General features: G+C 44.1%; 1 protein-coding gene across 1 annotated transcript; it reads left to right on the plus strand.

Moving 5' to 3' along the window:
- Nucleotides 1–28,386: 28,386 nt before the first annotated feature.
- Nucleotides 28,387–120,078, plus strand: atp7a (ATPase copper transporting alpha). The gene is made up of 23 exons (XM_070882740.1): nucleotides 28,387–28,478; nucleotides 36,686–36,817; nucleotides 52,326–52,803; nucleotides 60,841–61,572; nucleotides 62,790–63,038; nucleotides 73,043–73,206; nucleotides 74,158–74,319; nucleotides 75,204–75,280; nucleotides 77,221–77,443; nucleotides 81,242–81,475; nucleotides 83,205–83,296; nucleotides 83,485–83,612; nucleotides 85,398–85,552; nucleotides 87,432–87,566; nucleotides 92,540–92,734; nucleotides 93,820–94,002; nucleotides 96,317–96,524; nucleotides 97,209–97,355; nucleotides 97,831–97,973; nucleotides 98,566–98,769; nucleotides 112,721–112,838; nucleotides 114,022–114,124; nucleotides 114,490–120,078. Exons 2-23 carry the CDS (start codon nucleotides 36,707–36,709, stop codon nucleotides 114,755–114,757), a joined length of 4,509 nt encoding a protein of 1,502 aa, XP_070738841.1. The 5' UTR covers nucleotides 28,387–28,478; nucleotides 36,686–36,706; the 3' UTR covers nucleotides 114,758–120,078.
- Nucleotides 120,079–144,179: the final 24,101 nt, after the last annotated feature.

Consider the following 144,179-nt stretch of genomic DNA (forward strand, 5'->3'; position numbering starts at 1 on the left):
GCAAGACCAGCATTTATTGCCCATCCCTAATTGCCATTGAGAAGGTGGTGGTGAGCCGTCTTTTTGAACCACTGCAGTCCGCGTGGTGAAGGTACTCCCACAGTGCTGTTCGGGAGGGAGTTACAGGATTTTGACCCAGCGATGATGAAGGAATGGTGGAATATTTCCAAGTCAGGAGGTGACTGAGGGGAACTTGGAGGTGAGGGTGTTCCCATGTGCCTGCTGCCCTTATCCTTATAGGTGGTAGAGGTCACAGGTTTGGGAGATGCTGCCGAAGAAGCCTTGGTGAATTCCTGCAGTACATCATGTAGATGATATACACTGCAGCCACAGTGCACTGGTAGTGGAGGGAGTGAATATTTAAGGTGGTGGATAAGGTGCCAATCAAGTGGGCTACTTTGTCCTGGATGGTGTCAAGTTTCTTGAATGTTGTTGGAGCTGTACTCATCTAGGCAAGTGGAGAGTACTCCATCACACTCCTGACTTGTGCCTTGGAGATGGTGGAAAGGCTTTGAGCCAGGAGTCATGAACCACAGAATACCCAGCCTCTGACTTGCTCTTGTTGCCAACAGTATTTATGTGGCTGGTCCGGTTAAGGTTCTGATCAATGGTGACCCACCAGGATGTTGATGGTGGGGAATTCGGTGATAGTAATGCCATTGAAAGTCAAGAGACGGTGGTTCGGCTCTCATTTATTGGAGATAGTCATTGCCTGGCACTTGTGTGGCATGAATGTTACCTGCCATTTATCAGCCCAAGCCTGAATGTCGTCCAGGTCTTGCTGCATATGGGCAGGAACTGCTTTATTATCTGAGGAGTTGCAAATGGAACTGAACACTGCACAAGCATCAGTGAAGATCACCACTTCTGATGTTATTATGGAGAGAAGGTCATTGATGAAGCAGCTGAAGATGGTTGGGCCTAAGACACGGCCCTGAGGAACACCTGCAGTGATGTCCTGGGGTTGAGATGATTGACCTCCAACAACACAACCATTTTCCTTTGTGGTAGATATGACTCCAGCCAGTGGGGTAATTACAAGTATAAAAAATGTCACCCATTGTTGAAGCAAGTTTATGAAATTAGTGTGCTTTTTTTGCCCTTTTTCCCAATCTATTTGCATGTTACCAGACACTCTACCTTAATAAGAACATAAGAAATATCAGCAGGAGTAGGCCATTTGGCCCCTCGAGCCTGCTCTGTCATTTAATAAGATCATGCCTGATCTGATCATGGACTCAGCTCCACTTCCCTGCCTGCTCCCCATAACCCTTTATTCTCTCTTCGCTCAAAAATCTGTCTATCTCCGCCTTAAATATATTCAATTACCCAGATTCCACAGCTCTCTGAGGTAGAGAATTCCACAGATTTACAACCCTCTGAGAGAAGGAATTCCTCCTCAGCTAAATGGGCGGCCCCTTATTCTGAGACTATGCCCCCTAGTTTTAGTTCCCCCTATGAATGGAAATATCCTCTCTGCATTCACGTTGTCGAGCCCCCTCATTATCATATGCTTCGAAAAGATCACCTCTCATTCTTCTGAACTCCAAAGAGTATCGGCCCAACCTACTCAACTTATCTTCAAAAGTCAACCCCTTCATCTCCGGAATCAACCTAGTGAACCTTCTCTGAACAGCCTCCAATGCAAGTATATCCTTCCTTAAATAAGAAAACCAAAACTGTATGCAGTATGTTAGTTGTGGCCTCACCAATACCCTGTACAATTGTAGCAGGACTTCTCTGCTTTTATACTCTATCCCCCTTGCAATAAAGGCCATCATTTCATTTGCCTTCCTGATTACTTGCTGTACCTGCATACTAACTTTTTGTGTTTCATGCACAAGGACCCCCAGGTCCCTCTCCACTGCAGCACTTTGCAATTTTTCTCCATTTAAATTATAATTTGCTTTTCTATTTTTTTCTGCCAAAGTAGATAACCTCACATTTTCCCACATTATACTCCATCTGCCAAATTTTTGCCCACTCACTGAGTCTATCTATAATCCCTTTGTAGATTATTTGCGTCATCCTCACAACTTCCTTTATTACAAGCCTCCATTATTTCTTGATTTATATTCCACCCAAAGTATAGCTACTCTTAGGGGGCCTATCGACTACACCCACCTGTAGACTTTTCCCCTTATTATTCCTTATCTCCACCCAAACTGATTCAACATCTTGATCTTCTGAGCCAATATCGTTTCTCACTAATGCACTGATCTCATCCTTTATTTAACAGAGCTACCCCACCTCCTTTTTCTTTCTATAATAATTTTTCTTTCTGTCTGTCCTTCCGAATTGTCAAATACCCCTGAATATTTAGTTCCCAGCCTTGGTCACCTTGCAACCATGTCTCGGTATTTGGTTATCAAATCATACCCATTTATATCTATTTGTGCCGTCAACTCATCTATTTTGTTACGAATGCTGCATGCATTCAGATAAAGAGCTTTTAAATTTGTTTTTTTTCGCATTTTTTTCTGTTTTGACCCCACTTTCTGATACACTTTATGTTTATACATTCTGTCCCTTCCTGTCATGCTCTGGTTTTCATTTCCCTCAGTGTTACCCCGCTCTATTTCCTTCTCCTTATTCTTTGACTTTTTAAATTTCCGCTGACCTGAATCCTCCACTGCCCCCCACCACCGTATCCCCCACTAATTAGTTTAAAGCCCTCATTCTATGTTAAGCATTCTATGTTAAGTGATTTCTACTTTCTTTGCAGTCAAGGTGTATTTACATAAGAATAATACCTTTAAAGTGATATTTTGCATAACAGATGGTAACGTCTACCTTTCCTAGTCTGGAGAAAGGAAGCTAATTTAAATCAAATTTGATTGATAATTTAAAAATACTTATAATTCCTTATGAATTGAATTATGACAGGTCCCTTATTTGTCAGTGTGCATCATTTTCCTGGCAACAGAACCTTATATCAGGATTGCCTTGCAAGGATTCAAAGATGAACCTTTCTCCTGCCATTTGGTACCCACCAAGCATCTTTAACACATCACATATTCTGCTTTTTATTTTTTTTTAAAAAGGTTAAAACATTGGCAGCCACACACAACGAGCTACATTCAGAGTTGTGATTATGAGCCTAATACAGCTATCCCTGACATGGAACTGTTTTCTTCAGGCTGAAAACCAAGGTAACAGATTGCACGATAGATAGATGTGAAGGCTATTTGGCCCTTTCAAGGTTATTATCCAGTATCTCTCTTACAGAATCCAACTATTTCATCAATGCTTTCACAGTTTTTGCCTCTACCACTCTACTCTGAAGTCCATTTCTATGAAGATCATGGAAGGTTACATAGGAACATACAAATGTACAGGGCTGGAAAAGACCAGTGTGGTCCATCTGTCTGGCCCAGGATTGATGCGTTTCAGGAGAACTCTGTCCATAGGCTAATGCTTATGTCTGGATAGTGGAGGTCCTTTATGACACCCTATGATAAATAACCCCATGAGAAAGTACTGAATGTGAAAAACTCATTTAAACATCATTGAAGCCCATTTCCTCCAAAGACCCTATAAAATATGTGCTGTCGTGGATTTTGCCCAACCCAGTCAAGCTGTGTGAAAGTTCTCCCAAATGTCAAAAGTAATTGTGTGAACTCCAGGATATTAATGCAAACTTACAACCTAAACCAGGGGTAACCCATGTATCGCCCTGGGTTTGGATCTGGTTTGTGAGGTCGGGCTATCTTATGCAGGTTCGTTGTTGCAGGAGGTTCTCTCTCCTCAGGAACTGTTGTCCCTTCAAAACTGCGGCCCATTCCTCACAAAAGCCCCTGGATCCCTCTGGCCTTGCAAAGTGCCCCCCCCCCCCCCGCCATTACCAACCTCCCTTTCCTCTCCAAAGTCCTTGAACATGCTGTCACCACCCAAATCAGTGCCCATCTTTCCCGCAACTCCATGCTTGAATCCCTCCAATTAGGTTTCTGTCCCGCCACAATATCGAAAGGGCTCTTATCAAAATCACAACTGACATCCTATGTGGCTGTGACTGTGGTAAATATCCCTTCTCGTCCTTCTCTACCTGCCTGCAGCCTTTGAAATGGTTGACCACACCATCCTCTTCCAATGCCTTTCCTCCCATGCCCAGCTGCATGGCACTGAACTCACCTGGTTCCATTCTTATCTATCCAGTCGTAGCCAGAGAATCACCTGCACTGGCTTCCTTCCCTGCTCCCACACTGTTACCTCTGGTGTCATCCAAGGATCTACCCATGGCCCGCTCCTATTTCTCATCGACATGCTGTCCTTCGGCAACATCATCCAAAAACACATCGTCAGGTTCCACATGTACGCTGACGACACCCAGCCCTTCCTCACCACCATCTCTTTCAACCCCTCCACTGTCTCTAAATTGTCAGACTGCTTGTCCGACATCCAGTATTGGATGAGCAGAAATTTCCTCCAACTAAATATTGGGAAGACCAAATCCATTGACTTCGGTCCCCACCACAAAATTCGTTCCCTAACCATCGGCTCCATCCCTCTCCTTGGCAACTGTCTAAGGCTGCACTAGACTGTTCACACCTTTTGTGTCCTATTTGCCTGAGATGAGCTTCTGACCACATATCCATGGCCATCACTAAAACCGCATATTTCCACCTCCATAACATCGCCCGGCTCTGCCCCTGCCTCAGCTCATTTTCTGCTGAAACCCTCATCCATGCCTTTGTTACCTCTAGATTTGACTATTCCAATGTACTCCTGGCCGGCCTCTCATCTTCCACCCTCCATAAATTTAAGCTCATCCAAAACTCTGATGCCCGTATCGAAATTCGCACCGTCCCATTCAGCCATGACACCTGTGCTCACTGACCTACATTGTCTCCCAGTTAAGCAATGCTTCGATCTTAAAATTTTTATCCTTGTTTTCAAATCCTCCATGGCCTCATCTTTCTCTATCTCTGTAACCTCCTCCAACCCTCCAACCCTACAAGATATTTGCGCTCCTCTAATTCGGCCTCATCCACATCCCCAATTTTAATCGCTTCACCATTGTCGGCCGTGCCTTCAGCTGCCTAGGTCCTCAGCTCTAGAATTCCCTCCCTTAACCTCACTGCCTTTCTACCTCTCTTTTCTCCTTTAAGATACTCCTTAAAACTTACTGCTTTTCTGCCCTATTATCTCCTTAATTGGCTCGGTGTCAAATTCTGTCTGATATCGCTGCTGTGAAGTGCTTTGGGAGTTTTACTATGTTAAAGGTGCTATATAAATGCAAGTTATTGTTGTCATAGACAGCTGTTTGCATGTGGCCTGTAGGTTCCATGGGAAGCAACTGATTGACTCACAAAGAGATAGGGGCCATTTAACTCTGATTAGTTGCTTACTCCATGCTGTCACAGAAACCAGTATGTTCTGCAGAGAATCTGAACATCCATATCTGTGCTTACCCCCATTGTCATGTATTCAACCGGCATTGTAACCCATGTATAATCTGACCTAAGTTGTACACTGTGAGAACAATGACCACTAGGTGGGAGACACTCCTAACCTGGGCCTTCAGGTATAAAAGGGGAAGCTCCACCCACCTTCATCACTTGAGTGCTAAGGAATAAAGGACAGGTCACAGACTGACCTTCTCTCAAGCATGGGCCTCGTGTGCATTTATACTGTATGGTAAGGATGTATCACCTATGAACTTCGGTCTTGTTCTTAAGCATATTTATCCAGCATCTTTGTTTTACCACGCACCAAAAACTGGCTTTGCTGGGAGCATATACCACATATTCATGCTTTATCTGGAGAAAAGAATCAAACCCCTCATCTTAGTTGAAGTTTGCTAATTTTGTAATTTCTAATTAAATATCTTGCTTACATCTATATTTCTTTGCCTCTCATTCTTTTGAAGAAATGGGTCACATCTCCCTCAATCTCCACTGGACACAAATTGAATTTTGTAGGTCATTTTTTAAAAACTTTGAGCTCCAAGTCCCAGGATCATTTTTCTCTGAACTGCCTCCAGTGTGTCAATATACTTTTGAAGGTGGGGTCCTGACAATGTTCTAAATGTAGCCTTCCCAGTGAGCTACACAAGGATAAAGTAGCCTGTTTCAACTTAGAATCAAATACCCTTGAGATGTAACCGATTATCTGATTCGAATTTTTGATAGCAGCTTCAGATTTACTGCATTCTTTGTGAAGGGTCAATAATCATTCCCGGATCCTATTATCGGATATAGCCAAGTATGTATTCAGCACTTTAACATTTGTTATTATTTTACATCCTGAGGATGTGTTGTATTCATGGGCCACTCTGAACAAAATAGATAGAGTGATCAATGATCTAGGGAACACTGGCATATAGGATTGGTCTTGGTAGCAGGCAGTAAGATGCAATATATATATTATATATTATATTAGTAAGATTCTGTTCCATTTGCTGGACTGTACTTCTATGTCCACATTTGTGCCATCTCAACAGCTTCATTGCCAAATCATAAAGTACGGGAGAGGACATGCAAGACACTGTTCTGTGGATCTAAAAGAGTTGCTTGCATTTGTGCTTATAAATTGCATGAATTATCTCTTCTTCAAAAATCTATTTGATGAATAGAAATTTCCAACCAACCAGATCAGCCTCAACCTCCAGCTCCAGCAAGTGCGAGGAGGCTCATAGACTTTTTGTCACTAAGATTGAGACCATCCAATCAGCTGCCTCTGCTGCTTCCCACCCTTCCCCTTGCCCATCAAGCCAAACTTCCCCTTCAAATTCCCCCTGCTCGAGCTCTGAATCCGCATCTTTCTCTCGTTTCTCTTCCAGTTCCCTCATGCATTCTTCAAGCTCATTACAAAAGTGACTACACTCCAAAAGTACTTAATTGCCTGTAAAGCACTTTGAAACGTCCGGTGGTTGTGAAAGGTGTTATATAAATACAAGTCTTTCTTTCTTCTTTCTTTCTCATATTGTCCATGAGACACACTCCCTTCACCCATTCCCATTAAACTGCTGACCATCCAACTTTCCTTTCTGGCTCTCATGATAGCTGATATTACAAACAATTGCCTCTCCTCATGTACTATTCCCCTCACTATCAAAACTCCTCAAAAAAACCTTGAACCTCTGTTTCATCTACAATCTCACCTTCCTCTCCAAAGTCCTTGAAGGTGTCAGCATCTCTCAAATCCATACCCATATTTCCAAAACATCTTTAACCTAACTAACAAATGACATCCTCTGTTTTTTAAAAATTCATTCACAGGATGTGGGCATTGCTGGCAAGGCCGGCATTTATTGCCCATCCCCAAATTGACATTGAGAAGATGGTGGTGAGCTACCTTCTTGAACCACAGTCCATGTGGTGTATCGCAGCGGTTTGGTAGAACTGAGTGGCTATTTCAGAGGGCAGTTAAGAGTCAATGACATTTTTGTGGGTCTGGAGTCACATATAGGCCAGACTGGGTAAGAACGGCAGATTTCTTTCCCTAAAGGACATTCGTGAACCATGTTTTTTTTCACAATCATGGTCAATCATAGTTTCATGGGGCTAGAACCTGCACTTTTGTGGTTGCGATATTTCCGCGTGGGCATTATAAAAGGGTTTTCAGATCGCCGGCTTCTTGCCCATTCACAAAGCACCAAGTTTCCACTTTTGAAAATGGGCGTTACCGCGAGCGATATAAAATGGGCAATATCATTAAATTTTTTTGACCTTCTGCCGTAAAGTGTAGCCGTCCTCAGCAACGGCATGGCAACGCTCGATTCCCACAATTCTGGAGGTCAAGGGTCATCATGCCATACGCAGAAGAGGAGACAGAGAGAGGGGAAGCTCAGAGGGACTGAAGACATGTCTGGGTGTGGTGTGGCTGCTTTGGGAGGAAGGAGGGAGACTTTAGAGCTTCACAGCAATTTCGGCAAACAAAAAGTAGCTGTTGCCAGCCACATATTTGACCAAATTTGTCCTATAATGGAGAGAGAGGAAGAGGCATCACAGCACGCTGTGGCAGCTGATGCTGGAGAGAGCACTGAGGTGGGAGAGGAGCACATTGGAGGGTGCAAAAGAGCCAGGAGGTTCTCGGATGAGGCAAATGCCTTCCTCCTGCAGGAGGTCGAGTTACACTGGGGTGATTTGACACGGAGGGTGTGGGAAGCCCACCCCAAAGGCATACCAGAAGATATGGACTGAGATAGCAGAGGTCGTCTCGTCGGCGACCAACGAGGTGCGTGAGGGCAACCAATGCCACAAATGATGGAACGACCTTGTGGGATCCGCAAGAGTAAGTGATTTACATATACTTATGTATTTATATAATTTGATTTGTAACAGTCATGAGTTACTACCATCAGACGTGAGGTCTTTCACTTTTACCCGGAATGTTTTACTCAAAGTCTGCAGTCACGGTGTACGTTGTGGTGCCCTTACTATAGAATCACATGAGGCATGTACTGTGGACAAAGTCACTACGTGACCTGAACCTTTATTCCCAGGACCAAGAAGTGCTGACCCTGCGTGGGACCTCCCTTTATATATCTGGATGACCAGGTGAGGAGTGTCTCCCACAAGTTCACCCTCTGTGGTCAAGGTGTGCATTACTCAGGTGTATACAGTGTACAGTGTTATTACATAAAGGTTACAGCTATGTGAAGGTTACAAACATGACATCACCTCCCCCCAACGTCTTTGGGCCAAAGATTGAGTCTTTCAGGCGGTTGACGCTCTCTCGTGGAACGCCGCAGTTGGTGCTCTGGTGGTTGGGCCTTGGCATGCGTCTCTGTCGCCTGAGGTGATTCCGGCCTGTCCAAGCTGGCCGCAGGGACTGTGCATGCTGTTGAATGTCCTTGTTGCTCGTTCACTGGCAGTGGTGTGGGTGACATCTCATGATCTTCCTCCGGTTCCTCAGTGTCAATGCTGAACCTTTTCTTTACTTGGTCCAGATATTTGCGGCATATCTGCCCATTCTTAAGTCTGGCCACTATGACCCTATTCCTCTCTTTGCCAATTACAGTACCCTCAAGCCACTTGTTCTCAAAGCATGATTGAGAACAAATACAAGGTCATCGATTTCTATGCATCTCCCCACTGAGTTGCGATCATGGCGCTCGATTTGGGACTGGCGCTTGCTCACAACAATGTCTGACAGGGCTGGATGAATGAGGGACAGCCACGTTTTAAGCATGCGTTTCATGAGTAGTTCCACGGGCGGGACTCCCATGAGCGAATGCGGCCGGGACCTATAGGCCAGCAGGAGGCGCGATAGGCGGTACTGAAGGGAGGGTCCTTGAATCCGGAGCATGCCCTGTTTTATGATTTGAACCACACGTTCCGCCTGGCTATTGGAAGCCGGCTTGAACAGTGCTGTCTGTCTAAAAGGACAAAGGGTGTTAAAAAAAAGTCTGAAGGCTTTGTGTCTTAATGCAAGGAGTATCCGTAATAAGGTGGATGAATTAACTGTGCAAATAGATGTTAACAAATATGATGTGATTAGGATTTCGGAGATGTGGCTCCAGGATGATCAGGGCTAGGAACTCAAAATCCAGGGGTATTCAACATTCAGGAAGGATAGAATAAAAGGAAAAGGAGGTGGGGTAGCATTGCTGGTTAAAGAGGAGATTAATGCAATAGTTAGGAAAGACATTAGCTTGGATGATGTGGAATCTATATGGGTAGAGCTGCAGAACACCAAAGGGCAAAAAACGTTAGTGAGAGATGTGTACAGACCTCCAAACAGTAGTAGCGATGTTGGGGAGGGCATCAAACAGGAAATTAGGGGTGCATGCAATAAAGGTGCAGCAGTTATAATGGGTAACTTCAATATGCACATAGATTGGGCTAGCCAAACTGGAAGCAATATGGTGGAGGAGGATTTCCTGGAGTGCATACGGGATGGTTTTTTAGACCAATATGTCGAGGAACCAACTAGGGGGGAGGCCACCTTAGACTGGGTGTTGTGTAATGAGAGAGGATTAATTAGCAATCTTGTTGTGCGAGACCCCTTGGGGAAGAGTGACCATAATATGGTGGAATTCTGCATTAGGATGGAGAATGAAACAGTTAATTCAGAGACCATGGTCCAGAACTTAAAGAAGGGTAACTTTGAAGGTATGAGGCGTGAATTGGCAAGGATAGATTGGCGAATGATACTTAAGGGGTTGACTGTGGATGGGCAATGGCAGACATTTAGAGACCGCATGGATGAACTACAACAATTGTACATTCCTGTCTGGCGTAAAAATAAAAAAGGGAAGGTGGCTCAACTGTGGCTATCTAGGGAAATCAGGGATAGTATTAAAGCCAAGGAAGTGGCATTCAAATTGGCCAGAAATAGCAGCGAACCTGGGGACTGGGAGAAATTTAGAACTCAGCAGAGGAGGACAAAGGGTTTGATTAGGGCAGGGAAAAATGGAGTACGAGAAGAAGCTTGCAGGGAACATTAAGAAGGATTGCAAAAGTTTCTATAGATATGTAAAGAGAAAAAGGTTAGTAAAGACAAACGTAGGTCCCCTGCAGTCAGAATCAGGGGAAGTCATAACGGGGAACAAAGAAATGGCAAACCAATTGAACAAGTACTTTGGTTCAGTATTCACTAAGGAGGACACAAACAATCTTCCGGATATAAAAGGGGTCAGAGGGTCTAATAAGGAGGAGGAACTGAGGGAAATCTTTATTAGTCGGGAAATTGTGTTGGGGAAATTGATGGGATTGAAGGCCGATAAATCCCCAGGGCCTGATGGACTGCATCCCAGAGTACTTAAGGAGGTGGCCTTGGAAATAGCGGATGCATTGACAGTCATTTTCCAACATTCCATTGACTCTGGATCAGTTCCTATCGAGTGGAGGGTAGCCAATGTAACCCCACTTTTTAAAAAAGGAGGGAGAGAGAAAGCAGGGAATTATAGACCGGTCAGCCTGACCTCAGTAGTGGATAAAATGATGGAATCAATTATTAAGGATGTCATAGCAGCGCATTTGGAAAATGGTGACATGATAGGTCCAAGTCAGCATGGATTTGTGAAAGGGAGATCATGCTTGACAAATCTTCTGGAATTTTTTGAGGATGTTTCCAGTAAAGTGGACAAAGGAGAACCAGTAGATGTGGTATATTTGGACTTTCAGAAGGCTTTCGACAAGGTCCCACACAGGAGATTAATGTGCAAAGTTAAAGCACATGGGATTGGGGGTAGTGTGCTGACGTGGATTGAGAACTGGTTGTCAGACAGGAAGCAAAGAGTAGGAGTAAAGGGGTACTTTTCAGAATGGCAGGCAGTGACTAGTGGGGTACCGCAAGGTTCTGTGCTGGGGCCCCAGCTGTTTACATTGCACATTAATGATTTAGACGAGGGGATTAAATGTAGTATCTCCAAATTTGCGGATGACACTAAATTGGGTGGCAGTGTGAGCTGCGAGGAGGATGCTATGAGGCTGCAGAGTGACTTGGATAGGTTAGGTGAGTGGGCAAATGCATGGCAGATGAAGTATAATGTGGATAAATGTGAGGTTATCCACTTTGGTGGTAAAAACAGAGAGACAGACTATTATCTGAATGGTGACAGATTAGGAAAAGGGAAGGTGCAACGAGACCTGGGTGTCATGGTACATCAGTCATTGAAGGTTGGCATGCAGGTACAGCAGGCGGTTAAGAAAGCAAATGGCATGTTGGCCTTCATAGCGAGGGGATTTGAATACAGGGGCAGGGAGGTGTTGCTACAGTTGTACAGGGCCTTGGTGAGGCCACACCTGGAGTATTGTGTACAGTTTTGGTCTCCTAACTTGAGGAAGGACATTCTTGCTATTGAGGGAGTGCAGCGAAGGTTCACCAGTCTGATTCCCAGGATGGTGGGACTGACCTATCAAGAAAGACTGGATCAACTGGGCTTGTATTCACTGGACTTCAAAAGAATGAGAGGGGACCTCATAGAAACGTTTAAAATTCTGACGGGTTTGGACAGGTTAGATGCAGGAAGAATGTTCCCAATGTTGGGGAAGTCCAGAACCAGGGGTCGCAGTCTAAGGATAAGGGGTAAGCCATTTAGGACCGAGATGAGGAGAAACTTCTTCACCCAGAGAGTGGTGAACCTGTGGAATTCTCTACCACAGAAGTTGTTGAGGCCAATTCACTAAATATATTCAAGAGGAAGTTAGATGAAGTCCTTACTACTCGGGGGATCAAGGGGTATGGCGAGAAAGCAGGAAGGGGGTACTGAAGTTGCATGTTCAGCCATGAACTCATTGAATGGCGGTGCAGGCTAGAAGGGCCGAATGGCCTACTCCTGCACCTATGTTTCTATGCTATTGAGGGAGTGCAGCGAAGGTTCACCAGTCTGATTCCGGGGATGGTAGGACTGACATATGAAGAAAGACTGGATCAACTAGGCTTCTATTCAATGGAATTTAGAAGGATGAGAGGGTATCTCATAGAAACATATACAATTATGATGGGATTGGACAGGTTAGATGCAGGAAGAATGTTCCCGATGTTGGGGAAGTCCAGAACCAGGGGTCACAGTCCACCCAGAGAGCGGTGAACCTGTGGAATTCTCTACCACAGAAAGTTGTAGAGTCCAGTTCATTGGATATATTCAAGAGGGAGTTAGATATGGCCCTTACGGCTAAGGGGATCAGAGGGTATGGAGAGAAGGTCGGGGTGGGGTACTGAAGTTGCATGATCAGCCATGATCTTATTGAATGGTGGTGCAGGCTCGAAGGGCCGAATGGCCTACTCCTGCACCTATTTTCTATGTTTCTATAGAAACATAGAAACATAGAAAATAGGTGCAGGAGCAGGCCATTCAGCCCCTCTAGCCTGCATCGCCATTCAATGAGTTCATGGCTGAACATGAAACTTCAGTACCCCATTCCTGCTTTCACGCCATACCCCTTGATCCCCCGAGTAGTAAGGACTTCATCTAACTCCCTTTTGAATATATTTAGTGAATTGGCCTCAACTACTTCTGTGGTAGAGAATTCTACAGGTTCACCACTCTCTGGGTGAAGAAGTTTCTCCTCATCTCGGTCCTAAATGGCTTACCCCTTATCCTTAGACTGTGACCCCTGGTTCTGGACTTCCCCAACATTGGGAACATTCTTCCTGCATCCAACCTGTCCAAACCCATCAGAATTTTAAACGTTTCTATGAGGTCCCCTCTCACTCTTCTGAACTCCAGTGAATACAAGCCCAGTTGATCCAGTCTTTCTTGATAGGTCAGTCCCACCATCCCGGGAATCAGTCTGGTGAATCTTCGCTGCACTCCCTCAATAGCAAGAATGTCCTTCCTCAAGTTAGGAGACCAAAACTGTACACAATACTCCAGGTGTGGCCTCACCAAGGCCCTGTACAACTGTAGCAACACCTCCCTTCCCCTGTACTCAAATCTCCTCGCTATGAAGGCCAACATGCCATTTGCTTTCTTAACCGCTTGCTGTACCTGCATGTCAACCTTCAATGACTGATGTACCATGACACCCAGGTCTCGTTGCACCTTCCCTTTTCCTAATCTGTCAACATTCAGATAATAGTCTGTCTCTCTGTTTTTACCACCAAAGTGGATAACCTCACATTTATCCACATTATACTTCATCTGCCACGCATTTGCCCACTCACCTAACCTATCCAAGTCACTCTGCAGCCTCATAGCATCCTCCTCGCAGCTCACACTGCCACCCATTTTAGTGTCATCCGCAAATTTGGAGATACTACATTTAATCCCCTCGTCTAAATCATTAATGTACAATGTAAACAGCTGGGGCCCCAGCACAGAACCTTGCGGTACCCCACTAGTCACTGCCTGCCATTCTGAAAAGTACCCCTTTACTCCTACTCTTTGCTTCCTGTCTGACAACCAGTTCTCAATCCACGTCAGCACACTACCCCCAATCCCATGTGCTTTAACTTTGCACATTAATCTCCTGTGTGGGACCTTGTCGAAAGCCTTCTGAAAGTCCAAATATACCACATCTACTGGTTCTCCTTTGTCCACTTTACTGGAAACATCCTCAAAAAATTCCAGAAGATTTGTCAAGCATGATCTCCCTTTCACAAATCCATGCTGACTTGGACCTATCATGTCACCATTTTCCAAATGCGCTGCTATGACATCCTTAATAATTGATTCCATCATTTTACCCACTACTGAGGTCAGGCTGACCGGTCTATAATTCCCTGCTTTCTCTCTCCCTCCTTTTTTAAAAAGTGGGGTTACATTGGCTACCCTCCACTCGATAGGAACTGATCCAGAGTCAATGGAATGTTGGAAAATGACTGTCAATGCATCCGCTATTTCCAAGGCCACCTCCTTAAGTACTCTGGGATGCAGTCCATCAGGCCCTGGGGATTTATCGGCCTTCAATCCCATCAATTTCCCCAACACAATTTCCCGACTAATAAAGATTTCCCTCAGTTCCTCCTCCTTACTAGACCCTCTGACCCCTTTTATATCCGGAAGGTTGTTTGTGTCCTCCTTAGTGAATACTGAACCAAAGTACTTGTTCAATTGGTTTGCCATTTCTTTGTTCCCCATTATGACTTCCCCTGATTCTGACTGCAGGGGACCTATGTTTGTCTTTACTAACCTTTTTCTCTTTACATACCTATAGAAACTTTTGCAATCCGCCTTAATGTTCCCTGCAAGCTTCTTCTCGTACTCCATTTTCCCTGCCCTAATCAAACCCTTTGTCCTCCTCTGCTGAGTTCTAAATTTCTCCCAGTCCCCAGGTTCGCTGCTATTTCTGGCCAATTTGTATGCCACTTCCTTGGCTTTAATACTATCCCTGATTTCCCTAGATAGCCACGGTTGAGCCACCTTCCCTTTTTTATTTTTACGCCAGACAGGAATGTACAATTGTTGTAATTCATCCATGCGGTCTCTAAATGTGTGCCATTGCCCATCCACAGTCAACCCCTTAAGTATCATTCACCAATCTATCTTAGCCAATTCACGCCTCATACCTTCAAAGTTACCCTTCTTTAAGTTCTGGACCATGGTCTCTGAATTAACTGTTTCATTCTCCATCCTAATGCAGAATTCCACCATATTATGGTCACTCTTCCCCAAGGTGCCTCGCACAATGAGATTGTTAATTAATCCTCTCTCATTACACAACACCCAGTCTAAGATGGCCTCCCCCCTAGTTGGTTCCTCGACATATTGGTCTAGAAAACCATCCCTTATGCACTCCAGGAAATCCTCCTCCACCGTATTGCTTCCAGTTTGGCTAGCCCAATCTATGTGCATATTAAAGTCACCCATGATAACTGCTGCACCTTTATTGCATGCACTCCTAATTTCCTGTTTGATGCCCTCCCCAACATCACTACTACTGTTTGGAGGTCTGTACACAATTCCCACTAACGTTTTTTGCCCTTTAGTGTTCTGCAGCTCTACCCATATAGATTCCACATCATCCAAGCTAATGTCTTTCCTAACTATTGCATTAATCTCCTCTTTAACCGGAGGTGCTACCCCACCTCCTTTTTCTTTTATTCTATCCTTCCTGAATGTTGAATACCCCTGGATGTTGAGTTCCCAGCCCTGATCATCCTGGAGCCACGTCTCCGTAATCCTAATCACATCATATTTGTTAACATCTATTTGCACAGTTAATTCATCCACCTTATTGCGGATACTCCTTGCATTAAGACACAAAGCCTTCAGGCTTGCTTTTTTAACACCCTTTGTCCTTTTAGAATTTTGCTGTACAGTGGCCCTTTTTGTTCTTTGTCTTTAGTTTCTCTGCCCTCCACTTTTCCTCATCTCCTTTCTGTCTTTTGCTTTTGCCTCATTTTTGTCTCCCTCTGTCTCCCTGCATAGGTTCCCATCCTCCTGCAATATTAGTTTAACTCCTCCCCAACAGCACTAGCAAACACTCCCCTAGGACATTGGTTCCGGTCCTGCCCAGGTGCAGACCGTCCGGTTTGTACTGGTCTCACCTCCCCCAGAACCGGTTCCAATGCCCAAGGAATTTGAATCCCTCCCTGCTGCACCACTGCTCAAGCCACGTATTCATCTGCACTATCCTGTGATTCCTACTCTGACCAGCACGTGGCACTGGTAGCAATCCCGAGATTACTACTTTTGAGGTCCTACTTTTTAATTTAGCTCCTAGCTCCTTAAATTCTTTTCGTAGGACCTCATCCCTTTTTTTAACTATGTCGTTGGTACCAATGTGCACCACGACAACTGGATGTTCTCCCTCCCATTTCAGAATGTCCTGCACCCGCTCCGAGACATCCTTGACCCTTGCACCAGGGAGGCAACATACCATCCTGGAGTCTCGGTTGCGGCCGCAGAAACGCCTGTCTATTCCCCTCACCATCGAATCCCCTATCACTATCGCACTCCCAATCTTTTTCCTGCCCTCCTGTGCAGCAGAGCCAGCCACGGTGCCATGAACTTGGCTGCTGCTGCCCTCCCCTGATGAGTCATCCCCCCCAACAGTCTATGTTACTATGTGTTTGATACCATTACCCAACATAAACTCCTGGAATTCATAGCTAGTGAAACACGGGCCGTTGTTGCTAACCAGGGTGTCCGGCAAGCCGTGGGTCGCAAAGACCGTACGCAGACTCTGCACGGTGGTGGATGTCGTGCACGAATTCAATATGATGCACTCGATCCATTTCGAGTATGCATCGACAACAATCAGGAACATTTTTCCCATGAACGGCCCACGTAGTCTACGTGAATACGTGACCATGGCCTGCTGGGCCAGGGCCACGGGCTGAGTGGGGCCTCCCTGCGGGCATTTCCCAGCTGAGCACACGTCGTGCACCTGCGAACCCAGTGTTCCAGGTCTGAGTCAATTCCCGGCCACCATACATGTGACCGGGCAATGGTCTTCATCAGCACGATGCCTGGGTGCTCGCTGTGGAGTTCCCTGATGAATGCTTCCTTTCCTTTCTGGGATATGACTACCTGACTGCCCCATAGCAGGCAGTCGGCTTGGATGGAGAGCTCAGCCATCCGTCTGTGAAACGCTCTGACCTCATCTGGGCACGCTCCGTGTGCGGGCGCCCAATCCCCGGTCAGGATACATTTCTTTATCAGGGATAGGAGGGGATCTCTGTTGATCCAGATTTTGATCTGATGGGCTGTGATGGGGGAGCCTGTGGTGTCGAAAGCCTCAATGGCCATGACCATCTCCGCGCTTTGCTCTGACGCCCCCTCAGTGGTCACCAGTGGGAGCCTGCTGAACGCGTTAGCGCAATTTTCAGTGCCTGGCCGGTGCCGTATGGTGTAGTCAATGCGAGCTGACGCATTGGCATTGACAGCCTTGCTGTCGGACAATAGGGATGTTAACGGTTTGTGGTCCGTTTCTAACTCGAACCTTCTGCCGAAAAGGTACTGCTGCATCTTTTTCACCCCATAGACACATGCAAGTGCTTCCTTTTCAACCATCCCATATCCCCGTTCTGCCTGGGAGAGTGACCTGGAGGCATAAGCCACAGGTTGGAGTTGGCCCTCATCATTACTCTGCTGCAACACGCACCCAACCCCATAGGATGATGCATCACACATTAAAACCAGTTTCTTACAGGGATTGTACAAGGTCAACAGCTTGTTAGAACAAAGCAGATTCCCCATCGATTGAAAGCCTATTCTTGACAGTCCCTGCAAAACCATTCACAACCCTTATGCAGGAGCACGTGCAGCGGCTCCAACAACGTGCTTAAATTCGGCAGAAAGTTCCCAAAGTAGTTCAATAGTCCCAGAAATGACTGCAACTCTGATGTGTTGCCGGGTCTGGGCACACGACGGATCGCCTCCGTTTTGGATTCGGTCGGCCGGATCCTGTCTGCGACAACCTTCCTGCCCAAAATCTCAACCTCTGGGGCCAAAAACACACACTTGGACTTCTTTAGTCGCAAGCCTACATGGTCCAGTCGGCATAGCACCTTCTCCAGGTTGTGGAGATGTTCCTCGGTGTCTCGACCAGTGATTAGGATGTCATCTTGGAATACGATTGTTCCAGGGATGGATTTAAGCAAGCTTTCCATGTTCCTCTGGAAGATAGTGGCTGCTAAACGTATGCTAAATGGACACCTGTTGTAAACGAATAGTCCCTTGTGCGTCGTGATGGTGGTAAGAAGCTTGGATTCTACAGCCAGTTCCTGAGTCATGTAGGCTGAAGTGAGGTCCAACTTGGTGAAAGCTTGCCATCTGCCAGCGTGGCAAAAAGATCCTCCGCTCTCGGAAGTGGGTATTGGTCCTGTAGTGACACTCGGTTGATTGTGGCCTTGTAGTCGCCACAAATCCTGACCGAGCCATCCGCTTTAAGGACAGGAACGATGGGGCTTGCCCAATCACTGAATTCAACAGGCAAAATTATGCCCTCTCTTAGCAGCCTGTTCAACTCACTCTCAATTCTCTCATGCCTCACATACGGCACGTTTCTAGCTTTGTGGTGCACTGGTCTGGCATCCGGGGTGATGCATATCACTACTTTGGTACCCTTAAAAGTCCCGACACCTGGTTGAAAAAGTGGCTCGAATTTCTGTAGGACCTGTGAGCATGAACTTGGCTCCACAGATGAAATGGCGTGCACATCCCCCCATTTCCAGTTCATCTCGGCTAACCAGCTCCTCCCCAAGAGCGCGGGACCATCCCCGGGACAATCCAGTGTGGCAGCCGGTTCTCCGATCTGTTGTGTGTGAGCACCAAGTTTGCACTGCCTAGTACTGGGATGATCTCTCTGGTGTACGTCCATAACTGTGTGTCAATGCGTTCCAGTTTGGGCCTGTTAGCTTTGAGTGGCCATAGTTTTTCAAATTGTTCGGCACTCATAAGTGACTGGCTGGCTCCTGTGTCCAGCTCCATGCGTACCGGGATGCCATTTAATAGAACTTTCATCATCATAGGTGGCGTTTTGGTATATGAGCTGTGGACGTCTGCCACATGAACCCGCTGCTTTGCCCCAAGCATCACCCTGCCTTGCAGACCCCTCGTCTGGTTCCTCTGCCTCGTAAACTAGCCTCGCTACGGGCTTTCTGCACATTCTGGCCAGATGTCCACTGAAGTTACAGTTTCTGCAGATAAATTGCTGAAACCTACAGGTTTTCACAGCATGTTTGCCACCGCACCTCCAGCATGAGCTGAGATTGTTGTGAACAAAGGAATTGTTAACAGGCATTCCTCTCTGATTGTCTCTTTGATTACTCCTGAGCACTCTGTTGCTGAGTGTCAATGGTCCCATCCCGGGACGCATTGTCCCTTGTGATGGCGTGAATTGCCGATCCCCCTGCCATTGTCTCTGTTGCTGGCCCACCCTAGAGTCTGTTGCTGCCTGGGCAGTGTCAAATTGCCCTTGCTGCCTGCGGGGTTCTGAATCTCGTTTACAATGTCAACTCCCTGGTCCATCGCCACGTTGGAACCAGGGCTGCGCGCGTAAATTATCTTGGTCTCCTCTTCCCCTGCCATGAAGGTCTGAGCTATCAACATTGCCCTTTCCAAAGTCAAGTCCTTGGTCTCAATAAGTTTCCTGAAAATCCCGGCAATGCCCTTAATGAAGAAATCCCTTAACATCTCCCCCCTGCAGGCATCTGTGAACTTACAGAGGCTGGCCAAACGCCAAAGGTCCGCAACGAAGTCCGATATGCTTTGTCCCTCCCGACGCCGGTGTGTATAGAACCGGTGCCGGGCCATGTGTATACTGCTCGCCGGTTTGAGGTGCTCACCCATTAGAGTGCTGAGCACTTCAAAAGACTTGTCAGCCGGCTTCTCGGGTGCGAGCAGGTCTTTCATCAGCGCATACGTCTTGGATCCACAACTGGTCAGTAGATGCGCCCTCCGCTTGCCAGCCGCTTCCTCTCCCAGCCAGTCCTTCGTGACAAAGCTCTGCTGGAGCCTCTCAAAGAAATCGTCCCAGTCCTCATCAACAAAGTACCGTTCCTCTGTGCTACCGGTGGCCATCCTCGTGGGTCGCTGATTCCCGTTTCTCGTCACCAAATGTGGTGTCCTTGCACCTTACTATAGAATCACACGAGGCATGTACTGCAGACAAAGTCACTACGTGACCTGAACCTTTATTCCCAGGACCAAGAAGTGCTGACCCTGCGTGGGACCTCCCTTTATATACCTGGATGACCAGGTGAGGGGTGTCTCCCACAAGTTCACCCCCTGTGGTCAAGGTGTGCATTTCTTATGTGCATACAGTGTACAGTGTTGTTACATAAGGGTTACAGTTATGAGCAGGTTACAAACATGACAATCATGCTTTGGGACCCAAGTGGCTTGAGGTAATTGGCAAAGAGGGGAATAGGGTCATAGTGGTCAGACTTAACAATGGGCAGATATGCTGCAAACATCTGGACCAAGTAAAGAAAAGATTCAGCATTGACACTGAGGAACCTGAGGAAGATCATGAGATGACACCCACACCACTGCATTGAACGATAAACAAGGACATTCACCAGCATGCACAGTCCCTGCGGCCAGCCCGGACAGGCCGGAATCACCTCAGGCGACGCCCTTTGTCCACGCCCGGGTGGCCCTGGAGGAGGAGCGCGCGGTGTGCGCCGGTATGATTGAGGCCCCTCGTGACCGGTGAGCACCGCAGGGACTGGAGGACATAGTTGACATCGAGAGCGGGAGCAGCAGGGAACGTATAAAGGAACGCCCGAGATCAGCGCCGAGAGCGGGAGCAGCGGGGAACAGAGTGAACAGACCTGTGAGGTGGGGGGGGGGAAATCAATGTGTGACATCACAGGAAAGCAACTAGGTGATTGGTTGGTGAGTATTTCTCTCTTTTTTTTCTAAATTTGGGCATTGGTTTAAATTAAGAGCCGTGATTACAGATTACAAACAATACATAGATAATTGATATTTCAAAACTTGAAAACCTAATTAGTTAAATAAAATACAACAGAGATGGCAGGGCGGGCGATGTGTTGCAGCTGCAGCATGTGGAAGCTGGTGGACACCAGTGTGATCCATGGCGACCACATCTGCAGTAAGTGTTGGCGGCTCCAGGAACTTCGGCTCCGAGTTGATGAGCTGGAGTCCAAGGTTCGGACACTGCGATACATCAAGGACGGGGAGAGCTACCTGGACACTTTGTTCCGGGAGGTAGTCAAACCCCTTATGTTAAGTACCTCAAGTTTGGTCTGTGGTCAGGGACAGGAGGGTGTGACTACGAGTGAGGTCGGTATGGGGAACCAAGAATTAACATTGGAGGAGTCTCAGCCCTTGCACTTGTCCAACAGGTACAAGGTTCTTGATCCCTGTGTGGACGAGAGCAGGGACTACAGGGAGAATGAGCAAATTGACCACAGCACCGTGGTATATTGGGCCATTCAAGTGGAGGGGGGAGTAAAAGGAAATGTAGTAGTGATAGGGCACAGTATAGTTAGGGGGATAGATACTGTTCTCTGCAGCTGAGAGTGTGAGTCCTGAAGGCTGTGTTGTCTGCCCAGTGCCAGGGTTAAGGACATCTCCTGTGGGCTGGAGAGGAACTTGGATTAGGAGGGGAAAGATCCAGTTGTCGTGGTCCAGTGAGAAAGAAAGACTCTCAGAGAAGGATGAACCATCCGTGGCTAACTGAAGAAATAAAGGATGGTATCTGTGAAGTATCAAATAACTACACGAGGCTAAGTACGGTGAGCTAGTTCAGGCATGACCTTACTCCAGTTTATTTATTCTCAAAGTGAGGATTCAACATGGCTGCCAACATTATATACACGGCTTGCACGTGTCTGCCAGTGACCATTAGGACTCCGACAGTCGCGCCCTCTGGTGGCAGGTAATGCCCAGTTAACATACATAACATCATCCCCCCCCAAAGTCCTTGGTGCAGGTTGTATTTACAAGTTGAGACGGTCCGGGGCCTTCCGCTCCCTGGTTGATCTTCTCAGTTCGAACCCAAGCTTGGGTGAGTTAGGAGGATCATTGCTGCATTGCGGAGCAGTCAGTCTGACAAGACTGTCGGGGATGATAGGTTCGTCTTCGTGAATGACACAAGGATCAACTGATGGTTGGATGTGTGTTGGTTGGTCGATGATGATGTCATCTTCAATTTGTTCTGGGTTGTCTGTGAATTGCAGTTTGGTTTAGTCGATGTGCCTCTTGCATGTTTGGCCATTTAACAGTTTGACTGCAAACACCCTGTTCCTCTCCTTGGCCAAAACCGTGCCAGCAACCCACTTTGGACCATGACCATAATTCAGGACAAACACAGGGTCATGAACAGCAATTTCACGTGACACGGCCGCGCGATCGTGGTACCATTGCTGCCGTTGCCTTCTGGTTTCGACATGACCATTGAGATCCGGGTGTACAAGGGAGAGCCTGGTTTTGAGGCTTCTCTTCATTAACAACTCGGCAGGAGGGACCCCGGTGAGCGAGTGGGGTCTCGTCCAGTAACTGAGCAGATGCGGGACAAGCGGGTCTGTAGGGAGCCGTGAGTCACGTGTTTTAGGCCTTGCTTAATGGTTTGGACAGCCCGCGCTGCTTGACCATTAGACGCAGGTTTGAAAGGGGCAGACCTGACATGCTTGATGCCATTACGGGTCATAAACTCGTGGAACTCAAAACGGGAGTAAGATGGTCCATTGTCGCTGACAAGGACGTTGGGCAGGCCATGGGTGGTGAACATGGCCCAGAGGCTTTCAATAGTGGCTGTGGTCATGTTGGATGACATGATTACCCATTCAATCCATTTGGAGTAAGCATCCACTACCACTAAAAACATTTTGCCGAGAAAGGGGCCGGCAAAGTCTATGTGGATCATTGACCACGGTTTGGATGGCCATGACCACCGACTCAGCGGAGCCTCCACAGGTGCGTTACTCAGTTGCATGCAAGTGTTGCACTGATGCACGCATGACTCCAAGTCCCAGTCAATGCTGGGCCACTAAACGTGAGACCTGGCAATGGCCTTCATCATGACAATGCCTGGGTGGGCACTGTGTAAATCTCGCATAAAAGATTCCCTGCCTTTTTTTGGCATAACAACCCGATTTCCCCATAACTGACAATCAGACTGAATAGACAATTCATCTTTGCAGCAGCTACAAGGCTTAATTTCATCCTGCATTTCCCTGGGAATGGCAAACCAATTTCCATTTAAGGCACACCTTTTTACACTTGACAGTACTGGATCCTGGCTGATCCAGGTCCTAATTTGGCGAGCTGTGACAGGTGACCCCTCGCTCTCGAAGGCATCCATGATCAGCAGCAAGTCTGCGGCATTTCCACCCCGGTTGTGGGCAATGGTAGCCGGCTAAGTGCATCAGCACAGTTTTCAGTGCCTGGTCTGTGGCAGATGACATAATCATAAGCAGATAATGTCAGTGCCCATCTTTGGATGCGGGACGAGGCATTGGTGTTTATACCTTTGCTCTCAGAAAACAATGAAGTGAGCGGCTTGTGGTCTATTTCAAGCTCAAACCTAAGCCCAAAAAGGTATTGGTGCATTTTCCTAACTCCATATACGTATGCTAAAGCCTCTTTCTCTACCATACTATAGGCTCTTTCAGCCTTAGACAGACTTCTGGACATGTATGCAACTGATTGGAGTTTGCCTGATACATTGGCTTGCTGGAGCACACAACCGACCCCATATGATGAGGCGTCGCAGGCCAGCACTAACTGCTTACATGGGTCATAGTGTACCAGTAATTTATTGGAACATAGCAGGTTCCTGGCCTTCTCAAAGGCTCTGTCTTGAGATTTGTGCCAAACCCAGTCTTTACCCTTTCTCAGCAACATGTGAAAGGGCTCTAGCTACGTGCTCAAACTAGGTAGAAAGTTACCGAAATAGTTGGGAAGACCCAGGAACAAATGCAGCTCTGTCACACTCTGGAGTCTGGGTGCATTCTTCATGGCCTCTGTCTTCGAGTCCATAGGCCTGATACCATCTGCTGCAATCTTTCTCCCCAGGAATTCGACTTCTGGTGCCATGAAAACGCACTTGGAGCGTTTTAGCCAGAGTTCCACTCTGTCCAGACAACGTAGAACCTCTTCCGGTTTGTGCAGGTGTTCGGTGGCGTCGCGACCGGTGATCAGGATGTCATCTTGGAACACGACGGTTCTCGGGACGGACTTCAGCAAACTCTCCATGTTTCTCTTAAAAAAGGCAGTCACCAAGCAAATTCCAAAAGGGCCTCTGTGGTATATAAACAGCCCTTTGTGCGTGTTGATGCATGTCAGTTTGTTCGACGATTCGACCAGCTCCTGTGTCAAGCGGAGGTCAGGTCCAATTTGGTGAACGACTTCCCCCCCGCTAGCATTGCAAACAGGTCATCAGCCTTAGGTAACGGGTACTGATCCCATATCGAGACTCGGTTGATCGTTACCTTGTAGACGCCGCAGATCCTGACCGTGCCACCACTTTTCAACACCGGGACATTTGGACTGGCCCATTTGCTGAACGCGACTGGTGATATGATTCCTTCCCGTTGAAGTCTGTCCAGTTCGATCTCGACCTTCTCCCTCATCATGTACAGAACCATCCAAGCCTTGTGATGGACGGGTCTTGCACCTTGGCTCCCGTGAAGTTGCCGATGCCTGGTTCGAACAACGAGGGAAACTTGCTCAGCACTTGAGCACACGGACCGTCATCCACTGATGATAAGGCTTTAATATCATTCCAGTTCCATTTAATTTTCTCAAGCCAACTTCTGCCGAACAACACTGGGCCATTGCCTGGATAAATCATGCGCAGCTCAATTTTACCATACCTTTACTGCCGCGCTGCCAATGACTGGTATGAGCTCTTTGGTGTAGGTATGCAGCTTCGCATTGATTGGGCTCAGTTTGGGTATTTTTGCCTCAGTGTCCCACAGCTTTTCAAAAGCCCTCTGGCTCATTATTGACTGACTCGCATCCATGTTCAATTCCATGGATACTGGAACCCCATTTAATTTAACTTCCAGCATTATCAGAGGACTTTTGGTAAAAGAATGTACCCCATACACTTCTTTGTCCTGTACCTTGGGTTGAGTTGCCTGTGCCGCTTGATACACGTTGGATCGATCATCCTCAGCCACGTGGTGTGTCGCAGCACGCTTGCTCGGTTGCGGACACATTCGCTGAAGGTGCCCCAGTGTTGCCTTTGCACACGTATTGCTTGAATCGGCATTGATGAGCCCAATGATAGCCCCCGCAACGCCAACAAGGCGAGATTTGATTCACCCCCGATGGCGGACTTTGAGCAGTTACAGGTCGTACGAATGCGCACGAGTAGTCCCTGCCATGTGCAGCTCTGCCTGCCTACGATATTATTTTATTCATAGTACTTGCCGGTGAGTTTCGATGCTGGGAAGATATCTGTTTCGCGTTTTTGTCCGTGGACTTGCATGCCTGGGCGATCGTGATGGCCCTGCTCAGGTCTAGAGATTCAGCAGCCAGCAGCTTTCGAAGGATGACTTTGTGGCCAATGCCAAGCACGAAAAAGTCCCGCAGCATTTCCTCCAATGCAGCTCCGAAGTTGCACGGCTTAGTGAGACGTCTCAGGTCGGCGACAAATTCCGTCATGTCCTGACCCTCGGAGCGATTGTGCATATAGAAACGATACCTCGCCATGATGATGCTTTCCTTCAGTTTAAAATGGTTCCGAATCAGAGTACACAATTCATCATAAGTCTTATCCATTGGTCGAGTCGGTGAGAGTAGATTCTTGATAAGGCCATAAATTTTTGACCCACAAACGGTGAGGAGAACTGCCCTGCGCTTAATTGCGTTATCGGTTCCTTCCAATCCGTTGGCTACGAAGTACTGGTCGAGGTGATCAGTGAAATCCTCCCAGTCTTCCCCTTCCACGAATCTCTCCAAAATTCCAACAGACATGGTTTTGTGAAAGTTTTTTTTAACTCATCGCCAATTGTTAAGCATCGAATAACTCCACGAGGCTAAGTACGGTGAGCTAGTTCAGGCATGACCTTACTCTAGTTTATTTATTCTCAAAGTGAGGATTCAACATGGCTTCCAACATTATATACACGGTTTGCCAGTGACCATTAGGACTCCGACAGTTGCGCCCTCCGGTGGCAGGTAAAACCGAGTTAACATACATAACATCATCCCCCCGCAAAGTGGCTAACTAAGGAAGTAAAGGATGGTATCAAATTGAAAACAAAGGCATACAATGTTGCGAAGAACAGTGGAAGGCCAGAGGAGTGGGAATCTTTTAGAAACCAGCAAAGAATGACTAAAAAAATGATAAAGAGAGAGAAGATAGCCTATGAGAGTAAACTAGCAAGACATATAAAAACAGACAGTAAGAGCTTCCACAGGTATATAAAAAGGAAGCGAATAGCTAAAGTAAATGTTGGTCCCTTAGAGGATGAGACTAGGGAATTAATAATGGGAAACAGAGAAATGGGGGAGACTTTGAACAAATATTTTGTATCAGTCTTCATGGCAGAAGACACTAAAATCATCCCAATAATTGCCAATCAAGGGGCTATTGCAGGGGCCGGGGGTGGGGGGGGACGGGGGGTGGGGGGGGAACTTAAAACAATCACTATCACTAGCAAAAAAGTACTAAGCAAACTAATGGGACTAAAGGTGGACAAGTCTCCTTGACCTGATAGCCTGCATCCTAGGATATTAAAAGAAGTGGCTGCAGAGATAGTGGATGCATTGATTGTAATCTACCAAAATTCCATGGATTCTGGAGAAGTCCCAGCGGACTATAAAACCACAAATATAATGTCCCAATTCAAGAAAGGAGGGAGACAGAAAGCAGGAAACTATAGACCAGTTAGCCTAACATCTGTCATTGAGAAAATGCTGGAATCCATTATTAAGGAAGTAGTAGTAGGACATTTGGAATATCATAATACAATCAAGCAGAATCAGCATGGTTTTATGAAAGGGAAATTGTGTTTGACAAATTTGCTCGAGTTCTTTGAGGATGTAATGGGCAGGGTGGATAAAGGGGAACCAGTCGATGTCGTGTGTTTGGATTTCCAGAAAGCATTAGATAAGGTGCCATATAAAAGGTTACACAAGATGAGAGCTCACGGGGTTGGGGGTAATATATTAGCATGGATAGAGGATTGGCTAACTAACAGAAAACAGAGAGTCAGAATAAATGGATCATTTTCAGGTTGGCAAACTGTAACTAGTGGGGTGCCACAGGGGTCAGTACTGGGGCCTCAACTATTTAGAATCTATATTAATGACTTGGATGAAGGGACCGAGTGTACTGTAGCCAAATTTGCTGATGATACAAAGATAGGTGGGAAAGCAAGTTGTGAGGAGGACACAAAGAATCTACAAAGGGGTAAAAATAGGTTAAGTGAGTGGCAAAAATTTGGCAGATGGAGTATAATGTGGGAAACTGTGAGGTTATCCACTTTGATAGAGTGAATAAAAAAGCAAATTATTATTTAAATGGTATCTACAAAATGTTGCGGTACAGAGGGATTTGGGGATCCTTGTACATGAAACACAAAAAGTTAGTATGCAGGTGCAGCAAGTAATTAGAAAGGCAAATGGAATGTTGCCCTTTATTGCAAAAGGGATGGAGTATAAAAGTAGGGAAGTCTTGCTACAACTGTACAAGTTGTAGCAAGTAGGCATTGGTGAGAAACACCTGCGTACAGTTTTCATCTCTTTATTTAAGAAGGGATATACTTGCATTGGAGGCAGTTCAGAGAAGGTTCACTAGGTTGATTCCTGAGATGAAGGGGTTGTCTTATGAAGAAAGGTTGAACAGGTTGGGCCTATACTCATCGGAGGTTAGAAGAATGTAGGTGATCTTTTTGAAACATAAGATTATGAAGGGGCTTCACAAAGTGGATGCAGAGAGGATGCTTTCCCTCCTGGGGAATCTAGAACTAGGGGGCATAGTATCAGAATAAGGGGTCGTCCATTTAAAACTGAAATGAGGAGTAATTTCTTCTCTCAGAGGATCGTGAATCTTTGGAATTCTCTGCCCCAGAGAGCTGTGGAGGCTGGGTCATTGAATATATTTAAGGTGGAGATCGGTAAGATTTCTGAACTATAAGGTAGTCAAGGGTTATGGGGAGAGGGTATGAAAATGGAGTTAAGGCGAAGATCAGATCAGCCACGATCTTATTGAATGGCGGAGCAGGTTCGAGGGGCTAAATGGCGTACACCTGCTCATATTTCTTATGGGTGACAATATTAATTCTTTAATTTTACAAGCTCCCTTTGTGTTGAGGTTTAGTTTTTTTTAATTAGTTGTGCTCCATTGAAAAAGGGGTCACTTTTGTTAGTTTGATGACACCGAGGAAAGTGTTTCCTTATAGTTTCATTAAGAAAAGGCAGCCCATTGATTGAGCTCTGTCTCCCCCAGTGCAACACTCCACTCAAGAACACCCTGCCCAGTTACGTCATCCCTTTCGCCCCTCCCCCCCCCCCGCGCGCCACGTTTCTTCCTCAATGCGCATGTCCAGTTCACAGATGCCGCGCATGCGTGGAGTGGATTCCCTTTCGTAATCTCATCCCTCCGGGGAGCTGTTGGTCGAGTGGTTCAGTTCCGGGTGTAAGCAGTCACCATTGGGGCTGTGTCGCGGCACGCAGGAGGTGAGCTGCTGCTGCTTCTCGGCTAAGGCCTAAGGTAAGGAGAAGCTGTGATGTAAAATATAAAGCTTTGTTTAAAAAAAATAAGTTTTCTGTATGAGAGAGAGAGAGGCGAACGTGCGGGCTCCAGCTCCTGGGAATCCTCTAAATAAACGACAGGTTGAAACGGAGCGCAATGGAAACAAATACTGTATATTAATGTAAATAAAGGAATTCATTCGAATTAATTTTATAATGTAAAATGTTCAATGCAAAAGTACATCAAACAAATTATTAAGTTACAAGAAATAAAATGGAAATGTAAAACTACTGAATAGGACTAGGATTCTTATGGAGGAATTGAATATATTCTGGAAAAAAACTGATATCGATGAAGTACTTTTAAATTAAGGGAAAACTAGTATTGTAAGAGCTTATATGTAAACTGCATTATTTAATATATAGTGACATTGCAACAACAACTTGCATTTATAACACACCTCTAATGTAGCAAAACATCTCGAGGTACTTCACAGAAATGTAATCAAACAAAGATTGACACTTGAGCCAAAGAAGGTGAGGGCTGACTAAAAGCTTGATCAAAGGTGTAGGTTTTAAGGAGTGTTTTTAAGGAGGAAAGGTTTAGGGAGGGAATTTAAGAGTTTGCAGCCTAAATAGCTGATGGTGGGGTGATTGGAGTGGGGGATGCTAAGAGACCAGAGTTAAAGGAATGTAGGATTCTTGGACGTGTAAGACTGGATGAGATTACAGAGATTAGGAGGGGTAAAGCCGTGGAGTGATTTGAACATGAGGAACATTTTAAATTTGAGGCGTTGATGGATAAGAAGCTAATATAGTTCAGCATGCACAGGTGTGGTGGGCGAGCAGGACTTGGTGCAGATGAGGATACAGGCAGCAGAGTTTTGATGAGCTCTAGTTTATGGAGAGCGGAGGATTGGAATGATTGAGTCTGGAGGTAATAAAAGCATAGATGAGGGTTTCAGAAGCAGATGGGTGCCAGCAGTTTTGGAAGACAGTGATGTTCGATGTGGAAATATCAACAACCCGTATTTATAGAGCGCCTCTAACACAGTAAAATTCCCCAAGGCACTTTAAATAGGCAGTGATAGAAATGATGTAGGGTCGGAAACGTTGCTTGAGATCAATTAGGATGCAAGGTTGTGAATAGTCTGTTTCAGATTGAGCCAGTGGCTGGGGAGCGGCATGCTATCAGTGTCGAAGGAATGGAGTTCGTGGTGTGGGCTGAAGACAATGTTTTTGGTCTTCCCAATATTTAATTGGAGGAAAGTGAGGTTCATTGTGACCTGGATGTCAGGCAAGCAAATTGACAACATCAATGCAACAGTGGGATCAAGAGAGCATCTGGTGAGGTAGAGCTGGTTGTCGCGAGCGTACATGTGAACCCTGAAGTCATGTCTTTTTGGATGATGTTGCTGATAATAGGAGGGGGCTAGGATAGATCCTCGGTGGACCCCAGATGTAATGGTGTGAGGGTGGGAAGAGAAGACATTGCAAGGAGATTCTTTGATTATGATTGAATAGGTAATTGTGGAACCTGTAGTTGACCATGTTAAAGGCTGCAGAACGATAAAGAAAGTTGAAGAGGGATAATGCACCACGATCACGGGTTGTCATTTGCAGCTTTGATTGGGACCATTTGTGCTGCAGCAGGGGCAGAAACCTGATTGGAGAGGTGCAAACATGGAGTTGTGGGAAAGATGGTCTCAGATTTGGGAGTCGGCAATATGTTGAAGGACTTTGCAGAGAAAAGGGAGATTGGAAATGGGGAAGTTTGCAAAGACAGAGCGGTTAAGGGTGGTGTTTCTGAGGAGGGGAGTGATGACAGTTTTGAAAGGGAGGGGGAAGAGTACCTGAGGAGAGGAAATTGTTCACAATGTCAGCATGGTGGCCAGGAAGGGAATGTGGGTGGTCAGTTTAGGTGCAATAGGGTTGAGAGAACCAAGGTGGGTCTGATGGACAAGTTGAGTTTAGAGAGTGCATGAGGGAAGATAGGAGAACAATTAGAGACAAATGCAGGTTCAGGGCTGGGGCGGGGGAGAAGTTAGGCTTGGTGGGGAAGGGGCAGATGAAGCAGGTGAATGGATGGTCTCGATTTTCGGGACAAAGAAGTCTATTAGCTCTTCGCACTTGTTGCTTGAGGTGAGGGTATAGGGGGCAGGGGAGAGGGATTTACAAAGATGGTTGGTAGTGGAGAGAAGAAGCTGGGGGTTATCTTTACATAATTGGAAGGGTCAACACTGTCGAGTGATCCTATCCACACTACAAGTACTGAAGAACATAAGAAATAGGAGTAAGCCATTTGGCTCCTCGAGCCTGCATCGCCATTCAATAAAATTAAGGCACATGATATTGGGGGTAATGTATTGACATGGATAGAGAACTGGTTGGCAGACAGGAAGCAAAGAGTGGGAATAAACGGGTCCTTTTCAGAATGGCAGGCAGTGACTAGTGGGGTGCCGCAGGGTTCAGTGCTGGGATCCCAGCTATTTACAATATACATTAATGATTTAGATGAAGGAATTGAATGTAATATCTCCCAAGTTTGCAGATGGCACTAAGCTGGGTGGCAGTGCGAGCTGTGAGGAGGATGCTAGGAGGGGGACTTGGACAGGTCAGGTGAATGGGCAAATGCATAGCAGATGCAGTATAATGTGGATAAATGTAAGATTATCCACTTTGGTGGAAAAAACAGGAAGGCAGATTATTATCTGAATGATGACAGATTAGTAAAAGTGGAGGTGCAAAAAGACCTGGGTATCATGGTACATCAGTCATTGAAGGTAGGCATGCAGGTACAGCAGGCAGTAAAGAAAGCAAATGGCATGCTGGCCTTCATAGTGAGGGGATTTGAGTATAGGAGCAGGGAGGTCTTACTGCAGTTGTACAGGGCCTTGGTGAGACCACACTTTGAGTATTGTGTACAGTTTTGGTCTCCTAATCTGAGGAAGGACATTCTTGCTATTGAGGGAGTGCAGTGAAGGTTCACCAGACTGATTCCTGGGATGGCAGGACTGACATATGAAGAAAGACTGCATCGACTAAGCTTATATTCACTGGAATTTAGAAGAATTAAAGGGGATCTCATAGAAACATACAACATTCTGACGGGATTGGACAGGTTAGATGCAGGAAGAATGTTCTCGATGTTTTGGAAGTCGAGAACCTTGGGCCACAGTCTAAGGATAAGGGGTAAGCCATTTAGGACCGAGATGAGGAGAAACTTCTTTACTCAGAATTGTGAACCTGTGGAATTCTCTACCACAAAATGTTGTTGAGGCCAGTTCATTAGATATATTCAAAAGGGAGTTAGATGTGGCCCTTACGGCTAAAGGGATCAAGGGGTATGGAGAGACAGCAGGACTGGGGTATTGAAGTTGCATGATCAGCCATGATCATATTGAATGGTGTTGCAGGCTTGAAGGGCCGAATGGCCTACTCCTGCACCTACTTTCTATGGGCCCAAGTTTCCACATGATTCGCGCCTGATTTTTAGGAGCAACTGGTGGAGAATGGACTATTTTAGAAATCGCAATTCTCCACATTTTTTTTTCTGCAGTTCTAGTCAGGTAGAACAGTTCTAGTTTAGAACAGAATTTTTTCTTCAAAAGGGGGCGGGTCCGGCCACTGACGCCTGATTTGAAAGTTTCCACAGTGAAAATGTACTCCAAACTAAAGTAGAATGGCGCCAGTGAAGATTTTTGTAGAACTGAAAAAACCTGTTCTACACATTAAAAAATCAGGCGCAGGTTACAAATTAGGCGTCCAGAACGAGATGGGGGGGAGGGGGCGGGGGAAGGGAACTCATTAAATTCAACAATAAATCCTTATTTATACTTCTACAAATATTATACAAATAAATCCAACCTGAATAAACATTTATAAGCCAAGAAAAGATTAAATAAACCATCTTCCTACCTGTGCTTCAGCCAGGGAGAATTCTGCAGCTGTTCGTGCCGCTGAGGGAGAGGGAGAGGGAGAGGGAGAGGGAGAGGGAGAGGGAGAGGGAGAGGGAGAGGGAGAGGGAGAGGGAGAGGAGGAGGAGGACAGGAGCGGGTCTCGGAGGACAGGAGCGGGAGCGGGTCTCGGGTCGGGGAGGGGGGGAGAGGGTGTCGGGTCTCGGGTCGGGGCGGGGGGGGGAGCGGGTGTCGGGTCGGGGGGAGCGGGTCTCGGGTCGGGGCGGGGGGGGAGCGGGTGTCGGGTCGGGGGGAGCGGGTCTCGGGTCGGGGCGGGGGGGGAGCGGGTGTCGGGTCGGGGGGAGCGGGTGTCGGGGCGGGGGGGGGGAGCGGGTGTCGGGTGTCGGGTCGGGGAGGGGGGGAGCGGGTGTCGGGTCGGGTCTGGTCGGCGGGGGGGGGGGAGCGAGTGTCGGGTCTGGTCGGGCGGGGAGCAGGAGCTGGCCGTGGGAGGAGCCTCATTCACGCAGCCCCATTGGGCCAGGGCTAGGGGCTGCGTGCTTCGGGCCCCTCCCACACAGTTCGGCGCCTGGAGCTACTGCACTTGCGTGCCGACTGTAGCGCGCATGTGCAGAGGTCCCGGCACTGTTTTCAGCTCGGGACCTGGTTCCGCCCCCCCCCCCCCCCCACAGCTCGTGCTGGCTGCGCCGAGGGCCAGAGGACCTGTAAGTCGGTGGAGAATACCGAGGATTTTTTTAGGCGCCGTTTTAGGCGCGAAAAACGGGCTCCCAGCTCGGAGGGGCGCCCGTTTTTTTTCTTGTGGAAATTTGGGCCCAATGTTTCTATGTTAAGATCATGCCTGATTTGATCCTGGCCTCAACTCCACTTCACTGCCTGCTTCCCATAACCCTTGACTCCCTTATCTTTCAAAAATCTGACTATCTCCACCTTAAATATATTCAAAGACCCAGCCTCCACAGCTATCTAGAGTGGAGAATTCCAAAGATTCACGGCCCGCTGAGAGAAGGAATTCCTCCTCATATCTGTTTTAAATGGCCAACCCTTTATTCTGAAACTATACCCCCTAGTTCTAGATTCCCCCACGAGGGGAAACATCCTCTCTGCATCCACCTTGTCAAGCCCCCTCAGAATCTTGTGTTTCAATAAGATCACCTATCATTCTTCAAAATCCCATGGAGTCTAGGCCCAACCTGCTCAACGTTTCTTCATATGACAACCCCTTCATCTCAGGAATCAACCTCGTGAACCTTCTCTGAACTGCCTCCAATGCAAGTATATCCTTCCTTAATCAGCAGAGCAGGTCTCCAGTTGTCCTGGTTAACCCTTGCCACTGGATAAAGGCCTAGCTCTGTCAAGCCCTTGTGGTGGCTGATGTGCGACGGTCACCACACATTTAAAAAAAAAAAATCCATGCAAAGGCATCTTCCATTCCCTCAATTGTTCAGGACTGGAACATCGGGTCCTTCATTGAAACATCTGTGAACTCGTGTGGAAGCAAGTCATCCTCGTTCGAGGGACCGCCGATGATGATGATGATGATCCTTAAATAAGGAAACCACAACTGTACGCCATGTACAGTTGTAGCATTACTTCCCTACTTTTATACTCCATCCCCTTTGCAATAAAGGCGTTCCATTTGCCTTCCTGATTACCTGCTGTAACTGAATGCTAACTTTTTGTGTTTCATGTAATTGCTAATTTGTAATTGCTCTCCATTTAAATAATTTAGCTTTTTCATTTTTCCTTCCAAAGTGAATAATTTCACATTTTCCCCCATTATAGTCCATCTGCCAAATTTTTGCTCACTCACTGAGCCTGTCTCTTTCCCTTTGTAGATTCTTTGTGTCATCCTCACAACTTGCTTTCCCACCTATCAGCAGAAAGTTTGGCTACGTTACACTCAGTCCCTTCATCCAAGTCGTTAATATAGATTGTAAATAGTTGAGGCCCCAGCACCGATCCCTGTGACACCCCACTAGTTACAGTTTGCCAACCGGACAGTGACCCATTTATCCCGACTCTCTTTTCTGTTAGTTAGTCAATCCTCTGTCCACGCAAAAATATTACCCCCAACCCTGTGAGCTTTTATCTTGTGCAGTTAAGACCTCCAAATGACAGCACCTCTGCCAGTGCAGCACTCTCTTAGCACTGCACTCCAGTGTCAGACTCGATTGTAATTGGACTTGAATCTACATCCTGCTGACTCAACAACAACTTGCATTTATATAGCACCTTTAACGTAGTGAAACGTCCCAAGGCGCTTCACAGGATTAAAAAAAAATTGACACTGACTTTGATGAGAGCCGTTTCGGTACTGAGGTAGGTGCGGAATCGGGATTGGAGGGTTTCAAGCATGGAATTGCAGGAATTATGAGCACAGTTTTGGGAGGCGACAGCGTGTTCAAGGACTTTGGAGAGGAAAGGAAGGTTGGAGATGGGGCTGTAGCTTGCAAGGACGGAGGGGTCGAGGGTTGATTTATTTTGAGGAGAGGGGCGATTTCGGCAGATTTAAGGGAGCTGGGGACAGTACCTGAGGAGAGAGAACTGTTAACAATGTCAGCTAACATGAGAACCATGACTGCTGGGTGGTCAGCAGTTTGGTGGGAATAGGGTCAAGGGAGCAGGAGGTGGGTCTCATGGACAGGACGAGCTTGGAAAAGTCGTGAGGGGAGATCGGAGAGAAACTGGAGAAAGATGTGAGGTCAGGGCTCGGGCAGGGGGCTTCCTTAGAGGAAGTTTGGCCCGATGGGCTAGGGGAAGGAAAAGAAGAGGCAGAGACTGCTGAAAGGATGGTCTCAATCTCGGAGACAAAGAAAGCCACGAGCTCCTCACACTTACTGTCGGAGGTGAGGGTGGAGACTAGGGAGAGGGGTTTAAAAAGACGGTTAGCAGTGGAGAATAGAAGGTGGGGTTCATGTTTACATTCCAGAATGATTCTGGAATTGTGAGCGATTTTGGCAGACAAGAGCAGGACCCTATAATACTTTGTGATGCAGTCAGATCTGGCGGTGAATGGTTAAATCAGTTGTCCACCATATCCATTCAAGTCTACGTCCCTTGGACTTAAGGGAGCGAAGATCAGGGCTGTATCAGGGGGAACTCAGTGGCAAGAGGACAACCAAGTGCATCGAGCTGACATGACCGCTTTTCATTTTGTTTGGGAACTTTACACACGGCTTTGTGGTGAAACTATTTTATAGAACTCTGTTATGGTGAGAGCTTTTAATAATATAGTTGCTATATGGTAAGCAAGGAAACCACACAGGTGGCTTTGTGGTTAAAAATGTGTTTTTATAGACCTGGTATTTATATTGAGAGCTTATAATAAAAAAGATGATGTATAGAAGAATTGTGGCATCTAATAGCACGTCCTGGTGAAAACAACTATACTGTGTGAGTTACGTCAGGATGGAATCTAATTGACGGGTTTAGAATATTTACATCTGATGATGTATACCCTGGAGTGAATTGCATGCTGGAGTTTAATCCAGGAGTTTTAAAAAAGCTCCCTTATTCTTGCTCATTGAGTTGGCGACAGGCTGTTTTGTGCTATGTGACATATCACTGATTTTATAGTGAGAGAGTGCATTACAATGTATTATCAATGATATTTTTGGGATCAATTTATGTGATTATGCCACATTTTATTGATAATTATCTATCAGTGGCCTTAATTATTTCACTTTCTCAACATTCACTTCAGATGGTTTGCCCACCTTTTTGGAAGGGGGCTAGGGAGGAAGAGTGAGAAAGACGGGAAGGAAGAAATCTTGAAGTTGGACAAAGATTAAAATATAAATTTAGAGAAACTGAAATAATTAAGGCCACTAATTTATAATTACTAGAAAAATGTGCAGCGTTATTGAGCTGTTAGTTTTCATTCATATAATAAATAATCTGATATATCATGGAATAATCATCATCATTTTCGACATTCCTTAAAACCAGCTCTCTGACCAAGCTTTTGGTCATCTTTCCTCATATCTCAGTGGCTCGGTGTCAAATTTTGTCTGTTAACGCTCCTGAGAAATGCCTTAGGATGTTTTACTATGTTAAAGGCACAATATAAAAGTGAAAGTTGTTGTTGTACAATATATGTTCTCATTTTCAAGGGCGAGGCCACCCTGTCCACAGCTATCTCCAAGCCATCGTTAGAAAATTTGCCCAACCCTTTTGCGATGACATGTCTTGACAATGAAGTGTGGAAGAAAATATAGTTGGCTATAGTACGTCTTCCTTGAAGCTGTTCAGAAGCTTTAAATGTGGTTCTCTGTCTGACTGCCCATTTAATTGTACTATTTACATTTTCCAGTGATGTGATGACCAAAGAAGAATGGGCGAAATGAGTTATGTCACCATTTCTGTGGCGGGAATGACCTGCAACTCCTGTGTGCAAACCATTGAGCAACAGATTGGAAAATTACAAGGAGTCTGCGAAATAAAGGTGGCTATTATTCAGTTTTTTGAGTGCAAACTATTTTCTTGCCCCAGTATTTTGGAGGATGAGGGAAAAATCCATGCTGCAGCGTGACCCATTGATGATTAAATCTGAATTGCACTGAGATTTGAGCATTGCGGTGTATATCAATAAACCAGGCCTGTCATTTGAAGTTCTCACAATTTATGACCCCTGAGTTGCGCATATTAATTTAATACACTGTATAGGGCACAGTAACCTCCATTTTGTATGATACTGTTTGTTGGAGGACATCTGGAGTAGGAAACTGAAAGTTACAGGAGAGTGGTGAGGAAGATTTATTGGGGAGAAAGCAGTGGTTAGCTTGGACTTGTGCTGTTTCAGATTTCTTTATAAAATAGTAACTGGCTGAACTTTTCTTTTAATTCCAGATTTTCTTTGAGTCGTCATGTCGTGATTCAGCACATGATATTGTTGTTGCTCTGGAATCTATAATTGAAATAAAATTAGCGAACATTTGAAAATATAGAGGAGCATGGAATGCTTTGTCACGGGGAGCGATGGACTCAAGGAAAATTCGCTAAATATTTGAAATAGAGAAAGATGTAGAACGATGGGGAAGAGAGTGAGGCAGTGCAATTTGTTTTGGATTGCTCCAGCATAAACCGGGAACAAACATGATGGGCTGAATGACTGCTTTCTGTGCTGTAAACTTGTATGTTTCCAGCTTTTATTTAAAAAAACAAAGTTCATTTTTCGCTGCTGGTTTGCCTTTCTGTGTTGGTGATGGATGAGGTGTTTTCTGCAGTATCACCATTCTCTAGAAGAGTACAGTGACCTTGGCATTAATACATGAGTCGTCATTTCTTTTATGCCTTTTTCTCTGACCTTCTGTAAGCCATGCAGCTCTGTGTTTGATTTGTATGTTGCTCTGAGACTCCTGATTTAGGTCAGATTTTACAGTAATAGGTCACCATTTGTATTTATCTTTTCGTTGGGCACTATTTTGGAGCCTTTGGAATGGCATTCCAAAGTCCTTTCATATCTTTGACAACAAAATAGACTTCCATGCCAAACTGTATACTAAGTGCAAATGGTTATCGTTTCCAAAAGATAATATTTTACTATTGTTTTCAGTGGGAAAGGCATCTGGTATCCAAGCTATTGTGATCAGGCAGTTCATTGCAAGGAGAAATTAAACACATTAACCTTCAAACAATGTCATAGACGATATCATTGACGTCAGACGGCTAGGGAGATATAATTGAGGGTGGGGTGACATGAGAATTTATGGCATGCTTTCTTTAAATTCCGATTCCAAAAAAGATTGCTTCCAAGATTTTAACACACGACATTTGATAAGAAAAAAAAATTAACTTGTACATTGGCTGTAAATGACCTCTTCAACAACCCAGTCATTGTGCTTGAGCCTGCATTGAATGGCGCTCTCTGCATTAAAAATTTACCAAAAACCCAATGAAGCCAGCTGTATTCTGTATAGCGGCACAAAGAAGATAACTCGAGTTTCACTCTTGTGCTTTCTCATGCCATTTGAACTACTTGTTTTGGAAGCTGAAAAAGGAATCTGTAGATGTTCGAAATCTTCATTTAAAAACACACATTTGGAAGTGCACTGATCTGTGTCTAAAAGAGAGAGTGAGTTATATTCCAGGTGTAACCTTTCATCAGAACTACATAAGAGCATAAGAAATAGGAGCAGCAGTAGGCCATACGGCCCCTTGAGCCTGCTCCGCCATTTAATACGATCATGGCTGATCCGATCATAGACTCAGCTCCACTTCCCTGCCCACTCTCCATAACCCCTTATTCCCTTATCTGTTAAGGAACTGTCTATCTCTGTCTTAAATTTATTCAATGTCCTGGCTTCCACAGCTCTCTGAGGCAACAAATTCCACAGATTTACAACCCTCTAAGAAAATAAATTTCTCCTCATCTCAGTTTTAAATGGGCGGCCCTTTATTCTAAGATTATGCCACCTAGTTCTAGTCTTCCCCATCAGTGGAAACATCCTCTCTGCATCCACCTTGTCAAGCCCCCTCATAATATTATAGGTTTTGATAAGATCACCTCTCAATCTCTGAATTCCAACGAGTAGAGGCCCAACCTACTCAACCTTTCCTCATGGGTCAACCCCCTCAGCTCCAGAATCAACTTGGATAAACCTTCTCTGAACTGCCTTTCGTAAATATGGAAGCCAAAACTGCACGCAGTATTCCAGGTGTGGCCTCACCAATACCCTGTATAACTGTAGCAAGACTTCCCTGCTTTTATACTCCATCCCCTTTGCACTAAAGGCCAAGATTCCATTTGCCTTCCTGATCACTTGCTGTACGTGTATACTATCCTTTTGAGCTTCATCCCCCAGGTCCCGCTATACTGCAGCACTTTGCAATCTTTCTCCATTTAAATAATAACTTGCTCTTTGATTTTTTTTTCTGCCAAAGTGCATGACCTCACACTTTCCAACATTATACTCCATCAGCCAAATTATTGCCCACTCACTTAACCTGTCAATGACCTTTTGCAGATTTGTTGTGTCCTCCTCACACATTGCTTTTCTTCCCATCTTTGTATTGTCAGAAAACTTGGCTGCGTTACCTTTTTACAAGTCGTTAATATAGATTGTAAATAGTTGGGGTCCCAGCACTGATCCCTGCGGCACCCCACTAGTTACTGATTGCCAACCAGAGAATGAACCATTTATCTCGACACTCTGTTTTCTGTTCTGTTCTGTCCTCTATCCATGCTAATATATTACCCCCAAACCCCATGAGCTTTTATCTGTGCAGTAACCTTTTATGTGGCACCTTGTCAAATGCCTTCTGGAAATCCAAATACACCACATCCACTGGTTCCCCTTTATCTACCCTGTTCGTTACATCCTCAAAGAACTCCAGCAAATTTGTCAAACATGACCCCCTTCATAAATCCATGCTGACTCTGCCTGACCGAATTTTGCTTTTCCAAATGTCCTGCTACTACTTCTTTAATAATGGACTCCAACATTTTCCCAACCACAGATGTTAGGCTAACTGGTCTATAATTTCCTGCTTTTTGTCTGCCTCCTTTTTTAACTAGCAAAAGAAAAAGCCGTTGAGTGGTTTTTGGTTGAAAATATCACTGTTGTGATCATTCCAGTGAGCTTTAAGCAGGCTTTAACATCAGTACAGTTAAAATCAGTAGAATCATAGAATTGTTACAATACGGAAGAAGGCTATTTGCCCCATCGAGCCCGTGCTGGCTCTCTGCAAGGGCACCTCAGCTAGTCCCGCTACCCAGCTCTTTCCCTGTAGCCCTGCAAATTTCTTTCTTTCAGGTACTTGTCCAACTCCCTTTTGAAAGCAGTGAGTCTGCCTCCACCACCCTTTCAGGCAGTGCATTCCAGATCCTAACCACTCGCTGTGTAAAAAATTTTTTTTCTTTTGTTACCTTTGGTTCTTTTGCCAATCACCTTAAATCTGTGTCCTCTGGAAAGCGGCGGTGAGCTGTAAACCGTACAGTAAGCAGCTGCTGAGATAACTGGTAACTGTGGAGAGCTCAGACTATACAATTGGAGTGAAAACTGCTTCTGGTGAGTTGCATCAAATCTCCCTCCTGGTCAGTCAACCATTACAGGTGGTAAATACTTTTAAACTATACTCTACTTCAGTTGTAAGAACCGCAGGAAAAAATCAAAACTGCCATTTTGTTAAATTTTCTACATTGGGTTTTCTAGTTTAGGAACTGATTTAAAAAAAAAAAGAATATGCAAAGTTTTGGTCTGTTTTTAAAAGGCCAAGAATTAAGGAAAATTTAACACCATATTCTCACCGAGTTCTTTAAAAGTCTGCTTAAAAATTTAATTGAACTCTCTTCTGCAAAATTTACACCAGCAAACTTGTGACCAAGAGGTTCATGTTTCTCTTCTTTTTTAAAAAAATGTATTCGAATTGATTTCTCATGCAACGGTTTAACAACATCTATGCTGCAATCTTTCGCTGTTAATAGGTGACTGTCCTTTCGTTGCGACCTTCGGCCTCCTGCTGATTTTACCGCCGGAAAGAGCGGGTTGCACGGGAGCTTCTGTGCTCCGCTCATTTAGCTCCCTGTGCTCTTTTGTCGGGCGGTCGGTAACCTTCGCCCACAGTGGCACTGCCACTTTTGGGCTTAATTGATTTTCTGGGGCTTTAACTTAAAGCTGATCACTTTTCTGACTATTAAGGTTTTTTCCCTGAACAAAAGGTTAATAAATGTTACTTCCCTCTGTCGACTGCAAGCCATGTATTTTGCACTTGCATGTTCTTTCACTGCTAGGAGGCTGGTTTTGATCATCTCTCTCGGCTTGGCCCAGGAGGGGCTGCCGATGCAGCTTGTTGCTTCTATGACTATGTGAGTGGAGGAACTTCATGCCCTTTCCTTTTCTTAGCATATCTTTGCTTTTTTTTTCTCGGCAATTTTCCTGAGCTCTGATAAATATTTTGCCCCGCCTTGTAGTCCAGTTTGTGGTTGAATAACTTTGTCATCTGAGAAACGCATGACTAGATTTTTTTTGAGATGGTCCATCAAGAATCAGTACCTTTTCAATATATAAACATTCCACATTCCACTTTATATTTATAACCTGAAAAGGTTGCTGGTTGATTTTAAAAATAAGTAAATCCAAATGATTTTGATGAATTTTGTAGAAGGAACACCAGAAATCACATGATGCATCTTCATTTGCAGCATTCCCTGATTGAAACATTGTTAATTCAAACAGAGATTGTCAATTAGTTTGTATAAAAGTTCCTGACTTCCGCGCATTACTCGATGTGTCAATGCACTTATGATGTGGCACTGAGCCATACAGCTCAGAGAGGTCCCAAGTTACTGGTTTGTGCTGTTAGCTGGTCTCCTTTAGGTAGCAGTGGAAGCATTAGAACTGTCTGCTATACTCAGGCTAGGGAGAGGAATAAAAACAAATTCTGATTTCTCTCTAAGTACCTCTGCTGAGGAAAAGTTGGGCTTGATGATGGCCTTCATTCGCCTCGCACCCCTGCCCCATTTCCCACTGCCTGCTCAAAATCGGTCAGCCTGCAGCTGCTCATATAATGGTTGATTGTTTTTCAATATAATTCCTTCTCCTTCTTTACTGTGTTATCCATCTCCATCTAACATTCCCAGTTGAACAATACCTGATGTGGGCTAGATTTTGTTCGAAGATTTCAGTTCTACCACCCACAAACACCCCAATAGCAATACTATATTTCTTGTACTCTTCATAAATCTGTTGCCTCATCTCAATCACTCATAAGTTCATTTCAGTTTGTTGTGGAAGAGCGTTCACAATGATATTGCGGGAGCACTGCAACAACTTGCCGCTGGCAGGGGTCATACCCTTGGACAGATTACTTAGCCCTCTGAGTGATGCTGGTATTGAATTGATGTTTTAAATCCTGTATAAGTTGCACGATGCTGCCCTTTTACAATTTGGCCTCAGGACAGTATTGGTCTTTCGACCACATACTGATTAATCCTTAGTCATCACAATTTAATTTTATCCCTATGAGTCATTGGTTTATATTGAGAACACAAAAGGTGGAACTCAGCCTTGGGTCTGTTAAATAGATTTGTAACCTCTAACTGGACAAATTAAATAAAGGCCTGCCTTGTTATGTTTGAGGAGAAGTTCAGAGATTATGTTGTGACTATAATGCTCTGGTTAATTATTTTATTCCCTTAAATTATAATTAAAGTATGGCTTGTAATCAATTTATGATTCAATTATCTGTATTTATTACCATGGAGATGTTGAAGACAAAATCTTATTACCTGGAGCTGTTGAAGACGGAACCTTATTACCCGGAGCAATCTATTTAGAGTGACTACTTTTCAAATTAGGGTAGTACAGCACAAAATAGGCCTGAGGGGGGGGATGACGTATGCTGTAGTTTCTTTACTGCAGTTTGTGAAAACAGACTCTCTAAAGTTAAAATCCTCTGAATAGGGTTGTTTTGTTCGGCTTACATTTTAAATGCTTGTAACGATGCGTCCATTTTATAATTTCCTGATGATTCTGATCTCTTCAGGACAGTTCTGGTGCTCTGTGCCACAAACTGATTTTGTAACCCTCTTCTACACTACATAAAGTTGCATAGAATAAGCAGAAAACTTGTTTTTTTTTGGTGGTTCCTCTTTTTTTTAAAACCCCTACCTGTCTGAAGATGATGACTCCTACTAGTATGCAGATCCACTGCCTCACTCAAATGGATACTCTTTATTTGAGAGCTGTCATCAGACTATTTGACTGTAGGAGGCATCATAGCTGAGTCTGATCCCATGCCCATACCTCCATCAAGAATTAAAACCCTGGCCATTTTTTTTTTCTGCTTTCCCTTTTTATCTTTGGCCTACAGACAGAGCCCAACTGTCCCTTTGACTGAGGTCAGTGAACTCAGCACAAAGCAAGAATTGAACTTCCTTGCTGGCCTCTATGGCAGTGCCACACTGAGCTGTGCATTTACCACATTTTTATATTTTATTCTTATTTTGAATTTTGAGTACCAGATTAGAGCAGACGGATTTTGTGATCAGCTACCTCAAAGGTCTCCGAATAGATAAAGGCACCAGTATGAAAAGTGCAAACTCTGTATTTGCACCCAATTTTGAAAAAACAGGACATTCAATTATATACTTTGATTTTGTTGCCTGACTGGTTATGTTTGGTTTTTTTTTTATTTGAAAGTTTACATTTTATTGTTGAATCATCAGGTTTAAAACCAGATAGATTATAGTGTATTTGCATACACAAGACATTGCTTGTGTACAAGTAGAAAGTGGTAAAATCAGAGTTCCCACTTTTGATCTTTGGTCAATGACTTGATCAGTTTTACTTTTTACAGTGGAATATCAAGACTGAAGCAAACCTATTCAACTCCAATCTGAAATTTTATATCTCGGGCAGTGATTCCCCCTCTTTCCCCAGCTCTGTTCAGACTGAACCTAACAACATGCTTCTTGGTGTCCTGCTGAATCCTGAACTGACTTCAAATCCCACATCCGGTCCACTTGGTTCCACCTCTGGGGCATCATCAATTACATCCCTACTTTGCCTCGATTGCTGCCAAAACTCAGTACTGGCCTTCCAGTTCCATTCTGCACAAACTCCAACTTGCAGAGTTCTCTGGCTAAACGTTTCCATGATCATAGTCCATCACAACTGCGCTCAGTGGCTCCCTGCCCAGCAGCATATCTGTTTCAACATTTCTTTGTTCCTCTTCCAATCCCCTCGTGACCTCACGCCAACCTATCTCTGCAATTTTCTCTCATCCTCCATTCCAACAAACATCCACTGTTTTTACTGTGCTGCCTCCTATTTACAATCTATATTAACGACTTGGAAGAAGGGACTGTGTGTAACGTAGCCAAGTTGGCTGACGCTACAAAGATGGGAGGAAAAGCAATGTGAGGAGGACACACAAAATCTGCAAAAGGACAGACAGGCTAAGAGAGTGGGCAAAAATTTGGCAGATGGTGTATAATGTCGGAAAGTGTGAGGTCAAGCACTTTGGCAGAAAAAAAATCGAAGAGCAAGTTATTATTTAAATGGAGAAAGATTGGCAAGTGCCGCAGTACAGCGAGACCTGGGGGTACTTGTGCATGGAACACAAAAGGATAGTATGCAGGTACAGCAAGTGATCGGGAAGGCCAATGGTATCTTGGCCTTTATTGCAAAGGGGATGGAGTATAAAAGCAAGGTAGTCTTGCTACAGCTATAAAAGGTATTGGTGAGGCCACACCTGGGATACTGCGTGCAGTTTTGGTTTCCACATTTACAAAAGGATATACTTGCTTTGGAGGCAGTTCAGAGAAGGTTCACTAGGTTGATTCCGGAGATGAGGGGGTTGACTTATGAGGAAAGGTTGAGTAGGTTGGGCCTCTACTCATTAGAGTTCAGAAGAATGAGAGGTGATCTTTTCGAAACGTATAATATTATGAGGGGGCTTGACAGGGTGGATGCAGAGAGGATGTTTCCACTGATGGGGAAGACTAGAAATAGAGGGCATGATCTTCGAATAAGGGGCCGCCCATTTAAAACAGAGATCAGGAGACATTTCTTGGATGGTTGTAAATCTATGGAATTGGCTGCTTCAGAGAGCTGTGGAAGCTGGGAAATTGAATAAATTTCAGACCGTTTCTTAAACGATAAGGGGTTATGGGAAGGGGGCGCGGAAGCGGAGCTGAGTCCATGATCAGATCAGCCATGATCTTATTGAATGACGGAGCAGGCTCGAGGGGCCGTATGGCCTACTCCTGTTCCTATTTCTTATGTTCTTATGTTCTCTGCACTCATCAGTTGCAGAGCCTCCAGCAATTAGATCCCTGCATTCTGGAACTCTAATTAAACCTCTTTGCCTTGTTGCCCCTCTCTATCTTCAAAAATCTCCTTCAAGCTTAGCTCTTTAGCTGTGCTTTTTGTCACCTCTTGTAACTTTTTCCCAACACAGTGGTGTCCTGCAGTGCACTTATGTAGCACGTTGGAATTTTTATAATGCGAGCGATGCTAAATAAATGTTTCGTCGTTCAGTCCTGCTGGAAAATGCTGGTTAGTATGGCCATGTTGGTGAGAATAGTATTGGATGAGACGATTTGGAGATAACATGGGTTAAGCTGATTGCCTGATTTCTAATGCTTAATGCTTTAAATCTTTGCCAAGTTTGTCTTCTATTTTTGCTGTGACTGAAATGATTTTATAGTTAATGGCTGTGGTTCAGAAATTTGCAAATTGGTTGTTTTTTAAATCTGCAGTTCATAAATATTCTGATCCATGGGTAACATTTCTTAACGGTGTTGCTGCACTTGTCACCATTTATCTGTCGTGCTTGGCCAAAAATGTCCTGTGATGTTACAAAGTTATCTTATTTGTATGGTTTAAAAAAAATTCATTTTAGAGTCCGGGACTCCTGTTTTTAAAATTCTTTCTCTAACATTATGACTTTTCAAAAATCCCAACTGTACACCAGTTCTTCAATACAACATGGACATACTTTTCATGCAGTCCAGATATATCTGTTAGCTGTCTGAGGATGCGACGGTGAGGAATTTATGTAGAAGTTGTTCAGTGAGAGAAGTTAGGGTTGCTTTTGCAATTATCTTTCAATGCATCTCAGTTTTGAATTGGTTTTGTGTGTACTGCAGCAGTAAGGGATCTCAGTGTGCAGAAGGTCCAGACTTGATTAGTTAATAGCTGATCTCCGATGGAAGCAGAGATGCTAGAATTGATCATGTTACACTTGAGTTAACGAGGAAAAAATCTGCTCCAGTTTGCTATCTGGTGACTTCTGCCGGAAAATGTGACGGCTGTGATGCTATCCACAGTCAAATAGCCTGCCAGCCATCTCTATCTAAGTGGATGTAAGAAGAATGGCTGCCTGAGCTAGTTGCCAGAGGGTTAGTGACTTAAGCAAAAGAAAGTAAACTTCACATTTTGATGGAGTTTTGGATCCCACGGAGCCCTCCATTCTGTTTTGACAGGCAGATATGTTTGGATGATTCAAGGGAATTCTTTGAACCACGTCTGTCTGTCCCCATATTGCAGTTGTTGTAATTGGTTTACTTGCCAACATACAGTCTACTCTTAATTCAAAATTGCTTATTTCAAATTATTAAAGTTGAAATTGTACAAAAAAACCCTTCTGTGCTGCTGTACTTAAATTGCTTAGTTAAAATGAATGATTTCAATTTATTTTATTCCAGAAGGAAACCACTTTGAGTAAACAGGAGTAGTCTGTTTTTTTTTGTCAGCCAAACATTTATTTCACTACAACAGCAACTTTCATTTATATAACAAGTTATTAAGCAAATGCTCACTCGAGACTCTCGATCCTCAAAGTTCTCTTCTGAATTGCTTTATGTAGTTGTAAACGTGAAGGGAGAGAGACATATTCACAAATAAAACACAGTCCATGTTCTCAAACCTGCAATGGAAATGTTGAATTAATGGGGCTCATTCTGAACGTGCTACATGTAATGATGAACTTTGCTTTGTTGTTCAACATCGAAGGGCAGGTCACCTATCACCGATAGGCACGTAGAGTACTCAGTAATTGGAGCGTTTGTCTGCTGACTGCAAGGAGCATTTTCATTGGTGTTGTATTGAAACGATAAAGGCTATTTCCTTGTTTGATGTTGAGCGTACAACACTTTCTTCCAGTTTGGCAAACAGCAGTTCAGCGTTTACCATGTGTGGCTGAAGCCATTTTGCTTTTTAAATAGCTTTAAGTGTGGGTGACTGAAAATTTCTTGGAGGTTAGAACGTCAACTTTCATCAGTTAATATCTGGATGATTGCAGTACATGCTTCTTTCTGTTGAAAATTACAATTTAGCAGCTTTTTTGCTGTGCTAATTTGTAAGTAAGGAATGTTGAACAACATTGCAAACCTCTCTAACAAGAACTGAAGAACTAGTATCCTAGACCTTGTGTTTTACTACATCCTGACCTGAACTTTATTCAAAGAAAAAGTGTGATTACCGAGTCAACACTGCTCACTACAGAGAAGGGACTGTTTTTAAAAAAAAAATCCAGTATGTCCGTGCAACAGATCTCCAGCAACGAGGTTAGGTTCTCTTTACAAATCTGTGGATTTTTAAATTTTTTGTCTGTGTCTGTGTTGAGGAGTAACAAGGGTGTGATGTACTTAAAATTGGCTTTTGCACTGTTCAAACCTAGGGAGCATTAAAGCTGGTTTCAGCTCTGTTCTTGCCAGATGTTCAGATGCAAGTACTTTCAGTCGGCATTGCTTGTTAGCAACCAGGATTGAGAGCTATACTTATTTTTTTTTTCTCTCTTGCCCTGAGGTTATAATTTGTATGTGTAATACAAATGGAAGATTTTCAAACCCTCAGGTTTTAATGACCATAAAGAAATGTTATTCTAATCAAGTAACCAGTTAGCATACAAATTTGTTTGTTTATTTTTAAATTTGGTAATGATTTGACGAGGTAGTTTGTATTCTCCATACAGGTTGTCAAGTTCATCTAAAACTCTGCAGTGTTTATTCCTTTTATTATTGGGGACGAAGAGGTGCTAGATTATTTCCCAAGTGGAGCATGATTTTTTTTTTTTAAAAAGCAGTGAAACTGAATTATTTAACCTGAGGATAACACGCGAGCTTGAACTTGTGCATTGAGTGACTGAGTAAAGCTTGAGTAGTGTATTCACGCCATTGCCCCAAACCTCACTTGCGGTTTATTATTTGTGATGTAAACAAATATGACGGCAATTTATTTTCTGTTTCCCTCAAACTTCCTAACTTTCTGCCTTCCTCCTGAAGGAACTGATTCATGCTGCAGTGCAGTTTCATGGGCCTGCATCTCCTCGGTACTTTGCCCGCGTACTTAATGTGTAAGCCAAGACGGTAAATGTTGGCAGCTTACTTGACCATGGTGCATTTCAACAGAGAGCAATACTCTTTTGTTACCTTACTCCCATGCACATGCACTTTCTAGCAGAGCTAGAGCAGGGATTGTGTTTGCATTTAGTGTAATTTACCAAAATTCCCTGGATTCTGGGGAGGTCCCAGCAAATGTAACGCACCTATTTAAAAAAGGAGGCAGTCAAAAAGCAGGAAACTATAGACCAGTTAGCCCAACATCTGTGGTTGGGAAAATGTTGGAGTCCATTATTAATGAAGCAGTAGCAGGACATTTGGAAAAGCAAAATTCGGTCAGGCAGAATCAGCATGGATTTATGAAGGGGAAGTCATGTTTGACAAATTTGCTGGAGTTCTTTGAGGATGTAACGAACAGGTTAGATAAAGGGGAACCAGTGTATGTGGTGTATTTGGACTTCCAGAAGGCATTGGACAAGGTGCCACATAAAAGGTTACTGCACAAGATAAAAGATCATGGGTTTGGGAGTGATATATTAGCATGGATAGAGGATTGGCTAATGAACAGAAAACAGAGAGTAGGGATAAATGGTTCATTCTCGGGTTGGCAATCAGTAACCAGTGGGGTGCCGCAGGAATCTGTGCCGGGACCCCAACTATTTACAATCTATATTAACGAGTTGGAAGAAGGGACTGATTGTAATGGAGCCAAGTTTGCTGACGATATAAAGCTGGAGGAAAAACAATTTGTGAGGAGGACACACAAAAATCTGCAAAAGGACATACAGGCTAAGTGAGTAGGCAAAAATTTGGCAGCTGGTGTATAATGTTGGAAAATATGAGGTCATGCTCTTTGATTTTTTTTTCTGCCAAAGTGCAAGTTATTATTTAAATGGAGAAAGATTGCAAAGTGCTGCAGTACAGCGGGACCTGGGGATACTTGCGCAGGTACAGCAAGTGATCAAGAAGGCCAATAGAATCTTGGCCTTTATTGCAAGGGGATGGAGTATAAAAGCAGGGAAATCTTGCTACAGTTGTACAGGGTATTGGTGAGGCCATACCTGGAATACTGCGTGCTGGTTTGGCTTCCATATTTACAAAAGAATATACTTGCTTTGGAGGCAGTTCAGAGAAGGTTCACAAGGTTGATTCCGGAGATAAGGGGGTTGACTTATGAGGAAAGTGTCATGTATCCTACATGGTTACTGTTTGTACTATTACAAGGTGTGCCACCAGAGGGCACCGCAGTGGGAGACTTGAAGGTTACCTGTACACATGCGCCAGACCTAGTATAAAAGGCAGGCCACCAGGTGTGATCCTCACTCTCGAGTTATCAATAAAGGACTAGGGTCAATACAGTTCAAGTACAACACATTGCCTCGTGGAGTCATTATCAGAGCATGTAAGGACACCACAGAAAGGTTGTGTAGGTTGGGCCTCTACTCAGTTGAATTCAGAAGAATGAGAGGTGATCTTATCAAAATGTATAGGATTATGAGGGGGATTGACAAGGTGGATGCAGGGAGGATGTTTCCACTGATGGGGGAGACTAGAAAGAGAGGGCGTAATCTTAGAATAAGGGGCTGCCCATTTAAAACTGAGATGAGGAGAAATTTCTTCTCTGAAGATTGTGGATCTGTGGAATTTGCTGCCTCCGAGAGCTGTGGAAGCTGGGACATTGAATAAATTTCAGACCGAAATAGACAGTTTCTTAAACGATGAGAGAATAAGGGGTGATGGAGAGCGGACGGGGAAGTGGACCTGAGTCCATGATCGGATCAGCCATAATCGTATTAAATGGTGGAGCAGGCTCGAGGGGCTGTATGGCCTATCCCTGCTCCTATTTCTTATGTTCTTATGTCAAGATCGTATGCATTTGGACCTGGGAGGTGTCACTATAGAGCCTGAACCTGTCCTTCATATTCATCAAGCACATGGACTTTTCATCGGGTCATTAAATAGGGGTCAGAAGTGGGGAATATGATCCATCTCGCCCCAGAATTGCTGAGGCCAATTATAGTGCCCAGCTAAGATGCCATGACTTGACCAGATCATACTGGAAACCTATTGGTCTCTCTGGCTTTGCCAACTAAGACATCAGGGGAATATTTTTCACTGGCACTCGCTTGTGTACCATCGTATTAGATTGGAAGTGACTTTGGAAAATAATTTACTGGCATGGGATTATTGTATCATGCAATCTGTGGGATCACTGTTTGACATATACAGGTGTCATTACAAAAAGAGGAAATTCCTGTCTCTGAAATTATTTCAGAAAAAGTAATGATTAAATCAATAAACTTCAAAATATTTTAAAATGTTTTAATCTGCTCCAGAAAAAGCTGTACTATTATGTAAACAATTGCAAGATTGTAATGTAACAAAGGATTACCTGACTTGGGGTCGAAAAAGTATTGTGTTTTGGGTGTGAGAAACTGCAAACGGCTAGTTATCTTTTTGAATGGTCAATGTTGCACTCAACAGGAGACATGGTAGCTCTGACTGCAACATAGGGCCCAAGTTTCGGGCTGCGCTTAAAACTGCGCAGCCTGGACCTTGACGCCCATTTTACGCGCCACAAAGTGCGCCTCAAAAAAAAACTCACCAAGTCTCCGGCTCCCTGCAGGTCCCCTGGAGCTGGGCGCGGTGACGCATGAGCTGTAGGGGGCGGAGCCAGGTCCCTGCGCTGAAAACAGTGCCGGGACCTCTGCACATGCGCGCAACAGTGGGCGCGCATGTGCAGTAGCTCTAGGCGCCCAAAACTGTGGGAGGGGCCCGAAGCACGCAGCCCCTAGCCCTGGCCGAATGGCCTCACTGGCGCTGCGTGGATAAGGCTCACCTCCCACCCGACCCGACTTGACTCCCGCTCCCCGGACCGGAACCCCGGTCTCCCCCCACCCTACCCCGATGACCCGACCTCCGGTCCCCTCCCCCCCGCACCCCCTCCCCTCCCCGACCTGATCCGACAGCTGCTCTCCCCCCTCCCCGCCCCGGCGACCTCCCCTCCTTGACTCTCTTTCCCCCCACCGGCCTCCCCACCCCCCTGGATCCGGGACCCGATACCCGACACCACCTACCTGTAAATCCAGCCCGAAGTCTTGGACCCGGCCGTTCAGCCTCCTTCTCTCCCCCTCCCCTCCCCTCCCCTCCCCTCTCTTTTCCTTTCCTTTCCTTTCCTTTCCTTTCCTTCCCTCCCCTCTCCTCTCCTCTCCTCTCCTCTCCTCCCCTCCCCTCTCCTCCCCTCCCCTTTTTAATCTGTTTTCAAATGTCACATATAAACACTATAAATAGAATAGTTTTATGGGGTGAAATGTTGGCAAGTACTAGCCCGGCAACAGATTTAAGAACATAACATAAAAAATCGGAGCAGGAGTAAGCCGTTTGGCCCTTTGAGCCTGCTCCACCATTCAGTAAGATCATGGCAGATCTTCTACCTCATTTCCACCTTCCCACACTACCGCATGGTTCCCTTAGTATCCAAAAATATGTCGATCTCTGTCTTGAATATATTCAATGACTGAGCATCCACAGCCCTCCGGGATAAAGAATTCCAAATATTCACAACCCTTTGAGTGAAGAAATGTCTCCCCATCTCAGTCCTAAATGGTGATCCCTCATTCAAGACTACCCAGCCAGGGGAAATATCCTCCCAGCATCTACCCTGTCAAGCCCCTTAAGAATTTTATACGTTTAAATGAGATCACATCCCGTTCTTCTAAACTCTAGGGAATAGAGGCCTGGACAATTCAATTTCTGCAGCATTAATAGTGTCTGCGAATCTGGCCTTTACTGTTTTATGCAGAACATTAGCAATGGCTTGTGTAAAATGGTAAATGTGTAATCTGCAGAAGTAAGGCCTAATTGAAAATGTCCTGATTTGTAATGTAGTTCTGTGTGCTGATGCTTCTAAGCACTAGTCTACTTTGTTAATACCCTGTAACCATTGTGCCTGCGGTCAGATAGAAACTATTGTGAGTTTGACCACTGGAACGGGTTTCCATGAAATAAATGTTTTATTTCTCTTGCAGGATAGAAAAATATATTTATCTTTTTTGCGCTAACTATATTTGGTGGTTGTAGGGGATTATTTTACTTTTTGCCCTTCTGGATTTTGGCATTTCCTTTTCAAGCACTTCAATTTTGATCTTGATTTATTTTTGTACAGGTGTCCCTCGAAAGCCACCATGCTGCTGTTGTGTACAACCCAGAGTTCCAGACCCCAGAGTCACTGCAGGAAGCAATTGATGACATGGGATTTGAAGCTACATTGACAGGCACCAGACCAGTGCCCATCACCCCGGAATCGGCCCATCTCAATAACCCAGGGCTTGCTCCCCAGCCTTGCCAGCCGATTGTAAGCCAAGTACCCAGCTTAAAGGACGGTGATAGCAAAAGGCTACTTGATCAAAATGATGCAACCTTGGCTTTCGTCTCCAACATGGAGCGTCTCAATGAGGAGACCACTGACTTGGCTGTGGACAGTTCTCCGGTGGACAGGAAGTTGTCAATGCCTGAAGAAATTTGGTCAAACCAAGGCAGTGAAATGGTGGTGAAGATGAGGGTTGAAGGAATGACCTGTCACTCCTGTAGCAGCACGATTGAAGGCAAGGTTGGGAAGCTGCAGGGTGTCCAGCGCATTAAAGGTGAATTGTTTTTTTTTAAATATTCTCTTTTTGTAATCTTTGCACCATTCCTGGACCTAACAAGCAAATGTTTGCTCTGATCCCATGAATCTGCCAATGTTGCTATTTCTTTTGTGTGGGAGGGAAGGAAAGAAAAGTTTAACAAAACAGGTAAAACAACATGGGTAATGGATCTACTCTGTCTACAGTGGGAGAGCAGGGCGTACTTGTATATCAATTAAAATATGCTGCTTATAGTTTTAGCACGTTACCAGCAAGCACTGTCAAACACTCTGCTCTGTCTTTACTTCTAATCAGTTTCCTCTTCAAGAAGGTACTATCTTTTTCTAAAGTTTTACCTCTGCTAACTTATATATATATTCAGGTACTGCATGGTACGGTAGCATCGTGGTTAGGTTCGTGGACAAGTAATCCAGAGGCCTTGACTAATAATCCTGAGTCGTGAGTTCAAATCCTACCACGGCAGCTGGGGGCTTTAAATTCAGTTAATTAAATGAATCTGGAATTTTAAAAAATAGCTAGCATCAGTAATGGTGACCATGAAATTGCCAGATTGTCGTAAAACCCCAACTGGTTCACTAACAACCTTCCGGTTATAAAAGGGGTCGGGGGGTCTAGTAAGGAGGAGGGTCTAGTAAGGAGGAGGAACTGAGGGAAATCCTTATTAGCCGGGAAATTGTGTTGGGGAAATTGATGGGATTGAAGGCCGATAAATCCCCAGGGCCTGATGGACTGCATCCCAGAGTACTTAAGGAGGTGGCCTTGGAAATAGTGGATGCGTTGACAGTCATTTTCCAACATTCCATTGACTCTGGATCAGTTCCTATAGAGTGGAGGGTAGCCAATGTAACCCCACTTTTTAAAAAAGGAGGGAGAGAGAAAACACAGAATTATAGACCGGTCAGCCTGACATCGGTAGTGGGTAAAATGATGGAATCAATTATTAAGGATGTCATAGCAGTGCATTTGGAAAGAGGTGGCATGATAGGTCCAAGTCAGCATGGATTTGTGAAAGGGAAATCATTATTGACAAATCTTCTGGAATTTTTTGAGGATGTTTCCAGTAGAGTGGACAAGGGAGAACCAGTTGATGTGGTATATTTGGACTTTCAGAAGGCGTTCGACAAGGTCCCACACAAGAGATTGATGTGCAAAGTTAGAGCACATGGGATTGGGGGTAGTGTACTGACATGGATTGAGAATTGGTTGTCAGACAGGAAGCAAAGAGTAGGAGTAAATGGGTACTTTTCAGAATGGCAGGCAGTGACTCGTGGGGTACCGCAAGGTTCTGTGCTGGGGCCCCAGCTGTTTACACTGTACATTAATGATTTAGATGAGGGGATTAAATGTAGTACCTCCAAATTTGCGGATGACACTAAGTTGGGTGGCAGTGTGAGCTGCGAGGAGGATGCTGTGAGGCTGCAGAGCGACTTGGATAGGTTAGGTGAGTGGGCAAATGCATGGCAGATGAAGTATAATGTGGATAAATGTGAGGTTATCCACTTTGGTGGTAAAAAACAGAGACAGACTATTATCTGAATGGTGACAGATTAGAAAAAGGGGAGGTGCAAAGAGACCTGGGCGTCATGGTACATCAGTCATTGAAGGTTGGCATGCAGGTGCAGCAGGCGGTTAAGAAAGCAAATGGCATGTTGGCCTTCATAGCAAGGGGATTTGAGTACAGGGGCAGGGAGGTGTTGCTACAGTTGTACAGGGCATTGGTGAGGCCACACCTGGAGTATTGTGTACAGTTTTGGTCTCCTAACCTGAGGAAGGACATTCTTGCTATTGAGGGAGTGCAGCGAAGGTTCACCAGACTGATTCCCGGGATGGCGGGACTGACCTATCAAGAAAGACTGGATCAACTGGGCTTGTATTCACTGGAGTTCAGAAGAATGAGAGGGGACCTCATAGAAACGTTTAAAATTCTGACGGGGTTAGACAGGTTAGATGCAGGAAGAATGTTCCCAATGTTGGGGAAGTCCAGAACCAGAGGTCACAGTCTAAGGATAAGGGGTAAGCCATTTAGGACCGAGATGCGGAGGAACTTCTTCACCCAGAGAGTGGTGAACCTGTGGAATTCTCTACCACAGAAAGTTGTTGAGGCCAATTCACTAAATATATTCAAAAGGGAGTTAGATGAGGTCCTTACTACTAGGGGGATCAAGGGGTATGGCGAGAAAGCAGGAATGAGGTACTGAAGTTGAATGTTCAGCCATGAACTCATTGAATGGCGGTGCAGGCTAGAAGGGCCGAATGGCCTACTCCTGCACCTATTTTCTATGTTTCTATGTAATGTCCTTCAGGGAAGGAAACCTGCCGTCCTTACCTGGTCTATGGTGACTCCAGACCCACAGCAATGTGGTTGACTCTTAACTGCCCTCTACAATGGCCCAGCAAGCCACTCAGCTGTACCAAACCACTGCGACAAAGTCAGCACTATGGGAGTACCACAAGGATTGCGGCGGTTCAAGGCGGCTCACGACCAGCTTCTCATGGGCAATTGGGGACGGGCAATAAAAGCTGGTGACGCCCACACACCATGAAGTAATACATTTAAAAAAAAAAAAAATATGAGTGGTTCTGCCTAGTTCTACGACATGAACAATGACGAGACACTGTGCTTGGTGTAGGGGGAAAGGGCCATTGCAGTATTAAGAGCATGAAGCTTTCGGGAATGATGATTCCTCATGATGATGATGCTTGATAACTTTTTTTCCCCCGCTAGTTGACATGTTTGGAATACAATGATAAATGTTGACAGAAAAGCATGACTAAAAATCATAAATCAAGTGTGTGCCGGTATGTAGATCTGTAAAATTTTTGAGTATCCATCACATTCCTGGTACTTCACTGTATAAACACCAGCAAATCACATCTGAAATCTTTTTTAAAAGAGAGTACAGGTTGAACCTCCCTCATCCGGAACCCTTGGGACCTGGCCTGTTCTGGAAAAGGGATTTTTCCGGACGAGGGATGGTCACGTTAAATTGGATGGTACAGGTACTGAGCAAGGGGATATCGGGGCTGGGAATGGATGGGAGGGAGGGGGGGCGGTGGATCGCGGGGTCAGGCACGCGATTGCAGGAGTTGGCAACGAAGAAGGACTTCAATTTGTTCATGTCGGAGTTCTGCGCATGTGCCACCCCATGGCCGGGAATGGTCCAGGATGAGGGGTGGTTCCGGGTAAGGGAGGTTCAACCTGTACACAGAAAGTAGCCCAGTTATTTCCCAATGTGCTTTTTCTCTGACCTTGAGAAATTGAAAAAAGGAGTCAAGCAGTTACCAATCTAGAGAAGCATTCATCAACAGTTGAACGATTGGCATGTAATTGACCTTGGGGCCTATTTGCAACATCTCTCCTCAAAAGTTATAAATGTTAGCAATTCTTACGGCCAAGTTTTACTGCGTGATTTTGCATCACATAATTGGTGGGGGGGTGAGGAGGGTCAGTGGGATTACAAAGGTCGATCGATGTTTGAACATATGTAATTTCTCAAAGAAAGTACTTTATTGAAAAAGTATTGGAGATAAAAAGAAAAAATGAAAATGTGATTAAAAATATTAAAACTAGAAGTGTACAGATATCAGTTAACATCTAAAGAAAGACTTGCATTTATATAATGCTTTTCACGACCTCCGAATGTCCTAATGTATTTTACAGCCAATGAAGTATTTTTTGAAGTGTCGTCACTATTATAATGTAGGAAACGCAGCAGCCAATTTGTTCACCGCAAGCTCCCTATGGTAATGACTAGATATTCTGTTTTTGTTATGGTGATTGAGGGCTAAATATTGACCAGGACACCGGGGATAACTCCCCTGCTCCTCTCTGAAATTGCGCCATGGGATCTTTTACATCCAGCTGAGAGAGCAGACAGAGCTTTGGTTTAATGTCTCATCCAAAGGCAGCACTTCTGGCAGTGCAGCAATCCCCCAGCACTGCACTGGAGTGTTAGATTTTTGTGTTCATGTCTTTGGAGTGGGACATAGAATCGTCGAATCGTTACAGCACGGAAGGAGGCCATTCAGCCTGTCGAGCCCGTGACGACTTTCAGCTAGTCCCACTCCCCTGCCCTTTCCCTATAGCCCTGCAATTTTTTTTCCCTTATACTTATCGAACTCCCTTTTTGAAAGATTAAAATTGAGTCTGCCTCCACCACCCTTTCAGGTAGCGCATTCTAGATTTTAACCACTCGCTGTGTTTAAAAAAAAAAAAAATGTTTTTTCTTATATAGTCTTTGGTTCTTTTGCCAATCACCTTAAATCTGTGTCTTGACGCTTCTGCCAATGACAGCAGTTTCTCTCTCTCTGCTCTGTCGAGACCCCTCAATATTTTGAACACTTCTTATCAAATGTCCTCTCAGACTCTCCTTGGAGCAGAGAAGATTATCAACGTTACTGAAGTCCCTCTTTCCTGGAATCACCCTCAAATCTTTTGTGCACCTTCTGTAAGACCTTCACATACTTCCTAAAGTGTGGTGCCCAGAATTGGACACAATACTCCAGTTGGGGCCGAACCAATGTTTTATAAAGGTGATCTTATCGAAACATAAGATAATGAGGTGGCTCAACAAGGTGGATGCAGAGAGGTTGTTTCCACTCATAGGGGAAACTAAAACCAGGAGACATGGGGCCCAAAATTGCCCAGGTGTTGCTCCGTTCTTTTTTTGAAGCAACTTGATTTTTCTGGAGTATCTTAAAAATCCCCATTTTTCACATTCAATTTGTGCCAGTGTAAGTGAGTTAGTTAGGATGGGGTGGTCTTGGACCTGGCCTGGAGATAGCGCAGGTTGACCAGGTTCCCACAAGTTCTGTAGTTTAGTTCCACTCCAGCAGGGAGCTTGTTGACTGTGAGGTGGAGACTGGCGGCGAGAAAGATTGAGAAGATGGTTGGGGCAATGACGCAGCCCTGTTTGACCCCAGTCCGGCCGTGAATTGGGTCTATAATGGATCCGTTGGTAAGGATCACGGCTTGCATGTCATCGTGGAGCAGGTGGAGGATGGTGATGAACTTTTGGGGGCATCCGAAACGAAGGAGGACACTCCATAGACCCTCGCGGTTGACAGTGTCAAAGGTCTTTGTAAGGTCGAAGAAGGCCATGTATAGGGGCTGGCGCTGTTCTCTGCATTTTTCCTGTAGCTGTCGCACTGCAAAAATGATGTCAGTTGTGTCCCATAGGGGACGAAATCCGCACCGTGACTCCGGGAGGAGCTCCTCGGCCACGGGAAGAAGACGGTTGAGGAGGACTCGAGCGACAACTTTCCCAGTGGCTGATAGCAGGGAGATGCCTCTGTAGCTGCCGCAGTCAGACTTGTCCCCTTTTTTAAAGATGGTCACGATTATGGTTTTTCTGAGATCCCCCGGCATGCTCTCCTCCCTCCAGATGATAGAGATGAGGCAGTGCATTCGTGCCAGCAGTGCCTCTCCGCCATACTTTAACGCCTCAACAGGGATTCCATCCACACCCATGGCCTTGTTGATTTTTGAGCTGTCTTATGGCTTTTTCGACCTCATGCAGTGTTGGGGTCTCACTGAGGTGGTGGTGGGTAGCATGCTGTGGGATGGAGTTGAGAACACTCAAGTCAAAGGCAGCATCTCGATTGAGGAGATTTTCGAAGTGCTCCTTCCAGCGGGCCCTGACTGCCTCGGTGTCCTTGAAGAGTGTTTTCCCCATTCTTGCCCAGCAGTGGGGTGGGGCCTTGGATGTTTGGCCCGTAGGTGGCCTTGACTGCGATGAAGAATCCTCGCACATCATGGTTGTCGGCCAGCTGCTGTATTTCCTGTGCTTTCTTCATCCACCACCTGTTCTTTAGGTCCCGGGTTTTCTGTTGGACCTCAGCCTTGAGCCATCTGTAATGCTGTTTTGCTGTTCCCGCACTGGGTTGTTGTTTAAGGCTCAGAAACGCCCGGCGCCTGCGATCTATTATCTCTTGGCTCTCCTGATCATTCTCATCAAACTAGTCCTGGTGTTTTCTGGTTGAGTGACCGAGTGTCTCTTTGCAGGCACTGGTTATGGAGGCCTGGAGGGCAGACCAAGCGCTGTGGGCATTCTGTGTCTCGGGGTTGTCAAGGCACGCCAGGTGAGTTGTGAGGCTCTGGCTGTTAGGGCTCTCAACTGGGTCCTTAAGTGCTCCGGCATTGACTTTTGCGGCACTGCTTCTGCTGCCCCCTCTGCTTTGGGGCTATGTCGATGATGAATCGGATTAAGCAGTGGTCCGTCCAGCAGTCGACTGATCCTGTCATGGCGCGGGTGATGTGCACATCCTTGCGATCCCTGACTCGTACGATGACATAGTCAAGCAGGTGCCAGTGCTTGGAGTGAAGGTGTTGCCACGATGCCTATGGAGGATTGGAAGATTATAGTCAGTAATTTTCACCCTCCATTCCCTCAGCATCCTAGGATGCATTCCATCAGCTCTCTGTGATTTATCTATAAGTAAAGCCAGCCAGCCTTCTACCTCTATCAGTTTTTATCCTATCAAGTGTCTCCACTGCCACCTCTTTCACTGTCTATGGCAGCATCCTCTTCCTTGGTAAAGAAAGATGCAAAGTACTAATTTAGTACCTCAGCCATACCCTCTGTGTCCATGCACAGGTCTCCTTTTTGGTCCCTAATTGGCCCCACCCCTCTTACTACCCTTTTACTATTTATATGCCTACAGAAGATGTGTGAATACCTTTTATGTTAGCTGCCATTCTATTCTCGCACCCTCTCTTTGCCCCACTTATTTTCTTTTTCACTTCTCTGACCTTTCTATATATAGCCTGATTCTTCGCTGTATTAGCAATCTGACATCTGTCATACATGCTCTTTTTCTTCATCATCATATTAGCTATCTGTTTCATCATCCACGAGCTCTGACTTTAGTTGCCCTACCTTTCCCCATCATAGGAATGTACCTCGACTGTACCCAAACTATTTCCTCTTTTAAAGGCAGCCCATTGTTCCACTACAGTTTTGCCTACCAATCTTTGATTCCAGTTTACCTGGGCCAGATCTATGTTCTCCCACTGAAATTGGCCTCTTTCCTCCCCCCCCCCACCCCCCCTCCCTCAGTTAAACATTTGTACTCTAGATAGCTCCCTCTCCTTTCCCATAGGTAATCTAAACCTTATGATACTATGATCACTGTTCCCTAAATGTTCACCTGCTGACACTTGCTCTACTTCCTACCTCATTCTCCAGAACCAGATCCAGCAATGCCTCCTTCCTTGTCTGGCCAGAAACATACTGATCAAGAAAGTTCTCCTGAACACACTTCAGAAATTCTTCCCTTTTTCTGCCCTTCACACGACTAAGATCCAGTCTATATTAAAACCAACAACTTTTTGATTCCGAGGCAAGAGCGCTAGCCATTGAGCAACAACTGACACAGGAAAGATAGGTTAATATTTCAAATGGGACCCTCTGTTCTGATGAAGAGTCACTCATGATATACAATGAAATTGGTTGACCTGTTGTACGTTTTCTGTGTTTGTTTCCATCCCCTGCATTTTGTCATCCTATCCTCTTTCCGTGAGGTGCTGACAGTTGCTAGGTTCGAATCCACCGATGCTGGAAGCCCTCTGGTATTTTGCCCAAGAGACATTCTTCAAAGGGGAGCATAGATGATGAGGGTTGGCAAAATCTAACTCGGCCTGAATGTGGAGAATCTTAACTGTCGAGCCTCATTGTATTCTTGCCTGACGTGCACAAATGCTGTCTTCAGCCAGATCACCATAGAGTAGTGAGGACCTGGAATCCCTAATATTTTTTTTTTCTTTTCCCCCTCCTAACCCAGGGGCAGTGAGCCCAATTGAAATTTGTTGGTCTCAGCTGGGAATCAATCCTAAGACCTGGTCGGTTTGGCTTAGTGCTACGTCTCGTGCAGTTATTGTCCATTGGGCCATTGAGGGAGCTGCATATTTTGTTCTGATTATTGAAAAATTCAAATTCTACAGGATTTTTTTAGTACACATTTACATAATTGCATTCGATTGTTTTAATCAATTTTATTAATATGAATTAAATAATATTTCTTTTTAAATGTTAGTTTCTTTGAATAGTCAGGAGGCCACGATTGTGTACCAAGCCCACCTCATCACACCGGAGGACCTCAGGAGTCAAATCGAAAGTGCTGGGTTTCTCACCACAATCAAAACCAAGGCCAAACCTCTGAAGCTGGACGTTAACATTGAACGCCTAATAAATGCAACTCAGGTGACCAAACTTGATCCACAGGAGGTGACCAACAGTCTAACAAACTTGATCCTCAGAATAGATGGCATGCACTGCAGTTCCTGTGTAACGAACATCGAAAGTAACTTATCAGAACTTCCAGCTGTACACAAAATCAAAGTTTCTTTGGAAAATAAGAGTGCTATCATACAGTACAACCCAGCCACCATTACTCCAAATGCCTTACGACAGGCTGTTGAGGCCTTGCCACCTGGCGGTTTCAAAGTTTCACTCCCTGATGATTGTCCCTCTGAAAAATCTGCACCCAGTGTTGCTCGGCATTCTCTGGTATCTCCACTGCAACCACCTTCCTCAGATTCAAGAAAGCATCAGTTGAGCAGTGTGACCGTGATTAATATTAAGGGAATGACTTGTAATTCTTGTGTCAAGTCTATAGAGGAAAACCTTTCAAATAAAAGCGGAGTGATAGCGATTCACGTTTCTCTAGCACAGCACAATGGAACTGTGGAGTATGATCCTCTATTTACCAACCCCGAGGAGCTGAGGGACATGATAGATGATATGGGATTTGATGCTGTTCTTCCTGGTAATGCTTTTTAATGCAAATAAGTATTCCTTTCATTCACTAGATTTATTTTTTATTTCAAAAGTATGCACACTGTTCCTGATCATTTACTGATCATCTTTCCTGAGCCTCGTGATCTTAATGCCAAGGTGCACGTTTGGCTCGTAGATCCTTATCACTCTTGGTAGGTTGCCAGGAGGCACACCCATGTCCAGTGTTGAAGTCCCATATTGTTTGTTTATTTAGTGCTTAGACTGAGCCTTGCTTAGCTACAGTACTGCCTAGGGAGAATTTGAGGTATGCAGTAATATCAGAATGCTGACATTAGAAGCTGTATGTGCATTCCTTGACTGGAGTGAAAAGAAGCACCATTGCCAAATAGAGTATTCTGCTCAGTAAGTATAGTGTACTCTTCAAAATACTTTTGTTTTCTTCGCTTGTGTGAAAAGATAACAGTTAGTAAATGCATTGCAGACTGTGGAAGTGAGACATCCAGATGGAGAGTCAAAAATGTGAACCCCTGAGTTGGCAGATCTTGACCAGGATGCTAATAGGCACTTGCATTAACCTTACTGCCCCTGAATTAAGCCAGGGTTCTCATTGCTGAGTCCCATGCATTGGCTCCTGCTGAAAGTAGGTGTTCCATGTGAGGAGAGGATCAGGCTTGGCTGTGATGCTGCCTTCCTTTAGTCAGCAGACTACAAGTACTCACTGCCTAGACTCACATATTGGGTGAGGTTACAGGATGATGGGAGCCGTACCCTTGCATAAGCCCTTCAAAAAAGGATTTCTATGCATAGTAGAATTGTGCATTCTCCTTCTATTACCTGGGTTTAAATCCAGTCTAAACTAATAGGCTGCCAAACTCTAAGTTGTAAGGATTATACATGGTATAGTTCGAGACAAACCTTACCTAGTTCCTCGTGAGCAAAGTGGCAGCAATTCAGTGGCAATCTCGCTCAAAGGCTTGGGTGGCTGGTGTGTGATATGGAAATGTCCCACAGGCATAAAGGGGGTGCTCTTCTGGGACTGGGGCTAAGACATGTTATTAGGGCCTCTCTACACTGCCTTATGTTAAAACTGTGTACTATATCAGTGTGGGGCCATTCAATTGCTGACATCAAGTGAGAAAAGTGGAATAGTTGTTTAGTTGCTGGGCTTGATGAATTCACACACACACACATTTTGTAATGCAATTTATCATAACTGATGATGTAATGCAAATTGTACAATTGCAGCGAGTACAGAACCTGCAGTGTTACCAACAGAAGTTTTGCCCAAAGTTTCTATAAAAGACAAAAAATTAAGGAATGGGATATGTGAAATCTTGACGACCAAAATGAAAGGCGAGATGCTGCCACAGGAGTTGGACATCACCCAACCGAGCACAGAGGCTCCAACACCAGAAAAGTGTTTTGTTCAGGTTACCGGCATGACCTGTGCATCCTGTGTGGCTAACATTGAGAGGAACTTGAAACAGGAAGATGGTAAGAAAATGTATTTTCTACATTAAACGGGATTTAATTTACAACAAACCTTTTATGAAGTTTAATTTGGTCGTTTCTATTCCCCCCTCTGAGATATCACACGCTGCAACATTCCCTTGTGTATGAAAGTGAGCAAGAGTGATTCCTCCTAATTTTTATTTCTAATTTTTCCACACCTGAAGCTGCAGATTAAAGGCTTGGTTTGCTTTCCCGACTGCCTGCAGCTTTCCTGGCATTTGGTGTTCATGTCTTGTGTATACACAGTGAGACCATGAAGAGCCATACATCTTCGTGCTTCTTCCTGTCCTCACATGATGTCCATAAAGCTGCACTCACTGGGCAGTGATCAAGAATGGGAATCTTTCCAGTTTTTTTTTTCCTTTCCATGGCAAAGATTGTTGAGGCACCTGTAATGAAAGCAGTTGTTACCTTGGCTAAGATCAGCTCACTCCATGTAGACTGGGAATCAACACCAAGCCCCTACAGTTAGTATAGCTTCGTGATGCACCTTTATGCAGTAGACCACTGGAAGAGCTCTTTCCACTGATCTGACAATCCTGGATGGATACTCACACTCTTACATTGCAGCACATGGAAAAGTTGCACCACTCAGTCACAGCTTTGCTGCTTGTAATTATTTGGCCTATTTCATGTTTGATAAATTACATACTCAAAATAGAATATTAGATATGCTCTTAATTATATCGGTGATCTCTGGAGTGTACACCAATTTCTATACAAGCAGTAGTCTAGTTTTCTGGTGCGGCCTATTACCAGTTCATGCCTCCGTCTGTCTGAATGTCTCCTCGTGTGGCATGGTGTTAAAATTTTGTTTCATAATGCTCCTGTGAAGCACCTTGGGACATTTTACTGCATTGAAGGCGCTATATAAATGCAAGTTGTTGTATGTAAGTTACAAAGCTTGTCACTTTTTTTTATGTAGAAAATTCTGAAAAATCACAGCATGGCAATCAGCATATGAAAGAGGAAGAAAGATTAACATTTTGGTTTGGTGGGAAACAACCCTTCTGTTTCAGGTGCCAACTGACCTGCTGTACAATTACAGCTTTTTGTTTTTATTTCAGACATCTAACATTGTATTTTTTCATCATAACTGCAAAATAATTCCCTGATTATACTCTGAATTCTGTGACTCAATGTCTGCAGAGATGACGTCTCTGCTTTCTCGCATTTAGCCTTCAACCCCTCTCTCCACCTTCATGCAATTTTTCTAATCTCTCTATTTCATCGATACTACTGTTGGTACTGTTTTTTTTCTTCTTCCTTCTAACTCCTAAGTAAACCATCCTATATGCTCTTTTTGTAACCTCACTTTGCTGAAATTGAGACCCATCGCCCAGTTTCCAACCCTAACTCATTCTTTCCCAGAACCGTAAAACTGGAACTCCTAATCTCCTTGTATTTTCCCTTCCTCCGAAAACCTATAGGCTTTCAAAACTAAGCCTTGAATGTTCTGCAATAAGAATAGCCCATTGGGCACTGTGCCTTCCCAGTCTGACCAGAGCCAATCAATCTGGTAGCTTAATTAAATTTAATTCTGCTTTAGTACGTATTAAATATAAGAAAAAGTTGTTTGTGAATCAATATGGGGTTGTAATGTAATTTTGGCTTTCAGATGACACCCATAAATTACTCCAGTCATACTTGGTGTTCTTTTGAACTACTTGATTAAATTATAGCCTTGTTAGTCACTTTCAATCATCATTTTCATTTCCATTGGTATTGTACGCATTTAAGATAATTTTGTAGATTTAATTTTGAACTGATTGGAAAAAGTGTGGATTGAATTTAGAAAATTATATTCAGAAAATTTGTTTGCTAAATAATACGATTTACAGGCCTCCACAGAAAACATTGTTAATGTTTACGATATTAAAGAAGCTGTACACTTCAGTTTTTGCATTTATGTGTCTATATTATTAAAATTTAGTGTGCATAACTTGTATCATTGTAAGCTGCCACAAATCTTGCTGGATATGACCACTCCAATGCTGAGAATCAATTTCATAAAAGCACACCCCATTCTCCCCAGCCCTAAGTACTCCCAGACCTTCCGCACCACCTCTGATACCGTTGGCATCCATGTGTCTTTGCTCCCACCCTCATTAGAGCTCATCAGCTTCAGACTCTACTTGGACATGCTCCTTTCACACAAGGTATTTTATCATGGAGTGGTTTCAGCAGATTCCCAGCCATGAGCCTCTTTCCCTCTGTGCAGGCAGTCCAATTGTCTTTCCTCCACCCAACCCAAATCCCCCATGTCTCACTACACAAGATCTCGATTTTCACATTGAACTGTGGGGCGGGGGGAGATTTCTGGGTGATCAGCGGGCACAATCGGTGGCGGGTTGGATGGGGGTTATAAAAAAAATGTTGACCGGGTCAGGACCAAATGTCAGGTCTGCCAGTGCTGAGTGGACCTGATATGCAACGGCGGGGAAGGCAATTGAAATCATTAGTGGCTTGTTTTCAGCCACTTAACAATGCTTTATACCAAGCTTTTTGAATTTGACATGTCGTCCACTGATTTCCCGCTGTGCCTCGACCTTGTCAGTGAAGCTGAGGTGGGAGGTCACTTGCCATTGAATCAGCTGATGAGTTGACAACTTCAAATGTCAAGTCAAAGCTCCCAACTGATTGAGAAATGTTCCTGTAGGCACTAGCTTCTTTACACTGCATTTCCACGACAGATTCAGAATCTGCAAGTCTTTATACAAGTCTCCATCCAGTCTGACCTCATTACCTCTCCCACCATTGACAGATCACTTCTGTCATCTCTACTTCACCTGCCACTATTCCATCAGCATCGGTGTCCTTGAAACTCTCTCACATTGGTCCTCCGAATCCCAACACCAGCAGGACCAACAAAAACACAAACCTTCTCCGCAATCACCTGATGCTGCGTAGGACAGAGGGGATCAGCACCCGACCACATTGCTGTCCTGGATGCCAGAAAAGGCCTCACCATGGCCAGATATACTTCACTTGCTGTGCAACCTGGCTGTTACATGATGTGCCAGGTTGACACCACCCCACACCAATACCATAAAGCATCCCGACAATGCCCAAGCCATTTCTTTCACACTGGTCACCATTGCAGAGGGTACTGTTCTGTCTCACCATTCACTGCAACTCACTAAGCCACTTCCAAAGATGCACAGAAATCTGTCCAAGAACGCAAAGTGTTGAAAATAAAGATTTCAATGTTTGACAACACGTTAACAAACTTCACATGAACATTGGCTAAAACACCGATGGCCTACCCATGTGTGTTGTTGGTTGGTTTGATTGGACTAGGTTGAGGGTGTGTATGTGGGTGGCTAGTGAGATGGGGAAGTGATTATGTAGATAGAGAGGGATGGGTGGAGGTGCAATCATAGAATGGTTACAGCACGGAAAAAGAGCACCTCAGTTCGTCTCACTCCCCCGTGCTTTCCCATATCCCTGCAAGTTTTTTTTACTTTCAGGTACTTATTTTGAATGCAGTGATTGAGTCTGCATCCACCATCCTTTCAGGCAGTGCATTCCAGATCCTAACCATTCGCTGTTGTTTTTTGAATCTCCTTTGGTTCCTTTGGCCAATCACCTTAAATCTGTGTCCTCCTGGATCTTGACCCTTCTGCCAATGAGAACAGTTTCTCTCTTTCTACTCTATCTAGACCCCTCATGATTTTGAACCCCTCTATCAAATCTCCTCATCTTCTCTGCTCTAAGGAGAACAACCCCAGCTTCTCCAGTCTACCCACGTAACTGTGATGTACCTCATAAGAACATATGAAATAGGACCAGGAGTAGGCCATACAACCCCTCAAGCCTGCTCCGCCATTCAATAAGATCATGGCTGATCTGATCATGGACTCCGCTCTGCTTCCCTGCCCATTCCCCGTAACCCCTTATCCCCTTATCGTTTAAGAAACTGTCTATTTCTGTCTTAAATTTATTCGATGTCCCAGCTTCCACAGCTCTCTGAGGCAGCGAATTCCACAGATATACAACCCTCAGAGAAGAAATGTTTCCTCATCTCTGGTTTAAATGGGCGACCCCTTATTCTAAGATCATGCCCTCTAGTTCCCCCCCATCAGTGGAAACATCCTCTCTGCATCCACCTTGTCAAGCCTCCTCATAATCTTATACGTTTCGATAAGATCACCTCTCATTCTTCTGAATTCCAATGAGTAGAGGCCCAACCTACTCAACCTTTCCTCATAAGTCAACCCCCTCATCCCCAGAATCAACCTAGTGAACCTTCTCTGAACTGCCTCCAAAGCAAGTATATCCTTTCGTAAATATGGAAACCAAAACTGTACGCAGTATTCCAGGTGTGGCCTCACCAATACCTTGTATAGCTGTAGCAAGACTTCCCTGCTTTTATACTCCATCCCCTTTGCAATAAAGGCCAAGATACCATTGGCCTTCCTGATCACTTGCTGTACCTGTATACTATCCTTTTGTATTTCATGCACAAGTACCCCCAGGTCCCGCTGTACTGCAGCACTTTGCAAACTTTCTCCATTTAAATGATAACTTGCTTTTTGACTTTTTCTGCCAAAGTGCATGACCTCGCACTTTCCAACATTATACTCCATCTGCCAAATTTTTGCCCACTCACTTAACTGTCTGTCCTTTTCCAAATTTTTTGTATCCTCCTCGCACATTGCTTTTCCTCCCATCTTTGTATCATCAGCAAACTTGGCTACGTTACACTCAGTCCCTTCTTCCAAGTCGTTAATATAGATTGTAAATAGTTGGGGTCCCAGCACTGATCCCTGCGGCACCCCACTAGTTACTGGTTGCCATCCAGAGAATGAACCATTTATCCTGACTTTGTTTTCTGTTAGTTAGCCAATCCTCTATCCATGCTAATATATTGCCCCCAATCATTCTCGTAAATCTTTGCTGCACCCTCTCTAAGGCCTTCACATCCTTCCTAAAGTCTGGTGCCCAGAATTGGACACACTACTCCAGTTGAGGCCGAACCAGTGTTTTATACAGGTTCATCATAATTTCCAGGCTTTTGTACTCTGTCTCTATTTATGAAGCCCAGGATCCCGTAAGCTTTTTTTTAACCGTTTTCTCAACCTGCCCTGCCACCTTCAACGATTTGTGCTCATAAAGACCCAGGTCTCTCTGTTCATGCATCCCCTTTAGGATTGTACCCTTTAGTTTATATTTCCTCTCTCATTTTGCTATCACTTCGCACTTTTTTATGTTAAATTTCATCAGCCACGTGTCTGCCCATTCCACCAGCCTGTCTGTCCTCTTGAAGTCTATCACTATCCTCCTCACTGTTCACTATGCTTCCAAGTTTTGTGTCATCTGCAAATTTTGAAATTGTGCCCTGTACACCCATATCCAAGTCATTAATATATATCGAACAAAGCAGAGGTCAGAGTACAGGTACCGACCCCTGGGGAACACCACTGTATACTTTCCTCCAGTCTGAAAAATAACTGTTCACCACTACTCTGTTTCCTGTCGCTTAGCCAATTTCGTATTCATGCTGCCACTGTCCCTTTTATTCCATGGGCTTCAACTTTGCTGGCTAGCCTGTTATGTGGCACTTTGTCGAACGCCATTTGGAAATCCATGTACACCACGTTAACCGCATTGCCCTCGGAGGAAATGTATTTGCATGGATCGAGAATTGGCTGGCTAACAGAAAGCAGAGAGTCGGCATAAATGGGTCCTTTTCGGGTTGGAAATCGGTGGTTAGTGCTGTGCCACAGGGATCGGTGCTGGGACCACAACTGTTTACAATATACATAGATGACCTGGAAGAGGGGACAGAGTGTAGTGTAACAAAATTTGCAGATGACACAAAGATTAGTGGGAAAGCGGGTTGTGGGGAGGACACAGAGGCTGCAAAGAGATTCAGATAGGTTAAGCGAATGGGCTAAGGTTTGGCAGATGGAATACAATGTTGGAAAATGTGAGGTCATCCACCTTGGAAAAAAAAGCAGTAAAAGGGAATACTATTTGAATGGGGAGAAATTACAACATGCTGTGGTGCAGAGGGACGTGGGGGTCCTTGTGCATGAATCCCAAAAAGTTAGTTTGCAGGTGCAGCAGGTAATCAGGAAGGCGAATGGAATGTTGGCCTTCATTGCAAGAGGGATGGAGTATAAAAGCAGGGAGGTCCTTCTGCAACTGTACAGGGTATTGGTGAGGCCGCACCTAGAGTACTGCGTGCAGTTTTGGTCACCTTACTTAAGGAAGGATATACTAGCTTTGGAGGGGGTACAGAGACGATTCATTAGGCTGATTCCGGAGATGAGGGGGTTACCTTATGATGATGATAGATTGAGTAGACTGGGTCTCCACGGCCAGATCAGCCATGATCTTGTTGAATGGCGGAGCGGGCTCGATGGCCTACTTCTGTTCTTAATTCTTATGTTCTTATGTATCACCCTCTCTTACCTCAGCAAAAAACTTGATCAAATTGGTTAAATACGATTTGCCTTTAACAAATTTGTGCTGGCTTTTCATAATTAATCCACACTTGTCCAAGCGACTATTAATTTTGCCCCTGATTATTATTTCTAAAAGCTTCCCCAGTACCGAGGTTAAACTGATCGGCCTATAGTTGCTCTTTTTTTTTATATACCCTTTTTTTTGAACAAGGCTGTAACATTTGCAATTCTCCAGTTCTCTGGCACCATCCCAGTTTCTAAGGTAAGTTGTTGAGTAAGGATGTGCAGGAGTAGGGTAGGGAAGGCAGAGTGATGGGGATGTGATGAGTGTGGCTTTGCAGTAACGTTTCGTGATCTACTGAGATCATTGAAAGGTTTGCGCCACTGCAGCCCCATCCTCCTGACGACATCCCAACTTGTGTCTTTCTGTGCAATGTGCAACCAGACTATTGATCTCCTGGGGAGGTCTCCTCTCGGGGAAAAGAGCCTCATTGTGTCCTGTGACTACCTCCATAGGCATATGGAGGAAGTCATGGGAGAGCCTGGGTGCAACCGTGCATTTTTGTGCAGTGCTTGTCTGTGTTTGCAGCACCTCAATGCTGTAGAACACTGAGCACAAATATCAAAATAAATTTGCGCATGGTCCCTTTAAGGAAACCGGCTGATGACGCGCCATCAAAAATGACATCATCAGACCCACTTTCTTCAATTGGCTGGCAAACACGCTGGGCGGGTTTAACAAGCCGCATGAGGGGAAAATCATTTCAGATGGCAGGCTGGAGCCAGCAGCGAGGCCAGGACCTGCCACTGACGTCACCTGCTATGGACCCATCGAGGTTCATAAAATCCAACCCCTGGCCTCCGCATCAGCCTGTCCCCACTGCTCCAACCTTCTACATCTCATTTTTATTTTTCTTGTGAGACAGCCTCGTTCCCAGCCTGCATTGTCGCACACAACAGACCAAGGAATATATATGATATCTCTCTTCTCTCTCCCCCCTCCCCATAGTCTATAGTCAACCCATCATCCCGTTTTCACCCATGCTATTTATATTTGATAAAATCTATACGAGTATATATGTATACAATTGCATAATTGTATTTTTCTCATGCTCATCTATTTTAATTATGATAATTGAGGCTCACTGATTTATTTCTCGAACCTTGTAGAGTGAGCAACACACATTTGTGTAACTACAGCATTTTATGCACAGATTTATTTATTTATATATATATTACTGTGGGCTGGGCAATAAATGTCAGCCTTGCCAATCTCAAAATTGAAATTTTTAAAAAGTGCCAAAGACTGCAGAGAGGTTAAAGACCTTTGGGGGAATGGACCTGTTTTTGCACAATGAAAGCTGCCATAATTACCCGGCCTATATGTGACTCTGCTCCTGTAGTTGATTTTTAACTGCTACCTGAAGTGGCAAGCCTTTCTTGTTGTATCCAAGGCAACTAGGGATGGATAATAAATGTGATCGATGCTCATATCCCGAGAACAAATTTTTAAAAAACACTTATTTATCTTTATCGGGCTGTGGTTGACGAGGATTTATTCAGGTATTCCATTGTTTTTTTGTCTTTGATTAACATTCTGGAGTTCTACTTGTTTTCATTTAAAAATAATGACTCACTCCAATGATGGATGAGTTCATCCAATGTGTAGCTGAGGACATACAGACCAGATCTGATCCCAATCCTCTGCTGGGATAACTGATTTCCACTGGGGAAGGACCACTGCTGTTGGCCTCAGTCCAACAGGATGAAGGAAACAAAATCAATCAAGGTTCCTACTCTGATTGCTAGCAAACAACTCTGATTTGATGTGAGTGTGTCTGAAGGTTAGGTAAGAATGACAGTAGGCTTGGCTATAATACTTTATTGTGGTCAAATACCCTGCTGGCAGTCGCTATTGAAGCTCACATATGAATAACAACCATTTGAGAGAGGTACCAGAGAGCGACTGTTGCCTGTAAAACCGTACCCCAGCAAGGTGGTGCCTTCAGCACGGAAGAGGAGAAAATTTGTGAGGGGGAAGGAACAGTGTTACTGCACTGAGTTCAGAGTCTTACTATCAAAATGCTGGTCATGGCACAGGGATGCTCCATTGTGTGATCCAACACAACAGGGATGATCCAACACAACTTTAATTCCCCTCCCCTGTTGAACTGCTGATCCTAGCTCTGCTGCAACATTCCCTGATCTTTGCTGGGGAAATTGGATGGAGAGGCTCATGCATTTCTTGGATGATTTCAAGAATGATAGTGGCAAGTGCCTGGCAAGAAGTTGCCTGTTCCCTCTTGCATAGAAGATCTAAGTCCCTGGGGAAATTTGCACAGGGAGTCATTATCTCAGTGAATGGTGGAAGGTCTTGCAGGCCAGGACCGGGCTGTTGCACGCTGCTGCCTCTAATGCCCCGGAAATCAGCGCGGTCCCGGCCTGCAAGACCATCAGCAGGCCGGGGCCATTAGAGGGAGCAGTGTGTGCTGCTGCAGGAGGGCGATTGCTGATTGCAGTGCGGGCAGGTACAGCAGGAGTCTCGAGGTCGGGGTGCAGGAGCAGCGAGAGTTCGTAGAGGGATGTGATCAGGGCCCAGGAGAGGTGTGAGTTCGGGGCCCAGGAGAGGCGAGGGCCCAGGGGCAGCACGGGCCAGCCCACACTGCGATATGTGTGTGCACTAGGTCCGTGCAGCAGAGCTGGTCTCCAGTCGTCGGTTAACCCATGCCACTGGATCAAGACCAAGCTCTGTCAAGTCAGTGTGGTGGCTGGTGTGCAACGGCCACCACACGTTTTATTTTTTTAAAAATCCAGCACAGGCATCTTCCTCCCTTCAACATATAGTTTGGGACCTGGAATATTGGGTCCTTTATTGAAACACCTGTGAACTCATCCCTTTTGGGCGTGGAAGCAAGTCATCCTTGATAAGAGGGACCGCCGATGATGAATGGTGGAACAGGTGCGAGGGGCTAAATGGCCTTCGAGTTCCTACGAGTGGGTGGAAAAGAACCTGTATGTGTTTTAAGGAGATTTCCATCACTTATCTACTTGTGCTGAGGTCTAGTGCAAAGCTCCTACTGTTACTTTAACTGAGATCAGCAGAGACTTGGGATTCCGGGCTCTCTGTTTTTGCCGAGGTTAATCACAAAGACAAAAGCAAATCTGGCCATGGTGTAGAAAGATCAGGTCAGAAACTTTCTTCAAATAAGAAGCTAGGAGGTATAATTCCTGCCATCACTAATTTTAATGTTAAAATATCTGTGTCTGGAACTTTGTTCCTGGCTTAAAATTCACACTAATATTTTCACACATTCCCACTTCAAATTGTTTTTCCTAAATGCATAAAATACATTTTAAGCCAAGATTCGTCAGTCAGAGTTCAGGCATGAAATAACCGAACGAAAGTACTATTTCTTGACCTCTTCTTACTCAGAAGCTCTTGCTTTTAACTCGCTCAGCAACTACAAAATGTTAGCAGTATGTGGGTATTTATGGTAGCACACATTTTTAAATGTTTTGAGTGTTAAAAGTAGGATTCACAATGCAGCATTTTGTACTTTTGTATGTGCCCAGGTATATATTCTGTGCTGGTTGCCCTAATGGCTGGAAAAGCAGAAGTGAGGTATAACCCAGCTATCATAAAGCCCCCAGACATTGCTGAGTTGATAAAGGAGCTGGGGTTTGGCGCCTCTGTGCTGGAGGACCACGATGGAATAGATGGTCACTTGGAACTTGTTGTGAGTATTCCATTCAAATATTGTTCACAGTATCAAGTGAAGGAATCCCAACCACCCAAAGATTCCACAGTGAGATACATGGCTACTGCCAACCCTGACCTGTTAGATGTTTAGAAATACTTTTTATGGCCAGAGTCCCTGGTAAAACATTAGGGTTAAGGGAGCCATTATGTTATGCCTCACTTGAGTAATTGAACTTGCAGGCGATCAATGGGCCAAATGTTCTGGAGAAATCAGATATGAATTGTTGTACTTTTCTGTGTCTACCAGCAGAGGCAAGGTCACTTTCCACCACCTTCCCCGATGGAGCAAGATAACTCTTGTAGTAAATGATTACGGTGGGTTACTGACAGTGGTCCAGTGATGTTATCTTTTAAAAATTCGTTCATGGGATGTGGGTGTCACTGGCAAAGCCAGCATTTATTGCCCATCCCCAGTTACCCTTGAGAAGGTGGTGGTGAGCCGCCTTGAACCGCTGCGTCCATGTGGGGCCTTCTTTGTAACGGTTTTGTATAACAGTGACCACTTCAGAGGTTAGTTAAGAGTCGACCACATTGCTGTGGGTCTGGAGTCACACATATGCCAGACCAGGTAAGGACGGCAGATTTCCCTCCCTAAAGGACATTAGTGAACTAGTTGGGTTTTTACAACAATGCGATAGTTTCATGGGTCACCATTACTGATGCTGTACTAGCTTTTTATTCCAGATTTATTTAATCAACTGAATTTAAATTCCCCAACTATCATGGTGGGATTTGAACTTGTCTCTGTGTCATTAGTCCAGACCTCTGGATTACTCGTCCAGTAACATAGCCCATACCCATAACTATGCTACCATGCCCATACATCTAGAATGGCATGTGTGAGTTATGAAGAAAACGTACTTTAACTTTCACAGCTAAATGGTTAACAAGTGGTGTTTAGTCACGTATTTCTTTAATTTTAACTTAGGTGCAAGGGATGACTTGTGCCTCATGTGTTCATAATATTGAATCAACACTCATGAAAACCAAAGGTATATTGTATACATCAGTAGCTCTTGCGACCAATAAAGCACACATCAAATTTGATCCAGAGTGCATTGGACCTCGTGATGTCATCAAATGCATTGAGGTGAGTTTTAATTTTTTTTAAATATTTTGTGTGTTAAACTATGACAATTTGTAGGTGCTTTATAAATATATTATAGCAATGTTTCGTAATGTAACGTGGTAATGCTTGAACATGCCGTGTCATGGATTGGAAAGTTCCAAATTGTGTGCCAACTTGCTTTGGTTACCAGTGCCTCCCATTGTTTAGGCATGGTGAGCTGTGAGTCCGTTAACACTCAATGTCGATTCCTGCTTCCTACTTGGAAAGTTCTATCCACCTCTGGAGTTGCCTGAGGACTGGGTAATGGTGATTGTATTTAACTTGACTGCATATGGCGCAGACACAACTGGCTTAAGTACATGATGCGTGATGAGCATCAAATCAACAAATATTTGGTGTGTATTCTGTGTTACATTGTGGACACCTTAAACGTCCACACCTTCTACCACCAGCGGACCGTGGCTGCAGTGTCTTCTATACAAGATGCACTGCAGCAACTCACCAAGGCTTCTTCGACAGCACCGCCCAAACCCTTGAACTCCACCACCTACAAGTGCAGGGCAGCAGGTGCATCACCTCCAAGTCTCACACCATCCTAAATTGGATATATATCACTGTTCCTTCATCGTCGCTGGACCAAGATCCTGGAACTACCTACTTAACAGCACTTCACTCCAGTGCCTTCATTACATGGACTGCAGAGGTTCAAGAAGGAGACTTCACCAGGATTGGCAATAAATGCTGGCCTTGCCGGTGACACACACATGAATAATATGAATGAATTCAAATTCTTTACCCAGTTAAGCCTAACCCACTGTGTAAAAGCAGTTGAATGATTTTGTCAAGATGGTGAAAGGAACAAATAGCATTCTGTAAGAGTCCTGAATCTTAATTTGTTTGTTTAGGATCTAGGCTTTGAGGCTTCCTTAGTCAAAAAAGATCGCTCTGCTAGCCACCTGGATCACAGAGAAGAAATTGGACGGTAAGTTTCATGTTTGAAGTTAACTTCCAAATAATCAAACATGATTTGTAAATGTTAAAATTGATTTTGAAAGAGTGAATAAGTAACATATTGGATAATGGCGTTTACGACACGCTCCTACACACTGAAGCCTTGTATACAAATTTCCTACCTTCTTTTCTGGTCACTTTTTGTTATAGATCGCATTGTGTCATGGTGGACAGTAATGGGAGGCAACTCCCACTTGTGTACAATGATTAGACTCCAAGCCATATACATTTTTATTTTACTGGATGATTCAAGGAATCTTATAGCTTCTAAATGGTGTAATTGTTGGATCTGCTCCATTGTCTACCAGTACCATTTCATTCATCCATCGTTTTCAGCACAAAAGGAAGCCATTCAGCTCATTGCATTTGTGCCAGCTCTTGTGTAATCTGAAACTAATCCTGTTGCCTCCATATCTTTCCATTGCCATTTATCTTCCTTTGTTTCAAATATTTATCTAATTTTCCTTTGAAAAATGCAATCGTTTCCACCTCAATTACTGTGACAAAGCAGTCGATGTTCCTACAACCCACTGTGTAAAGAAATTTCCTCTAACCTTTCACTCACGCTTGATGGCTTTAAATTGTTTCCCCCAGTCATTGATTCCCTCTTGTTGTTTTCCTAACAAGAGAAAATAGACTTTCCCTAATCAATTTCTTAAAACTTTATAATTTTAAAAACCTTTTCTAAATCTCCCCTTGGCTTTCTCTGCTCCGAGAGCTATCCTACAATGGTTACAGCACGGAAGAAGTCTGTCGAGCCCGTGCCGACAATCTCCAGTCTCTCTTCCTATCTATAGTTTTCCATCTCGAGTGAAGAATGTTATTGTTATGTTCAACATTTGACTAGGAATGAAGATTCATCGAGACTTAAGAATTGCTTTTTGTGAAGGAGGAAAACTGAGTTTTTTTCAAGCACATCCCAGCAGATAGTTACTAATGCAGATGTGGGAGTTCTGTTTGAGGTCATAATGTCAATGTGTGTAAAAAGGTTAAAGGTGTAGCCATCAAACGAAAGAGATGATGGCTGTTAAACTTGCGAGAGAAACAAATACAAATGTGAAATACGTGGATGCTGGAAATCTGAACTAAAAATAGAGTGCTGGAAATACTCAGCAGGTCAGGCAGCATCTGTGGAGAGAGAAACAGATTTAACGTTTCAGGCCGAACACCCTTTGTCAGAAGAGCATGGTTTGCGATCATACCAATCTTAGCCAGTTCTGATGAAGGATCATCGATCTGAAACATTAACTCTGTTTCTCTCTCTGCGGATGCTGCCTGACATGCTGAGTATTTCCAGCATTTTCTGTTTTTATTGCGAGAGAAACTGTCTGAACAATCGCAAGTGGTCAGGTGTCATGCAGGTTACAAGGGGTTAAATACATAACATCATCCTTGTTTACAAATCCCTCCATGGCCTTGCCCCTCCCTAACACTCTCATCTCCTTCAGCCTCACAACCCCCCACCCCCCGAGGTGTCTGCGCTCCTCACATTCTGCCATCTTGAGCATCCCTGATTATAACTGCTCAACCATCGGTAACTGTGCCTTCAGCTACCTAGGCTCCAAGCTCTGGAACTCTCTCTCCCTAAACCCCTCTGCCTCGCCACCTCTCTTTCCTCCTTTAAAATGCTCTTTAAAACCTTGGTCATCTGCTATAATTTCTTCTGTGGCTTGGTGGCAAATTTATTTGTTTTGTTTTATAACACTCCTGTGAAGCGCCTTGGGATGTTTTACTACATTAAAGGTGCTATATAAATACAAGTTGTTGTTGAAAGCTATTGTGACCTCGTTACAAAGTTGAAAGGACAGTGTCACCCAATTCAACACTTAATCTTTTTTTAAAGACTACATATATTTTAACCTGTTAAGATTTGCTAGCGATTAAAGGGATTTTATTGTGATTTGTTCTCAGCTGGAGGAGATCCTTCCTGGTCAGTCTATTTTTTTGCATTCCTGTGATGATCATGATGATTTACATGATAGTTGCAGATCATGCATTCTACAGGAACCATCAGAATGGCACATCTACTAATGAGCTTGAAAAGTATCACGCCTCAATGTTTCTGGAGCGCCAGCTCCTTCCTGGGCTGTCCATTATGAATTTGCTGTCCTTCATACTCTGTGTTCCAGTTCAGGTACGTACCGTTGTATTGACACGGATGTGCTGAACATAATCTTTCTTCTGTATCTGGATACAAGAATACATAAAGGGGCCATAAGCCTTAAGTGCTGTTGTGGATTTGTGATTCGACCATTAGCAGTTGGCTAATTAAAATACAGATATTTATAAAAGTTTTTTTCCTCTCCTTGTTCTGAAGTTGTTGATTCCTTGCTGATGTGTCGTTCCATTCTCCAGTAGTCATTCTTCATGTGTAAGCCTGGACACTGAGCATGGACAGGCTGTTAAACCAACATATCACAGACCAGCCTGAAATAAAGAGCGAAAATGCTGAAAATACTCTGCAAGTCTGGCAGCATCCGTAGAGAGAAACCAAGTTAACTTTTCAGTTTGATGACGTTTTGTCAGAACTGGAAAAAGTTAAGAGATGTAACTGTTAAGAGATGTACAGAGAACATAAGAACATAAGAATTAGGAACAGGAGTAGGCCATTTAGCCCCTCGAGCCTGCTCCGCCATTCAACAAGATCATGGCTGATCTGGCCGTGGACTCAGCTCCACTTACCCACCCGCTCCCCGTAACCCTTAATTCCCTTGTTGGTTAAAAATCTATCTATCTGTGATTTGAATACATTCAATGAGCTAGCTTCAACTGCTTCCTTGGACAGAGAATTCCATAGATTCACAACCCTCTGGGAGAAGAAATTCCTTCTCAACTGGGTTTTAAATTGGCTCCCCTGTATTTTGAGGCTGTGCCCCCTAGTTCTAGTCTCCCAGACCAGTGGAAACAACCTCTCTGCCTCTATCTTGTCTATCCCTTCCATTATTTTAAATGTTTCTATAAGATCACCCCTCATCCTTCTGAACTCCAACGAGTAAAGACCCAGTCTACTCAATCTATCATCATAAGGTAACCCCCTCATCTCCGGAATAAGCCGAGTGAATTGTCTCTGTACCCCCTCCAAAGCTAGTATATCCTTAAGAAAGGTGACTAAAACTGCACGCAGTACTCCAGGTACGGCCTCACCAATGCCCTACAAAGTTGCAGCAGGACCTCCCTGCTTTTGTACTCCATCCCTCTCTCAATGAAGGCCAACATTCCATTCGCCTTCCTGATTACCTGCTGTACCTGCAAACTAACCTTTTGGGATTCATGCACAAGGACCCCCCAGGTCCCTCAGCACCGCAGCATGTTGTAATTTCTCCCCATTCAAATAATGTTCCTTTTTACTGTTTTTTTTTTCCCCAAGGTGGATGACCTCACATTTTCCGACATTGTATTCCATCTGCCAAACCTTAGCCCATTCGCTTAACCTATCCAAATCTCTTTGCAACCTCTATCCTCTACACAACCCGCTTTCCCACTAATCTTGTGTCATCTGCAAATTTTGTTACACTACACAATGTCCCCTCTTCCAGGTCATCTATGTATATTGTAAACAGTTGTGGTCCCAGCACCGATCCCTGTGGCACACCACTAACCACCGATTTCCAACCCGAAAAGGACCCATTTATCCCGAGTCTCTGCTTCCTGTTAGCCAGCCAATTCTCTATCCATGCTAATACATTTCCTCTGACTCCGCGAACCTTTATCTTCTGCAGGGGCAGGGAAAGGAGGGAGGTGAAGAAAGAACAAAAGAGAAGGGGTGGAAGGCAGGAGTGATTAAATGTCGAAAGGGATGACGGTGCAAGGCAAAAGGGGGTGGTAATGGGACAAGCAAAGAAATAAAAGATGGGATCTAACGGAGCTATAAGTGGCAACAGCATAAACTTTAGCAGCACCTGCTGTCTGGGAAAAAATGGCTATGATCTTAAATTGTTGAACTCCATGTTGAGTCCAGAAGATTGTAAAGCCTGAGCCTGCTCCTGTCCCCACACACATGCTTTCCAGCAGGGTCACTGAATCGTAAGCCCCCGCTCTTCCCAGTCCGGGGATGCTGAGGCCCGTTGTAAAACTCCCTACCACTGTCCCATTTGAAATATCTAACTCTGCACAGAATAAGGATTAAACCTCAATTTGTCAGTTACACTTGCCACTGAGCCATCAGGAAGTCCTGTAAAAGATTTTACAAATAAAAATGATCAATCGTAATGAGAATAGAGAATTGTTTCCTTTCGACATTCACATTTTAAAAGTGATCTGCCTGTGCAGACTGCAACTGTGCATTTCCACCCACTGACACCAAATTTTGGAAGTAGGCAGTTGGGATTCCTTAAAACAGTTACAGTGGGAGGGGATGAGCAATACTGTTGTGGTGTCCGCCGTGCCTTAGTGGTAGCATTCTTGCCTGTGAGTTAGAAGGTTGTCGGTTGAAGTGCCACTCCAGGGAGTGCTGCACTGTCGGAGGTGTTGGCCTTTGGATGAGACGTCAAATCGAGGCACCATCTGTTTTCTCAGGTGTACATACAAACTATCATGGTGCTCTTTTGAAAAAGAGCAGGGCAGTTCTCCTTGGTGTCCTGGTTAACATTTATCGCAACCAAAACCTAAAAACAGATTATCTGATCATTATCACATTGCTGTATGCAAATTGGCTGCCGTGTTTCCTACATTACAACAGTGACAACACTTTAAAAGTACTTAATGGCTGTAAAGCGCTTTGGGATGTCCCGAAGTTGTGAAAGGTGCTATATCAATGCAATGTGTCTTTGTTCTGCGGAGCTCATCATCATCATCCTCATCATCGTCGTCATAAGCAGTCCCTCGGAATCGTGAAGACTTTCTTCCACTCTGAAAATGATTCGTTAGGTGGCTGAACAGTCCAATATGAGAACCACAGTCCCTGTCACAGGTGGGATAGATAGATGTTGAGGGAAAGGGTATTTGGGACTGGTTTGCCGCACGCTCTTTCCACTGCCTGCGCTTGATTTCTGCATGCTCTCGCCGATGAGACTCGAGGTGCTCAGCGCCCTCCTGGATGCACTTCCTCCACTTAAGACGGTCTTTGATCAGGAACTCCCAGGTGTTAGTGGGGATGTTGCACTTTATCAGGGTGGCTGAGGGTGTCCTTGTAACGTTTCTTCTGCCCACCTTTGGCTCGTTTGCCGTGAAGGAGTTCCGAGTAGAGCGCTTGCGTTGGGAGTCTATTGTCTGGCATGCAAACAATGTGGCCTGCCCAGCGGAGCTAATCAAGTGTGGTCAGTGCTTCAATGCTGGGGATGTTGGCCTGGTCGAGGATACTAATGTTGGTGTGTCTGTCCTCCCAGGGGATTTGCAGGATCTTGCGGAGACATTGTTGGTGGTATTTCTCCAGCAACTTGAGGTGTCTACTTTACATGGTCCATGTCTCTGAGCCATCCAGGAGGGCGGGTATTACTACAGCCCTGTAAACCATGAGCTTGGTGGCAGATTTGAGGGCCTGGTCTTCAAACACTCTTCTTCAAGTGGCTGAAGGCTGTGGAGCTATGAAAGAGTTGTCATTCCCATCTACAAAATGGGAAAAGGCAAAACTGGATGAGGTATTCAGCTCCTTAAATCTGATCTAGCCATTACTTTCTCTGAAAAAACCCAGCACCTGTCTGAAGCAGCCATGGTTTCTTGCTATTGATAAGTAGTCCCTCAAGTTTTCAGTCATTTCTGCTGAGTGTGTCAGTCTTGGCATTTGGTATATTTAAGTGCAGCTGCACAATGCTGAATTTTGACATCTATAGTGACTGATTCTTTTATTGTTTACATTTACCACACTTTTGCTCTAAGCTGATTTTGATTGGCCGAGGTGCTAATGAAATGGGTGCTTTGCAAGGTGATTGCTGAGAATGTTATTTTGCCTTTTCAAATTGTCAAGATGTGCATTTTTAATCAGTGGTTCTTTCAGTTTGTAGGTGGATGGTACTTCTATATCCAAGCATACAAGGCACTCAAACACAAAGCTGCCAACATGGATGTGTTGATAGTCCTAGCTACAACTATTGCTTTCTTGTACTCCTGTGTCGTTCTGGCTATTGCTATGATGGAACAGGCCAAAGTGAACCCTATAACCTTCTTCGATACACCTCCGATGTTGTTTGTCTTCATTGGTTTGGGACGGTGGCTTGAGCACATAGCTAAGGTGAGGAAAGAAAAGACAAACTTGATTAATACTATGACTTCAATTTTTTTTATTCCTTGCCCATTTTCTTCCATTCTGTCCTATAAGGTGTTGATTCCAGCTTGGGTATGGGTCAACACCAGTACCTCATCCAAGTGACTAGCATTGATAAGTGAACTTTGACCATGAGTATAGACAAGCTCTTTGAATGGGGTGAAGTTATGGCTGAACCTGAAGCTGTCCTCTCCTCGAAAACCACATGCACACCGTTACCAAAGTTTGCTGATGACTTCCTGACCAATGTTTATTTCTCTCGGGTACTGAGACCAATTTCAGTGCTCGTGTCAGTACCACGGCTGAGATCAGACCACTCTGCTCAAATGTGGGACCTTCTCGTCCATATAGTTCCGCAATCCCCTTGGCCATCAAGGGAGTTTTGTGGCTTTATGGCATGCCCACATCCATCCCAACAGCTGGCTCAGATTGACCACCTGCAAATGTGCCTTGGGAGAATGCTGCTTATGGAAAGCACTTGGCTGTGAAGGTCTGCAGGCTATGATTGAAACAGTCGGGGTAAATGAATCTTCTCGATTTCTCAGTTTACCTTTGGGCATCAGACATGTTTACATCACAACTTTCACTCGGAAGATTAAATGGGCGGATCAGAGTCTTTGGTAATCAATTGTGCGTGGCCTGTGGAAGAAGGGGGTTTGATTGTCCAAATATCCTTTTCTCATTTCACAATTTGTGTTCTGAGTTACAGTATTTTAATTTTTCTGAAAATATTGAATCCCTGTCTGCTCCCTTTTCAAAATATATAAAGGCCTCTATCAACCTGATCCAGCTGCTGGGAGATGCAAGTATGGCCCAGAAATGGCACACCTTCTGACTCTGAGCAGATCATCTTGTGCAATGGCACGGCACATCTGTATCCCAGCAGCATTGTTGCTGTGCCGCCTACCCATAAAATTCTACTGTTTTTAATGTACATTCCCTTTTCAGTGTTGAGATCTAGCAAAATAGCCAATGGATGACTTAACAGTGCAATTATAATCAATCTACAGATGGATGCTAGTACAGTTCAGATCTATAATTAGATGCCACTTGCAGATTTAGTAAATGTCGCTTGGAATTTCAGCAAGAGTTGTATGGCGGGAGGTTGTCAGAATCCCGGAGAAGCTGCGTAAACAACGGTTTATGCTGTTTTGCCGGGCTTCTGCTGAAGTAACAGCAGGAAATCAGGAGTACCCTGCAGAAATTCAGGATTTCTATCTCTATTCCGTACAAAGAATGCTCATCCACCTAGGAACAGAAAGTCCAGAGAGCAAATTCTTTTCTTATTTTGATCATTTGAATACATTTTCTGTCAATATTTTGAGACATATTCATCAGACTTCAGCAGCTATATAAAATTATTTTGTAATTGCATAATTATGTACATGCAAATTAGAATGGTCAAACAAGTTGAATTTTAAATACTTCCCAGTAAATAAGTTCTTTTTGAATAGTTGTACTTCTGAAGTGTGACAAAAATGTATTGAGAGAATCTTTGAAGGCCATGTGTTGTTCAGCAGTCTTGTCACACTAATATTGGTGGAATTTTAATCTCATCAGGACTTCGTGACCTTCACTTAGTGAAGTTAGTCTGGTTTTGTGTGTGCTGCTACCCTGCGATTCAAGAAATAGCTGATTAATTATCATTGCAATTTTTCTGAATATATATTTAAAAGTAAATATATTTTCATTGCAGGGCAAAACATCAGAAGCACTTGCGAAGCTGATGTCATTGCAGGCGACTGAGGCAACTATAGTGAAGATAAACAATGACCATTCCATTTTAAGGTGTGTGCTTTTCCAAAAAAAAATACGTTAACATGTATAATGTGCATCATATGCCCAATTTATCTATAGTTATTTTGTAAAACAAATCTTCTTGCATTGTTGCACAAGAACAATTCCTCAATTTAAACTGTTTTGGGCAAATTATGATTGATTAATGCCATTTTCTTTTTCTCACAATGGCTCCTTAGTGAAGAGCAAATTGATGTGGAGTTGGTACAACGAGGGGACATTGTAAAAGTGGTCCCAGGTGGTAAATTCCCTGTAGATGGCAGAGTGATTGAAGGGCATTCGATGGCTGATGAATCTCTGATTACTGGTAAGACTTATCTTGATAAAACCAGTTTTAGCCTATAAGATTTATGTCTTCTCTCTACATTTTTCAGAGTTCAGACTTGTGAGACAAAGCAACAGACTCAGGATGTTTCTTTTCTCAGCCCTATCCAGGGGTTATCTTTGCTTATATTTCTTTTGATTATTCTAAGTAATCACGATAGTATCAAATGCACAATAATTTCTAATTATTAACCTGCACCAACCTATCCCGTTAAGTACTTTAACAGTTAAATATTGCCTATTTCCTAAGTGATTAAATCGCAAAGATACTCACGCGGAGTTAACGCCAGCCGTGGTCAGCGATCGGAAATTAACCCCGTGATTCTCTTGGCAACTGACCAAGTCACCACTCACTTGACTGCAGCTCCTGATCTTGCACTTCACAGCCATTTTTTATACCCCCTTTCCTGGGATGTTTGCTCACCGTGTACGTAATTGTCTAAGTTTAAAACAAAGGAATATTCTTAAACGAATCCTTCCCATAAATAGGTCTTCTCATTTCTTATCATCAAAGTTGCAATTTTCTTCACAGTTTGTAGACAATTCAAGGACATCTCTTACTGCCTGTGAGAAATGTTTTTTTTCGCAGCCATGAGATCTCTCAGAAGTTATTTTTAAAAAGTCCTTTGACTTCACAGAGCATTTTGGGTCAATAAAAATGGGTCAATCCCAGGTTTAGCCATCTTGAAGCAATTGCGAGCACAATTATTAGCAGAAAATTAGATGAAAAATGCTGTAGTCTTACACTGGTAACTTTCCATGTCATAATCAAAAAACTACATACAAATCTTTATGTTCAGGGAGTGCAAGTGGAAGTGCTCATATACACTCAACTCTTTTTTTTTAAATCCTCAAGTGTAAGTTACCTCGGAGGCCCAGGCGACCTCTGAGCATTTTTTTTAGAAATGTATTGAGTTATTCTCCATGCCGCATTAGGCCTAAGCAATGAGAGACTATTTCCCCAGCATTACAGCTCGAGTCAGATTAAAAGCCACTATGCAGCAGTGTAATGGTGGCATTATAACTGCAGCCTTAAAGTATAGAGTGGAGATTATACTCTGCATGCCTGACTGTGTATAAAGTCTGTCAATTTCAGCAACAGTCTCCAGTATTTATAAACAGAATTATACAGCATTGCATTATGAAGTTATGGGACCTGAATTCACACTCTTGATTTCCCCCAATTTGTCCTGCTATGTTGCATTCTCGATTTTAGCTATACCATCCAGAAGAAGTGCTACAGGAGGCCTGTGCTGCTGCTCCACAAAAGAAATAGGAAGGAAAACTACTGGGAAAACTATCCTGAGCTGCTGTCTTGCACCTCTTCACAATTGGCAAGAGCTGGGCACTGGTCGTCTGCCCTCTCTTCTTTTTGGCTAGGGATTGGCATGTCATGAAGAGTATCATTAAGTGAAAATGGGGAAAATAAATTATTCCTGTTTTTTTTTTTAACAGCAGTGCAGAAAAAATGGTGTGTATGTATGTACGTATACAACACCTGTGGTCCATTCATTGAATTCTGGTGATAAATATAAACCACTCAACTGGATTACTGACTTGTAACTCACTGAAAGATATGTAATATGCTTTGTTCTCCTCCGATGCCATGTTGCTGTACAGACATATTCTCAGTTGAAAGATGCTGGAGTTTGTTACTGCTACGTGGAGGTTATTTAAAAGAACCTGTTGGATTAGGTATTCAGATTACTGGATGCTATTGGTAATAACACATCACTTCAGTCTCATTTGTGTTTTGCATTGTTTGTAGGTGAAGCAATGCCAGTCACTAAAAAATTGGGGAGCAGTGTCATTGCAGGCTCCATTAATCAGCACGGGGCTTTACTGATTGACGCTACTCATGTTGGATCCGAAACCACCCTCTCCCAGATTGTGAAACTTGTAGAAGAGGCACAAACCTCCAAGGTATGGATCTTGTGAACACTTTTCTGACCTTAAAGTACATTATTGGGATTGTTTTGTTATTGAAAGTAGATCTGAAAAGACGAGATGCTAAATATTATCTGTAGACCCTTTTTAATTTTGCTTTTCAAATTCTCACTGATTGTGTCACATATTTATTTAAATCCATGGCTGCTTTTTCCCCCCTCCTGAGCTGAGGTCAATGGAGGTAATTTGAGGGAAAAGTGCTGTTTGCAAGTTTTGAAATAAATTCCCTCATTCTCATGGGGAAAAATATAATTTTCTCAGTCACCTGTAATAATAGTATCATTGCATTCTTTTGACAAAAAAAGAGAACAAGCATGATTTCTAAGACACCAGCAGATTATAAATAGCATTGCTGATGGTGAGTGGGGGTGGGGGTTGGTGGTGTGTGTAAGTGGAGGAGGACTGCACTTCTCTAGTGAAAGCATTTTGAAAGAGATCTTCCCAGAAATGGTAAATTAAGTGATTTATAATTGCTACTTCAAAAACAAATAGTATTTTCTTGCCCTATCCAGATAAATAAATACCATCGTAATAATGGGAGAACAGCTCGTTATTGTCCATCTGTTCACGGTTTGGCTTTTTAAGTCCTAGGCTGCAAAATGTGTCGAACTTTAATCTTTTCTTGTATCTTTCCTTCTTTACTAAATATCTCTGCATCATAACTTGATGCAATTAAGCAGAACCTTTTGATCACAACATAATTACAGATGTTGACCTTTCAGTCCATCTTATTAAGTGTCCAATTTCAAAGCACTTCTGTCTTGTATTCGGCCCTGTTAAATAGAAAAGTCAGTGGCTAAGGGATGTGTGATATTTAGACTGTTAATTGAGTTTGTAGTCCATGGACTGACTGATGCTGGAAAGCATTGAGCCCTGAAGTATACAGTTTGTGTGTTAGATTGCTGGTTTTTCCCTACATGCGAGGCCCATACCCCTCCTCATGATGATAATTATGTCAGTCAGAGAGGAAGCTAGGCAGAGGCCAGTTATTTCTCAGGAAGTGAAAGTTGGAAATGTCGCTCCTGCACCTCCCAATAACTAATTCAAGAACAAATACTGTGTGCTTTCTTGTAATAGTTCAGGAAATGTGTTGATTTTTGTTTATAAAGAAAAGGGGAAAAAATCTTGATTTTTGTTTTGCTATGATCAGAAATTTGCGCTCTAGCGGCATATATTATTTTTGCCGCAATGGCATCAGATTTTTGGGAGGGTGGGACTTCCGCCCATCATATGCCCGTGCCCCTGACTCCGGACAATCTCCCTGGGATTAAGCTCGTTGTTATAACTTGGGTGGATGCTGGGGCTGTTTATGCCACAACTGAGTCAGCCATTTTAAGTGGTGCGGGGAGCGGGATATTCCTATGGTGCCTTGCAATAGTGTAACATGGTGTCAGTGCCAGCTGAAGATTTTTGTTGCATGTTGAATTTACTGCTTCAGCTAATGCAATTGATTGAGGCAGGCAAGGTAGCTTTTTAAAATGTAACTCCTCCCCTTCCCCCTCTTTTTCCTCCTCTCTCCCCCTTCTCTCTTTTCCACCCCCCCCCCCCCCGCCAGCACCAAAGGATTGCTGGCTGCCAGCAATACATCAGCATTCTTTTTGTCAAGCATTGGTAAGGCACAAATGATGGGAAATACATCATGTGAAGTAATCCTTACATTTGCAACTTGTACTCACTCTCATATTTGGGTAGACTTATACGTTTGATATCACTTCCAGAAAATCTTTGAAATGGTGGCAAAAGATGGCATCTTCCTCTCTCCTACCCATATTACACCAGTTTAGAGGGTATACAATTTTCTAGACTCTATTGACATTTCTTACAGAACCCACAATTTGTAGTGTTTATTTTTCAGGCCCCCATTCAACAGTTTGCAGATAAGCTGAGTGGATACTTTGTCCCGTTCATCGTTGGGGTTTCTATTGCTACTCTGATCGCCTGGATTATCATTGGATTTTTCAATTTCGAGCTTGTGGAAAAATACTTCCCTGTAAGTATTGACATTGTAGCAGAATGATGTGTCTAGAAAGGTGGTAAACACAGGTTGCGAGGTTTGAGATCTCAACAGTAGCTAAGACTAGAACGTTGCCGATTCTTCATTTGGTGAGGTATATTGGTTTTGGTCCTGGGCAGGGTTACCGGAGATGCACTTGAACTGAAATAGGCAGTGTGGGAACCTTCTGTCACACCTAATGGCAGTGTGTAAGGGAGATATACACATCAGATTTGGTTCTCTGTGGCAGTAATACTCGTGTGTTAAACAAGATGTGAGGGCCAAAAATCTGTGGCCGCTCCAGTAGGATTCCCAACATAACTTCGGCAGGAGTCACCCAGAAACTACGACACTGGGAGCCAACCTCGTGCCCAAGTTTCCTGGATGGCCTTGGAGAGGCCACCCCCTTACAAGGCGGTCAACATAACGTGGAGGGATGGTATGGACTGCAGATGTCTGAGTTCTTGAGCTCTGTGCCTATTCGTATGGCTGACACTGGCGTGGCTATTGAGACTAGAGGTACCGGCAAACCTAATTGCAGAAGTGGGCCCAACCTTGGAGATTGTGGCCTGGATTCCTGAAGATTAAAAAAAAAATTAAAACATTTTGAAAAAAGGTTTTAAGATGGGTGTCCCCCTGTCCGTCTCCCCCCCCACCCCAGCACTGTCGCACTGTTTCTATTTTGCATAACCACTCTGCTTCAGAAGGGAGGGGCCGCTGAAGGCCAATTGGGAGTCACAACTGTAAATTTGTGGAGCAATAGCACATGACATTTAATGCAGACAAATGTGGGGTACTGCACCCCGAAGCAAAAATGGGCAATACAAATACTCCACGAATGGTGTCAAAATAGCTAATGACAAAATTGAAATAATGATCAGGATCGCTATGGAGCCATAATGAGCAATATGGGGCCCAAGTTTCCACAGGATAAAAAACGGGCGCCCCTCCGAGCTGGGCGCCCGTTTTTCACACCTAAAACAGCGGCAGAAAAAAAACGCGCTATTCTCGAGCTCTTTGCAGCTCCTTGTCTGTTTGGCGTGGCGCCCAGGGGGGCGGAGCCTACACTCGCGCCGATTTTGTAAGTGGGAGGGGGCGGGTACTATTTAAATTAGTTTTTTTCCTGCCGGCAACGCTGCGCGTGCGCGTTGGAGCGTTCGCGCATGCTCAGTGTGGAAAAAAAACATTGGCACTCGGCCATTTTTGTAGTTCTTTGTAGCTGTTTAATTTTTGAACATTTTTTAATAAAACCACATTGCCATCAGCACTGAGGCTTCCCTTCTCACTGTCTCCTTCCCCTCCCTCCCCTCCGCGGCAACAAGCCGCTGTCTCCTTCCCCTCCCTCCCCTGCGCGGCAACAAGCCGCTGTCTCCTTCCCCTCCCTCCCCTGCGCGGCAACAAGCCGCTGTCTCCTTCCCCTCCCTCCACGGCAACAAGCCGCTGTCTCCTTCCCCTCCCTCCCCTGCGCGGCAACAAGCCGCTGTCTCCTTCCCCTCCCTCCCCTCCGCGGCAACAGGCCGCTGTCTCCTTCCCCTCCCTCCCCTGCGCGGCAACAAGCCGCTGTCTCCTTCCCCTCCCTCCACGGCAACAGGCCGCTGTCTCCTTCCCCTCCCTCCCCTGCGCGGCAACAAGCCGCTGTCTCCTTCCCCTCCCTCCACGGCAACAAGCCGCTGTCTCCTTCCCCTCCCTCCCCTGCGCGGCAACAAGCCGCTGTCCCCTTCCCCTCCCTCCCCTGCACGGCAACAAGCCGCTGTCTCCTTCCCCTCCCTCCCCTCCCTGCACGGCAACAAGCCGCTGTCCCCTTCCCCTCCCTCCCCTGTGTGGCAACAAGCCGCTGTCTCCTTCCCCTCCCTCCCCTGCGCGGCAACAAACGCCGGTTTCCTTCGAACGATGGCTGAAGCACTTTCACACAGGTAGGAAGATGGTTTATTTAATCTTTTCTTTGCTTATAAATGTTTATTCAGGTTGGATTTATTTGTAGAAGTATAAATAATGATTGATTGTAGAATTTAATGAGTTCCCTTCTCCCCCCCCCCCCCCCCCCCACCTCGTTCTGGACGCCTAATTTGTAACCTGCGCCTGATTTTTTAATGTGTAGAACAGGTTTTTTCAGTTCTCCAAAAATCTTCACTTGCTCCATTCTACTTTAGTTTGGAGTACGTTTTCACTGTGGAAACTTTGAAATCAGGCGTCAGTGGCCGGACACGCCCCCTTTTGAAGAAAAAATTCTGTTCTAAAGTAGAACTGTTCTACCTGACTAGAACTGCAGAAAAGAAAATGTGGAGAATTACGATTTCTAAGATAGTCCGTTCTCCACCAGTTGCTCCTAAAAATCAGGCGCAAATCATGTGGAAACTTGGGCCCATGATGTTGAACTATATCGGCAAAACTGTAGAGTACAGGTCAGAGGAAGTAATGCAGTAGTGCTCTGGTGTGACCCCATCTCTGGTGTTGTATTTAATTCTGGTAACCAAGGTGTAAGAGAGACGGTCAAGGCATTGTGGCATTGTTCCTAGCTTCAATGGACTAAGTTATAAAGAAAGACTGGAGAAACTTGGATTTCTCAACCCTGCAAGGAGCCAATCGAGGGGTGACCCTCTGGAGGTATATAGCAGAATACACTGTATAGGACAAATAGATCTGAAATATGATTACACACTAAACTGTGACAGGAGGACCAAGAGACCTATTTACTTTAGTAAAAGGAAAATTATAACTGATGTCATGAGCTTTCTGTTTACACAGAGACAGATCAATATATTTGAATTGGTTAGTAAAGACAAAAACCCTAGAATGATTTAAGAAGCAATTGGATGCTGTGATGTGGGGGACTGTCTGATTTTCTGGATCGATGAGTAGCTGTGTCCTCATTTGTATCTATCTTGTAAACCATTCTCAAAGTGACTGTTTGCTGTGTAATGATGGTCATTGGTTACTGTGCTGAGGTCATTGTAGCTGCCTGATCATTTTACCGTACAGCGTTTTGCACACTCCGTTAATTTGAGATCATGGTCTGAACAATGTGCACTGTAGTGGAGGATGTTCCAGTAAGCGGTCGGCACAGAGGAACATTCCAGTGCACCAACATCCAGGGTCAGGGCAGCAGCAAATATTTCATTAGTGGTTGAGTGGAACAGAACTGCTCAGAAATGCTCTTTTTTTTTAAATTAAAAATGTAAAAAAAATTATTACTAAACACCAAAATCTACACACTTTTTTTCACAAATTATTGGAAAAAATCCTGAAAGACAGGATAAATCTATATTTAGAAAGGCAAGGATTAATTAGGGACAGTCAGCACGGATTTGTTAAGGGAAGATCGTGTTTGACGAACCTGATTGAATTTTTCGAGGAGGTAACCAGGAGGGATGAGGGTATTGCGTACGATGTAGTGTATATGGATTTAGCAAGGCTTTTGATAAGGTCCCACACGGTAGACTGGTCACGAAGGTTAAAGCCCATGGGATCTAGGGCAAAGTGGCAAGTTGGATCCAAAATTGGCTGAGGTAGGCAGCAAAGGGTAATGGTTGATGGATGTTTTTGTGACTGGAAGGATGTTTCCAGTACTGAGTCTCTTGTTTTTTGTGGTATACATCAATGATCTAGATTTGAATATCGGGAGTATGATTACGAAGTTTGCAGATGACACTAAAATTGGCTGTGTGGTTGATAATGAAGAGGAAAGTCATGGACTGCAGGAGTGGACAGAACAGTGGCAAATGGAATTTAATTCGGAGAAGTGTGAGGTGATGCAATTAAGGGGGGCTAATAAGGAAAGGGTATACACATTAAGCGGTAGGCCACTTAATAGTGTCGATGAACAAAGGGACCTTGGAGTGCTTGTCCACAGATCCCTGAAAGTAGCAGGCCAGGTAAATAAGGTGGTTAAGAAGGCATACGGAATGCTTGCTTTTATTGGCTGAGGCATAGAATACAAGAGCAGGGAGGTTATGCTTAAATTGTATAATACTCTGGTTCGGCCACAGCTGGAATACCGCGTGCAGTTCTGGTCACCATATTATAGGAAGGACGTGATTGCACTAGTGAGGGTGCAGAAGAGATTTACTAGAATGCTGCCTGGAATGGAGAATCTTAGCGATGAGGACAGATTGGATAGGCTGGGTTTGTTATCATTGGAACAGAGGAAGCTGAGAGGAGACCTCATTGAGGTGTATAAAATTTTGAGGGTCTGGATATAGTGGATAGCATGGGCCTATATCCCTTGGTGGAGGGGTCAATTACGAGGGGGCATAGTTTTAAGGTGGTTGGTGGCAGATTCAGAGGAGATTTGAGGGGAGGCTTCACGCAGAGGGTCGTGGGGGTCTGGAACTCACTGACTGGAAGGATAGTGGATGCAGAGACCCTCACCACATTTAAAAGGTGCTTGGATGGACACTTGACTTGCCGTAACCTGCAGGGTTACAGACCTAGAGCTGGTAAGTGGGATTAGATTGGATAACCTCTTGTTGGCTGATGCAGATATGATGGTAAATACTGCAGGGAATCGAATCCGGCTAGGGTGATCATCTGGACTAGTTTCGATTGCCTGGATGGATCGGAGAGGAATTTTCCCAGATTTTTTTCCCCAATTGGCCTGGGCTTTTATCTGGTTTTTGCCTCTCCCAGGAGATCGCATGGCTCCGGTTGGGGTGGAGTGTAGAATGTTGCGGTGCAAAGGGTGTCGCAGTTGTGTGTGGCGGACTGGTTGGGCCGGGTGCTCTTTACCTTTCCGCCATTGTTCATTGTTCATAGGTTTATTTGTCACCTTCAGGGCTGCTGACCGAGGGCCGTGTGGCTCTTTGTCGGCCGGCGCGATGGGCCGAACTGTGCTGTAGATTTCTATGTGTTTCTAAGTAACCTTGCTCCAAAATAACAGTTACCTTTGCAGCATTGTTGCTTTCTCTCAGATCAGTGATTGCTTATTCAGGTTATACTTGCCAGCCGAGACTGATTTCCTGTTTTGTGCTTAGGGTTACAACCAAAGCTTGTCACAACCTGAAGTGATTGTGCGTTTTGCATTCCAAGCCTCCATCACTGTCCTTTGCATCGCATGCCCCTGTGCACTGGGATTGGCAACGCCTACCGCAGTAATGGTGGGAACCGGAGTCGGTGCACAGAATGGTATCCTAATTAAAGGAGGCGAACCATTGGAGATGGCACATAAGGTAGGTGCAATAACGGGCTGTACAAATGCTATATAATTGTCGTGTATACAAACTGATATTGCTTGTTAAATCATGTGATTTTTATACTGGAGCCTGCTGTCAATTACTGTTTAATATGACTCCTGCATCAGCAATTTTTTTGCCAGAAATGGGATAAAAGTACTCTATAAATTTCACCATGACATATTATAACCAACAACTGATTCACAGGAACCCAGAAAGAGCAACAGGGAAAGAAAATGTTTTAGAACAGATCATTTAAAAATAATTATCAGAATCGATTGGATCTGTGTAAATACTTTTCCTCCATAATTCAATAAATTCAGAAGAGAAAATATCACAACATTGATGCAGTGCATCCCTGATGTGTCTAATTTATGACACTGATTCATCTGATGTATGTAGTTTTTTTTTGTAAACTAAATGAGACTGATCATTTAATGGAGCCGTTCGCTATCATAAAACATAATTGAGATATTCCTGTTTCATTTTGCACTATTGACTGGCATTGTAGTGGTTTGTAATATTTTAATATTGCCACTTCAGGAACCCCATAAAGTCCGAGTATAATTGCGAAACTGGTTTCTGTTTAGTAACAGTACTACTTTCGCCTACGAAAAATTGGAAGATGTTTATCATTCTGTGTAATTAAAGTCTCTATTGCATGCTTAGGCCTACAAATCACATTACCTCCAGTTTATCTAGCCCATCTCTCAGTAGCCTTTTCAGAGCATCATTGGCAGAAGCCTGGGAACAGATTGACTCCATTTTAACCACAATTGTTGTGGCCTGGGAGAAAAATGGGGAGGAGTGTTTAGAGTTTACTTTTTCTTTTCCATCCCAATTACCCCCAAAAAGCTTGTTTTCAATGACCCCCATCTTGTCAGTTCTCTGCTTTGATATTGGTCTACTGTAGTGAACTTGCAGTCGGTTTGAGGTTTGGTTTTCTGGTTAAAGTTGCTCCGTCACTTGCAAATTAAAAACTATGTTTCTACGACTGAACATTCTGAAATTTAATACAGTTAAGAAGTGGATAGTGATATTGTTGTTTCAGCAGATTTTAATAAAGTTCCTGTCTTCTTCAGATTAATACAGTAGTTTTTGATAAAACTGGAACAATCACTCATGGAACACCCAGAGTAATGAACCTGAAGTTGCTGGCAGAGAGAAATTACATATCTCAGATGAAGCTGTTGGCCATTGTTGGCACTGCAGAAACCAACAGTGAGCATCCATTGGGTGTTGCAATAACCAAGTACTGTAAACAGGTATGATCCTCTTCCATTCTTTTTTTATTGGCAATTCATGATGAGTAAATTTGCAATGTTTTTTTTTAAATCAAAAATCAATTGGAAAAACGAGCAACATTGCTGTAGTTGTGGTGAGAGTGCTTTCAGTATAAAATCCCTTATAAGCCAGGAATATAGAAAGTGGTGGGGCAGGGTGCACAATCATACTTTAAAGGCAAAAGAAAATTTAAGGGTAGTATTTTTTAATTTTTCCTGTTTATTCGAAGGGGAATGCAGTGGTGGACAAATTAAATGTTTGTGCAGATACCAGAGCAATTACAATGACTTCAGACCAGCCCATGCAAGGAGCTGCCCAAAGCTAGGACAATTCCTCCCCTGCTGGGAAACTATACTGTTCCTGTTGCTTGTCACTGTGCTACCCTCTAAATAAATTGACCTGGAAGAAAGCTGCCCACAGGGACCTTGCGATCTATGTGGTGAGAAGTTTGCCTTTCTTGATGTGCAATTGATTGTAGCAATCTGTAATGGGAATTTCCAGCAAAGAGCATTTAGCTGTGCATGCACTAAATCCTGAAGTTACGGTCAGTTTCAGAGGGGTAATGACGGCGAACAGTTCAGTCAATACCCACCACAAAATCTAGGCCAATAGTTTTTCTTAACTGGTGATGTAAAAATCCACCAGAACGCTGGAGCCTAGCTGTCTGCCATGATGGCTTTCTAAAGTAGATGGCTAGTACACCCCATAGTGTAATTCATGATCAAAGACTGAAAGTGTACCATGTTAACCATCTGGAAAGGCTGGCAATGCCAGATAGTTTCTGCTAGATAGTGGCACTGGGTGGCCACTCTACATAGTGTGTGTCATTGTAACATGCAATGAAGTAAAACTCTTCATCGTTCCAGTTCACGTAGAAACTCCATTCTGTTGCTGTTGGAAATAGCTTGTGCTCCCAGCACAAGAAAAGCCAAAACTTATCTATAATGAGGGAAAAAAACTGGAAGGAATATGCACCAAGGATGTACTGAAATGGTACTGATAAATTGCTGAAGCTTTACTATTACAGTATACCATCTCAGTCATTCAATGGATTACTGCATGTAACTCATATATCCTGGGTGTATTATATACAGGATGTTTGACTGAAGAGGTAACATTATGTAGCACAATACCACATTGTTATTATTTAAGTATCAAGTGACTCGAGCACATAGTGGCACCCTCTGCAGTGTGAACAGGTTACCTCATGTTACTTTTTGTGTAAGGAAGAGGGAGTTGTCAACTGAACCCACATCCTAACACTCCATGAGATGGCAGCTTAATTAATTTTCCCCATTCTTCTCGTAATTTTTGAAAAAATATTTTTGTGTGCAGCACTGGTTCAACTCCAAATGTTTGTATCCATGTGACCTGAAAACAAATTGATGGCCCCTTTTGCAATAGCTAAATGTTGGAGCTCCCTCTGGTGGTCTTTAAATATGAGGATCAGCAGATCACCCATGGGGTTGCTCACAAGAAGTTGCAACAGACTCGAAGGGCCATATGGCCTACTCCTGCTCCTAATTCTTATGTTCTTATGTAGTGCTCTATAATTGTAGAAAAGAGTAACTGAAACCAATTGTGGAATAAAGTTACCAAAAAAAGCAAGCAAATGTTCACACCATATTCCGCTTGAATGTCCTACAGAACAGATATGGTGCTCGAAAGTTTAACCTAGTAACTAGTTCTTTATCAGTGTCAGTGTGAACATGTGGCATGTGATCATTGTAACAAGTATGAGAATGTGAATTCTAACTGTAAAGAACTAGCACAGATATGAGAGCCCAGACTCTGACCAAACAGATAATAGCAGTAACACCCGATGCAGCCAGTTTGAAAAAGCACTTTGTGACTGTATAATTGAAGGCAGCATGAGACTATGGCCACAGTGTAGCTTGGTGCACCCTGCAATTTTGTGGCATACCTAATTTTTCAGGCCACAGTTTCAACTATCATTTATTGGTGGTGTGAATTACTAATAGACTGAGGTGATGTTTTGTAAGTATACACAGCTTTTCAAATCCTGTACAGACTGGCTCTGAAAGCAGCTGAGAGATCCAGGTAACTGTTGAAGGGTGTCATGGCCACCTGGACCAGTCATGCAAGCTTCTTTGATAGTACACAGTGCAGCATTTGCCAAACCTTTGGATGGCTGATTGCCTATCCTGTAGGTTTCTTCATGTTGCTCATGACCGACAGAAGGAAGAGAGGGAAATATAACCAGAACATAACGATGAAGCAAAGTGGGTTGCTCACAAAGTAAACCAAAAAAACTTTTGTTTTTCTCCAATTCAGGAACTAGGTTCAGATGTGCTCGGGTCATGTTCAGATTTTCAAGCCGTTCCTGGCTGCGGTATCATGTGCAGAGTCTCTAACATCGAGTCACTACTAAACGGAAAGAATCTTGAGGCCGAGCAGAAGAACATTATGCTGATACAGATCGATGCGAAAAGCTGTGGAGATGCCTCATTACACCCAATAATCAAAGAGCCTCAGTCTGAAAGTAAGTGGCTTTTCCTGTCTGTTGTAGCGCAGCAAAGCATGACACCGCAGGTGTGGTGAAATGTAGGCTTTTCCCCACTCCAAACGGGTGACTTCCTGCTTACTTGCACATTATTATGTTAAATGTCAGGCAGAGGTCAAGCAGTTCCCCTTCGAGAAAGACAGTAAATGGGGACTTGTGCTGTCCCTCACATTCTTGTTCGCAGCTAGCTGGAAATAGCTTAAGTGAGCGGTCTGAGAGTGGATGACCATAGTTGGTTATAATCAAGATTGGAATAGTAGGTTTGGATTCAAAGCGTTTGATGTTTTGTCATCTGAATCGCTTTCATTAGTGCCTAGTCCTTGCCCTTTGATATTTATTACTATTTACCTCGATGTAATGACATGGCTTAATTTGTGTTTCAAACATTGCGTTTCTTAATGTAGTGTGGATTATACTGTACTGAATGGGTTCCTACCCTATTTCTGCTGTTCTTGTGTGGAAATTTTCCCAGTGTGTTTTGATTCGTTGCCTCAATACTTCCTCTGTTTTCTATTATTAAATCTCAGCAGAACACTTGACACAATGAATCAAAACTATCTGGAAACATTGCTGTGCAGCAAGGGCAGTGAGAATAAGTTGATACTCCGTTCATTACTCATATTTTTTCAGATCAATTTAGTGTTTCAATGTACTCTGACACAGGTTCAGGGAAATCGCAGATCTTTTCAGTACTGATTGGAAATCGTGAATGGATGAAGAGGAACGGTCTACATATCAGGAATGAGGTGGACAGTTGCATGATAGAACACGAAAGCCAGGGGCACACAGCGATACTGGTCGCTGTCGATGGTAAGAACATGAGTGGTTTCCCATTTCAGTCAGAAGTAGTGCACTCTGGGATGGGAACAGGAATGTGCATGTGTGTGCAAGCCCAGTGAGGAGAGAGTTGTGTTTGCTGTGAAACTCCAGTGGTCAAATAGCATGCTGTCGCTTTTTAGATTCACACAGGAATAATCACCTCTTGAGCAAGATAGTCTTTGGGATAAATTTTCAACTTGCCGCCCTGGCATTAAACTGGCGTTGTGGATCAGCTGCTCGTTTGAAATTGATGCAAATGCCGATTGAGGGGTTTCCATAATGGACCGCTGATCAACAACGCCCGACAGGCACAATGAACTAAATTAGAAGTAAAACACAATCGCATTTATTGTTTTAACATCAAGATTTAAAACTAAAACCAATTCTGTACCTCATTTCCAGGCCCCCCCCCAATAGTGTTTATTTGACGATTCTGTTTGCTTTATTATTCTTTAAAAACAAACAGGGATACTGTGCGGAATGATAGCAATTGCAGATACTGTGAAGCCAGAAGCAGATTTGGCTGTCTACACACTGAACAGTATGGGGCTGGAAGTGGTTCTTATGACCGGAGACAACAGTAAAACAGCCAGGGCCATTGCTGCTCAGGTGAGTTGAAGTCAGATTTGCCTGCCTCTATCTTTCTGTCTTTTTATATATATATATATATATATATCTTTTTTTCCTCTAGTGGTGCAGATCCAAGTCAATGGCCACTTAATACCTTGCCCAAGTGTGACCTTTGAGAATGGATATGAGCAGGCTAATCAACCATGGGAACATTGTTGACTAGCCCAATCCTGTCCTCATCTGGCACAAATTAACTATTTCAAAAGCTGTGGGCTAATGTCTAGCTTCTATTTGCCACATCTGATAGCTACACAATCAAGAGCAACTGCTCCAGCCAATTGAGAAGATGGAAGGGGTTTTTGCTTAGGAAATCTAGTCATGGCCCAAGGGAAGGGAATTCAGTGGATAAGTCAGCTCAAGTCTTCTTTCCCTTTCAAGCAAACTGGTTATCGAATGCCATTGGCAAAGGTGCTTCTTAGCATGGTGCTTGGTGTGTTGGAGAGGAAGGAGAATGGAATGAGATCACCAAGAGTGGAGCAAATAACTACAATATTGTGGGATGGGGTTGCTGCATTTTGTGGCTTGTGTGACTGATGATTGCTGTAACTTGAGTTATTGTCTGTATTGTCAGGTTGGCATCACCAAGGTGTTTGCTGAAGTCCTTCCCTCACACAAAGTAGCGAAAGTGGCACAGCTGCAGAAGGAAGGGAATATTGTGGCAATGGTGGGCGATGGTGTGAATGACTCGCCGGCACTGGCAATGGCTGATGTTGGAATTGCCATTGGTACAGGCACGGACGTAGCCATTGAAGCAGCGGATGTTGTTTTGATTCGGGTGAGTAGGAGTGAGCAGTTCAATAAATGTTTATGATCCTCTCTTGGCATTCTTCATCTGAACACTGATTTCCTTGCGAATGTTTGACCTACTTTGACCTATTTATGCTGTGACTCTTGATTTCATCTAAACTGTTTACTTATAACTGTCTGATAATCACAGTTGATTGCTGATCAGTTGCTACGTTAGCAACAATTGCACAGTAACCGCTAGTCCTTCAGATTGATGGTGTGTTTGAATTATATGCAGTACACTGGCTGAGTTGACACCTGTTAGTGATAGAATGAAAAACCTGTCTCCTTATTTCACTGTTGAGGTGACTGTGTTTTAAACTGGCTGAGCTTTGCTTCCATGGAGCAGTGCTGGACAGAAGCCCCACATTTCCTAAAGGGACGCAGGGGAAATCGGAGTTGGCCATTCTGGGCAGAGCCAATTCAGAGTAGCATTGGAAATGCCTGAGAGCAGACTGGTGTTGGATGGTGCTGGGCGACCAGAGAAAGGGAGAAAATGAAAAATGCCTTTTCGTGGTTAAAAACATAGAAAATAGGTGCAGCAGTAGGCCATTTGGCCATTTGAGTCTGCACCACCATTCAATATGATCATAGCTGATCATGCACTTCAGTACCCCATTCCTGCTCTCTCTCCACACCCTTGATCCCTTTAGCTGTAAGGGCCACATCTAACTCCCTTTTGAATATATTTAACAAACTGGCCTCAACAACTTTCTGTGGTAGAGAGTTCCGCATGCTCACAACTGAATGAAGAAGTTTTCCTCATCTCGGTCCCAAATGGCTTACCCCTTATCCTTAGACTGTGACCCCTGGTTCTGGACTTCCCCAACATCGGGAACATTCTTCCTGCATCTAACCTGTCCAATCCCATCAGAATGTTATATGTTTCTATGAGATCCCCTCTCATTCTTATAAATTCCAGTGAATACAAGCCTTGTCAATCCAGTCTTTCTTCATATGTCAGTTCTGTCATCCCGGGAATCAGTCTGGTGAACCTTTGCTGCACTTCCTCAATAGCAAGAAAGTCGTTCCTCAGATTAGGAGACCAAAACTTTTTTAAAAAGGAGGGAGAGAGAAAACAGGGAATTATAGACCGGTCAGCCTGACCTCAGTAGTGGGTAAAATGATGGAATCAATTATTAAGGATGTCATAGCAGTGCATTTGGAAAGAGGTGACATGATAGGTCCAAGTCAGCATGGATTTGTGAAAGGGAAATCATGTTTAACAAATCTTCTGGAATTTTTTGCGGATGTTTCCAGTTGAGTGAACAAGGGGGAACCAGTTGATGTGGCGTATTTGGACTTTTAGAAGGCTTTCGACAAGGTCCCACACAAGAGATTAATGTGCAGAGTTAAAGCACATGGGATTGGGGGTAATGTGCTGACGTGGATTGAGAACTGGTTGGCAGACAGGAAGCAAAGAGTAGGAGTAAATGGATACTTTTCAGAATGGCAGGCAGTGACTAGTGGGGTACCGCAAGGTTCTGTGCTGGGGCCCCAGCTGTTTACATTGTACATTAATAATTTAGACGAGGGGATTAAATGTAGTATCTCCAAATTTGCGGATGACACTAAGTTGGGTGGCAGTGGGAGCTGCGAGGAGGAATGCTGTGAGGCTGCAGAGTGACTTGGATAGGTTAGATGAGTGGGCAAATGCATGGCAGATGAAGTATAATGTGGATAAATGTGAGGTTATCCACTTTGGTGGTTAAAAACAGAGAGACAGACTATTATGTGAATGGTGCAGATTAGGAAAAGGGGAGGTGCAACGAGACCTGAGTGTCATGGTACATCAGTCATTAAAGGTTGGCATGCAGGTACAGCAGACGGTTAAGAAAGCAAATGGCATGTTGGCCTTCATAGCGAGGGGATTTGAGTACAGGGGCAGGGAGGTATTACTACAGTTGTACAGGGCCTTGGTGAGGTCACACCCTGGAGTATTGTGTACAGTTTTTGTCTCCGAACTTGAACGACATTCTTGCTATTGAGGGAGTGCAGCGAAGGTTCACCAGACTGATTCCCGGGATGGCGGGACTGACATATGAAGAAAGACTGGATCAACTGGGCTTGTATTCACTGGAGTTCAGACGAATGAGAGGGGATCTCATAGAAACATTTAAAATGCTGACGGGTTCAGACAGGTTCGATGCAGGAAGAATGTTCCCAATGTTGGGGAAGTCCAGAACCAGGGGTCACAGTCTAAGGATAAGGGGTAAGCCATTTAGGACCGAGATGAGGAGAAACTTCTTCACCCAGAGAGTGGTGAACCTGTAGAATTCTCTACCACAGAAAGTTGTTGAGGCCAATTCACTAAATATATTCAAAAAGGAGTTAGATGTAGTCCTTACTACTAGGGGGATCAAGGGGTATGGCGAGAAAGCAGGAATGGGGTTCTGAAGTTGCATGTTCAGCCATGAACTCAATGAATGGCGGTGCAGGCTCGAAGGGCCGAATGGTCTACTCCTGCACCTATTTTCTATGTTTCTATGTTTCTTTGTTAAAACTGAACACAGTATTCCAGGTGAGGCCTCACCAAGGCCCTGTACAACTGCAGTAAAACCTCCCTGCTCTTAAACTCAAATCCCCTAGCTATGAAGGCCAACATACCATTTGCCGTCTTCACCGCCTGCTGTACCTGTATTCCAGCTTTCAATGACTGCTGAACCATGACACCCAGGTCTCGTTGCACCTCCCCTTTTCCTAATCTGCCGCCATTCAAATAATATTCTGCCTTCGTGTTTTTGCCCCCAAAATGGATGACCTCACATTTATCCACATTATACTGCATCTGCCATGTATTTGCCCACGCACCTAACCTGTCCAAGTCACCCTGCAGCTTTTTAGCATCCTCCTCACAGCTCACATGGCCACCCAGCTTAGTGTCATCTGCAAACTTGGAGATATTACATCAATTCCTTCGTCTAAATCATTAATGTATATTGTAAATAGCTGGGGTCCCAGCACTGAACCTTGCGGTACCCCGCTAGTCACTGCCTGCCATTCTGAAAAGGACCAGTTTATTCCTACTGTTTGCTTCCTGTCTGCCAACCAGTTCTCTATCCACGTCAATGCATTACCCCTAATACCATGTGCTTTAATTTTGCACACTAATCTCTTGTGTGGGACCTTGTCAAAAGCCTTTTGAAAGTCTAAATACACCACATCCACTGGCTCCCCCTTGTCCACTCTACTAGTTACATTCTCAAAAAATTCTACAAGATTTGTCAAGCATGATTTCCCTTTCATAAGTCAATGCTGACTTGGACCAATCCTGTCACTGCTTTCCAAATGCGCTGCTGTATTACATCTTTAATAATTGATTCCAACATTTTCCCCACCACCGATGTCAGGCTGACAGGTCTATAATTCCCTGTTTTCTCTCTCCCTCCTTCTTTTAAAAAGTGGAGTTACAATTAGTTACCCTCCAGTCCATAGGAACTGATCCAGAGTCTATAGAATGTTGGAAAATGATCCACTGTTTCTGGGGCCACTTTCTTAAGTACTCTGGGATGCAGACTATCAGGCTATGGGGATTTATTGGCCTTCAATCCCATCAATTTTCCTAACACAATTTGCTGACTAATAAGGATGTTCTTTAGTTCCTCCTTCTTGCTAGACCCTTGGTCCCCGAGTATTTCCGGAAGGTTATTTGTGTCTTCCTTCGTGATGACAGAACCGAAGTATTTGTTCAATTAGTTTGCCATTTCTTTGTTCCCCATTATAAATTCACCTGATTCTAACTGTAAGGGACCTACATTTGTCATCTTTAATCTTTTTCTCCATGTATCTGTAGAAACTTTTGCAGTCAGTTTTTATGTTCACTGCAAGCTTATACTCTCATTCTATTTTCCCCCTCCACCCTTTGTCCTCCTCTGCTGAATTCTAAATTTCTTGCAGTCCTGAGGTTTGCTGCTTATTTTGGCCAATTTATATGCCTCTTGGGCCCCTTGGGGAAAAGTGACCATAATATGGTAGAATTCCTTATTAAGATAGAGACTGACTAAAGCAAAAGACAGAAAGGAGATGAGTAAAAGTGGGGGGCAGAGAAACCCAAGGCAAAAAACAAAAAGGGCCACTGAATGTAAAGGGGCTGCAGGAGGGGTCAAAACTAAAAATCATGGATTAAAAACTAGTATTAAAACATTCTACTAAACGCACGCAGCATTCGAAATAAAGTAAATGAGTTGACGGCACAAATCATTACAAATGGGTATGATTTGGTGGCCATTACAGAAACGTGGTTGCAGGGTGGCCAAGACTGGGAATTAAACATACAGGGGTATCTGACGATTCGGAAAGATAGACAAGAAGGGAAAGGAGGTGGGGTAGCTCTGTTAATAAAGGATGATATCAGGGCAGTTGTGAGAGACAATATTGGCTCTAATGAACAAAATGTTGAATCATTGTGGGTGGAGATTAGAGATAGTAAGGGGAAAAAGTCACTGGTGGGCGTAGTTTTTTGGCCCCCAAATAATAACTTCACAGGGCGGGCAATAATCAAGGGAATAATGGAGGCATGTGAAAAAGGAACGGCAGTAATCATGGGGGATTTTAACCAACATATCGATTGGTCAAATCAAATCGCACGGGGTAGCCTTGAGGAGGAATTCATAGAATGCATACGGGATTGTTTCTTAGAACAGTATGTTACAGAACCTACAAGGGAGCAAGCTATCTTAGATCTGGTCCTCTGTAATGAGACAGGAATAATAAACGATCTCCACGTAAAAGATCCTCTCGGAATGAGTGATCACAGTATGATTGAATTTGTAATACAGATTGAGGGTGAGGAAGTAGTGTCTCAAATGAGCATACTATGCTTAAACAAAGGGGACTACAGTGGGATGAGGGCAGAGTTGGCTAAAGTAGACTGGAAACACAGACTAAATGGTGGCACAATTGAGGAACAGTGGAGGACTTTTAAGGAGCTCTTTCATAGTGCTCAACAAAAATATATTCCAGTGAAAAAGAAGGGCAGTAAGAGAAGGGATAACCAGCCGTGGATAACCAAGGAAATAAAGGAGAGTATCAAATTAAAAACCAATGCGTATAAGGTGGCCAAGGTTAGTGGGAAACTAGAAGATTGGGAAAATTTTAAATGACAGCAAAGAATGACTAAGAAAGCAATAAAGAAAGGAAAAAGAGATTACGAAGATAAACTTGCGCAAAACATAAAAACGGATAGTAAAAGCTTTTACAGATATAAAAAATGGAAAAGAGTTTCTAAAGTAAATGTTGGTCCCTTAGAAGATGAGAAGGGGGATTTAATATTGGGAAATGTGGAAATGGCTGAGACCTTAAACAATTATTTTGCTTTGGTCTTCACAGTGGAAGACACAGAAACCATGCCAGAAATTGCTGGTCACAGGAATGTGGGAAGGGAGGACCTTGAGACAATCACTATCACGAGGTTGGTAGTGCTGGACAGGCTAATGGGACTCAAGGTAGACAAGTCCCCTGGTCCTGATGAAATGCATTCCAGGGTATTAAAAGAGATGGCGGGAGTTATAACAGATGCATTCGTTATAATCTACCAAAATTCTCTGGACTCTGGGGAGGTACCAGCGGATTGGAAAGCAGCTAATGTAACGCCTCTGTTTAAAAAAGGGGGCAGACAAAAGGCAGGTAACTATAGGCCGGTTAGTTTAACATCTGTAGTGGGGAAAATGCATGAAACTATCATTAAGGAAGAAATAGCGGGACATCTAGATAGAAATAGTGCAATCAAGCCGACGCAGCATGGATTCATGAAGGGGAAATCATGTTTAACTAATTTACTGGAATTCTTTGAGAATATAACAAGCATGGTGGATAGAGGTGCACCGATGGATGTGGTGTATTTAGATTTTCAAAAGGCATTCGATAAGGTGCCACTCAAAAGGTTACTGCAGAAGATAAAGGTACGTGGGGTCAGTGAAAATGTATTAGCATGGATCGAGAATTGGCTGGCTAACAGAAAGCAGAGAGTTGGGATAAATGGGTCCTTTTCGGGTTGGAAATCGGTGGTTAGTGGTGTGCCACAGGGATCGGTGCTGGGACTACAATTGTTTACAATATACATAGATGACCTGGAAGAGGGGACAGAGTGTAGTGTAACAAAATTTGTAGATGACACAAAGATTAGTGGGAAAGCGGGTTGTGTAGAGGACATGGAGAGGCTGCAAAGAGATTTACATCGGTTAAGCGAATGGGCTAAGATTTGGCAGATGGAATACAATGTCGGAAAGTGTGAGGTCATCCACCTTGGGGGGGGGGGGGGGGGAATCAAAAAAAGGGAATACTATTTGAATGGGGAGAAATTACAACATGCTGCGGTGCAGAGGGACCTGGGGGTCCTTGTGCATGAATCCCAAAAAGTTGGTTTGCAGGTGCAGCAGGTAATCAGGAAGGTGAATGGAATGGCCTTCATTGCGAGAGGGTTGGAGTACAAAAGCAGGGAGGTCCTTCTGCAACTGTATAGGGTATTGGTGAGGCCGCACCTGGAGTACTGCGTGCAGTTTTGGTCGTCTTACTTAAGGAAGGATATACTGGCTTTGGAGTGGGTACAGAGACGATTCACTGCTGATTCCGGAGATGAGGGGGTTACCTTTATGATGATAGATTGAGTAGACTGGGTCTTTACTTTTTGGAGTTCAGAAGGATAAGGGGTGATCTTATAGAAACATTTAAAATCATGAAAGGGATAGACAAGATAGAGGCAGAGAGGTTGTTTCCACTGGTCGGAGAGACTAGAACTCGGGGGCACAGCCTCAAAATACGGGGGCGCCAATTTAAAACCGAGTTGAGAAGGAATTTCTTCTCCCAGAGGGTTGTGAATCTGTGGAATTCTCTGCCCAAGGAAGCAGTTGAGGCTAGCTCATTGAATATATTCAAGTCACAGATAGATAGATTTTTAACCAATAAGGGAATTAACGGTTATGGGGAACGGGCGGGTAAGTGGAGCTGAGTCCACGGCCAGATCAGCCATGATCTTGTTGAATGGCGGAGCAGGCTCGAGGGTCTAGATGGCCTACTCCTGTTCCTAATTCTTATGTTCTTAATTCGGAAAATAGGGTCCTGAACTTAAGGAACGGGAACTTTGACGGTATGAGGTGTGAATTGACTGGAATAGACTGGCAAAGGATACTCAAAGAGTTGACGGTGGCTAGGCAGTGGCAAACATTTAAAGATCACATGGATGAACTTCAGCAATTGTTCATCCCTGTTTGGAGTAAAAAATAAAAGTGGGAAGGTGGCTCAACCATGGCTAACAAAGGAAATTAAGGATAGTGTTAAAGCCAAGGAAGAGGTATATAAATTGCTAGAAAAAGCAACATACCTGAGGACTGGGAGAAATTTAGAATTCAACAGAGGAGGACTAAGGGTTTAATTAGGAGGGGGAAAATAGTGTATGAGAGGAAGCTTGCATGGAATATAAAAACTAACTGCAAAAGCTTCTATAAATATGTGAAGAGAAAAAGATTAGTAAAGACAAACGGAAGTCCCTTGCAGTCGGATTCAGGTGAATTTATAATGGGAACAAAGAAATTGCAGACCAATTGAACCAATACTTTGGTTCTGTCTCCACGAAGGAAGATGAAAATAACCTTCCGAAGGTACTAGGACAGTGGGTCTGATGAGAAGGAGGAACTGAAGAATATCCTTATTATGTGGGAAATTGTCAGAGAAATTGATGGATTGAAGGCCGATAGATCCCCGGGGCCTGATAGTCTGCATTCCAGAGTACTCAAAGAAGTGGCCCTAGAAATAGTGGATGCATTGGTGATCATTTTCCAACAATCTATTGACTCTGGATCAGTTCCTATGGACTGGAGGGTAGCTAATGTAACACCACTTTTTTAAAAAAAAGGAGGGAGAGAGGGAAAACAGGTAATTATAGACCGGTTAGCCTGACCTCAGTAGTGGGGAAAATGTTGGAATCAATCATTAAGGATGAAATAGCAGCACATTTGGAAAGCAGTGACAGGATCGGACCAAGTCAGCATGGATTTATGAAAGGAAAATCATGCTTGACAAATCTTCTGGAATTTTTTGAGGATGTAACTAGCAGAGTGGACAAGGGAGAACCAGTGGATGTGGTGTATTTGGACTTTCAAAAGGCTTTTGACACGGTCCCGCACAAGAGATTGGTGTGCAAAATCAAAACACATGGTATTGGGAGTAATATACTGAAGTGGATAGGGAATTGGTTGGCAGACAGGAAGCAGAGAGTCGCAATAAACGGGTCCTTTTCAGAATGGCAGGCAGTGACTAATGGAGTGCCGCAGGGCTCAGTGCTGGGACCCCAGCTATTTACAATGTACATTAACGATTTAGATGAAGGAATAGAGTGTAATATCTCCAAGTTTGCGGATGACACTAAACTGGGTGGCGGTGTGAGCTGTGAGGAGGATGCTAAGAGGCTGCAGGGTGACTTGGACAGGTTAGGTGAATGGGCAAATACATGGCAGATGCAGTACAATGTGGATAAATGTGAGGTGATCCATTTTGGGGACAAAAACATGAAGGCAGAATATTATCTGAATGGCGGCAGACTAGGAAAAGGGAAAAGGGGAGGTGCAACGAGACCTGGGTGTCATGGTCCATCTGAAAGTGGGCACGCAGGTGCAGCAGGCGGTAAAGAAGGCCAATGTTATGTTGGCCTTCATAGCTAGGGGATTTGAATATAGAAGCAGGGAGGTCTTAATGCAGCTGTACAGGGCCTTGGTGAGGCCTCACCTGGAATATTGTGTTCAGTTTTGGTCTCCTAGTCTGAGGAAGGATGTTTTTGCTATTGAGGGAGTGCAGCGAACGTTCACCAGACTGATTCCAGGGATGGCTGGGCTGTTATATGAGGAGAGACTGGATCAACTGGGCCTTTATTCACTGGAGTTTAGAAGGATGAGACGAGATCTCATAGAAATGTATAAGATTCTGACGGGACTGTACTGGACAGGATAGATGCGGGAAGAATGTTCCCGATGTTGAAGTCCAGAACCAGGGGACATAGTCTTAGGATAAGGGGTAGGCCATTTCGGACTGAGATGAGGAGAAACGTCTTCACTCAGAGTTGTTAACCTGTGAAATTCCCTGCCGCAGAGTGTTGTTGATGCCAGTTCATTGGATATATTCAAGAGGGAGTTCGATATGGCCCTTATGGCTAAAGGGATCAAGGGGTATGGATAGAAAGCAGGAAAGGGGTACTGAAGGAATGATCAGCCATGATATTGAATGGTGGTGCAGGCTCGAAGGGCCGAATGGCCTGCTCCTGCACCTATTTTCTCTGTTTCTGTGTTTCCTTGGATTTAACACTATTCCTAATTTCCCTTGTAAGCCACGGTTGAGCCACTTTGCTCTTTTTTTATTTTTACGCCAGACAGAGATGTACAATTGTTGAAGTTCATCCATGTGATCTTTAAATGTCTGCCATTGCCTATCCACTGTCAACCCTTTAAGTATCATTTGCCAGTCTATCCTAGCCAATTCACGTCTCATACCATCGAAGTTACCTTTAAGTTCAGGACTCTAGTCTCTGAATTAACTATCACTCTCCATCTTAATAAAGAATTCTACCATATTATGGTCACTCTTCCCCCAAGGGGCCTTGCACAACAAGATTGCAATTTAATCCTCTCATTACACAACACCCAGTCTAGGATGGCCAGCTCTCTAATTGGTTTCTCCACATATTGATCTAGAAAACCACCTCTTAGACACTCCAGGAAAGCCTCCTCCACTGTATTGCTACCAGTTTGTTTAGCCCAATCTATATGTAGATTAAAGTCACTCATGATGATAGCTGTACCTTTATTGCATGCAACCCTAATTTCATGTTTGATGCCATCCCCAACTTCACTATGACTGGTGGTCTGTACACAACTCCCACTAGCGTGTTCTGCAGCTCTACCCATACAGATTCCACCTCATCCAAGCTAATGTCCTTCCTTACTATTGCGTTAATCTCCTCTTTAACCAGCAACGCTACCCACCTCCTTTTCCTTTCTGTCTATCCTTCCTGAATATTGAATACCCCTGGATGTTGAGTTCCCAGCTTTGGTCACCCTGGAGCCATGTCTCCGTAATCCCAATTACATCATATCCGTTAACAGCTATCTGCGCAGTTAATTCATCCACCTTATTATGAATGCTCCTCGCATTGAGACACAGAGCCTTCAGGCTTTTTTTTTTTAAACACTCTTTGTCCTTTTAGAATGATGTCATGTGGCCCTTTTTGATTTTTGCCTTTGCTTTTTCTGCCCTCCACTTCTACTTTTCTCCTTTGGACATTTTGCTTCTGACCCTATTTTCCTTCCCTCTGTCTCCCTCCATAGGTTCCCATCCCCCTGCCCTATTAATTTAAATCCTCCCCAACAGCACTGGCAAACACTCCCCCTCGGTTACATACATTGAGTCATGAATACTCTATACCGTAAATGCAATAATATATGCATATGTTAGTCGTATTCCAGCTGAAATAATTGAGTAAAAAAGCTTCGGAGCAGGCACGCTACATTCCTCTCTACATTACAGGAATGCAAGATTTATCTTTTATTTATCCCATTGCTGCCTTCGGCTTTGCTCTCTGGCTACCTCAAACCCCCGGTTGTAAGAATAGTGAGCATTAGCAGTGCTGCAGGACCTATGCCATCTCGTGGGATGGCAAGGGAGAGGCTTTGAATTAATTGTGTGATTAGCAGTAAGAAGTATTAGGGGAGATGACTGAAGGCATGGTTGAAAAGATAGGTTTTGAGGAAGGTATTTGATGATGAGAAGAGAGGTAACAAGGTGGATTGGTTTCGGAAGACAGTTCCAGAATGTAGGACCAAGATAGCTGAAGGTTTGCCACTGAAGGTGGAGTGAATGGAGGTTGAGATGGAAAGGAGGGCAATGTTTAAAGAATGAAGGGCATGCACTTATGCAGGATGCAGATGCAAGGTTGAGCAAGACCACCGAGGGATTGTAAATAAAGACGAGGATTTTTAATTCATTACATTAAGGAGTCATGAGCTAATGAAGGATTGCAAGTGCAGGAGTGATAAGAGAGTGGAACTTGGTGAGGGAAAAGGAATTGGAGTTTCTGTCGGGTCAAGCATGGGAAGCTCGTGAGGAGTGCATTTGAGAGGTCAGCTTGGATGTGACCCGTAATCGGCAACGATGGAGGTGAGTGATGATGCGGAGATATAAACCAAAATGGGTGGAATAAGAACATAAGAAATAGGAGCAGGAGTAGGCCTTGAGCCTGCTCTGCCATTTAATCAGCTCATGGCTGATCTGATCATGGACTCAGCTCCACTTCCCTGTCCATTCCCTATAACCTTTCATTCCCTTATCGCTCAAAAGTTTGTCTATCTCCGCCTTAAATATATTCAATGACCCAGCCTCCACAGCTCTCTGAGGCAGAGAATTCCATAGATTTATAACCTTCTGAGAGAAGAAATTCCTCCTCATCTCAGTTTTAAATGGGCAGCCCCTTATTCTGAGACTGGGCACAAAATTGCCAGGAGTTGTTCTGTTTTTTTTGGAGCAACTTGATTTTTCTGGAGTATCTTAAAAATTCTCATTTTGCACATTCAATTTGCGCCAGTGTAAGTGAGTTAGTTAGAATTTTTTTAGTTTAGTTTTTTTTTCAAAAGAGGGCGTTACCAGTCACCTATGCCCATTTAGGCCACTTTGGATAGCTAATAGTTGCTCCAAATTAACTTTGACCGGTGTATGTGGCCACTTGTGGCCGCACAGAAAACCCTTGTAGAGAGTTAAGAAATCAGCGTACATTGGAGACCAGCAGAACTTAATGATTTGACTGAAGAATGTGAATAGGATCAAACAGCTATACAGGACATCATATGACAAACTTCAAAGTTAATTTACTATACAACAGAAGCATTCATGGAAGCTTAAATTACAAAAATAAAAGTAGTAAAAGATAGTTGAATTAAATTGCCCTAATCTCAGTACATCGGAGACCATTCGACCAGAGATAGGGGCGGGAAGGGAAGCGGAGAGGATCTTGCAAAGCACTAAACAAAGCACAAGTAGTAAGCATTCAAGAAGACATAAAAACATTCAAGAAGAAATAAAAAAATAAAACTAAGTCCTACTTCATATCAGAACTTGGCCCGGGAAGTCAGCGGGTCAGCCGGTGCAACAGAAGTAAGTAAGTCCGTACCCTACCTTCATCATCAGCCCGGGAACATTACAGATTACTATAAACACTGACGGCAACCAGTGACAATCAATCAAACCAAATGAAGATCCAGAATGGAAATTGCTTCTGCATGAATCCTCCCAGCGATGCAGCAAGTCCAGATTCTAGTCTTGGGGATCTTCACTTTGCGTTCCACAGCGGGCCCGGCCAGTGTGAGGAGCGGCGAGCATCGGGTCCCTCCCACAACAAGCTGCAGGGCGCTCTTGGGAAGAGGAGCTACTGCGCATGCGCGCACACTCTAATGCGCATGTGCAGACGGCCCGACACTGTTTTCAGTTCCGGGACAGTAGCTCCGCCCCCAATCCACTGGCCACACTGCGCCAAGCTCTGGGAGAGGCAACACAGTAGCCAGAATCGGGGGACATTTTTTTTCGGCACCCTTTTCATCCTACAGAAACGGCGCAACTCTGGTGAGTGTGCCAAAAATCTGCAGGGGCCAATTTTTGAGCCCAAAGTGCCCTAGTTTAAGTAAGGAAGACAAATTGAAGAAGCAAAAGAAGAAATGACAGCGAGGGAAAATGCTGTATTAGAGGGAATTAAAAGCTAATTTTTAAAGAGTGGGAGAAACTGTTGGTATATCTGAGTTTGCTGATAGATTTGAACTCTTAAGGCTTTTCCCTTGCTGAGAATATTTATGGGTTGGGCACTGTCGTTTTGTACAAGTAACATTATAATTGTTGTATGCACTTGCACATTTCGAGAGAGTATAAGTATGAAATTAAAACAGAAAATGCTGGAAAGACTCTGCAGGTCAGTCAGCATCTCATAGAATGATACAGCACAGAAGGAGGCCATTTGGCCGATCATGTCCGTGCCGGCTTTTTGGGAGAGCTGTCCAATTAATCCCACTCTCCTTTTTCCCCATAGCCCTATAAATTTTTTCCTTTGAAGTTTTTATCCAATTCCCTTTTGAATATTACTATTGAATCTGCTTCCACCGCCCTTTCAGGCAATGCATTCCAGATCACAACAACTCACAACATCTGTGGAGAGAAACAAAGTTAGGTTTTCAGGGTCGATGAGCTTTTATCAGAACTGCGTTCATTATAACTTCCATCATAAAGTATGAAATTGTCGTATTGTGTGATATGTAGCCTGAGTTCAGGTCAGGGTTAGTGATCCAGAGGCCGTGAGCTCAAATCCCACCGTGGCAGTTTACGAATTTGAATTCACATTTAATTTTAAAAATCTGGAAATTAAAAAAAAAATGCTGGTTTCAGTTGGTGGGTATGAACTTGTTGGATTGTCATTAAAAGTCCAACTGGCTGACTAATGTCCTTTTTGGAAATGAAACCTGTCATCTTTACCTGGTCTGGCTTAGATGTGACTCCAGTATGACACCAATGTCATTGACTCTTAATTGCCCTCGGAAGTGGCCTAGCAAGAAAGTTTGATTCAAACCTCTTCGAAGGCCACCACCACCACCTTGGGGTAATTAGGGATGGGCCTTGCCAGCGACACCACATCCCAAGAAAAAATGTTAAAAATAATGTAACCTCAGCACTCTTCCTCCTGGAGAGTTATGCGTGTCTTGGTTGAAAACCGGATTGGGCTTGGCTGTGATTTCTTCCATTGATTAATATCCTGCTAAGACTTGCTGACATGGCACACATGAAGAACGGGCACTAAGACACTGGAGCCAAACACACACACACACACACACACACACACACACACACACACACACACACACACCTCAACTGTGGCAAGCACTGTATAGTAATGTTATCTTTTTTTTTACTTCTCTGCTCCACAGAATGATCTCCTTGATGTAGTGGCAAGTATTCATCTGTCCAAAAAGACTGTTCAGCGAATTCGGATAAACTTTGTGTTTGCTTTAATTTATAATATTGTTGGGATTCCCATAGCTGCTGGTAAGTGTGAGTGATTTGTTTTAGTATTTTTTTTTAAATTGCTGATTTGTGTGTGTACAATATTAAAAACGTGTGGAATTACAAGAAGATACCCTATTTTAAGCCTTTATGGCTGAAGTGGATGATCTTCAGTAGTTAAGTTCTTTCAATACAAACCTTATCCCAAGAGTGAATGGAGACATCAATAACTCCCTGGTTTCAGTGAGATAATTCTGTGAGTAATGCTTTATCATCTTTATACTGAAATCCTGCTGCGATGGCATGTCTGAAAGTGTTTATTTTTTCAGGCTTACTACTTCTTTCGTATATCAATTATTCCTCATAACCATTCCCTCTGACACTGGTGATTAATCCACTGACTCTAGCATCTGGATTGCTCCCACCCCTCTTATGTCGTAACAACTAGATCTGTACTCGAGCTCCAGCCTGATCAAAGCACCCTACCTGGCTTCTGGCTATTTAAATTCCTGATTTAGCGATATAATCCAGCTTTCTATTTTTCTGTTTATTGTTGTCTCATGCTGTTTAGACATGATGAATTACAAGTCAGCTAACATCACTGTCTCAGTATCTTCTTTGGCAAGTGCTATCTGACCATGGAGTACATATGCCAAATATTCTTTCTTCTGATGTGCATTACCTTGAATTCATCTGTATTAAATGTTATTTCTCACTGATCAGCCCAGGTACAACCCCTGTCGAATTCTCTTTTGTAAGGCATCGGCTGCATGAGTCCAAAGGTATATCTACCCCACCCCCCCCACCTCCGTTTCATGTCGATTTAATTTCCTTGGGTCGATTTAACTGTTTTAAAACCACTTCAATCTCACCATTTGAAACCCTGCACTCAGTAATCACTTTTGGGTATCTGTTATTTTTAGTGTTGCCTTTTCTCACATTCGTTCCTCATGGACCACAAGATTTTAGCTAGCCATCGGCAACCGTGGATGTTTTTTCTACTCCTTGTGCTTAGCCGAACCGGTAATTCCTTGTACATTTAAAGTCAGGAAATTAGCCCCAGTATTCCAGCATGTGATGCACTACACAAGTCCCAATAATTTTGAATGATTGATTTGTATCGAAAGGTGTCAACTTTAAATGATGAGTCATGTATTTTGGGACAAATATGAAGTTAATTGAATGATGCCCCTTTCTCTGACAGACTACGTCCTTTGCTTTTCAGGGGTCTTCCTACCAGTGGGACTGATATTACAACCGTGGATGGGGTCTGCTGCAATGGCAGCATCATCTGTTTCTGTGGTGGTTTCTTCTCTATTATTAAAGCTGTAAGTATTTGTTTATTGAATCTAGTGTTTATTATAGTGGATGATTGGCCTGAGGGCTACTGACTTCGGGAGGGGGCAAAAATGACCCAGGGATTGATCTCTGGTAAGTCCTAATGGAAAGTGGGTAGGTGTCGGGTATAGATAGCATCAGAGTCCCACCTGAGGAATGGTAACTTGGATGATGGCCAGTAGGACTCAAAAGGCCGACATGGGGGAGAATCTAAGAAGAAATGCTGATGCATTTTGTAATTGAATTCTGTCTTTTTTTTCATTTCACTGATCTTTTTTTCCTTGCACCTATTAACTTGTTTTTATGAGCCACTTTTTCTAGAAATATATCTTTTTTTTCTTTTCTCTCTTTTCAGTTACAAGAAACCCGATCCTGCCAAGTTAGAAAGCCGAGCTCGGAGTCACATGAAGCGGAGGTCTCTGTCAGAGATCAGCGTGCACATTGGTATGGGCGAGGCTAGGCGGGAGTCGCCGAAGCTAAGCCTACTGGACCGAATAGTACACTACAGTCGAGCCTCCATTAACTCTCTCAGGTCAGAAAGGCGATCAATGACCAACATCCCACTGCACGATCCAGACAAACACAATCTCCTTTTGGGGCGAGATGAGGATGATGCAGTTTGAGCAAAGCCCCGGCTGTATGCAGGAGATTTGCAAGATCTGTCCTTGCGACTACAGTGTGTTCTCAGCCTCTACACCCAGGATCTCAAGTATAGGACTCTCATGGATGAGTGGAGGATGGGGCAGATATGTGCTTTATTATGAGCTAGTATACTTGATACACTAATGTATAATTGTAATTTATCTTTTTTTTAAGCTTTAGTTTTAAATTTTTTCTGTTTTCCAGGCTCATGACTGTCTCTTCCCCTGCACCCAGGAGGAAAAAGATGTTGTGATTAACAGTTTCCTGATTTTTATCGACTATGAATCATGAACACCTACCCTCCATGATCAGTCAGCATGAATTGTGATGGGCATGCTGGATGTCAGTTTTTCCTGCTTTCACACGGAGCTCTGTCTCAAAGCCCAACTGGGAAGCCTTTAACTTGCCCCAGGAGGTTTGAGTGACTGAACTGAATTCCCAACCTCCTCAGTTGTATGAAGCACGTTTAGCCACTTTAATGATTTGAAATGGTGCCTATGGTACCCTTTCCTATCCAGTAAGGACCAAATCCATTCTTTGAGCTGGTTGCTGACTATTCCAAATTTCCATGTCCTGATATTTTTTTATCCATTAAAAGCTAATGCAATATGTAGAACAAGCCAAAGTGACCTCCGAAATCCCAGATTCTGTACAAATGGCGGAATCTGATAAACGGGTATGTGATGTAATTAAGCCAACGTAGCAGACATACTACGTGATGGAGATGCTATTCAACAAACGCTTAGCAATGCGTTCTGTTCATTCTGGCAAATTCGTACTCTTGCTGTGATCATAAATAACACCTTAATATTAAGGTTTCAGATTGAAGAAGATTAAAAATGCTGGATCCATTTTCCAAATTGTTACGCAAGACAGGCTTTACTCAGCAATTTTAAAACTGCCGGTTTTCATTTTTCATTGTATGTTACTTGGAGCTGTGTACAGGCCTATCAGTTGTGTTTAAATGAACACTGAATACAATTGGGACGAAACACAGCATCTGATCTCTTGCAGTATTGTCTCTCTCTGTCTCCCCTTTTTAAAGAAAAACGTTCTTATTGATGTCTGAAATTGTCTTTTATTTCTAACTGAGGAACCAGCCCAGCTAGTGTTGGCTGGATTCTTAGCGATGGTTAATTCAGCTACTTTTAATGGAAATAGCATTAGCTGCTCTGCTGCTCCCCATTTTGGCAACCGAGTAGAAATGATAGCTTAATTCTAGAGGAAAATCCAAAGTTTTCAAAAGGTCCTTGTCACTAAGGGAGATTTTTTTTTTACTTCCAATAAGTTTTGTACACACTTAGTGCTGTGCTTATATCATAGAATACAGAAACAGTGTTCAAGTGTCTGCTGTATCACAATGAAGTACTGTATCTCTCTAGTTTTGCAGAAAAATGAAAAGTTTCTTCCCAAGGGAATAAACTATTCAGCTAATCAACATTGTTAAAAATCTTGTAATTTTTTATATATAATATATATATGTAATATATATCTTAAATGCTATTGTGAAATGAATGTGTCTCCCTGATCAAAAATCAGGTTTCTCCAATTTTGATATATAAAGTGATGTGACCATGGATGTCATTGGTAATGGGACTTCTAGAAAATTACAGTTAAATCTGTATGACTGTTATCCCAGCTAGATCGTACCATCAAATGGTACCTTTCATTCACTGGTGCCTTGGTCTCGCTCTTGGGTTTGCAGATCTTCGTCCAGTGCAAAGATGCAACATGCACACTAGATTCTATGACACTGGTTATTAATAATTCAGCTGTATCCCCCTTGGCTTTTACATGGTGTTACTTGGTGATCTGTATTGTCATAGTGTGAATGCCAGAGGTCAGTTACAAATATTTACACATCTATTTTGTTTGTTCTCGCAATCCATTCAGTTCATGGACTCCTAAGATGTGCAATTGCTTCACTTTGAGACTTGTTCATTGGTTTTCTTTGACCATATCAAGTGTATCGTTCTGTCATCACACTTTGTTCTCCCTATTGCAAATACTGATATTTGATCATTCATCTGCCTATCCATCCATTCAAGTCATGATGTTCAAGCAGTCTTAAATTATCCTATCATTGTGAAGAGTAAACAGATTTTGTTTTTCTTTCCAGTAATTCCCTCCTTTTCTAAAGGTGCTAACTCTGTACTGGGATACAGAACTGGCAGCTCTTAGGAATGAGGACGTGGGTAAGGTACCAAAGATGTGAGTCTAAACAGAATGTGCTAGGGACCATAAACAGCTGAGTCCAGTCCTGTCATGATATAACATTTACATAGACATTTTGCAGCAAGTACCATTGGATAATGATCAGGGGCAACAATCATGATTGGCTTTCTGACTTTCTCCCCTGTCCAAGTCAGGTATGCTTGGGCCATTTCTATACCACTCTAAATAACATCACATAATCCATCACAGACCAGGACTGAACCTAGGATCTATCTGAGCTCTCGAACTCAGTAACACACTAGATAGTGCATTTATCCACTAGTGAACCACCAGTGCAGAAAAGTTGATACTTGGCTGTGATTTTATGCAAGAGTTTGAGCATCAGCAGAAGCTGTGTATTGCTGCCCCAAACTTGCCACCAGATATTTAATATTCATTGTAGTCCATACCTTAAAAGGCAATCATTTTGTCTTTTTAAAACCTTAATATGGCGACAGCATGACAGATGATAGTTCTATTGGAGTAGATGATAAATGGCAACTTATAACTGTTACTATGGCAACAGCAGTTAATTCTTTCTCTAATAGAATGCAGAAAAATATATATACAATCTATTTAAACCCACAGATTTATTTATAATGTTACAAATCAGTTCTAGTCATTTAAAGTGTGTGCACTACGTTTGAGATTATAGGTGCAATGTTAATTACATTTCTACAGTCAATAAGGTTTCTTCATTTGAAATGGTGATTAATGCTTTGCTTGAGGAATTTCCTCTGACTTTGGGGGACCCGCTTTGTTCATCCTCTCAATTCATAATGGGGAAATAATTGGGTAAGATGGAATGGTTCAGAAAATAAAAATGTAAATCTCCTGCAAATAAACAAGATAAAAGTTCTTTAGAATATGATGGCAAATGAAACTAATAGTTGTATATTGAAATCTGCCTTTTATTCTGACTTGTGTTTTACTTAAATTAGAAAATTACAAAAGAAAACAAGTGATATTATTGCTGGCATGATCAAGACCTCCTTTCCTGATGATGCCTCATTAGGAAATGGTTTGGCCAAAATTACAGGGCCTTTATTGCTAGAGGTTTCTGTTTCAATGCAGGAATCATTGATGTATCCAAGATTGCGATGCACAGATGATCTATTGAGGAGCTGCTGTACTTACACTGATACTGTCCTACAATTGGACTCTATCAAGGTTCAGATATCTCTTTGCTTTTGATTTTTTAAGCAACTAAAGCTGAAACTTTGGCTTGGTTTTCCATTCCCTCAATTGAATATTAGGGGATCTCCCATCAGTATATAAATCTATCAATGGCAGTTTTATAAAATGATTATGCCTGCTTCTGTTGAAGTATCACAAGCATTACCTTGGCAGAGGGATTCACCTCAAATCTGCATTTGTACATAACACATTTTATATTATTTAGTGGGGACACACTTTTCAGCTACAGCACATTTTACTTTGGTGCTAAAACCTCCAAACTGCTGTACTTTGTGGCCCTGCTCACTGTCGCAATCGAAGAACAGATGAGGAAAGGTACTTTACCAAACTTAGCTCACCCCATCTAGCAAACACCACTCCCTCAGCACAGCATAAGAATATAAGGAATAGGAGTAGGCCATACGGCCCCTCGAGCCTGCTCCGCCATTCAATAAGATCATGGCTGATTTGATCATGGACTTAGTTCCACTTCCCCGCCCACTCCCCATAACCCCTTATTCCCTTATCATTTAAGAAACTGTCTCTCTCTGTTTTAAATTTATTCAATGTCCCAGCTTCCACAGCTCTGAGGCAGCGAATTCCACAGATTTACAACCCTCAGAAGAAATTTCTCCTCATCTCAGTTTTAAATGAGCGGCCCCTTATTCTAAGATCATGCCCTCTAGTTCTAGTCTCCCCCCCTCAGTGGAAACATCATCTCTGCATCCACCTTGTCAAGCTCCCTCATAATCTTATACGTTTCGATAAGATCACACCTCATTCTTCTGAATTCCAATGAGTAGAGGCTCAAACTACTCAACCTTTCCTCATAAATCAACTCCCTCATCCCCGGAATCAACCTAATGAACCTTCTCTGAACTGCCTCCAAAGCAAGTATATCCTTTCGTAAATATGTAAACCAAAACGCCAGGAATTTTGTTTCCTGTATTCGACTTGGCAAAACCTTGTCACGTGCTCATCATTTTGTGTGAAGAAGCACTACCTGATATTAGTTCTAAATCTGCCTTTCCCTAATATGCCCCTTTCTTCTGCTGTGAAGATTTACCTCAGCGTAATGCTCTGCGCTTCTCTTCCATGCCATTTACTGACTATTTCGTCTGCAGCATCACCTCTCAGTTGCCCCCTTTCAAAGCTAAAGAGAGCAGTTCCCTCTAAATAGTATTTGTGTATATATTGACACAAAAGAGAATCTTTAAGTTGCTTACTTGCAGGAGTAAATGCTGAGCCGATGGACTGTCCCTCGGACAGGTTCCAAACTGATGATTTTTGTAATTTGACACTTTATATAGTTTTTCATGAAGGTCCAAAGTACTAACAAACCCATCACACTCCTCGCCAATTTCAATGGTGAAGTTTGCACAAACATGAATGTATAAGGACAGGACTGATTCCAAATAAATGTTTTTTTTTTCTGAACTTACAAATGTTTTTTGTTTAATTTGTTCTGTTGTCACAGATGCGATGCAAATTGCCACAAATGCTCTCCCACTGATCTATGTGAAGGTTGTACCACGTTAAACCGAGATGGGAACGAATAAACAAAAATGAATAATTCGAACATGGGTTGTCCTGTTCCTGAACAGGACAGGTCCATTACTTCAGATGTAAAGTTCGCATGGTCCTAAAATGAGTTGTAAAAATATCCAGTTTACTGTGCAATCCAATGAATATTCTTACGATTGAGCTTATTGATGTACTTAAATAATACAACTACTCGTGTCTTTGGAGGGTGGTGGGGGGGAAAAGATGTGCCTTGAATATAAGGTACATTGAGTGTTTTTTAAATAGACTTAAGAGAAGTACTTCAAAAAAGATTGTTTTTCTTGACTGATCTGGTTGTACCGTTACCACCCCTGCCATTTGGGAATCTGAACTCCAAGCAGCTAGACTATTCCATCATGAATTTGTACAGCATTGTAGAAAATATGTCTGTTTTAATAAAGTTACTGAAGGAATTGGATTGAGTTGCCCACAAATGTGGTGAGTCAGTATTTACACAATTCCTACAATTTTAAAAAAAAAAGAGCCTTATGCTGCCTTTGACACACACTGTAGTAGATTTGTTCCTGATTATATTTCAGTTTTGAAGAAACTGAGCAGATGTTATTTGCAAGCTAGCCGGTGCAGAAGTAGCTGAAGCTCACCAGAATAATGACCACTTGGGTAACGTGACTGGCATGAGTGGAACAGTAACATATGGAGGAATATAACCGTTTCAACAAAACAGGAAGCAACAAAATGGAGACAAAAAAAAGTTTTAAAACTTTGTGACTAAAGTTGACGTACAAACAATGGAAAATGTTTTAAGTGGTGTTCGAGTAGTGTTTTCTTTAACATTCTCCCTTTTTTGAATTTTGGATAACACTTTGATTTTGATGTTGTAGTGCCCTTGTAGCTCAATGCTGACTTTGCTGGTTGTGGGTGCAAGTCGTCAGCCAGCTATCAAGTTAACCCTACTGGTGCTGTTGAGTTGAATTACATCCCTCCTCAATTAGTCTGATAAACTGAGCTTTCCAGTTCAGAGGAAGTTGTGTGCGTATATGCATGTTGGGAAGTTGAAGTAAAGGCCGCCTATATCTGGCATCCCAAATTCAAATGCTCTTTTTTTTTCTCTCTCCAATTTTTGAGCTTTCCTGGCACCCTTTTTATTTTATTGAGGCACCTAAGTCATGGGTGAAAGTCCTTAATACAGGACATCACTGAGGTTTAAAAACTAGATAATCTAGGATAAATCCAGAAGTAGTTGGCAGTTCACTCCAAGCTAGGATTTTCAGACAGCTAGTGAACCGGAGTAGGGAAGATCAGATAAAGTTCAAGTGATTTTAAGTATGAGACAAAGAATATAGGAGAGAGGGCTAAAATTGGATGGCAATCACTTCAGGATGCTGTGACATCTTTGCACGACTTAGTGTCGATGAGCGACAGTGCTGGGTTGAAGGCCCACATGTCCTTTGAATAACAGTTTTGTTAAATTATTTCATATTGTGTTTTAAATATTCTCTCTCCACACAGCTGTTTTTTTAATTAATTTTTCCCAATAAAGTAAAAACCAGATTTAGTGGAATGCTGTTTTGTACCATAAATGTATGTACAAATGTACCATAAATACTGATATATATATATATTCCCTTTTTGAAGGAAATGTTCAAAATATAATCCTTGTAAACTCGCATTGCAAAAAGATAAATGAGGGATATTTTGGCTAGAGGGTGAAAACAAGTGCTAAATGGATGCTGTGCTAATAAGACACCTGTTTGAAAGTCTAGATTTAGTGCACAATTTTGGTCCTAATTGCTAATGACCATAATTTAAACTTGCCTGGAGGCGTAAAAACAGACAACTGCAGGTTCAGCACTCGAGCGCTGATTCAAAGCAATTTTCGTGCAGCAGTATATGTGGGCTCCACGAACCCACTTCACTGAAGGTATGGAGTGCGCTGGCTGGCACACAGCGGCAGGTTTTAGGATGGCTCAGGAACTGAGGGAGAGGGTGCACAGGTTCTCGGGTGTGGCACTAGAGGTCCTGGTTGAGGAGGTCCAGAGGAGGAGGGATGTCCTGCATCTGCAGGGGGAAGGAATCACCTCGCCCTCCTGTTCGTCTCTCCTGCAGCAGCTGGTGCCTTCCATTCCTCCTGCAGACCAAGGAGTACCCCTACTGAGATGCCCATGACCAAGCATCCCTTTCTCTTGGTGACTCCTATAAGGTAGAGGGCACAGCATTTACTCTTTTTTTTGGTGAAGTCTAGAATAAATGTTGGTGAAATATTGACAGTGTCCCAAAATATCTCCCGGTGTGTTTCAGAATTCCTCTTCAAACCTCCAGCTGTAAGTGAAAACATTGAAAGGTGAGTATGCCTTTAGGTAGTGCTTAAAATCATCAGCAGTGACTTGTTTACTCCTGATTAACTAGTCACTGTTGGCAGAGAGTGTTGGTTCAAGTGTTGGCCACCAAAATAATGAGCGCTATCGGGCAATTTAATTGGTGATCAGCCACTTAACAATCCTGCGTGGCCATTTGTAGTCCAGGCTTCAACTCCTTTACCAAGATGGTGTCTTGCGTTAAACGTGGGCTAAACTGCCGTTGCAGCTCAAGGCCCCATCTTGGCCATCTCAGAGGCTCTAGCACCTAAAGTATCTGGGGAAAATCACCCCTAGGATGTTTTACAATTGAATATCATAGCCGTTAACTGGATTTAAAAATGAATGAGTTCTGTCTTGTTTATAAATCATGCAAATCGTTTTAATATTTATTTGGGGAATTTAGTAGTTGGCTAGCTCGTCGGTTTTTATTTGTTCCTGCGTGTGTGCATATGTTTTCTCCAGCCAGGGGAAATGATCTCTGTGTCTAACCTGTCAATTCCCCCTCAGAATCTTGTATGTTTCAATGAGATCACATCTCATTCTTCTGAACTTGAGAGTATAGGCTCAAACTCTCCTGACATTGCACTGCTTCTAAGGCATATATGTACTTTCTCAAAACTGTGGACAGTACACCAGCTTACTTCCCCACCTAACTTTGTATCGGCAGCAAACTTGGATACATTGCACTTGGCCCCTTTATCTAAGTCATTAATATAGATTGTAAATAGGTGAGGCCCCAGCATTGATCCTTGCAGCACCATACTGGTTACAGCCTGCCAACTGGAAAATGACCCTACTCTCTGTTTTCTGTCCATTAACTAATCCTCTATCCATGCTAATATATTACCCCCCAACCCCATGACCCCTTATCTTGTGTAGCAACCTTTTATGTGGCACCGTATTGAACGTTGGGAACACTGGTGTAATAGCAGCAGTGTGTGTGAGAGAACCAGGAATATCAGCTTCCCTAATACAGGCTGGACCTCTCTGGTCCAGCACCGTCGGGACCTGACCGGTGCTGTTGACAGTGTGTGTGTGTGAAATCCGTGGGTGGCTCCCTCAGCCACCGCGCACACTCTCTCACTAACTGACAGCCGCTCCAGCCACCTGTATTGTAGTGACTAAATCTACCACGTGACCAGGAAGATGCTAAGTTGAAGCCAAGGTCTATGCTGAGTAGCACCAAGAGAGGGCAATAGAATTGGCTTCAAGTGTCCCTGATTGCGAAAGAGGGTTTGTTCCCTTTATCACTTACCAGTGGCTTGGAAACTGCATGCATAAGGACATTCAGTGAGGATGCCATTGAACGGCGTTATAATGCTTCTTCGTAAAGTTTCAAACACGCTGTCCAGAATCCCCCTGAATCATAACCAGTTCAGCAATATATGGAATAGTGGCTGGCACCAATGGAATTATACACCAGCATAAGTCCCTACCTTCCGATTAGGCGGGGGGAAATGCAAGGGAAACTAACTGACATTTTGGAGGTCATCTCATAGAATCGTAGAATCATAGAAATTTGCAGCATGGAAGGAGGCAATTTCAGCCCATCGTGTCCGTGCCGGCCGATTTAAGAACTATTCAGCCTAATACCACTTTCTAGCTCTTGGTCTGTAGCCCTGTAAGTGCAGATCCAGTATTTTTTTTAATGTGGTGAGGGTTTCTGCCTCTACCACCTTTTCAGACAGTGAGTTCCAGACCCCCACAACCCTCTGGGTGAATAAATTTCCCCTTGTATCTCCTCTAAAGCTCCCCCCAATTATTTTGAATCTATGTCCCCTGGTTGTTGTCCCCTCTGCCGAGGGAACAGGTCCTTCCTATCCACTTTATCCAGGCCCCTCATAATTTTATACACCTCAATCAGGTCTCCCCTCAGCCTCCTCTGTACCAAAGAAAACAGACCCAGCATCTCCATTCTTTCCTCATAGCCAAAATTCTCCAGTCCAGATCACATTCTTGTAAATCTCCTCTGCATCCTTTCCCATGCAATCATTTCTTTCCCGTAATGTGGTGACCAGAACTGCACACAGTACTCCAGCTGCGGCCTAACCAGTGTTTTATACAGTTCAAGCATAACCTCCTTGTATTTCACGCCTTAAACACCTTATCTTCCTGGCCTGCTATCTTTAGACATCTGTGGACCTGTACTCCAAGGTCCCTTTGTTCCTCTACACTTTTCAGTGTCGTACCATTTAATGTGTATTTCCTCTCTTGCTTCTCAACAGCATGGGATACATTTCATCCGGGCCTGGGGATTTGGCCGCTACAAAGCTGCTATGCTGCTTAATACTTCCTCTCTCACTATGTTTATCTCTTCTAATATTTCACAATCCTCCTCCCTCATTGCAAAGTCTGCATCGCCCCTCTCTTTTGTGAAAACAGATGCGAAGTATTCATTAAGAATCATACCCACATCTTCTGCCTCCACACACAGACCAGAAAGTTAAGCGGACCAGCCATATTAACATTTCAACAGCAGTGCCAAAACTGGATACTCTGACCAGTGGCTTACATCCTGACAGTTCAAAGTCTATCCACCATCCGCAAGGAATGTCATGGAATATTCATCACTTGCCAGAAAGGATGCAGCCACAATAACACTAACTGCCTGACACCATCCAACTTATAGCAGTCCGTTTAATCGGCACCCCAAAACAAATTCACTTTTATGCTGCAGGCTGTATTTCTTATTGTTCAGCTTATGAGATGATATGGGTATGGTTTCATCATAGATGCCAACTTAGCAGCTTCATGAGCTAACAGAAAAGTTGACGGCTCAGAAACAGCCCTCAATGTGTACCTTCTAACATGTGAAGATGGGGGTGCGGGGTTGGAGAGGTAATAACTTAACTTACTGGAATCAATTCTGAGGGACAGTATAAAGCTTCATTTAGAAAGACACAGATTAATCAAGGACAGTCAGCATTAGATTTGTTAAGAGAAGGTTGTGTCTGACTAACTTGATTGAGTGAGTTCTTTGAGGAGGTAACAAAGAGCATTGATGAGGTCAGTGCGTTTGATGTACTTTACATGGATTTTAGCAAGGCCTTTGACAAGGCCCCACATGGTCGGCTGATCAAAAAAGTAAAAGCCCATGGGATCCAAAGGAGAGTGACAAATTGGATCGAAAATTGGCTCAGTGGCAGGAAGCAAATGGTAATGGTTGAATTTTTGTGACTGGAGGGCTGTTTCCAGTGAGGTTTCACAGGGCTCAGTGCTCGGTCCCTTACTTTTTGTAGTTGGACAGAAAAGTGCCAAATGGAATTCAATCTGGAAAAGGGTGAGGTAATGCATTTGGGGAGGAGCAACAAGGCAAGGGAATACACCATAACTGGGAGGATACGGAGAGGTGTGGAGAAACAAAGTGACTTTGGAGTATATGTCCACAGATCCTTAAAGGTAGCAGGACATGTCGATAAGGTAGTTAAAAAGGCATACGGAATGCTTTCCTTTATTAGCCAAGGCATAGAATACAAGAGCAGGGAAGTTATGCTAAAACTGTATACAACACTAGTTAGGCCACAGCTCTAGTACTGCGTGCAGTTCTGGTCACCACATTACAGGAAGGATGTGATTGCACTAGAAAGGGTGCAGAGGAGATCAACAAGAATGTTGCCAGGATTGGAAAACTTTAGCTACGAGGAAAGATTGGATAGGCTAGGGTTGTTTTCCTTGGAACAGAGGAGATTTAATTGAGGTGTATAAAATTATGAGGGGCCTAGATAGAGTGGATAGGAAGGACCCATTTCCCTTAGCAGATAGGTCAATAACCAGGGGGGATAGATTTAAAGTAGTTGGTAGAAGGATTAAAATGGAGATGATGAAGCATTTCTTCACCCAGAGGGTGGCAGGAATCTGGAACTCACTGCCTGAAAGAGTGGTAGAGGCAGAAACCCTCATCACATTTAAAAGGTACTTGGATGTGTACTTAAAGAGCCATAATCTACAGGGCTATGGACCAAGTACTGGAAAGTAGGATTAGGCTGGGTAGCTCTTTTTCAACTGGCTCAGGCATGATGGGCCGAATGGCCTCCTTTTGTGTTGTAATTTTTCTATGATTCTATGCAGGAATGCCCAACATTTGATCATTTTGTGCTTTTTCCAGCATTTTGAAGCCTATTATAATTCCACCTTTCAAGCCAAAAATAATTTCAGCGGGAAGGGTTTGATATATTTTAAATATTGTATAGACTTCAATATACAGTTCATTAAAATAGCGGACAGAGAAATATCAACTGAACAAGTTAAGCAATTGTTCACTATTATCGCCTACAGTAATGTCTACCTGATCTTAATTTGTGATCAGGATTATTTTCTTCTTCTGAAAATAAAAGTAATAACCCACTGCAGTCATTTTTAAATAAAGTGATGTGCACAAACATGTTTCCAGGAACTGGCATGGGAAGCTGAATTTTGTGTCCTTGGGCACACCTAACTGCCTCAAGGTTGCGGGTGACAATTAACTGAACTCTTAATTATTATTAACACTCCTCATATTTCCCTGTGGATAACATATATGGGAGGGGTTCTAATCATGCTTAATCCATGGAGATGAAGGGATCTCGGGGGCTACGGACCAAGAGCTGGAAACTGGGATTAGGCGGGAAAGCTTTGTCTGCTGGCGCGGATACGATGGGCTGAAATTGCCTCCTTCCATCCTGTAAATTTCTGAGATTCTATGCGAGAACATAGTGGACACTGCCTCACAAACAAACAAGTCAATAGTCCAACCACACATCTCAGCAATATACTGTAATACAATCCTACTGTAGTAAAAAACTAACAGCTGGCATATGTGCTCTGAGTGCTGGCAGACTTCCAGTAACTCAATCAAGTAGCCATTCTTCATGTTTAACTGCTGGTAGGCTATTCAGTCGCGTATGATCCTTTTCTATACCAGAATTGCACTTTCTCACAGAGGTCCCTAAAACAGCAGTGGGAAATATGGCTGATTTCTCACTTCTCCAATTGTTGTTGATGTCAATATCACAACCTCCTCATCACCCCAACTGAAATCACCGATCAAAACATGGAAAGTAGGTGCAGGAGTAGGTCATTCAGCCCTTCGAGCCTGCACTACCATTCAATATGATCATGGCTGATCATGCAACTTCAGTACCCCATTCCTGCTTTCTCTCCATACCCCTTGATCCCTTTAGCCTTAAGGGCCACATCTAACTCCCTTTTGAATATATCTAACAAACCGGCCTCAACAACTTTCTGTGGTAGAGAATTCCGCAGGTTCACAATTCTCTGAAGAGGTTTCTCCTCATCTCGGTCCTAAATGGCTTACCCCTTATCCTTAGACTGTGACCCCTGGTTCTGGACTTCCCCAACATCGCAAACATTCTTTCTGTAACTAACCTGTCCAAACCAGTCAGAATTTTATGTTTCTATGAGATCCCCTCTCATTCTTTTAAATTTCAGTGAATATAAGCTTAGTCGATCCAGTCTTTCTTCATATGTCAGTCCTGCCATCCCGGGAATCAGTCTGGTGAACCTTCGCTGCACTCCCTCAATATCAAGAATGTCCTTCAGATTAGGAGACCAAAACTGCACACAATATTCGAGGTGTGGTCTCACTAAGGCCTTGTACAACTGCAGTAAGACCTCCCTGCTCCTATACTCAAATTCCCTCGCTATGAAGGCCAGCATGCCATTTGCTTTCTTTACTGCTTGCTTGTACCTGCATGCCTACCTTCAATGACTGATGTACCAAGACACATAGGTCTCATTGCACCTCCCCTTTTACTAATCTGTCACCATTCAGATAATAATCTGCCTTCCTGTTTTTGCCACCAAAGTGGATAACCTCACACTTATCCACATTATACTGCATCTGCCATGCATTTGCCCATTCACCTAACCTGTCCAAGTACCCCTGCAGCCTCCAAGCATCATCCTCACAGCTCGCACTGCCACCCAGCTTAGTGTCATCTGCAATCTTGGAGATATTACATTCAATTCCTTCGTCTAAATCATTAATGTATATTGTAAATATCTGGGGTCCCAGCACTGAACCCTGCGGTACCCCACTAGTCGCTGCCTGCCATTCTGAAAAGGACCCGTTTATTCCCACTCTTTGCTTCCTGTCTGCCAACCAGTTCTCTATCCACATCAATACATTACCCCCAACACCATGTGCCTTAATTCTGCACACTAATCTCTTGTGTGGGACCTTGTCAAAAGCCTTTTGAAAGTCCAAATACACCACATCCATTGGTTCTCCCTTATCCACTCTACTAATTACATCCTCAAAAAATTCTAGAAGATTTGTCAAGCATCATTTCCCTTTCATAAATCCATGTCACTGCTTTCCAAATGCGCTGCTATTACATCTTTAATAATTGATTCCAGCATTTTCCCCACCATCGATATCAGGCTAACTGGTCTATAATTCCCTGTTTTCTCTCTCCCTCCTTTTTTTTAAAAAAGTGGTGTTACATTAGCTACCCTCCAATCCATAGGAGCTGAACCAGAGTCCATGGAATGTTGGAAAATGACCACCAATGCATCTACTATTTCTAGGGCCACTTCCTTAAGTACTCTGGGATGCAGCCTATCAGGCTCTGGGGATTTATCGGCATTCAGTCCCTTCAATTTCCCTAACACCATTTCCTGACTAATGAGGATTTCCCTCAGTTCCCCCTTCTCGCTAGACTCTCGGTCCCCTAGTATTTTCGGGAGGTTATTCATGTCTTCTTTAGTGAAGACAGAGCCAAAGTATTTGTTCAATTGGTCTGCCATTTCCTTGTTCCCCATTATGAATTCCCCTCATTCTGACTGCAAGAGACCGACATTAGTCTTCACTAATCTTTTTCTCTTCATATATCTGTGGAAGCTTTTGCAGTCAGTTTTTATGTTCTTTGCAAGCTTGCTCTCATACTCTATTTTCCCCCTCCTAATTACACCATTAGTCCTCCTCTCTGAATTCTAGCTTGCATGGTTCAGTACCACATCTCTCATGCTTTACAATTAAAAAAAAATTAAGCAATTGACTAAAGTTTATGAAATAAAATTGCATTGTTTTCTATCGAATGAAGCACTTTGAGCTTTTTCAAGGTGATCAGGTGCTATATGACCACAGGTATATTTTGCTTTGAATCTGAACTTCCTGCAGATCTCTTTGTATGCAATAATAGCTCAAATATTATCAACAGAAGTCTTGGTGCTGAAATAGTTAAACCAGTTCCCTAATTATAAATCATTTAAAAGAAACAATTCCCGTTTCGAAATTACACATCAATTTGAATGGTACCATTATGTCAAAAGTCCTTATGCTCTGTGTGGGGCGTGGTACTCAGGAAATTACTCAATTAGACATGAGATTCTGAACTTCATGATATTTATTCAATGATTTACAAGCCAGACCAAGAAGGTTCCAGATTTCATTCCCTCTCTGCTGAATTAGCTCAACTCAGTGGAACAGTAAGTGTTATTTTTCTGGTTTTCTCTAAAACTTTTTCTCATGTAAATGGATTGAAGCCAGTGTATGAAACATGTATATTTTGTTTTCTGCGACATTACATTAGTGCAGCCCAGATCTAATAATTAACCCCAAATTGCATATTGGAGAACATGGAGGATGTGCGCTATGTGGGTATTTTTAATTTTGTTTAATAACCTGGTCGAACCCTCCCAATTTTTATTCCATTGAAATCTCTTAAGTTGCTCAAGCTCTCCAATCGCATCTCACATCTCGCTGTAATGTCCTCTGTAATCTTCCATCTCCATACCCATCTGTCTGCAAAGTCCCCAGTCAAATCCCCTCAGTCTGGCATCCATCCTGCTCACAGCACTGTGACCATCCTAGCCAAAGCCACAAATGGCATTCTCTGTGATTTGTGACTGCAGTCTCTTCCTGTCCTCCTCAATCTCTGTGCGATGCTCGACTCAAAGTCAACTATTGCCTGTCCTCTGTTATCCAGCTCTGTGGGACTGCTCCGTGGTTCCATTCATACCTTTCCCAACACAGCAAATACATCTCCTCCTACCACTGCATAGTAACTTCTGGGGTCCCCAAGGATCTATAGTTGGTCCCCTACTTTTCATCATCTATATGCTGTCCCTTGGTTATGTCATTTGCAGGCACAATGTCAGCTTCCACATGTGTGCTGCCAGCATGAAGCTCTCTCTCCACTAGTTCCCTCAACCCCACGATTGCCTTTCCACTGTCAGACTGCCTTTCTAATGTTAAGTCATGGATGAGTTAAAATTTTCTCCAAATGAACATCAAGAAGATGTGACTTGACTTGAACCCCAGCTATGCTCTGCTTCCTTGCCATTGGCTCAATTCCCTCCCTGCACCACTTGCTGAGGATAAATCAAAGCCCACATTCTGTCCATCATTAAGACCATTTACTTCCACATCTGCACCTATATTACCAGGATAGTCGCCAAAACCCTAACCTAGGCTTCTGTTATTTCTGGACACAGTTTCATTCTCCAACATCTTCATTATCAACCTCCTCCATAAACTCCAACTTCCTCCAGACTCCGCTGCCTGTACCCTGCCCTGCAGTATTGCTGCTTGTCCATCACCCCTGTTGTTGCTGGTCAACACTGGCTCCCTATACCACAATGAATTAAATTAAAAATCTACATCCCCATTTTCAAACCCCTTAACAGCCCCACCTATTCCACCTCTGCACCCTTCTCCAGCGCTGTTTCCCCTCCTGCACCCTTTGGTCCTCCAACTCTGGCTCTCTGTGCATCTCTTATTCCCACCCGCTTTAACCTGCCATTGATGACAGAGCCATCAACCATCTCAGCCCTACTTTCCGAGTACTCGCCCTAAGCTCCTCCACATTTCTAATTGGCTCTTTAAAAACATCTATTTTACCAAGGGTTTCATCACTTCTCCCAACCCTGGCTCTGCATCTGTTATGTTCGTTCATGTTTCCCCAATGCAGTCTCCATTGCTCCAGGCTGCCTTGTTAAATGTTCCTGTGCTAATTCTATTCCATTCATTGTATACTTATGCTGTACATGTTTTTGCCCAATATGCAAAACTTCAGTCATGTCAGTATTACATTTAATTTTCCATTGACCTACCTAATTGTATAACTGATCCAAGTCCTGCAGATCTTTAATATAACTCGATCCTGTGTTGAGACTGCTCTCCCTATCTTAATGTTGTCTGCAGATTTGACAAACTTCCAACTAATTTTACCATTCAGTCACTTGTATAGATTGGAAACCCAAGTTCCAAATACTAGCTTTTGTGAATCTCTACTCAATACCTTTCCCAGTCCAGCACTACACCTCTCGAGTTCTCTCTGATCTGTATCTTTAATCAAGTTTTTACCCCAGTCCTATGTGTTGAAATCTTGTAGTTTTTAGTTTAATTTTAAATCATTCGTACAAAACTTTTTGAAAGGATTTCTCAGAAGCAGAAACTTATTTACTCGGTGTGTTGACAATGTGGAACTTGTTACCACATGGAGTGGTTGAGGCAAATAGTATTTAAGGGGAAGCTGGTCTGGGGCCCAGAAGAGGCGAGGGCCCAGGGGCAGCATGAGCCAGCCCACACTGCTTTATCTGGCCACCACACGTTTATAAAAAAAAAAAATCCAAGCACAGGAATCTTCCACCCTCCAAGATGTAGGTCAGGATCTGGAATATTAGGTCCTTCATTGAAACATCTGTGAACTCATCCCTTTTTTGGCATGGAAGTAAGTCATTCTCACTTCGAAGGATTGCCTATGATGATAATGGATAAGTAAATAAGGAAGGAAGAAAGAAATAGAAGGATATGTTGATTGGCTATCCTTCTTTATTTGTAATATCCTCAACGAGGTCAAGGAGATGTGTCGCACAGAATGTCCCCCTTCAAAATCCATCCTTGTTAAGCTGCAATGGTACATGTACTGCTACAGCCTGGGTCAGATTTGTTATCTTTTTTAAATACTGGTTCTATGTTTGCTTTCTCTCAGCCCTGCAGAACCTAACCAATACCCAATGATTCCTTCATGATTACATTTCACATTTGGGTCGTACAGTACAGAAACAGGCTATTTGGCCCAACTGGTCGATGCTGGTGTTTCTGTTCCACGTGTGCCTCCTACCACCCTACTTCCTCTCACCCAATCAGCATATCCTTCTATTCCTTTCTCCCTCATGTACTTCTCCACCTTCCCCTTAAAAGCTATTCACCTCAACCACTCCATGTGGTAGCAAGTTCCACATTGTCAACACTCTGAGTAAAGAAGTTTCTCCTCAATTACTACTTGGATTTGGTAGTAAGCGACAGAGTTATACTTGTGGACAGAACAGAAGGAAACATCAAAGCAATCACCTAATATGCGTTTAATTCTGTGGTAACAAAGGACTATTTACAGCCACTTATTTCTGCTCAAAGCAAAGTTATTGTCAAACTCATTTGGATCCATTTATGTACAGGTTAAAGGTGATCTAGTCTGTATGATCTGCAGACAATTTCTGACCGCTCTCAACTAATCGCATTTCACAAAAAAATGACTGACCAACCAACCACATTCAGCAAAAAAGAGATGCACCCACCATGGCAATTTCCTACCTGCCCAATCCTCAGCCTTGACCTCCTCAGTGAAAAACATGCCCATCCACCATGACAGCATCAACAACCTGGCATCTCGCAGGGCTTTGCGCTGATTACCAGCAGTAGAGCCAAAAGCCTGATCCATACATGCCGGTGAGCAATTACATGAAACCTACAGCATGGAAACAGGCAATTCAGCCCAACCAGCCCATGCTGGTGTTTATGCTCCACACGAGCCTCCTCCCACCTCACTTCATCTAACTCTGTCAGCATAACCTTCTACTTTTTACTCCCTCGTGTTTATCTCGCTTTGCCTTAAATGCATCTGTGTTATTCACCTCAGAAACTCCTGGTGGTAGAGGGTTGCACATTCTAACCACTAGTGACTATCTTATAATTATGGCCTTTAGTATTGGACTCCTCCACAAGTGGAAACATTTTCTCTATGTCTCCCCTATGAAACCTTTTGATAAACTTAAAGACTCCAGCCTGTTCAAGCTTTCCTGATAGATATAGCCTCTCAGTTCTAGTAACATCTTTGTAAATAGTTGCAATAGTTTTTCAAAATTTTGCACCATTTTAGTGTAGTCATGGAATATGCGAATAGCATTTAAGGGGAAGCTAGATAAGTACAAAAGGGAGTAAGAAATAGAAGGATATGCTGATTGGGTATCCTTCTTTATTTGTAATATCCTCAATGAGGTCAAGGAGATGTGTCACACACAAGGTCCCCCTTCAAAATCCATCCTTGTTAAGCTAAGGTACATGTACTTTTACAGCCTGGGTCAGATTTGTTATCCTTTTGAAATACTGGTTCTATGTTTGCTTCCTCTCAGCCCTGTAGAACCTAACCAATACCCAATGATTCCTTAATGATTACATTTCACATTTGTATCGTATAGCACAGAGACAGGCTATTTGGCCCAACTGGTTGATGCTGGTGATCTTATAAATGCCTTTGACACTGTTGACCGCAAGGGTCTATGGCGCGTCCTCTGTTTCGGATGCCCCCAAAAGTTTGTCACCATCATCCGCCTGCTCCACAACGACATGCAGGCTATGATCCTTACTAACAGATCCATAACAGACCCAATCCATGTCCGGGTCGGGGTCAAGCAGGGCTGCATCATCGTCCCAACCCTCTGATCAATCTTCCTCGCTGCCATGCTCCACCTCACAGTTGCTAAGCTCCCCGCTGGAGTGGAACTAAACTACAGAACCAGTGGGAACCTGTTCAACGTTTGCTATCTCCAGGCCAGGTCCAAGACCATGCCAACCTCTATCATCGAGCTACAGTACGCGGACGATGCATACAGAGGCTAAACTCCAGGACGTAGTCGATGTATTTACTAAGGCATACAAAAGCATAGGCCTTACGCTAAACATCAGTAAGACAAAGGTCCCCCACCAGCCAATCCTCGCCGCACAGCACCGCCCCCAGTCATCAAGATCCACGGCGCGGCCCTGGGCAATGTGGACCATTTCCCTTATCTCGGGAGCCTCCCATCAACAAGGGCAGACATTGACAACAAGATCCAACACCGCCTCCAGTGTGCCAGTGCAGCCTTCGGCCACCTGAGGAAAAGAGTATTTGAAGACCAGGCCCTCAAAACTGTCACCAAGCTCATGGTCTACAGGGTCTTAGTAATACCCGCCCTCCTGTATGGCTCAGAAACATGGACCATGTACAGTAGACACCTCAAGTCGCTGGAGAAATACCACCATCGATGATTCTGCAAGATACTACAAATCCCCTGGGAGGAGTGACGGACCAATGTTAGCGTCCTCGTCCAGGCCAACATCCCCAGCATTGAAGCACTGACCACACTTGATCAGCTCCGCTGGGCAGGCCACATAGTTCGCATGCCAGACACGAGACTCCCAAAGCAAGCTCTACTCTGAACTCCTTCACGGTAAACAAGCCAAAGGTGGGCAGCGGAACCGTTACAAGTACACCCTCAAAGCCTCCCTGATAAAGTGCAGCATCCCCACTGACACCTGGGAGTCCTTGTCCAAAGACTGCCCTAAGTGGAGGAAGTGCATCCGGGAGGACGCTGAGCACCTCGAGTCTCGTCGCCGAGAGCGTGCAGAAATCAAGCGCAAGCAGCAGAAAGAGCGTGCGGCAAACCAGTCCCACCCACCCCTTCCCTCAACGACTATTTGTCCCACCTGTGACAGAGACTGTGGTTCTCGTATTGGTCTGTTCAGCCACCTAAGAACTCATGCTAAGAGTGGTAACAAGTCTTCCTCGATTCTGAGGGACTGCCGATGATGATGAATATGCATACAGGGCATTTACAAGATCGTGTACTGATACAATTTTAATCCCCAAACGCAGGTTGGTTTGGGTCGGGTGGGAAGTCATAAATTTAAAAATTTCAAACGCAGACCCTCCGGTTTCAATGTGGGTGAAGGTGGGTCCCTCATTTAAATATTTTAATGAGTCTGCGTGTCTAAGCATTTATCTCTCCCCCAGCTTTAACACTGGCTGGCTGGGTTTCCTGGACCTTGAGAATCCCAGCAGCTAAAGGGAGGCTAGGACTGCGGGAAGGAACAGGTATGTGCCTTTCCAGCGCTGCTTGTGGGACAGGAAGAGCAGATGTGCTTCTCCTCCGGCTTCCCGAGCTACCTTGTTAACCTCCCCAATGATCGGACAGCTCCTTCCCCCGTGATCTGATACCCTCCCCGGCTTGCAATCTCCTTCCTGGCTCTCCCCACCCGATCTTCTCTGTGTCCCAACGCCCCCCGCCTCCCCATGGTCTTCTCCATGCCCCCCTGCGATCTTGTTCACAGCCCCGCCCCCGCCACATGATCCTCTCCACGCAGTTAATTACCATTTTGAACTCCATTTACTATGTATTTAAATTGATATTTCTTCATTCAAGTTCTGCAAAATTCAGCGGCTAACTCACACTTTTACACAGGTCTTTCCTTATACCATCAAAATCTAGGGATGGGGTGTGACCTCTTCACTGGTGCAAATCTGCCAAAGAAACTGTTTGACTGTTACATGCCAAAAATGTTTTGGTTGCACTGGTGTCAAGAAATATTTAATGTTGGACCTCATGGGAATATTATGTTTGCACTAACATTGATCATCACTCTCCTCATTTCTCCTCAATACATTCAAAGCTGAGTTTGTTTACCAGCCAGGATCAGTAAGTAAAATCTTGACCAGGGCTTTTGTCATCTCTCAGCGGACTCCGATTAACAGGCAACCACTATCATAACTGATAATGTGCTTACTATGCAGTATAAATTCACACGAGGCCCATACTTGAGAAAAGGTCACTCTGTGACCAGTTACCTTTATGACCAAGACCTCAAGTGCTGAAGGTGGGTGGAGCTTCCCCTTTTATACCTGAAAGTCCAGGTTAGGAGTGTCTCCCACAAGTTCACCCCGTTGTGGTCAATGTTCTCAAGGTGTACAACTTAGGTCAGCTTATACATGGGTTACAATGATAGTTGAATACATGACACAAGTTATGGCCAAAATTGGGCCCTTAAATAGGGGTGTTACATTTGCAGTTTTTTAATCTGCTGGAACCTCCCCAGAATCCAGAGAATTTTGGTAAATTACAACCAATGCATCCACTATCCCTGCCGCTACTTCTCAAGACCCGAAGCTGCAAGCCATCAGATCCAGGGGATTTCTCTGTCTTTCGTCCCATTGTTACAATGATAGTTGAATACATGACATCACCTCCCCCCTCAAAGTCTTATTGGGATCACAGGTTAAGTGTCTCTGGTGGTTTACGTTCCCTTGTAGAGCACCTGAGTTGGGGCTTCGGTTGTTGGACGCTGGCCTGAGTGTCTGCTGTTTGGGCTCCCTTAGGCCTGTCCGGACTGCCCACAGTGACTGGGCTCTCCTCCACTTGGTTCCGGTGTTCGGTCACCTGTGGTGGAGTAAGCTCTAGGTCATGTTCTTCCTCTGCTACTTTTATGGGGTTGCTGAACCTCCTTTTAGTTTGATCCACGTGTTTGTGGCAGATTTGTCCATTGGTAAGTTTAACTATCAAAACCCTATTCCCCTCTTTGGCAATCACAGTGCCTGCAAGCCATTTGGGCCCTGCAGCGTAATTAAGGACAAAAACAGGGTAATTGACATCAATACATCGCGCCCTCGCATTCCTGTCATGGTAGTCACATTGTGACTGATGCCTGCTCTCAACAATTTATTTTGTAGTGGGGTATATAAGGGATAACCTGGTTTTGAGCATCCTTTTCCTTAGCAGCTCTGCGGGTGTAACCCCTGTGAGTGAGTGCGGTCGGGATCATATTGGCCAACAGGAGGCGTGATAAGCGGCTTTGTAGGGAATTGGATTCTGGAGCATTCACTATTTGATTATCTGCACTGCTCGCTTCGCCTGGCCATTTGAGGCCGGCTTGAACGGTACCGTTCTGACGTGGTTGATTACATTGCCTGCCATGAAGTCCTGGAATTCAATGCTTGTGAAGCACGGGCCATTGTCGCTGACCAAGACATCCGGTAGACCATGGGCAGCGAACATTGCCCATAGACTTTCTACCGTGGCAGAGGATGTGCTTGAATTTAAAATGGCACACTCAATCCATTTGGAGTAGGTGTCAACTACAACCAAAAACATTTTTCCCATGAAAGGACCTGCGTAGTCCATATGGATGCGTGACCACTGCTTGGCAGGCCAGGGGCTAAGGGGGGCTTCCCTGGGTGCGTTGCCCAGCTGAGCACACGTGTTGCACTTGCGAACACAAAGTTCCAGGTCTGCATCTATACCTGGCCACCAAACGTGCGACCTGGCAATTGCCTTCATCATGACAATGCCCGGGTGCTCATTGTGAAGTTCTCTGATAAACACCTCTCTGCCCATCTGGGGCATGACTACTCGGTTTCCCCACAGTAGGCAATCGGCCTGAATCGACAGTTCATCCTTGCGCCTATGAAACGGTTTAAATTCCTCAGGGCATGCCCAGTATGTGGCTGCCCAATCCCCATTCAGGACACATTACTTGACTAAAGACAGTAGTGGGTCCTTATTTGTCCAGACGTTAATCTGATGGACTGTCAGAGGTGAGTCTTCGCTTTCGAAAGCTTCAACAGCCATGACCATCTCAGCATCGTGCTCAGTTGCCCCCTCAGCGGTGGTTAGTGGGAGCCTGCTGGGTACATCGGCGTAGTTTTCAGTGCCCGGTCTGTGCCGAATTGTGTAGTCATAGGCGGCTAACGTGAGTGCCCACCTCTGTATGCGGGCCGATGCATTCGCATTTATGGCCTTGCTGTCGGCCAAAAGGGACGTTAGGGGTTTGTGATCTGTCTCCAGCTCAAATTTCCGACCAAACAGGTACTGGTGCATTTTTTTTTTTACTGCATATACACATGCTAGCGCTTCCTTTTCTACCATCCCGTAGCCCCTTTCTGCCTAGGACAGACGTCTGGAGGCATAAGCTACTGACTGTAACTGACCATTGGCATTCACATGCTGCAACACACACCCGACCCCTATAGGACGACGCATCGCACGTTAAAACAAGTTTCTTACACGGGTCATATAACGTTAACAGTTTGTCAGAGCACGCAATTTGTTATGCTCCATCAAAAGCCCTTTCCTGGCCATCATGTATCTTACATTATTATATATAACTGTATCCTAACATGCTATACATGACTGTAATAAGATATGACCTGTGACCACCAGCATACCTTACCACCAGGGGTGCACTTGCAAGAGACAGGTAAATAAGGACAGGTCTCAGGAAAGTGCAGCATTCCAGAGCTGTGAAATAAAGGTGCGAGTCCAGAGTGACCTTGACTTCACTACATGCCTCATGTGAATCTGTACTGAGGGGACAGGACTTTACAGTGGCAACGGGTTACGGGATTACAGAATCCACAGAATGGCGAACAACAGATCGGATGAAAAGTACACTGCGGGAGACAATTGGGAGGACTTTATAGAAAGGCTCCAGCAAAGCTTTGTAACCAAAGACTGGTTAGGTGACGATAAGGCAGACAAGAGAAGAGCCCATCTCTTGACCAGCTGTGGTTCGAAAACATATACCTTAATGAAGGATCTGTTGGCACCCGAGAAACCAGCAAGCAAGTCGTTTGAAGAATTGAGCACACTGGTAAGAGACCACCTGAAGCCAGCGAGCAGCCTACACATGGCCAGACACAGGTTCTACAACTACAGACGCTGTGTGGGCCAGAGCATACCCTGCTTTGTGGAGGAACTTCGGAGGTTGGCTAGTTTATATGAGTTCTCCGATGAACTGAGGAGAGAAATGCTGAGAGACTTTTTCATTGAAGGAATAGGCCACGCAGGCATATTCCGAAAGCTCATAGAGACCAAGAACCTGACCTTAGAGGCAGCAGCACTGGTTGCACAGACATTCTTGTTAGGGGAAGAAGAAACGAGGTTAATTTACAATGCAGGTACGACAACTAACGAAATATTGGAACAAGAAGTTCACAGCACGAAACAAGCTGCTACCCCCACACACAGACAAAACCGAGAGAACAGGCCCTCAACAGCAGGCAGAAGCCATCAAAGGCCACAGGAACGGCCGTTCACACCTCGTCAACCCACAATGCGAGCAATCAACTACAAACTGAGCGAAGCTCAAGAGAGATCAGCCAGACGCAGCTCATTCTTTGGGAACACTTTGAACAATGGAACAGGCCTGCGCTGGAGGTGTGGGGGTGGGCATTCGTCAAGGGGATGTCGATTTCAGCAGGCTGTTTGCAGAAATTGTGAATATACAGGGCATTTGGCCCGCATGTGCAAAAAAAATGGCAGCTCGGCTGGTATATGAATCGGATGGGTCGGAAAGCGGACCAGAAGATGGTGGGGACAGTACCTGGGACACCGGTGTACAGCGGGTCAACACAATCAATGGCCGCTGCTCCTACAACAGGACGCCTCCTACAATGATGAGGATCCTACTCAATGGGATATCTGCCAACATGAAGCTGGATACGGGAGCGAGTCAATCTCTCATGGGCGCTCAACAATTTGAACAACTGTGGCCGCATAAAAGAGACAGACCAAAACTCACAAGGGTCGACACCAAACTAAGGACCTATACCAAAGAAATTGTACCAGTCCTCGGCAGCGCCATGCTCTCTGTCACACACAAAGGGACAGTGAACCGATTTCCCCTGTGGATTGTCCCCGGAGACCCCCCAGTACTGCTGGGGAGAAGTTGGCTGGCAAAACTAAACTGGAAATGGGATGATGTCCATGCCATGTCATTAGAGGAACGGACCTCCTGCTCAACAGTTATAAAGCGATTTGAACATCTCTTTCAGCCAGGTGTGGGCACTTTCAAAGGGGCCAAAGTCAAAATCTACATCACACAGGATGCTAGACTGGTCCATCACAAGGCCAGAGCTGTACACTCTGTGATGAGAGAAAAGATTGAACACGAACTGGACAGGCTTCTGCGGGAAGGCATTATATCACCTGTGGAATTTAGCGACTGGGCAAGTCCCATTGTCCCAGTCATGAAGCCTGATGGATCCATACGAATCTGTGGGGACAACAAATCTACCATAAACAGAGTCTCCCTACAGGACCAGTACCCGCTGCCCAGAGCGGAGGACTTATTTGCCACATTGGCTGGAGGTAAACTTTTCTCAAAATTAAACCTCACATCTGCGTATATGACGCAAGAATTGACCGAGGAATCCAAGCTACTCACCACCATCAACACACATCGAGGCCTTTTCATGTACAATCGATGCCCATTCGGCATCAGGTCGGCAGCTGCCATATTCCAGCGCAACATGGAGAGTCTGCTCAAGTCCATCCCGGGGATGGTTGTATTTCAAGACGACATACTTATAACGGGCAGGGACACCGACTCCCATCTCCGTAAATTGGAGGAAGTACTAAAGTGATTGAATCGGGTAGGCCTACGAGTCAAGAAATCGAAGTGCCTGTTTCTCGCACTGGAGGTTGAATTTTTGGGCAGAGGATTGCCGCTGATGGAATCCGCCCAACAGAGTCCAAAACAGAAGCAATTTGCCTGGCACCCAGGTCCAGGAATGTCTCAGAACTGCGCGCGTTTCTCGGGCTACTCAATTACTTTGGGAACTTTATGCAGAACCTAAGCACACTGCTGGAGCCTCTCCACGTGCTACTCAGAAAGGGGTGCGATTGGTTTTGGGGGGACGCCGAGGAACGCGCCTTCAATAAGGCATGCAACCTTCAATGTTCCAATAGTGTTTTGACTTTCTTTGACCCAGGTAAAAAGCTAGTACTCACATGCGATGCGTCAGCGTATGGGGTCGGGTGTGTTTTGCAACATGTCAATAGTGCGGGCAAATTACAACCCATATCTTATGCCTCCAGGTCACTTTCGCGGGCGGAGCGCGGGTACAGAATGGTAGTGAAGGAGGCGCTCGCGTGCGTGTACGGTGTCAGATAGATGCACCAATACCTTTTCGGGGCCAAGTTCGCGTTAGAAATTGACCACAGGCCCCTCACGTCCCTCCTATCCGACAGCAAGGCAATAAACGCCAACGCCTCGGCGCGAATTCAATGGTGGGCACTCATGCTGGCGTCCTACGACTATACCATAAGGCACAGACCAGGCACAGACAACTGTGCCGACGCGCTCAGCAGGCTACCCCTGGCGACCACGGAAGGGCCTGACGAACAGGATTGTGAGATAGTCATGGCAATCAATGCCTTTGAGTCCACAGGTTCGCCCATGACGGCTCGCCAAATCAGAGCCTCGACGGCCAGCGACCCCACGTTATCCTAAGTAAAAAGATATGTCCTAACCGGTGTCTGGGCAGAGGCTCGCGATGCCTGCTCCGAGGAATTAAAACCCTTTCACAGGCGCATGCATGAGCTATCACTACAAGCAGACTGCCTGATGTGGGGCAGCCGAGTAGTCATGCCTCTGCGAGGCGGAGAGGCATTTTTCCGGGACCTCCACCGCGATCGTTCTAATGAAGGCCATAGCCAGATCCCACGTCTGGTGGCCTGGTATTGACTCGGACTTGGAGCTCTGCGTCAAAAGGTGCACCATTTGTGCCCAAATCAGCAATGCCCCCAGGGAGGCTCCACTGAGCCCCTGGTCTACCAAACTGTGGTCGCGGGTGCACGTAGACTATGCGGGCCCATTCATGGGCAAAATGTTCCTCGTAGTTGTAGATGCATTTTCAAAGTGGATCGAATGCACCATTTTAAACTCGAGCACAACCTCCACCACTGTGGAGAGCCTCGCAACCATGTTTGCAACGCACGGAATCCCTGATATATTGGTCAGTGACAATGGTCCGTGCTTCACCAGCGCAGAATTCCAAGACTTTATAATTGACCACGGCATAAATCACGTCAAGACGGCACCGTTCAAGCCGGCCTCCAACGGTCAGGCGGAGAGAGCAGTGCAAATCATTAAACAAGGCATGCTTAAAATCCAAGGTCTCGCGCTGTAGGATCGCCTGTCGCGACTGCTGCTGGCATACAGATCTTGTCCGCACTCACTGACTGGGATCCCCCCTGCGCAATTGTTGATGAAAAGGACTTTAAAAACAAGGCTCTCATTAATCCTCCCAGACATGCACGAAATTGTTGAGGCAAAGCGCCGTAAGCTGACTGAGTACCATGACAGAAATTCGAGGGGGAGATGGATGAGATCGGGGACAAAGTGTTTGTACTAAACTATGGCAGGGGTCCCAAATGGCTTGCAGGGACAGTAACAGGCAAGGAAGGAAACAGGCTACTGGTAGTACAAATGGACAATGGCAAAACCTGCCGGAGGCATGTAGACCAAATCAAAAGCAGATTTACCAACAACACTGTGGAACCAGAGGCAGACTTCAATGTAGAACTCGCACCACACCTGGTGGACAGACAGAGGGAACAACCTGAGGAAAGGGCAATCCCAACAGAGATCCCAGGCGAGTCAACAACAATCACACCCAAAGAAAAACAGACACCAAGGCAAACAACTGAACCACAACTCAGACGCTCCACACGAGAGCATAGACCACCTGAGAGACTGAACCTATAAAGACAATAAGACCTTGGGGGAGGGTGATGTCATGTATCTTACATTATTATATATAACTGTATCCTAACATGCTATACATGACTGTAATAAGATATGATCTGTAACCACCAGCATACCTTACCACCAGGGGTGCACTTGCAAGAGACAGATCTATAAGGACAGGTCTCAGGCAAGTGCAGCATTCCAGAGCTGTGAAATAAAGGTGCAGGTCCAGAGTGACCTTGACTTCACTACATGCCTCGTGTGAATCTGTACTGAGGGGACAGGACTTTACACTGGCTGTCGCCCCAGACCCAATTGCGACCTTTGCGTAGGAGCACGTGTAGCGGCTCTAACAGCGTGCTCAATTTGGGAAGAAAGTTACCAAAATAGTTCAGGAGCCCCAGGAATGAACGCAGCTCCATCGTGTTACGGGGTCTGGGTGCTCTCTGGATCGCTTCCATTTTGGACGCAGTAGGTCTGATCCCGTCTGCTGCTACCCTCCTCCCCAGGAATTCTACCTCTGGAGCTAAGAAGACGCACTTCGCCTTTTTCAGTCGCAGCCCTACCCGGTCCAGTCTGCGTAGCACCTCCTGCAGGTTGTGGAGGTGTCCTTCAGTATCGCGACCCGTGATGAGGATGTCATCTTGAAAAACCACCATCCTTGGAATCGACTTGAGGAGGCTTTCCATATTTCGCTGAAAGATCACGGCGGCCGAACGAATCCCGAACGGACATCTGTTATACTCAAACAAACCCTTGTGTGTTGTGATGGTGGTCAGCTTCTTCGACTCACTCGCCAGCTCCTGGGTCATGTAAGCTGAGGTCAGATCCAATTTTGAAAAAAGTTTGCCACCGGATAGCGTCGCAAAGAGGTCCTCCGCTCTCGGTAGCGGGTACTGGTCTTGGAGTGACACCCGATTGATGGTGGCATTGTAATCGCCACATATCCTGACCGACCCATCCGCCTTGAGCACCGACACGATTGGGCTCGCCCAGTCACTGAATTCGACTGGCGAGATGATGCCTTCCCTCAGCAGGCGGTCCAATTCGCATTCTATCTTTTCCTGCATCACGTACGGCACCGCACTGGCCTTATGGTGTACTGGCCTGGCGTCCGTGTTTATGTGAATCACTACCAACTATCATTGTAATCCATGTATAAGCTGACCTAAGTTGTACACCTTGAGAACATTGATCACAATGGGGTGAACTTGTGGGAGACACTCCTAACCTGGACTTTCAGGTATAAAAGGGGAAGGTCCACCCACCTTCAGCACTTGACATCTTGGTAATAAAGGTAACTGGTCACAGAGTGATCTTCTCTCAAGTATGGGCCTTGTGTGCATTTATACTGTATTGTAAGGATATATCATTGGCGACGAGAAACTGGGATTTAAACCACGCGAGCATGGCCACTTGCAGCACAGAAGAGAGATACTTGTTGGTGATGATTGGGACGACTTTATTGAGAGACTACAGCAAAGTTTTGTCACTAAGGAATGGTTGGGACAAGATTCGGCCGATAAACGCAGGGCTCATCTCCTGACGGTTTGTGGATCCAGGATGTACTCCCTGATGAAGGACCTTCTAGCGCCAGAGAAGTTGGCGGACAAGACGTTCGAAGAG

Source organism: Pristiophorus japonicus, chromosome 6 (genome assembly GCF_044704955.1).
Source record: "Pristiophorus japonicus isolate sPriJap1 chromosome 6, sPriJap1.hap1, whole genome shotgun sequence".
Taxonomy (NCBI): Eukaryota; Metazoa; Chordata; class Chondrichthyes; family Pristiophoridae; genus Pristiophorus; species Pristiophorus japonicus.

Bases quoted from the DNA above. Each gene is read 5' to 3' on its own strand.
- atp7a (XM_070882740.1), top strand. From the start codon at position 36,707: ATGGGCGAAATGAGTTATGTCACCATTTCTGTGGCGGGAATGACCTGC. The intron at 63,039-73,042 runs GTAAGAAAATGT...GTATGTGCCCAG, and splicing joins GAACTTGAAACAGGAAGATG to GTATATATTCTGTGCTGGTT. The intron at 97,974-98,565 runs GTGAGTTGAAGT...CTGTATTGTCAG, and splicing joins CCAGGGCCATTGCTGCTCAG to GTTGGCATCACCAAGGTGTT.